This window comes from Ixodes scapularis, unplaced genomic scaffold, assembly GCF_016920785.2.
Source record: "Ixodes scapularis isolate PalLabHiFi unplaced genomic scaffold, ASM1692078v2 PGA_scaffold12__126_contigs__length_90152505, whole genome shotgun sequence".
NCBI lineage: Eukaryota > Metazoa > Arthropoda > Arachnida > Ixodida > Ixodidae > Ixodes > Ixodes scapularis.
Genome location: NW_024609838.1, coordinates 19,130,731 through 19,274,909, shown reverse-complemented (window position 1 = coordinate 19,274,909; position 144,179 = coordinate 19,130,731). Strand labels below are relative to the sequence as shown.

The 144,179-nt window shown below is 43.5% G+C and overlaps 3 protein-coding genes, 4 non-coding genes and 1 pseudogene across 7 annotated transcripts; 7 read left to right on the top strand and 1 right to left on the bottom strand.

The window, feature by feature from the left end:
• Positions 1-656: 656 nt before the first annotated feature.
• Positions 657-19,475, top strand: LOC115316030 (lysosomal Pro-X carboxypeptidase). The gene is made up of 9 exons (XM_029975370.4): positions 657-784; positions 2,457-2,597; positions 4,460-4,561; positions 7,620-7,801; positions 8,825-8,982; positions 10,004-10,173; positions 10,910-11,065; positions 16,678-16,865; positions 19,266-19,475. The coding sequence occupies exons 1-9, from the start codon at positions 683-685 to the stop codon at positions 19,468-19,470; spliced, it is 1,404 nt and encodes a 467-aa protein (XP_029831230.2). The 5' UTR covers positions 657-682; the 3' UTR covers positions 19,471-19,475.
• Positions 19,476-22,621: 3,146 nt separating this feature from the next.
• On the bottom strand, positions 22,622-23,194 carry LOC120842825 (annotated as a pseudogene).
• A 32,170-nt stretch (positions 23,195-55,364) lies between these two features.
• Positions 55,365-108,337, top strand: LOC8040751 (dihydropyrimidine dehydrogenase [NADP(+)]). The gene is made up of 22 exons (XM_002401129.5): positions 55,365-55,588; positions 73,184-73,294; positions 74,251-74,333; positions 74,868-74,955; positions 77,020-77,181; positions 79,082-79,278; positions 81,150-81,231; positions 84,571-84,652; positions 85,036-85,143; positions 85,958-86,127; positions 87,605-87,815; positions 91,543-91,727; positions 92,592-92,807; positions 97,132-97,296; positions 99,558-99,626; positions 100,822-100,905; positions 101,029-101,149; positions 103,896-104,158; positions 106,462-106,641; positions 106,732-106,872; positions 107,054-107,137; positions 107,904-108,337. Exons 1-22 carry the CDS (start codon positions 55,535-55,537, stop codon positions 108,159-108,161), a joined length of 3,114 nt encoding a protein of 1,037 aa, XP_002401173.3. The 5' UTR covers positions 55,365-55,534; the 3' UTR covers positions 108,162-108,337.
• A 13,973-nt stretch (positions 108,338-122,310) lies between these two features.
• On the top strand, positions 122,311-122,383 carry Trnaa-agc. Its single transcript has one exon. It is a non-coding gene; the product is annotated as a tRNA-Ala (tRNA).
• A 65-nt stretch (positions 122,384-122,448) lies between these two features.
• On the top strand, positions 122,449-122,521 carry Trnaa-agc. The gene has a single exon. It is a non-coding gene; the product is annotated as a tRNA-Ala (tRNA).
• Positions 122,522-122,588: 67 nt separating this feature from the next.
• Positions 122,589-122,661, top strand: Trnaa-agc. Its single transcript has one exon. It is a non-coding gene; the product is annotated as a tRNA-Ala (tRNA).
• Positions 122,662-122,728: 67 nt separating this feature from the next.
• Trnaa-agc lies at positions 122,729-122,801 on the top strand. Its single transcript has one exon. It is a non-coding gene; the product is annotated as a tRNA-Ala (tRNA).
• A 13,906-nt stretch (positions 122,802-136,707) lies between these two features.
• LOC8040763 (carbohydrate sulfotransferase 11-like) lies at positions 136,708-137,463 on the top strand. Its single transcript, XM_002401130.3, has one exon. It carries the CDS (start codon positions 136,708-136,710, stop codon positions 137,461-137,463), a length of 756 nt encoding a protein of 251 aa, XP_002401174.2.
• Positions 137,464-144,179: the final 6,716 nt, after the last annotated feature.

Here is a 144,179-nt window from a genome sequence, read left to right as displayed (position 1 = left end):
ATGCACTTTACAAACAACTTTTGGACACTATCTCGGTAAGGAGGGAGCAGTTGATGTTCACACTTTTTTTTTCACTTTTGGGCATCTCTTTTTTGTCTGGGATCCCGCGAATCCCAATTGAAACAGTTGAGAATTGAAGGAATTCAGGTCTTGTACCCGAAACTGCAATTCCAGCATGGCGTAAAAAAAAAAAATGTAAAAGGGGTTGCGCGTTTTGCAGAAGTCATTTTGATCTGCTATATCAAGTCGGCAAGGGATAATCTTTCTTTCTAAGGAATATATATACCCACCGAGAAACGCTCGAGATAGGTCAGACAGAAACATAATTGAACATTGTTACTTGCGTCAATAAATGAAAAGAAACAAGAAGAAAACATTTCCCTCTGCGTATTTATCACAATTGCTGTTGATAAATGATCCAGCAGGCTCCACCATTCGGGAAAAAAAAAAAAGAAAAGGGGGCAGGAAACCACCGTCATCAAGAACAAAAAAGTGGTTCTACTCGTCCTAGGACGAAAAAGATATACACATCAAACGAAGAGGTCAGATCATCTTTATTTTATTTTTATCTGATCTCCTATTCCCCAGGGCGGTGTTTGACCGCTTGTCGGTACCCGGCCGATATTTTGTTGTTCCTACTTGAGCGGACGAGCTGGCCGCGTGGATCAGTTCCTTGGCTCCAATGCCGGTTTTCAGATGCCTCAACAGTGCATTCCTCGTCTTCACTGCAATCCTCTACGTGTACGCTCACAGAGATTACCAAGTGTCTTACATCAAGCAGAAGGTGAGTAATATTGCCGAACCTTGAACAAATTTACGAGGACAGTGTTTTTTGTTTTTTTCGAACGCCTGATTTCCATCTTATGTCCGGTGTTACGCGAAGCATAGGCTAACTTTACGGAACGTTTTTGTTCCAGCTTCTGATGTTTCTTCTTTTTTTTTTTTTAAGTTAATCTAGTTGAAGTTGCCGGGGGAATTGTGAAAACGGGATGGTGGAAAGGCACTCTATATTTTTCTGTTTTGTTTTTTATGATCCACCTAAGACTGCGACAGTGTCTGGATCCTAGTACTCTAGATAGTCACTGATAGGTAAAACAAAAAAACAAAAAAAAAAAGGAAGTGGCAAATACCGATCAATTATCACCGCTCCGTGGCCAATGAAATTGCAGGATTTGCCGGTAAGAACTCTAACGAAACAATCACGAATCGGGAAGTGTCAGAATAAGAGACCATGCCCCGCGTTCCTTAAGCAGTCTTTCACTATACTACTTCGGTTGCGAACGTTAGTCGTTAGTTTTAATTATTACCACGCGTCACTTGCTCGTTTTTATAAGACTCGCATCTACATTACTTGAATTGATTTTTCTATTTATTTTACACTCTAAAAAATGTTTGTGCGTCTACTTTCACGAACAACTCGGAGAGCCAATCACCTCAACTTACGCAGGCAGCTCAGCGAATGACGATGCGGAAACATATGTTTAGACCAAAAAGCGCAGTCTGAGTTGTGACATTAAGCAATGCAAAACGTCACGCTTGCATTGCTTAATGTCACAACTCAGTCTGCGTTTTTTGGTCTAAACATATGTTTCGGCATCGTCATTCACCGAGCTGCCTTCGTAAGTTGCCGTGATTGGCTCCCCGAGTGTTGTGCGGGAAAGTGGATGCACGGTTTTTTTTTAGAGTGTAGACGGCTTCTGGCGAAATTCACAGTAGCAGCGGTTTCCTATGCCTCGGTAATTCCTCATTGTATTTTTTTTTCGTGATTCGTGATTCAGACAATGTCGCAGTCTTGTGGCTCTTCTCGATCTGAGCAAACGCCATCGGCGTTTGCTCTTAATAGACGAGACATTGATTTGAATACACTTTATAAAGTAGTCGGCGGAAGTGACTCAGAAGGGCAGTTTAGAGAAATGTATATAAAATGGCGAAATCGACAGGCTGGCAGCCTGGCCCGAAACTTTCTTTGTGTTACAAGAGTAGGTACACTATTATTGTTTTTGCAATATACTTAAGAGAGGCAAGCTACTATACAATTTTCATTTTCCTATGTAGTTGTGCAACGAAAACGCCTGATTTACACGATTTAAATAAAAGATATAAATATTAGATTACACATAAAATAAAAAAAAAATTGGGAAAAAGTTTGTATATATATATATTTTTATACAATACAAAATAAACAGGGGCAGCTTTCATTCGTCCGAAGAAAACGCCAATCCCCAGATATGAAGAAGATCCTAGTATAGCTCGCTTTCATGCTAAGAAAACATGTCTGGTGAAGACAACGCAATGCAACATGACGTTTAGTCAAATGAACCATTTCGCAACACACTGATTTGAGACTAAAAACCCCGTTAAAATCAATACGGATCCCCATCTTTCGATAAAAGCGCGGTATTTTACTTCCCGTGGCCTGCGTGATTTTAATTAAACAGTTTTAATTTCTCGTCTAGGTGGACCACTTCAGCTTCAGCAATCCCGACAAGTTTCGGCAGCGATATCTGCTCTACGACAAGAGCTGGAATGGCAACGGTGGTCCAATATTTTTCTACACTGGCAGCGAAATGAACGTCGAGGTCTTCGCGAATCAAATGGTTTGTTCGAAAAAATATATAGGCAAGAACACGTGACAGGCGCGATAAAATCTGTACAATCTCAGTTTGTGTTAGAACATACCCGGTTTTACTTTCTTTTCTAGTTGTAGTGTGTATTTTTTCCTTTCCTCTTTACTTTAACCCTATTTTAATATTGTAGTCCCTTAAACGAAGAAAAACTCCCTATTCTTTTTCAACATTTTATATAAAATGAAACTTGCGTTATTTTAAGGCGCCTATTGATTTAGAATAAAAAAATTAAGGAAAAAATAAGCCAAATCATTGAGAGTAGAAGAACAAGATGTTAACAAATAAGTTTCTGTTTGACCACATCAAGTGTGGCCACTGTGTATGTGCCGTGCCGACAGCAGAAACACCACAGCGTCATAACGTCAAAGCCGCGCGCTGGTGTATACGTGCATTTGCGTTCTTAGCGAACGCCCTGGATTAAAAGTAGCTCTAGTGTCGTTTAAAAACGTCTTTAGTAGACGAGTAATGTCAAGTTTGAAGATAGCGGGAATGATATAAATTATATAAGAAAAACAAAAGTAGTTTTAGTGTTATTGATTTAGGCGGTCACAAGAGACTGCTGCCAAGTTGAGGGATGCTCTATCAGATGGCGCCACCTTTCCGAATCGCAGTCAGACGTTCTAGGTTTGAGAGAGGGAGCACTCGAACCATGAAGTGCGCTCGTAATTTAATGGCGGACTACACGGCATGGTTGCAAGTGTGCCTAAGTGCATTGTCACGTGTCGAGAAGGAGGGTGGGCACAGAGGGAGAGCAAATCGTCTACTAAACGCTCGACACTTTGTACAGCGAAAGCGACCCATAAATTGCGTGACTCAGATCGACCAGCTGAAACCACTCTGAAATCTAGGCACAGCAGTCGCAGCTGCTGGGCTGCTTCGACGCCAGAAATCTCTTTCGAAACGCTAGATTTCGGTGCCAAATAGGATGATGAATGGTGGATAGTGCATGGATCTTTGTTCGTCATATCACCAAAGGTTAGGTGGGGAAAGGCGGGGGGGGGGGGGGGGAGGGGGGGGGGGGGCAAGGCAGCGTAAATGGGACGTTTGCGGCAGCGACGTGGACAACGAGCACAGTACAGGGGTTTGTTCGCCCGTGCTGCACTACTCTTCCAAAAAAAAAAAAAAAAAAAAAAGATTACCTATACTGTTTTATCAGTCTCTATTTCTTGTGAAGTTCTATGTAGAGTATCACGAGAACATGAAATCGCAATGTGTCAGTGTTTTGCGTAAGGTGTAAAGTTATTTTAGTACCTACTGATGCTGTTTCCAACCAAAGGAAAAACTTCATCTCTCTATTTTTACGTATATCTGGACTTTAGTTGATCTCATTTCAATAAATGTCTCATAAGTAAACAGCATGGTATGTGATACTGTTCTCTCAAAGAGGGGGGACATTATGCCCTGATTTGTTTTCATGCGTTGAGTGAAGGCTACTGATGCATTGCAATATCGCAATATCATTTGAAACTTCAGTGAAAAAGGCGATAATAAAATCATATTCTTTCGAGGTATATTGATATTCGTTGAGTTTATATCCACAAGTGAATACTACACTATGAACGTTTACTGTCATAGAGGGAACATTATGTCTTTTTGTTCAATCTATATTGATATTCTTTGAGTTAGCGCCGCATTCTACCTGTGATTTTTTAAATATATATTGATATTTATCGGATTTATTGCCTGATTATACACTAGAAAGAGTGTACACGGTACTTTCCACTCGGAGATCGCTCGTTTTGACATATAGATTAATATTCGTTGAGTCCGTTGCCATCGAAGTGTCATATGCATAGCGCCTGATCGTTGCTCTTATCTTTATTATTTTAAAGGGAATGATGTACGATTGGGCCCCCGAATTCAAGGCAATGCTTGTGTTTGCTGAGCACCGCTACTATGGCGATTCTTTGCCGTACGGAGAACAGTCATTCAATGTAAGTATTCCCATTAGATTGGAAATTCCAGCAGGCGACTGGCTTAATATTTCTGCATAATCCACGCAAACATTCGGCGCATCATGACAACAATTGCGCAGTTCGCTGAAGAGCTTTCGTGATTTTATGATTGCAACTAATCGTGCACTGATGTAGTCATTATTGCATAGCTAGGAAAAATGAAAAAAAAAAGATATGTTAACACAAAAAACAATATATGAAATATTACATTCTTAGAACGAGCACCCAATGCATCAATATATTTTTACATGCTCAAATCTTTGCAATTCGGTATAATCTTGAGGTGTTCTTTCCTGCGCTTGCAAGGCTGTCGCTGACAGCGTTGGAAGCGCAGGGTGAGGCGAGTATCGAGTGTCTTCTCAGTCTCATCGTCGGTCCGTAGCCGATCAGATTGTGGCATGAGCTTTCAAGAGCACAAAGGAGCGAACTAATATCAATGACCACGCCTCAAGTTTCTTAACATGTCGGTGACCATAGAGCCGTCGCCTTTTCTGACACTGTGACAAAATTACCAGCCCCTTACTGAAAGCACTAGAAGGAGAACAACGAAAATTTCAGTTCTACATCTGCAAGAATATCATCATGAAAGTTAATTAAGAATAGTTCACCAATAATAAATTAACCCGACCTATAAGAAAAAAAAGGGGACTCCGAAAACCGGATTGCTTACGTTCAATTCGCGCGAGAAAAACGACACACACGTTTCATTTTTGTTACAACGACATCGGATTTAATCAAAACGATCAGAAGGCGCCAAGTAAAGTGATAAGGTGATGCAAGATTTAATTTTTCAAATGAGTGGTAACCATTGATTTTGTTTAATAGATTACCAGCCTATATATGACATCATTTGATAAGTCTCTTTAGCTGATAATGAACATCATACGATTTACTGTATAATCCGAAACCCTCAGTTTTAGCGTTCAGAATATTATCACTTTTGAAATATTTCCGTCTGTGCACGCCTTCCGATGATATAAAAATTCATACAGCAAGACTTTAAGATCGACTTTATAAAAATATTGTCACATTACACAATTTACGCTTACGAGGTAAAATGAAACTGACTATATATTACTTTGTCAGAAGGTGGTTCTTCGTTGACGAAACTTGGAATTAAACCAAGTTACGAAGTCGTTCTCATAAATATGTTATTGATAATATTTGTGTGACTTTAGTCATGCGAAAGTGTCATGTGCGAGGGCTCACTTCGCGAGTGAACGTTTTCCTTTCGACGAACTGCCTTTACAGACAGTCGCACTCTTTTGCGACGCCGTCTGCTTTGTTTGAACGGCGTCTTGCCAGCGTCCTGAAAACGCACCTCTACCTGGGTCACGTTCGATGATCCACCATTCATTTGTTTTAGGCCTGAGGGTTGCATTTTTTTACTTTACTATCTTCTTTGTCACAGTCACCTGAACTGGAGCTTTTCCACAGCCTCCTGTGGCTACTTCCGTGCCCTTCACGTTATCTAATTCTGGACATATTTCGAAACGTGCCATAAACCTTCCGAGGGTTTCAATGACTCCTGAATTGTTCGGTCATCGGACACGTCAGCGGTAGCTGTGATAGTGTTCTCTTCGGATGCTTCACAAAACAAGAGATGTTCTGTACTGCCTTCTTCAATTACCCTTCCAGCACTCGGTGTGGCTTCGTTTGCGGTTTCCAAGAGTCGTATATAACACTCTATAAACAACCATATGAAGGGCAACGCGGCCGTTAGCACACAAAAGAAACACGCTGTATTTACACAAGAAACGCTAGGTATAGTATGACTTTGGTGGATTAGTTACAGGAATGCACGTTCGACCGATTGTTCACGCAATATCGGATCACTGCTTTGATGTTGCTCACTACAAAAAAAAAATAAAAATAATAAACAGAAATTTTACTGTGAGAATTTATCGCTTTCTTGTCTTCTGGCGCTGGGTCTTGAGAGGTGTTGGTCGATGGGACAGCGACAAAGCTGGTGCCGGAACGTCAGGGTGAAGCTTGAAGCCGGTGGGTCGGATGCGGCGTTGGCGCGGTTGGAGTAGATGGGGCGAAGGGGCTGGTGTTGTCCTGAGGTGTGCTCCTCAACACGTGCACCGAATTCAAACTGGGGTGAAAACCTCATCGGAGCTGGAGGTCAGGCCAGGCGGAAGCCTTGATAAGCTCGGGCCGTAGCCCGACGGCCTTTCGCTTCCTTGCCCTGCTGCTTCCGGTGTGATCCCGCACTCCGAGCGATTCGAGAGCCGCTTCCTCTCTGTCGTCCTCCTCGCATCCGCACGAGCAGAATCGACCGGAGGATGGCACATGCACACTCATGCCACCTGAAGCCGCGTTCGATTGTGCGCGTGCCGATGCGAGGACGACGACAGAATAGAAGCGGCGTTCCAGTCGTTCATAACGCGCGACCATGGTCGGAGGCAGCAGGGTGCCGAAGGGAAAGGTTGGGCTACGAGCCCGAGCCTTTCAAGGCTTCCACCTGACCTGACCTCCGACTCCGGCGAGGCCTTCACCCTAGTTGAAAGCTGGTACATGTGTTGCGGAGCACACGCCAAGACCATAGCGGCCCCGTCCACGCCAACACGTCACTCCAAGGCACGACGCCCGAGCCAGCACGGCCTCCAACCAACCGGCTTCAAGCTTACTCCGCAACTTGCCGGCACCTGCTTCGTCACCACTTCATCGACCAACGCCTTTCACAACGCAGCGCAACAAGGCGAGAAAGCGTTAAGTTTTCACAGTGTACTTTTGCGTTGCTTTAGGTGAGCAATATTGAAACAGTAAGCCGGTATTGCGAGCAGAATCGGTCGAACGTGCATTCCTGTCGCAAATTCCGCCAAAATCATGCTATTTGGAGTTTTTTCTCGTGTAAATAAAGTGTGTTTTTTTTTGTGTGTTCTAACGGTCTTGTTGTCATTTATTACGGGATTTAAAACCCGGGAGTATTTAATTTAGAACTTCGAATTTACATATCATTACATAAACAGTAACACTCATGTGCTAGAATATGCCCCAAAATTTGAATCAAAGTTCTGGTTCTCATACACAGGGAAGGGAGAAAAGAGGGTACTTGACAACAGAGCAAGCCTTGGCTGACTTCGCGTACCTGATTCAACACCTGAAGTCGACAGTGCCCGGAGCTGAAAAAAGCCCTGTGGTGACTTTCGGCGGAGGGTATGGTGGGATGCTTGCAGCCTGGATGCGGCTACGTTATCCACACCTCGTCAAAGGGTTATTTTTATTGATCACATCTACTATCTCTCTTGTGTGTGACCTTTATTTAGGATAAAAAACTTTTTAACTTATTTGTCTAACCTTCACTCCAACCCAATCTGCTTTAAAACAGCACATGAATTCAGTCATTTAGATTGCGATGTTACTAACAGCAGAAACCAGGGTGATAATCTATTTTACATTAGTGCATCGAAATGTCCGTGTATATCGAGGCCAATTCAAACAAACATTTCAGAACCTTCGCGGTAAATTGTCCGAGGGCTAGGTTCCGTAGGCTGTATTCTAAATTAAAAAAAAATAAAGAAACTAGATTTTATTTTTAGAGAATTCAATTGTGCATTCAAGCCTAGTGATATCAAGTTCACGTAAATTTATCGTATGATTATGTTTCAATGTGTCCCTTATAAAAACATAAATTGTTATTTAGAGTATTGCAGGAGCATTTTTTCTTAAATAATGGGAAAATATTGCAAGACGTTTCTTAGTCGTTGTGTAAGTGGTTATGAAAAAAATATTTCTACGTACCAGAATCACCTTTGGAAATAACGAAGAAAGCCTTTTTTGGTTTAAAGAAACTTTTTTAAATGAAGGCGTTGAATCCGCAATGCTTATTTAAGATAAGATTTTTTACGCTGCTAGTTATATTTGTTGGTGGAAAATTTGCTTGAGTTCTGTACTTCAAATTCAAATTAACCACTGCCTTTTCTTAAACATTGTTAGCAAGGAATGAAAAAAAATATCTGCCATTCACTTTGCTTTTTTAATATTGTTTTCTAAATTTCAAGTAACTTTATAAGATGTTCAAGAAAATGTTTATTAGGATTTCACGAGAAGCATTCAGTCCAACCTTCGTATTCGTTTAACAAAAGTCTGTCTATGGTCTCTACGCTTATATGATTAAGACCGTAGGGCAGAATAGAATATTGCTCAGGGCTAAAGTGTCCCTTCACAACATCTAACTCTAATCTAGAGAAGCGAAGACCTCAAAATTTACAGGACAGACCTGTGCCTTCTAAACAGGGCTTACGCATCTGGTGCTCCAATCGCCTACTACAGCGGCGAAGTTCCCTGCGGAAAGTTCTCCCGAGCCGTCACGGACAGTTACAAGAGCCAGTCTCAGAACTGCGCTGCCAGCATCCGGAAATCGTGGAACATCATGAGCAAGCTCGCGGAGTCGCGTGAGTTTACACTGCCTACACTGTAGACGATCTGACTATTCTCAGAAACCGTCTTTACAGATAACAGAAGGTTGGGAACCAACTAAAAACACTCAGGCTGATATTAAGACAGTCAGAGTTGAGATGATGATTGCTGCTATTCATGATAAACTTTTCAGCGCGAGGTGTGGACAAATGATATTCGTTAAAGATAAATATTAAAATGATTTGTCACTTTGTCACTCCTTTCTTAAGGTACGTACTGGCGTAATGTATTCTAGTGCTATGCCAACTCAATTGAAGAAGGCAGCAGAGACATGATTGTCGAACGGTTAACATATTCAGAAAGTATTTTAAACTGTGATGAGTTTGAGGGCAGAGTATACAATTCTTTGTGTTTTGTACCATAGTTTAATAAGAAAACCGGGCATGCAAACTATACGAACTTTAACTTTTATGTGTGTTACAGTGCCTTGCGTTTGTGTAATGCCATCGGTAATTAAACTCAAAACAATGTGTTCATCTTCATGTTTCTCGCTTTAAAGGGATGGTGAACCGTAATTTGGATTTCAAAAAACAATGCTGGAGATGTAGGCGGGACACTAGAATCCCTACAGCACTATTAGTAAGGCGATATCTCAAATGGACGGCCGTATTTTTGGAAAAAGAAGTCGAGATTGAACCAGGCCGACGAGGCACGTGACGTCAAGGTACCTAGTTTCCTCCTCTCTTCGTTTCGCTCCCTCAAGGCCGCGAGGCGGAGGAGACGCGAGGCCGTTCCCTCTCCTTCTCGGAGAAACATGACGTCAACATTCCTGCCAAATGCGTCTCTTTTTCTGAAAAATACGGCCATCCGTTCGAGATATCGCTGTATGAGTGATGTTTTGGTGTTTCTAGCATCACGTTGCACGCTCTTGGCCGCGTGTTTTGGGGAATCCAGATTTCGGTTCAGCATCCCTTTAAAAGACAACATTGAGTTTAATTTGCTTCATGGCTCAAATTAAAAAAAAAAAAAACTATATTGGTTGTTTTTTAATTACAGAAGATGGACTCGAGTTCTTGACAGAAACATTCCAGTCGTGCCAGCGGCTCAGCAAAGACAGCATGACTCATTTGTATCAGTGGCTCAAAGAGGCTTACGAGACACTATCCATGCTGGACTACCCGTACGAGACAGAGCTCTTTGGGAAGCTACCGGCACACCCGGTCAAAGTAGGTCAAACAGCTTTTATTTATAATGTTGTTTTCTTATATCCAAACTTAGTTGACCTACTTATGTTTGTGTGCGACTAACGTGTGAAAATAATAACATCTTAACGTCATTCACCACGATCTTTTGCAAGTGAAATATATGTCAAATCATACATGGATTGGTTTCTTTTACTTGTAAACTTTGACAAATTGAGTGGATTGATAAAGAAACAACATATCTACACTTACCTAGTTTAAAAGTCGAAAGCACTATCATGTGATGCATGCTTTTCATCACAACTTATTCCGACCTTGCGCGCTAATCTGGTATTCAAAAAACGTACTTATTATATCTGAATATTTCTGATTATTACACAAGCTCTCCTTCATGGAGCTCAGTGCGTTTACAGCACTGACGGGTGCTCCTTTCCGCACCTGTCAGTGCTTCAAAAAACAACTCAAATTGTTTTGAATATTGAACCCCGTGTAGACCAACGTCGAATTCTCGGCGATTTCGCAAAAAAAGGCCGACGAAGTACTAATATTCGTAGAGTGGCTAGTTGTGACTCAGGACACCGGAAAAGGAGTCTTGTAAGCCCCAAGAATGTTTCCCTGATCAAAATGGATGCTTCTCAAACATAAAAGTGCATTTCAGGACATCAGAGCAGAGAGCTCAATACCTAGTTTTGACTGTAAGATGTTTGAACTCTACCAACGTTTGTAGCATTGAACAAACAAACGTGCTTTCGCATTTCAGGAAGCCTGTCGCTTTCTGTGGAACCCACTCCAGTCAGACAAAGACCTCATCCGCAGTCTCCACAAGGCAGCGTCCATCCTCTACAACAGCACGGGCAACGCTGCGTGTTACAGCATAGACGCCAACGTGGGGGTCCACTCAGGCTGGAGTTTTCAGGTCAGGCACCTTTTCTCTCGGCGTCGGAGGACACCACAGCTTGGCCAATGCCACCCGCTACTGATAACCGCTAATCGGGGAGATTGCACTCGGGCTGTAGCTTACAGGTCAGCAACGCGACCTTGCCGAGTCAAATACCCAAGATGTCACGAGGAGGCGAGATAGCCGCTTGTTTTGAAACTAGACTCCCCCGGATTCAGCTATCTTTGCAGTGGAGTGGCGAATGTGATACCAAGAGCTGACACTTACGAGCAGGGGCTATCCCCTGTTTACCTTGGAAGGGGTCGTGAAACGACGTTGAGTTGTAATGTTAATGACTTTACATACGCGTACTAGTCCTAATCTCGCACGTGTATACTCGCACGGACAGCCACTTAATCAGGAGTTCCTTGGTCGCGGTGAAATTGGGATGATAAAATGGGACTATTTTTTTCAGTCTTGCCTTCGCAAAGTTTGATGACGTAAATGTGGGATCGAAATCGCCCGCCTGACGACAGTCGAGCGCGGCTCATGAATTGGACACGAGAACTGCGTGAGCACTCGACTTCGGCTCGGAACAATCAATGCCTCGGCGGACCCTCGGGTAGTAGTTCGTGTCCAAGCACTGCGGTGATGAGAATAGCCGAACTCTAACAATGCCTGGAGCTCAGCACGCGTTTTCTACTTAGCCGATCCTAGCACGTGGCTATGATTAACGTTGGCGGTATAGGATAGGCAACAGGCTACGTGGCTGCTGTTCTGGATTCGAGTTGAGGTGATGAACGTTGCTCATATCTATCGAATTTATTTGCCGATTGCCATTGCTTAGAAAACAAATAACTAACACAAGTACTTTATGTTATTAACGTTAGGGATTTGTTCTTAGCAGTATTTAGCGAAAGTAGAAAACTCGCTTCATAGACCGCTTAAGCTGAGACTGCAGCCAATGTCACAAGCACTATAGCACGAGGTTGCTGCTTTGAAACGTTATCCCACAGACCGACCACTCGCGCTAGGAATGTTCTTCTCAAAGCCAGCAGTGCGGGCTAGCTCGAGCTTGTAGCTTCGAAGCCTTTATTTATTTATTTTATTTATTTATTTATTTATTTCAATACCTTCAAGGCCACACGGCATTACAGAAGGGAGTGGGGGAAAAACAAAAGTACAAAAAATAGAATTCAACACATATTAGTTAACATAATAGTTTTCAATGGCAGACTTGAATGCAGGAGCGTCTGTGATTGTGGCGATGGAGGTGGGCAGGTGGTTCCAGTCATTAGTAGTTCTTGGGATAAAAGAATCAAAAAAGAGCTTCGTGCGACTGAAAGGAACGTTGACTTTATGGTGATGATCATTTCGATGGGATACATACGATGGTTCAGAAAAAAGCTCTTCACTTAGATGCTGGTTGTGATGATAAATTTTGTGAAATAAGGACAAACGAGATAATTTTCTACGCAATGAAAGATTCGGAAGATGTAAAGTTAGTTTCATGGATGATACACTGGAAAAACGCGAGAAATTAGACAAAATAAAACGTGCGCCACGATTTTGTACGGATTCAATTTGATTAATTAGAAATTCATGGCCTGGGTCCCACACCGAACTCGCATACTCAAGCTTGGATCTAACGAGGGTCTTGTACAGTAGTAGTTTTAAAGATGAAGGAGCTCTTGAGAAGTTGCGGCGTAAGTAACCTAGCATGCGATTAGCGTTGTTAGCAATAAAATTAATGTGAGTTTGCCAGGAGAGGTCAGATGTTATATGGACACCTAGGTACTTGTACGAGGTCACCTGCTCAAGAACAGAACCAATGTTGTATTGTGGAAAGTTAGTACAGGCAGCTTTCCGTGAAATTCTCATTACTTTACATTTGCTGGCATTAAGGCGCATTTTGCAGACGTCACACCAGTTAGTAATGGAATTTAGGTCAGTCTGAAGAAAAGACGTATCAGTATCAGAATAGATTACACGATAAATGACACAATCATCTGCAAACAACCTTATGGATGACTGGACATTGTTAACGAGGTCATTTATGTATATGAGGAAAAGAAGGGGGCCGAGGACGGAACCTTGCGGCACACCCGAAGTAACAGGGCAGGGAAGAGAGTCTGAGTCGTTTGCAGTTACAAACTGTGTTCTGTTAGAGAGAAAATTTTCGATCCATGCAAGAATGTTAGAGTCAATGTTTAGTTTTTTTAATTTTAAGCAGAGCAGTTGGTGAGGGACTAAATCAAAGGCTTTCGAAAAATCAAGAAATATGCAGTCGATTGAAAGGTTATTGTCTAGCGCAGAGAGAACATCGTTCGTGAAACAAACCAGTTGCGTTTCACATGAGAATGATTTACGAAAACCATGCTGACGATATGTGAAAAATGAGTTGGATTCAAGAAAGTTAACTAGGTTAGAATAGATGATATGCTCCAACATTTTACATGGGACACTAGTTAAAGATATAGGCCTGTAATTAAGAGGAGAGTGAGCATCACCTGATTTAAACAAAGGTACCACCTTACCCACCTTCCAATCGCTGGGCAACAAACAAAGATCTAGGGACTGCGAGAAAAGTTTAGACAGTATTACAGAAGAGAGCATTTCAGTGTTCTTCAGAAATTTAGAATTAATCCCGTCAGTTCCAGATGAAGAAGAAACTTTTAAATTTTTTATTATGCTAAGCACACCAATGCAATCAATTATAACAGGATCCATAAGTGGAAAGGCTGCAAGATTATATTCAGGGCAAGAAACAAAAGACTGTGGCATAAAAGACTGAGAAAACACATCATTTAATAAATATGAACATTCCGACCTTGGAACTGAGACTCCATTATCGTTGATTAGCGATATCACACTCTCTTTTTGTCCACCAATTATATTCCAAAATTTCTTAGTGTCATTTGTCAATAAGGATGGTAGGGTATCATTAAAAAATATGTTTTTGGCTTTTACCACTTCATTCTTAAAGAGGGTTGCAACATTCTGATATGCACACAACAAGTCCGGTTTATTGGACTGCTTTGCTTTGCGGAACAGTCGTTTCTTTTTATTTCGCAGGTGCTTTAAAGAAACAGTAAACCAAGGGCACCTGTTTTTGTACGGTATAATTCGTAGGGGTACGTATTTGTTTACAAGATAATTAACTTTGACTTTAAAAATAGACCAATTGGATTCTATAGTGCGATTAGAAAAATTCTGCATATATTCGTCCAGAAATTGCGCCAATTCATCATTGATGGCAGGGTAGTTAGCTTTGCTGTAATCGCGTATACGTTTAGGCATACTCTTAAGGCGATGAGAATTGCCTTCAAGTGTGAAGTGAACAAAGCAGTGGTCACTCAGGCCTGGTAAAAAACTTAGAGAATGAACGAGGTCAGGAGTAGTTGTGAGAACGAGATCCAATATGTTCGAACTTGACGCGGTGACCCTGGTAGGTTGAGTTATTAACTGAGAGAAATTAAAATCTGTGCACAAATTTATGAACTCAGATGTTTCACCGGAAAGGTCAGACGGAACAGGGCACATACCAGACCATAATATTTTCGGAAAGTTAAAATCACCTAATAAAAAAACTGGCGAGTGCGGAAATCTGACAACAAGGCTGTTTAAAACGTCATGAAGTTGTGCACAGAAAGTCAAGGAAGCGTTTGGTGGCCGATAACAGGCACAAAAGATCATGTCACGGTGATTAATTCGTACACACACGCATACCATTTCCAAGCATGATGCATGAGAGATATGATAAGAGTGCAGATTTTCTGCGACGGCTATTAATACACCTCCTCCCAATCTATTGACGCGATCAGACCGATAAATATTAAAGGTCTTCTCACACTCAAAAACTTCTTTGTTATCAATTTTGGCAGACAACCACGTTTCAGTTAGTATTATTACATCGGCGCTACACGTGTCGATTAATGCTGACAGTTCCTCTCGTTTGTTAACGACACTGCGGATATTTGAAAAAAGAAAAGGAATTTTACTAACGGGAATTACGGTGTTACGTGATAGTTACGATAATGGTACTTCATTGTCTACGACATTGCTTGAATTTTGACTTGCGTGAGCAGGTGATTCCTTGTTGGCGTATAACTCACAGACACTGTCTGATGAGGGACAATAGATGAAGCATTTTCTGTTAATGTACAACTTATTGTAGCGAATTGAAAACTGCTGATTACTAGCTTTCCCATATTCGAGCAGTTTCTTACGCGAGGTTCGAGTGGAAATGCAGAAGTCCTCACCAACACTAAAACCAAACGACTTCAACTTTGCCCTGGCTGCCAAAATAGAATCCCTTTCCTTTGAATTTGAAAACTTTGCAATTACCGGACGGCATTTATTGGGAAAGAACTTGCCCAACCTATGAGCGCGAGAGATCGCTTGATCAGATAGTTGCAAGTTCAAAGCAGACGAAACCACTTCAATTATTTGTTTCTCTGACTCAGCCCACGATTCTGATTGTTTGTCAGGAAAGCCGTGGAAAATTAAGTTTTCACGCCGAGATCTGTCTTCATAGTCATCTAAACGACGACTTAGAGCGACAGTTTCGTTCCGAACGGCGTCAGACACCGCACTAGCCACATAAAGGTCCGCGGAGTTGTCCGAGGGGAAGGCGAGCGCGTGTGGCGCGTGTACATACATTACCAGCATTCTCCTTGATGCTTGGGAAATTTAGCAATACGTCTATTGACCAACATAGAGAACAAGGTGTTTTATTTTAGTTCCACTAGGCAAATAGCGCTCACCAGATTCCATACACTATGTTTGACGTGTTGGATTTTCTGAACTAGGAACCTTTTTTTACCTGACATAACTGGGATAAATCGAACATTTAATATTAAATTACTGTAAAAAAAAAACAAAAAAAACTTTCACAATACCGTTTTTATGTTTTTTTACAGTAACTGTCGTCCTTGAGCAGTTTATATTCTGTTGTATGAAAACTCTGGTATATGTAAAACTCTTGCTTTAAAGATGTGGTGATTGGCATAATGTTTCGAGTTAAATCGTCTATGAAAACCTGCTACATTTACTTGGTGTCTTTGAAGCACATCATCCGCGAGCTTTTTGAGTCTACATGCCAAAGATATCTCGTGCAAACACTACCTTCACGAATGATGAACCCACTTACATTATCATTATCATCATTTATTAATTTCATGTGCTCAAGAACAACGAAATCGCCTTGATTACATTACAAAGCACATAAAAAGGACAACGCATTTCGAAATGTTGGTGCCCGCTCACGGATGTCGGTTTACAAGATTTTATGTGTTTGTTATGGAACAAGTTAACTGAAACATAGACAGTAGCAATACAAATCAAAAACTAATAAAGTTTGGAAATTCAAAATAGTTAACATCAAACTCGCCTTGCTCCAATCACTTGAATTTTCCGTGACCGCATTACGTCTCCCCGTCAATAGCGAGTTTTAGTAGACCGTGTTTCCCGCTCCGCTAAGCCCCTGCGCTACCCGGAACTCTACAGCCAAGGCCATCGGCGCGCACGCGCAGTGGCGGTTTCTTCGTAGCCGAGGGCGAGCGGAGGGGAAAACACGGTCTACTAAAACTCCCTAATAGCTATCACGAGGAGAGCGAACTGACCAAGTAATGCGTGTCTTGTTTTCCCAGACATGCAGCGAATTGGTGATGCCTCAGTGCTCTGACGGCGTGGACGACATGTTCCCGCCGAAAACGTGGGATGCGAAGAAGCTGGCCAAAAGGTGTCAACAGCGATTCGGGGTCACGCCAGATCCAGGAAGGCTTCGTATTCTCTACGGTGGTAGTGACATGGGCGGCATTACAAACCTCATTTTCACGTACGTCAAATGTCGTTTCCGGTTTACGAAGTTAAGTTTTGTTAGCTGAAATGAAAGATTTTAAAACTCCCGACGGATAAAAATTTAAAAAGAAATGTGCCAAATGAGCACCACCACGTACAACCCGGCATCGAATCGCTTAACGAATCAACCAGAAAACGTAGTAGCCATAACCATAGCCTCGTTTATACTCATGAGGCCTGGCAGTTCGACGACGGAGCCATAGAGTGCCCGGTTGCAGATTTGGAGCGCGAGGATCTGGAAGCACAGAACATTTTTCGGGGAACCTAGGGTGCCTACATGTCTGTCTGTCTGAGGGTGAAGACATCCATTGTTTTTCTGAAGGTGCCAGCGCGTGACGCTCTCGCGCACTCGGTGCGTGACTTGCGCGGTAAAATGGCGTCTATGCATTAGCCAAAGTTACGCGCTCGAGCTGAGTGACACCGGATTGCGCGCACTTGGAAATGCATAAAAAAACGATCGGGCGGAAAAATGCCTGGGATGCCACCACTCAAGCAAAAGTGCGTGTGTATGAGGGCACTCCAGGGGAACCTGGTCGTCAGCGCACAGCCTTTGAAGCGGCGAGTACCCGAAAGATGGCTTTTCAAACCCGACTAAAAAGAAGCGGTAGCGCGAGGAACGCGAGGAGCACGAGCGGACAATTTATCGCTCGCGAGAAGTGTGTTTCGGCGTGTCGCCGCAGCGGGGCGCCCGACACGTGGCTCTCCTCTCATGAGTTGTCTGCCGCTCCACCTTTTCAATTTCGGCGGCCGCGTCTCGTGGCAATCTGCCAGGCTTTGTCAGTATAAAAAAGGCTATGGCTGAAGTTTAAGGACATAAAAGCACGTGCTAGGGGTCGCGAATGGTCTAGAATTCGTATTTCTAAACAGGTAAGTGCCCATGGTGCCACATTGCATGTCCTTCGCGACACACTTTACGTTCTGCCAAACGTACCTGAGGGTTCCCAAAACGGGGGTGTGCACACGTCGTGTCATGTCACGGATGTCCACACCGATCGCGTGAAGCGACTTCAGCGCGACGTGCGCCTTGATATAGGTCTATTTGCGCATCGCAGGGGAGGAGTGTCTGAAGGTTAATGAGTGTGTGGGAGCTGCTGGCACATTTTTAACTTGTACTTAACTATAGAGCCATTTTCATGTTATCGATAGACCGCTCCACTTCTACAGAAATGATGATGACACTAATATTTTGGGAGAGCAGAGAATGCTTAATTATAATTGCGCATATGGTTTTTTTTCCAGATTCTGGTTGTTTTTACGGGATGATTTTACGATAGAATTGGCTACTTAATTAAATCGAGATTGTACAGGCCTAGTATTTTTCAAACCCTGAAATTCCGTAGGAGCAAGACAAGGTTTCCCTGAATCAGACTGTAGACACTTGTCAATCATCAGATAGAAACTCCTTTTGATTTAAACATTCGTAATAAAACTTAGTAAAACTTAATCGTAATAAAGGCTTAATAAATGACGGACACAAAAAAATCACGAAATGAGGATGAGATATACGAACAGGAAGACTGCCGAACTCAATATTTATCTATTGATAAAAAGTAAACAAACTGTCACACTCAATATCTATCTATTTGATAAAAAAATAAGGTTGAGGTACGTACCCACGTTTATCACAGAAGAGAAGTTAAAAAAAAAAAAAACGCTGTGCGTCTTAAATAAATACATATTTACATATCTGTGTAGGACAGCGTATTTTACCCAACTTTTAAAGATTTACTCCAGGGATAGTTTTAGCTACCCCAACTAACTGTATTTTCTGAATCACCGGTCTTTACCCTTTCTTGCATGCTATTTAGTATGGCGAAATTCAGAATAGTCATTGAGAAATCGGCAAGTTAACATTATGCCACAACCAACATTCTAATACACCCGCGCTTTTTTTAATGCCATAACGTCATGGGAGGGCAGGTTTGCAGATAGAGCCGGCAGTCTAAAAATGGACTATGCCGAGCCTTTGTTTCCTGCTGTTGCTCGGGTGCTGGAGCAAGTTCCTAAATGGTTCGTTCGACACCATGAAACTGCTTGTAATCAGTTAGGGACAAAGTCTACAGTCCAAAGAGGGAACCTCTGCCTTTCGCTGACATCACTTTTTGATTGTTGCCAGTAGTGACTTTATCTTTGAAAAGCACGGTGAAGACAAAAAATTGTAAATTCGATAACTTCTTGGAAATAATTTTATTTTTGCGTAATATATCGGTTACTATTCTATAGATGTTTGATGGTGTGTTTAGCAAATTTTCCGACAAATTGGGGTCTATGAAAAAAAAAAAACGCAAGTGTACCCCTTTGATATTAACCACGCAGCTTGGAATTGCAATAAAAAGAATGAAGTGTTTTCTTTTTTTTTTTCTTCTACGTTTTACAGGAACAATCAGAGGGACCCCTGGTACTACGGTGGCGTCCTTTCCGGAACAGAGTCCAGAGTGTCCATAGGCGTGCGCAACGCCGCTCATCTGTTGGACATGCGTGCACACAACGATCATGATCCGGTCTCCGTTGCGTGGGCCCGGACGAGGGCAAAGGGAACCTTGTGGCGCTGGCTGCACCCGCGGTTCGAATTTTTCGGATAGCCTCATATTTTCAGCCTTTTCCATTAAATTATTTATTATGGATGTCGATTTGGCTTTCTCTTAATCGTGATATATATTTAGATAGAAATTCGCAACATTCCGGAAGGCGAAATGGTGTTTCTTGTTAACTATTTGTCGTGACTCTGTATGAAAAAAAGAAAACAATATATATATACAGAGTAAAGTAGCATTTAGCCAAGATAATTATACAGAGCAGTCTTGAGTAGTAACTAGCTACTAGTAAGTAACGCATTACCGATAACTAGTTACTTTTCTTCCGTAACTGTTAACTCTAACTCTTTACTGCTTAGTGAAAAGAACTTTTACCAGTAACAGGGTTATTATTTTTCAAAAGTAACTGTAGAAAGTACCGTCGTTAAAGTTACTTCTCAGATTTATGTGCGAAAATATTGCAAACACGACCACCAACTCGTCTCACAACTCGTGATAGAGTCCCAAGTCCTGGCACGGGAAGGGCCCTGCAAAAACTACGGCAGAAAACGTGTGAAGTACGAGAGGAAAAAAAAATAAAGATATAAAGATACTAAATTTTGGGTGACCCTGCATGTCCATGCTGGTCCCGCCAACATGGAGCAGGGAACGTTTGTGTCCGTACCAGCCGTGTATGGTACATCGCCCACAGCGCACGCAGATGCAACAAAGCGCGGCATGTCTAAAGCATTTTCCTTTTTTTCGTCCGGCGAAGGGAGCGAGTCCTTTTGGCAGAGGACAGTTTTTGGTGTTTGTTGCCCCAAACGCCCGCAGGCTTACGGCACAACCGATTTTTCGAACCTCGACTTCTTGTCGCCAAGCCATGCGTTTCCTTCCCCTCTATTTTGAATCGTCTAACTCCTAGATGCACCCTTGCGGGGTCTCGACTTCAGGGCCAGTTTCTCTCCCTTTTTTTTATGTATTTTTGCAACCCAATTACCGGCATTTCCTCTCCGTCACCAACTCGTTGTCCCTTCTCCGGTCCCGTCATTTGAGAGAGAGTATTTGCTCGAAACGTGTGTGTGTTTTCTTGAAATCAAAAGACCGCCCTTAGTCGGGACCGGGAACGGTTGGCATCAGTTGATTTATAGATATTCAGGTTGTGGGCCTTCCGGGTGGCCTCTTCTATTTCGGGTCGGTTGTGAGGTGGAGGGGCACAAATATGTTTGATCTGGTTAGGAACTGGCGGAGCCTATCACCAGCATTCCGGGACAAGCTCTCGTTGCGCCCTCTGTTGGCTATTCGCAGCAAAACGCAGTAAGATGATAATTTCAGGCAAACTACTGCAGAAATTCTTAAGCTCCTCGGGATATCTATAAACGGAAATAATCAACTCTACTTTTATACCTACTTCAACCTCAGGATTGTAGACTTTTTTTATTCCTGGGCCCCACATAATTTTTTCACTTTTGTTCCTATGGGCCACTTTGAGAAACTTTTGAATCTATTTTGACTGAAATGAAGAATCGTAATGCTCCTGAGGAATATAATATCTGCGAACCCCCAGCACACGCCGCAGTTAAACGTTCGGCATTTCGGTGTTTCGATTACGCCCCCTGAACGGTACCCAGCTGACCTCACTGTTTTTTTGTTTTCTTTTCTTTTTCTTATTTGTCACAAGGACATTTTTTTAACAACAAAAAGCACACTCTGTGTTGAACATAACGGGTGTTTGCGACATCAAAGAGTAGGTGACCTCATTATTCGGACCGCACATTTTTTGAACACATGCGTTTTTTAACACACGCCCATTTTCGTGACTTTTGCGACTGTCACGACAGATTGAATCGTCAGGCTGAACATGTTGAGGAGCGCCGACAGCCACAAAGTGCGCATTTAACGTATTTGCTATATGTTCATCCATCAGCGCCTCATTGTAAAATTGAACTTTTCTTTTCGAGGTATGTTTAGAAATTATCTCGTTTACTGTTTGCCATATCATGCGGTGATCTCCCATAACCTCTAAAAATTCGTTAATGTAATATTCGCATTTTGCTTTTTTAATATCAGAGTTTAGTTTATTTCGGACTTTCTTAAATATGCCAAGGTCACTTTCGCTTCTCGATTTTAGAAGTATTTGAAACAGCTTGTTGCGACTTTTAATTCTTTCATATAATTTATGATATATCCATAGTTTTCGAGTTTTCTTATGCTTTTTATGTGTCTTTAAGGAAAAAGAGGTGTTGTGCGCGGACTCAAAGCAGGATAAAAAAAAAACAACCTCATAGGCTGTGTTTGCATCAGTTTCTCTCAAAACAAAATCCCAATCTAGGCAAGAAATAAGAACTTTGAAATGCTGAATATTTCGTACCGAATAGTCCTAACCAGCTTGTTCTCTTTATCATTGCGCAGTTGGTTAACAGGTAGTAAAAAGCATATTGGCAAATGACCACTAATATCGCACGTCAATACTCCTAATTTCAAATCCTCAATAGGAAGATTTGTGATACATAGGTAAAGTGTTGTCTTAGAAGTCGAGGTGATTCTAGTTAGTACAGCTATTGTATTTGTGCAACCATGAGGTTCAAATATCTCTTGAAAACGCAAATATGTTACAGTGTGCTCTGAAGCATTTATGTTAAGATCACCAACAAGAACAACCTGTAACTTCAGTTCTATGCTCTGTTCAAGCAATGTTTCTGAGAAATGCAGGAAATGATTTACGGATCCAGATGGAGGACGGCACAAGAGAGTGAACAAAATATCACAGCATTAGATCACAATGCACTCAACGTTGTCATTTGTAAGGTTGTATTCAGGAACCATTTTATATGATAGCTCTGAGCAAATATAAATAGCAACACCCCCGCCGGCCCTTCTTGAGCGGCGCGCTGTCGTAACCAGCCAGCTGGACACACTCATCAGATGTAAATTACGTTTCACTACAATAGGTTGTCGAACCATTGATTTAACTCAGATAAAAAAAAATATTTACCTCGTCAAACTTTTTTCGCAAGCTTCTTGCATTCAAATAAAAAAGAAAAGATTATTGATTTTTCAAAGATGCGATATCACAAGAAAGATTAAGCACAAAAATAACAAAAGTTTAGACGTTCTTTCGTACGAGTTACTTTAGAGTGGTAAGATCATCCTCATCACAAATAACCACTGCTCATTCACCATTTTTTTTTCGGACTAGCACTTTCCCCCCATTCGCATGTCAAACAAACGTGCCTCCTGATTTCTGCGACCATTCCTTCGTCATCAACAGGAGAGTGTGGAAGAGCCGAGTCATGTTTGTACAAATATACACGTTTGCATTTTTTTTCTTTAGTGACTGTTTTTTTGAAGCCAAGAATCGCGAAGCTCCTGACACGTAAAGCGAACGATAACGCCTCGTGTTTCACCCGGTTTTGCTGGGAGTCTGTGCAAAGCTCCAATGTCACTTTGGGCTACAGGTCGAATTTCCAGCTTTGTGTGCAGTTCGTTCATTTCTTTCATCAGGTCTTCATCTTGTGCTTCTGAGGTGCCGTGAATTTTACTGTTTAAACGACGGCTCTGTCTTTCAATGTTATCCAAATCTAACGGGAGCTGAGCGAGTTCCTTTGGCGAGGAGACGTTTTCCGGCAGGTCTACTCGTATAACCAGTTTTATTAGTGGAGTTTTTCTGCGCACGTAAACGCCTTTGAAGGTCGTCAAAAAACGTGTCTGAAAGTACTTGTGCAGACTTTTCGAGTCCACCGATCGCGCTGGGCAAGGTCATGAGAGTATCGAGCTTATTGCTTATTTCCATCAAGAGTATAGAGAAGTCGATTGCGGATTTCTGCGTTTTTGTTCTTCGTTCACTTTTTTGCGTTCTACGCAGTCTACACTTCCATGTTTTTCTAAAATCCCCAGGTTTTACTTGCAGTGTTTCTTCGGTTTAAACAGAGCATTCACATCGACAGAACGTGAAATTACATTCAGAGCAGCGCATATACGATCCATTCTTAGGAATAAATAGCCGGCATGCGCAACAGCGTGTCATGACAAAATACACAACAGACAAAGGACATCTTCAGGCAACGCACTGTGATAGCAGCAGCAGAGAGACTAATAGTAATAAAAAGGTGAGAAACGGAATTTAACCAACCTGCAAAACACAGGAGCATAAGTATGAGCTGACATATCGTCAGCTTGCTGCCGCTGCCGCCAAATGCGACCGGGCACTCTGTGGCTCCGTCGCGGAACTGCCAGGCTTTGTGAGTCTGAGGAGGCTATGATTCAGCTATGTGCGCTGTCCGCCACGCGATCGAAGATTTGATGCTGAAGTGCGAGCTTGCACCATACCCTCAACGATCGGGTTTAAATTTAGCACACTTGGGGCGGTTTACTTTACTAGGTCCGCGAATTGTATAGAGAAACCCTTTGACGAAACATACATCTTTCCAACGCGCGCGTATAAGAACGGGGACGTGGCTATACCACGACCAACTTTTAAACTCACAAATTCCTTATAATCAGGTACAAAACGAGCGTGTTGGTAACGGTAATGAAACATGAGGAAGATACATAGAAAGGAGGAACGAACAACTATGACTTCCAACTAGCAACAACATTTATTGACCCGACGTTTGCATATTGCCGCGCGCCAAGTAGGCAGCGCGGCCGTAGCCTAAAGGCGCGTTCACACTCTTGCAACCGAGTACGACCGAGAAAGACTTCTTGGGACCGGATGCACTGAGCGGAGCTGGTCCTAAGAGATCGCAAGAGGCTTAAAAACCGGTTTGGTCTCTCTCGGTCGCACTCGGTTGCAAGAGTGTGAACGGGCCTTAACGGTTATCGCGCTTGCCTCCCACGCGAAGGGCCAGGGTTCGATTCCTGGCCGCGGCTATGCATCTTTGTTGACACTGTAATGTGATGTTCTGGTGAAATCGAGAACCGTCTAGCCGATTCGAGGTCAGAATGTTCTACGCGTCGAACCTTTTACGTCGAATGCTCCAGAAGCCAACGTGTGTACAAAAGCGGCTCCGCGGGCAAGCCGGAGTCAGTTTCGCCCCAGCGTTCGACTGTGCTGCTACGCCGACTTCGAACGCCGACTTCGACGCCCGCGACGCTCTGTTATTCTCTTTGTACCCTTTTAGTTTTGGCACAAGTTCGCCACATTAAAACGTTTATTTCTTTCTGTTTAGTTACTGTTCTTTTGGTCAACACCCGTGACATTTTGGTGGAGGTGCTGGGTACTGCCGAGCAATAGGAGGCTGCGGACGACGAACAACGGCGGCATAGGTCACAACTACACCTTTCCAGACTCCTCCTGTGCTTGGACATCTCGACCAGGATGCAGAAACAGAAATTCACATGGACGCAAGTAACGCGGGACTGGGCGCAGTACTAGTCCAAGTGCAAGAAGGCATCGAGCGAGTCATCGCCTACGCAAGTCGGACATTGTCCAAGGCGGAGAAAAATTACTCCACAACTGAGAAAGAATGCCTTGCGGTCATCTGGGCAATGACGAAGTTTCGTCCGTACTTGTACGGGAGCCCGTTCCGTGTAGTCACGGACCACCACTCGCTCTGCTGGCTTGCGAAGCTGAAGAACCCGTCAGGACGCCTCGCTCGATGGAGTCTTCGACTACAAGAGTTCAACATGACAGTGGTCTATAAGTCAGGCCACAAGCACAGCGACGCCGACTGCCTGTCCAGAGCCCCCGTCGAAACCCCTTCCGGCTGCAGCGACGACAATGACGACGAGTGCTTCCTAGGAGCAGTGAACACCGACGATATGGCACGACGTCAACGGGACGATCCTGAGCTGCGCGCATTAATCGAGCACCTGGAAGGGGGCAGGAGTACCGTGCCACGTGTCTTCTCACGAGTACTGCCGACCTTCGCCATCCGACAAGGTGTACCCTACAAAGAGAACTTCGGCAACAACAACACACCGTGGTTGCTGGTAATCCCGAGTGACCTTCGAGAGGAGATCTTCCAAGCCTGCCACGACGACCCGACATCCGGACACCTTAGTTACAGCCGGACACTGGCCCGTATTCGTGAAAAGTATTACTGGCCGAAGCTCCCCAAGACCGTCCACCTATACACACGGTCATGCCACGAGTGCCAGCGACGCAAGAAACCGCCGACGAGGCCGGCCGGACTTCTGCAGCCCATTTCTCCTCCAACTACACCCTTCCAGCAGATCGGAATGGATCTACTTGGTCCTTTTCCGCCTTCGACGTCGGGGAACCGCTGGATCATCGTCGCCACAGATTATCTCACGCGGTACGCCGAAACGAAAGCTCTTCCTTCAGGGACCGCCGTGGAAGTCGCCAAGTTTTTCATCAAGTCCATCGTCCTCCGGCACGGCGCTCCCGAAGTTCTGATTACAGATCGCGGATCTTCGTTAATGGCCCAGCTGACTCAAGAGATCCTTCGTCTTAGTGGCACCGGCCATCGTCGAACCACTGCATACCACCCGCAGACCAACGGGCTGACCGAGCGACTCAACAAGACAATCGGCGATATGATCTCTATGTACGTCGACGTAGAGCACAAGACGTGGGACGAGGTGTTGCCCTACGTCACGTTCGCCTACAATACGGCGGTTCAGGAGACCACTGGATTCACCCCTTTCCAGCTGGTACATGGTCGGAAGGTAACGACCATGCTGGACGCAATGCTGCCCCATCAGTCATCTGACAATGAGAGCGACGACGCCCAGGCGGTTGCTCAACGCGCCGAAGAAGTCCGCCAGCTCGCCCGACTCATGATTCAAGACCAGCAACGCGTCGACGGGGGCCGCTACAACCTTCGTCGCAGGGACGTTCACTTCCTGCCCGGAGACAGGGTGTGGGTGTGGACGCCCATCCGTCGCCGCGGCCTCAGTGAGAAACTGCTGAAACGGTACTTTGGACCATACAAGGTACTTCGTCGCCTCGGCGAGCTGAACTACGCGGTGATGCCCGACGGAACAAGAACATCATCACGCCGCGCACCACGACCTGACACGTCGTGCGCCTGAAGCCGTACTACGCTCGATAGGACTGTGGATCTTATGCGTTTCAAGTGACCCTTTAGTTTGCCGCTCTTTTTATGTGCTTTGTTTTGTTTTGGGATGCATCGGGGCGATGCACTTTTTAAGGGGGGGGGGGGGGGGGGTAATGCCGCGCGCCAAGAAGGCAGCGCGGCCGTAGCCTAACGGTTATCGCGCTTGCCTCCCACGCGAAGGGCCAGGGTTCGATTCCTGGCCGCGGCTATGCATTTTTGTTGACACTGTAATGTGATGTTCTGGTGAAATCGAGAACCGTCTAGCTGATTCGAGGTCAGAATTATCCACGTGTCGAACCTTCTACGTCGAATGCTCCAGAAGCCAACGTGTGTACAAAAGCGGCTCCGCGGGCAAGCCGGAGTCAGTTTCGCCCCAGCGTTCGACTGTGCTGCTACGCCGACTTCGACGCCCGCGACGCTCTGTTATTCTCTTTGTACCCGTTTATTTTTGGCACAAGTTCGCCACATTAAAACGTTTATTTCTTTCTGTTTAGTTATTGTTCTTTTGGTCACCACCCGTGACAATATATAGGTGAAGGAGGGCAAAGGGAAAAGCGATGGGAGACGGGCTAGAGGCAAGAGTTGAAGGACGATCCCGTGAGGGTGATATTTAGTCGCTTGGAGCCGCGGAAACAAAAGACGTCAGCTCTGGCCCTAGGAAGTTTATCTCCCTCCTGGATAAGCATATCAGGGGGACCCGAAGTTGTTTTGACTGTGATGCATGGCGAAGGCCTCCGTGATCTCTCGTCCGTATCTTGAGGCGTGACCTCCAATCCTTGTGGACAAAAGGAAGGTTGACCGAACAGGGTTCGCTGGGTTTCATTTCTGACGCCATCCACCAGTCAGGTGTTAATGACTTTCAAAATTCATGTGGCGTCTCGCTGTCCTCATTTCTTGAATTGACACAACTGTATATTTTGTTTTGGTGAAAATACCCACATCCGCTGGCAACGCGGCTGCAGCGCTCGGTTCTTTTGTGTGATTTCGTTTCCGTAATGACCAAATCATGTGCTTCGTTGCTTTCCTCACCGAGTCCCTTCAAGACGTCCTTTCGCTAAAGCACGCTTGTGCGTCAGGCGCGAGAGGTCGTGAAGAATGTATACTTTCAAATTCGGCAGGAGACTCCGGTCGCGTCGTACCGCGAATGCGTTGTAAACAAGAAAAGCGTCCGGGTCACTACAATTCATTGATACGCGGCGAAATCAGGGCACCCCTTTACCTGCCTATCACATTGAACGGCGAAAAGCTGGTGGGAAGGACTGCGCCTCGAGCCCTGGTATATCCAGAAAATACAAGAAAACATCAACGGCCAGGTCAACGGGCACCTTGCAATGTGTACTTTCATCTCTTAACTTTAGTCTCGAAACTATGCCGAAAAGGTGGAAAGCTCGGACACAGACGCCAGCGGCCACCCTACGTATTGACATCCCCTGTTACTAAATTTCAGAACGTGAAAGGGCACATTTTAAACCTTTGCAGACGATACAGCTGGTACACCCGTAGCAGACGAAATACTCGGCGAACGCGGGCGGCACGGACGACCAGCGGCGCAGCGGAGTGATACAAAAGTGCAGGCGACATCGCGTGACCGCGATCTCGCCTGCACTTTGTGCCGGCGTGTGATTGGATCCGGCCACGCGTAGCTTCGGCTGCGCTCGGACGGAAGCTGAAACGAAGTATAGATACCTTTTAACCTGAAAGCTCCTTCAATCCAGAGGCTTACATCATTGGTGTCTGCTGTTTTTTAGCCTACTTACAAGTGTAGACTACAAACTATAAAAAAATACCTAGAACTAAATATACGCTGACTAAGAAAAGAGTGTAAAGTAAAGAGAACGCGACGCGAAAAAAAAAAAAGAAGTTAAAAATGCTTTTTATATACAGCGTGCTGAAATTCAATAAAAAGCAAAATCTTTCCTTGTTTTATAATTTATTTTTTATTAACCGTACGTGACCAAGGCACATACTTTGCATATTATGGAAGTCAACAAATGTTTCCACACGTGTTATTGTTTAGAAACGATACTTGACGATGATTACGAAGAATAAAAATCTAGTTTGTCTCAGTTGTTCGCGGAGGCGTGTTTGGGGATTTTTACAAAGGCTGGAGCAACGAATAATAGATAGTACTTAGGATTTCCTTTTACGCACTTGCATATAAAGCACAATAGAAATATATAAGATCTCTCTCTTTCTCTCTATGATAGTTGGAGATTGAGCATGATCTCAAAACGCCATACACGAAAATCGTCAAAACAGCGTCGTGCGTTCCCTCTCCTTTCAAATTTTTTTCCAAGATAATTTACATGTTAGAACATTCAAATAAAATAAAAACAAAAAAAATATTGTTTTTCTCGCAACATGCGCCACGAAGTTTAAAAGTTTCAATCACAATAAAAAGTGAAAGACGTTTACGACCCCCTGTAACGCTGAATTAGAGCGCAGCTCTTGAGGAGGAGGAGGTGAAAGTACGGAGGGAGGCCATGCTCCCCTCCTTTCCTTCTATTTAGGGGAAAATTTTCCGCTAAATTTCGCGGGGAAAATATTATCCTAAATTTAACGGGGGATGTTTTCCGCTACATTTGGCGGCGAAAAGTTTCCGCTAAATTTAGCAGGAAAATTTTTTGCGCTAAATTTAGCGGGGAATTTTTCCGCTAAATTTAGAGGGGGAAATTTTTTCGCTAAATTTATCGGGAAGAATTTTCCGCTAAATTTAGCGGGGATTTTTTTCCGATACATTTAGCGAGGAGGATTTGCCGCTACATTTAGCGGGGGAAAATTATCCGCCTAATTTATTGGGGAAATTTACCCATAATGCACCGCGCGGTTACGCCGACGCCGATGGCGACGCCGTTCAAGCAGGAAACGGGCGCCTAAGAGCTGCGCTCAAAAAAATGAAAGATGTTTACAACTTCCTGTAACGCAGAATTAGAGCGCAGCTCTTGAGTAGGAGATGTTCTCGCTCACCCCATGTCCAGAGAAAAGAGATATAGTTCTCACATCTGGAAGCTCCACTCTGTCTAAGTTCTGCCGGTGCCAGGAAACATGACAGCAGAAGCAAGGCGGGAGAACGAGAAAGCGTTAGAGTCAAAACTTTGACAAAGCACGTGATACTCTCGATGACATCCTACTTGCTGTCGGCTCTGTCAAAGGCTGCTCGGCGTTTTTTATTTCCTCGGCATTAGTCTTGAGCGCGCTCCACCGAGATGGCATAGCAGAACAGCGAGTGCACGTCCGTCGGGGCGAATGGGATGTTTTCGTGCATGACTGGTATGAAGTTCTTCTTCGTATTGCACGAAATATTTGGTGAGTGTTCTAGGCGAGAGATACAAAGCTACGACGAGCAAGCCGTTGTCGACCTTGGCAGCACACAATTTACCAACTTCGTCTGATGTGCCACAGATACCGATGGGTGTAGCACAGACCCCTTCCCATGTAGATGGCCACTGGATAACGAGTACACCACGTTTTCATGCGTGCCTCTCTGTGATTTGTGTATGGTGATATCACTTGCCTGCACAAAGGCTAGCTGGTATCTCCACTCCTCCTCCTCTCCGCCTACCCTTCCCCTTTTCCCTTCCTCCCTCCTCCTCCTCCTCCTTCGTGACTTCACCAGTGGCGTTACTCGTGAAGGTCGCTGTGAGGGTCTTGACCTTCGTCGCCACCTTCACAAGTGACCCTCGTGACGTCACTCATGACCCATCACGGGTCACGAAATTGATAACCGTCCATTCCAACTCATTTTTTTTTTATAACTCTGCACCTACAACAACTTGCAAATCAACCCTGCACAACTTTGGCGATTTCCCAAACAAAGAAGTCAGCTGATTTACTTCCAGGATGTGGTGTCTGGTCATGGCTCGGTGCTTTTCGAAAAAAAAAAAAAATACCACAGTACTCTAGAACGATAAGCAGATAGAATTTCTGTTTGGTGCTTCAAGGACCCAGTTATTTGTATGTTCCCCGGATCAGCACTGAATGCATGTTTATGATAATATGCGGTACATCTTGCACTGGGCTTGCCACGTGTCAATTTCAACTTAATTATATTCCTAAAAGTGAACTGAAGGTTATGCGGATTCATACTGGGGATACTGGTAAAACTCATGCTGTGGGCAACAAATCAGAATACACAGGCAGAAACATCCTGCATAGAAATGTTTCGAGCGAATAATTTTTGTTTCAGAGCGCGTCACCACAGCACATATAAAATAACTGCTTAAGAGTGTTATGAGGCTCTACACGCTCATTCCAGGACCACGCCGACCAGCTAAATCGCATATACATGATCTGGCACCAGCCAGCTTTGCAGCGCACCAGCCAGCTTTGCAGCGCAACAGCCATGCCTGACACGGGACCTGAAGCGGAGAAAGGCCACGTTCGTCCTGCGGCTTCGTTGTAGGAGTGCTTTTACATGAGCTTTCCTCTCGAAGATGTTCGCCGTCGACAACCCTGCGCGGCCTTAAATGCCCCGAAAATAATACTTTTGGCCGTATTCTCCTGCACTGCCCCGAATACTCGGATGCTCGTCAAGATCTGGCGGCAAAGCGCACGAAGGTTGGAGTAAGGAGCCCTTGGGAAGAGACACTTGTTTTCCAACCGACTCCACCCGACGTCGACGGACCATTCCGAACCACCTCCTAGACTTTCTCAAGTCAATCGGCCTCGAGAGAATACACGTATAGCTGTTTCCTTTCATCATAACCGAATCTATCCTATCTCTCCGATCTAACCCTCTCTCCTTTCCCTCTTTCTGAATTTTTGGATCCTTGGATGCTGAGACGGCAAGAATTTGCACCTTTGCTACTCCATTTGGAAGACACCAGTATCTCCGGCTACCTTTTGGAATAGTTTCTGCACCGGAAGTATTTCAAAAGACAATTTCCCTAATGCTTGAAGGTTTACCCGGAGTTCCAGTATAGATCGATGGCATTCTGGTGTGGGGTAGAGCTCAGGTCGAGCACAATGAAAGATTGCAATACTTACTGCAGAGAGCAGGTCGAGGGGGTCTCATGTGAACACGAGCAAATGCAAATTGGACCGCAAGGAAATTGAGTTCTTGGGGAACGTGATTAATAAAAAGGGTATTGCTACAAGCCCAGCTCTGGTTCAGGACATTCGAACCTTTCCACAACCAGCAAGCAAGAAAGAAGTACCACGATTATTGGTTTTTTTAAATTACTTCGGGAAATTTTTGCCTAACCTGTCCTTGAGGACAAAACCTTAATGCGCGAAGTTATTAAGGACAGCTGCAGTGTTCGTGTGGTCTGATGCACACCGAATGGAGTGGGAATGCCGAGTCACTGGGTTCTGGGCACAGCGGCAGCTCACGGTATTTTGTGGCCGAAAGCTATAGGTCATAATCAGGACACGTAAAGGCGGCGGTCCCACTTTCGCCATGTTTATTGTTGGTGGTTAACGTTTCATTTTTTTACAGTGCTTAGAAATCAGCTGCAGAACTGGCATTTTGCAGGCATTTTTCTAGTTATAACTAAATTTTAGTCACATAAGTAGTTTACGTGGTCAGAAAATTAGAAATTTACAAATCGCGTACCGGATCGCAGAATTCTTTTTTATTCATAAAGTTAGGATTACCATATTTTTCATTCATACTGTCACGGTTGTGGGCTTGTTTTGCAGGGAGCATTTGTTTTTCGGATTGAATTTTAAAACGAGATTAAAAAATTAAAACATTATTTTAACACGGCAGTTTGATTTTCTAAGCCTATTTTAAAAATTTAAATCGCAAAAAAAAGGCTTTACACAAAACAAGCTCACAGGCATAGCTATATGGATAAAAAAAAGTAATCCTAATTTTATTACTAAACGAGAAATCTGCGATGGGGTATGCGATTCCTAAATTTCTAATATCCTGACCACATAATTTAATTACAGTAAAACCTCGTTATAACAAAACGGGATATAACAAACTAATGGATATAACAAAGCCATCATAATTCCCCTTGCTTGCTAATAGTGGGAAGAAATGGACATTGGCTATAACAAACTAATGGTTATAACGAAATAATTACGACCGCTCCTTCAACTTTGCTATAACGAGGTTTTACTGTATGTCAGTACAGGTTGGTTGCAATTTACCCACCAATATTAGAAAAACGACTGCAAAACGAAAGCTCTGTAGCTGCCTTCTAAGTTACGTAAAAAAACTACAGCGCATCAAGAATAAAGATGGCGGCCAAGTGGCCGCCGCCTTAACAAGGCCTGGTTCACGCTTACAGCGAATCCGCTGCCACCAAAGCGAAATCGACCGCGGCGATGTAAGTACACATAGCCGCGGCCGTGTTAACATCGTTATGGCAGCTGCCTGATTGCCGCAGTAGCCACAAAGATGAAGTGGATTAAGCGTCGTCGTAAAAAAAGTTTCTCCCTCTCCTTTTTCTCGCTGAAGGCGATTGTTCGAAATATCTGTACTTTGCGTTACTCTGCGAAGGGCTAGGTTCCTGAACCCTGCAGCCTCGCGCTGCTGATGGAATGACCAGCATGCTTAGCAATGTTTGCCATGCCGGCATCTCGCAATGCATGATTTCACAAGCCCTTGCGTTTTGGCTTGTTAGAGTTCTGAAAGCTACCCCTAGCCTTGTCAGTGATACACACAAAAGCTTTCGGACCTCTCGCTGAGTCCATCTATATTTATAAAGCCCTTGCAAAACGCATGGGAGATCAGACTACCGCATTGGCTATTGTGCACGCAAAACGAACTTTTGTGAATGCAAGTTCAATTAGTGATACGGCGTAACAAAGCGGGATGTTATTTCCTTCAGGTTATTTTTTTTAGTGACTCATAGAACGCCGGCTAACGACGGTATCCCTCGCTGCGTACTTCATCACCTCCTCACTATACTCAGCTTGGGTACTCTAGTTTGGGTGTAATCGAGATATATATGCAAGATGCCACTAAATCCGATCTCTTCCTATGTTTGTGGCTCCTACACTCTCAACCTTGCGAATAACGCCAAGGTCGGGATATGAGAGTTTAGTTTGAGCCCTCGCCGCTCAACAAAAACGTGTCTCGAACTCGGAAGCGCGCGAAAGAAAGCGTGAAAGTCGGTTCCTCTACTGCCTATAATCTGCAGTGGGCACTGTTCGGGTTTTACAACACAAAGTTCACGCTCTTATTGCTATATATTCAGCTCAGTACCAAATCAGAAACGAGGTTCACGCATTTCATAATCGGATAGCTCGAGAACTGGTCGCGACGAGAATTCTTTTATGCTTAAATGCCGGTGACAGTTAATACAGAAGTCGATCTCAGAAAGCGATAGCCAGTCGCCAACGGTGAAAGGGGGTGAGACCGGAGATATGCACAGGAGAGGAGGTTCAGAGAGCGGTCGCGAGCTTCGAATTCTCCGTTTGCTTTGCGCAAGGTTAATACACACAGTGTCGTGAGAATCGCGAACTAAAACGGCGTGTTCGAGAAAGCTGGCCATGAAAGAGATCGCGACAGCCGTTTGGAATTCTAGACGCAGTGATCGTTCGTACCTCGATCAGTGCTGATGTTGAGTGTGGTTTGTTACAGCAACATTTCTCTCCCCGTTTTCAAGAGAAGCTTCGTGTTTTATGAAAGATTGTGCTCCCGCAGTAGAAAACGATTCGACCGACGATTGCATTGGAGTGGCATAAGAAAACATCTATTAAACTGACTGCAAGATGACTTATATTATTATTGACTTCACATTTGCACGATTTTTATTGCTTCCGTCCGATTTGGCCCCATCAAAGAAATCCGAAATTAGAATTGACCGATCCTAAGCTGGCACTATGATTGGATATACACGAGATCTGGACGCGTGCTGTTGTGTTCATGCATACCTTATGGTGGTCGCGTTTATTTTAAAGCTCCTCATAGATAAGATATGTGCAATGTTAGAATTTTGAAAAATCTGAAGTCGCCTGTAATTTTTCTAAAGAAGAGACTATGAATTATTTATCATATAGTCGACATACTAGGATACTGAGTTAAATTATGATCTTGATCAAGGAGCTTTTCATAGTCAAAATTGAAATAGGGAGAACCAAACATGTTAATCTTAGTTTCTCAAAATAATCAGATTTACTACCGTAAACAACTCAGTGTCTTATAAGAAATCAATGCTAATTTAAAGTGGCGGTGCAAAAATATTCAATTGGAATGGTATGTACTTTACACACGAGTTTACTGGCGCTATAGTAGAACTCAAGGATGCTTGCACGCAACGCCACTGGCCTAGAAACTGCGTTGTTGCGGCGTAATTTCAAGCACAAAAGCGAGTGTTTTCATTCAATCTCTCCTTAGCAAAACATGATGACGTAGCTTGGCGGTCTCAGTACCGCCCAGTGACAATATTTGAATGCGGCTCATAGATTGAGCCCGAGCATTGCGTCAGCATTCGATTCGACCTCGTGATAAGTAAGAGCTAGACAAGCATTCGGGTAGTGGCCGTGTGCAGTTGCGGGAATGGCGACTATAGCCGAACCGTAGCAATGTCTGCAGGAACTCAGCGTGTGTCATGTGCTTTGCCAACCCCAGCGCGTGGCTATGATTACCATTGGCGGTATATAATCGGCTCCAGATCACTTGGCCTCTTGTTCTGGCTGCGAGTTCAGGGGGTGAACGCTACACGCCTTTTTTATTTTATTTTTTTACTGCGACTTTTATAGCGTGTTGAGAAAAATGACGGCGTGTTTGATAGGTCCTTAACGTCAGGGATTCGATCTGAGCGGTATTTGTGCCAAGAACAAAAACTGTTGCATCGCCCCTCTAAAGGCATATTTAAGAAGGTTCCGTTTGCATGTTTTCTAATGTATTTTTGTAAAGTAACGATGACGTAACGGTGTTACTTTAGCGAAGAAATTGTAACTGTTACATGTTACCCTTAGTGAAAAGTCGTTCAAAATTAGTATACTGAAAGTATACTAATAGTGAACTTATGGTATGTACTGAAATCGTACTAGTTTCACATTTTTATGAAACAAAATAGTATAGTTTTAGTACACCCCAAGCACATATGTAGTATACAATAAGTGCACCTTGAGTGTACACCTAGCGTAGTGTAAGTGTACATTTAGTACACTACATGTATGCTTTTAGTCCACTATGCACACTACCAGTACATATACAGAGGTGTCCCAAATAAATTGCACCAAACTTTAAAAAAACCAAAAAAAACCGGAGCGTTCCGCGGGAGTGAAACCAACTGTACGCTTTTAGCAAGTCTCTTGCGAGAGTGCACGAAATTGTTTTAGTGCGCCTAGTTATTTAATTAAGACTAACAACCTAACTTTTGAAATCTTCGTTTAAAAGCCGAGGTGTCAATTGGAAAGTTGTAGAGCGCATTAAGAAACACCCAATTAAACTATTTTCAACAAGGTGCACTTTGCATGCTCCTTTTTCCTAGCCTTCAAAAAACGCACGCAAAAAAAAAAAAAAAAAAAAAGAAAAAACGCGTGACAACTTGTTTCTTAATCACGGCTCGCGGGGCGCCGTGAATGCGCGTTCTTTGAAGGCCGGAAAAATCACGAAAGCGTATTATGTTTAAAACACCTTAGTTAGGTGTTTCTCAATGCGGCCTGCAACTTTACAATTGACATCATGTCCGTTAAAAGAATATTTGAAAGGTTAGCTGATTAATCTTAGTTATTTAGATAAGCAGGTCCATTAAAAAAAATCTGTGCGCTTTCGCAAGATGCTTGCTAACGACAGTTGATTTCACTCCTGCAGAGCGCTCCGGTGTCTTTTAAGTACGGCGCAAGATATCTGGGACGCCGTGTATGTCGGGCGTTCCGAATGGAAAGAACGGTCTAAAATTGGCCAGAAAAATCGGCGCCTGCACTTAAAAAGCTGACTTTTCAAAGCTGTTTCTTTGAACGGCTAGATTCCAACTTGTGAAATTTCATATCATATAGCTCCATTCTCGTGAAATGTTAAGAAACGCCGTTGACAACTCAATTGATGATGATAATGCAGAGGCGCCACCATCGGGAGATGCACTCCTAAAAATGAGTCAGGAAATTTACGAGGAAAGTCTTGGCAGCTGTATTTCCAAACATTTCTCGTCGAAATAACGTACCAGAGTTTTTTGACAATGAGTGAGAAAAGCCATAGAAAAAAAATGAAAGCCGCTTACAACTCCCTGTAACGCCGAATTAGAGCGCAGCTCTTGAGGAGGAGGAGGGAAGGGCACTGGGGGGGGGGGGGTTAAACTAACCAGGGGGGGGTCACGTTACCTTGAAGGTCACGTGATCCCCAATGCCGATGATGTCATCACTGACGTCACTGATGACGTCATCAGTGACGATGACGATGCGGGTACCGATGACGTCATTAGTGACGTCACTGATGACTTCACCAGTGATGATGACGATGACGATGCGAATGTCGGTGACGTCATCAGTGACGTCGCTGATGACGTCATCAGTGATGATGACGATGACGATGCGGATGCCGGTGACGACATCAGTGACGTCACTGATGACGTCATCAGTGATGATGACAATGCGGATGTCGGTGACGTCATCAGTGATGATGACGATGACGATGTGGATGCCGGTGACGTCATCAGTGATGATGACGATGACGATGTGGATGCCGGTGACGTCATCAGTGATGATGACGATGACGATGTGGATGCCGGTGACGTCATCAGTGATGATGACGATGACGATGCGGATGCCGGTGACGTCATCAGTGATGATGACGATGACGATGTGGATGCCGGTGACGTCATCAGTGATGATGACGATGACGATGTGGATGCCGGTGACGTCATCAGTGCCGATGACGTCATCGGGGGGTCACGCGACATCGGCGGGGGTCACGTGACCTCGAGGAGGGGGCCACGTGACTTCGGGGGGTCACGTGACCCCCCACGAGGTCACGTGACCTTGGTGGGGGGCTCGCGCGGTGCATTATGGGACATTTCCCATGATGCACCGCGCGGTTACGCCGACGGCGACGGCGACGCCGACGCCGACGGCGACGCCGCTCAAGCCGGGAACGGGCCCCTAAGAGCTGCGCTCTAAAAGGTGCATTGCATTTTAGAGCGCAGCTCTTAGGGGCCCGTTCCCGGCTTGAGCGGCGTCGCCGTCGCCGTCGGCGTAACCAAGGTCATCCCAAGGTCACGTGATCCCCAAGGTCACGTGACCCCTCCAGGTCACGCGACCCCTCCCAAGGTCATCTCAAGGTCACGTGACCCCACGTGACTCCCAAGGTCACGTGACCCCTCGAGGTCACGTGACCCCTCCCAAGGTCATCTCAAGGTCACGTGACCCCAAGACCCCACGTGACCCTTTGAAGGTCACGTAACCCCCAAGTCACGTGACCCCTCTGAGGTCACGTGACCCCCGAGGTCACGTGGTCTTCTCCCCAAGGTCACGTGACCCCCAAGGTCACGTGACCCCTCCCAAGGTCATCTCAAGGTCACGTGACCCCAAGGTGACCCCCACGTGACCCCCAGGTCACGTGACCCTCTGAGGCAACGTGACCCCCCGAGGTCACGTGACCCCCCCTCCCCGAAGTCACGTGACACCCCCCCCCCCCCCGAGGTCACGTGACCGCCCCCCCCCGGAGCATATTAAAGAATGAGGGGAGGAGGAGGGGTCTACCCTCCCCTCAGTACCCTTCACTCCTCCTCCTCAAGAGCTGCGCTCCAATTCGGCGTTACAGGGATTTGTAAACGGCTTTCACTTTTTTCAACTGAAAGTATGTATGTGTAGAATACAAACATTATTATCAGTGTTCTTCACGTAATTGATGAGACAAATTGAAATCCTACTTATCACTTTATTCAAGTTTCCGAGCATGCCTCACTGTACACTCTTCTTTGTGATGTTGGTGTGCCATTACATCCTGCGTAAAAAGAGAAGAGAAAATTACCCAATGCCACCCTGTGATATAACATGACAGAACTCGCTCAAAGGACCATTATGTGAGGAAGGCAAGATAGTGTAGCGTCTGAGGTTGTTCTAGACTTGACTCGGAAGTTAAAATGGTCTGGAACGGTTAGTGAGAACACTGACATTTTATTTCGTTAACTGATTATTTCTTGTCCAAATTTATAATATTGATGAAAGAGCGTTGTCGGCGTCTGTTCAGGCCGCTTGTCCCATGTCGTCTTGCTGCTCACTCCGTCTCGTCTCCCATCAGTCCTCTGTCCGACTTCTTCTTAAACCCTCGTGCTGAGGGTTACCTCGCGATGGCGTGAACTGGTGCAATCGCGAGGCAATACGTCAGCCGGACGAGAGAGTAGTGCCCGCTATGGATGCTGATATTGCTAGGATATTATCTAATGTGGTGCAATGGATGTTGGGCGGAGCTTGTGAAAGCGTGCGGCAACATCCGTCGACGACGCAGCACTTGAGCCGGGTAAGGTAACCTGGCGCTCTCCGGGGCCGCTCGATCGAGTGGAGAAAAGTTCTCTCGGGAACCGCTGGGTCGGTGCGTGCGCACGTGACCACAATAGTGACAACGTCATCCTGACACAAGAGTGAGGAAAATCGAACAATAGCATTTCTGAAAGCCTGATATGTCAGACATTTATGGTGTGCCTTCTTCACATGCCCAGGGCTATGCTACAGGTAATAGTGTTCATTGCAGGGCACAACAATTATTACCTCAAATCTTAGGAGGCACCATAAAGAAAATGTGTGACAAACAATAGGCTTTTCCAGATTCAAGGTTGCAGCTGCTACATTTCAAGCACTTATGGATTGATGAAGGCCACAACGAAAACATTTGAGAATGGCCCTTTTCAAGATTGTGATATTAAAATTTCATTTCAGAAGTTTAGTATAATATCATATTCGATATTGGTTTCAAGATTAATTGTACTACTGTAAACGACTTACTTTTTGTGAAGGCTTAGTTTTTGCGAGTTTATCGAAATTGCTTAAAATTGGTCATGCAAAAAAGTAACCCCAGGAATACCAATGCATTGAACATTATTTCTGATTGCAGAACTTTGTACCTGCAAAGTATCCCCAACACTAACACTTCATAAAACGTATGAAATATTGATCTCGCGAAAATAAAGTTGTTTATGAAATTCAAAGCTTTCAAAGCGCTCGCAAAGTCCCCATTGCGATAGATTTGCTTTGTTCAGTGCGCTTCTCCGCATGTGCCAGTGCGCTGCAGAGATTAGTTCTGGATGCAATCCTAAAAATAAGACATTTGAACGTAGGACATACACACTTTTTGATAAAATAGAATCTCAAAATTTTCGCATCGAACGGCTTCCCAGGAGACTTCTCGGGTCCGCATGCAGTGTTACTCCGCAAAAAGCAGGCTCTCTTGGGATGACAAGAAAAAACCCAGCGCCCTGAACGCTGTTCGAACCAGCATTCGGGAGTTGAAAAGCCTGTCAATCGCTCGCTATCGGGACAGGCCGCTTACTTCCGGTGGCTTCATACCTGTCTGCTCAAGGCACCATCCAGCCACCCATAATAGAGATCAGTGGGCGGACGTCACTTTTACACCTGTGATGCAGTTCCGTGCAGGTTTCCATAGGTTGCAACCTGCTAGCCAAACTGAGTCAGGCCTGCAGCCCCGCGGGAAATGTCAATTCCACTCTTTTAGACGTATAGACACCCACATTTTGCGTCTGCCTGAAAGAAGCTCGAACACAGAGGAAACAAAATGATTGGCCCTTTTTGAATGCATCCTTTTCTTTTGCTGAAAACATACATACAAGTCACACGCTATTACACATTCAGTGGTGCGGATTAATTTATCATGAGCACTTTTTTTTATACAACTTCGGGCTTTTCGAGAAAATATTCAATATTTTCTCGGACATAAATGGTTGCCATGAACTATCCTATGCATTTACACATTACCTGATATCATCAAAGTACTAGAGCAGAGTAGGGCTGTACTGCATCAATTACAAATTTGTATCCAATTAAAAGTTAGCATTTATTTCACTTATTATTATTGGGTATTATTGTTTGACAAAGAATAACTGGGCGAGTTGGCACGTTGGTAGTCTTTCAACCCCATCGAATATTCAGGTCCTTTTCGCATTTTTTTTCTTGCTTTTGCTTTTTAGTAGCGGCTTCCGCCGCCACTAAAAAACGTGACATCCAAACTTACTTTATTTACGTCATACAATCGTAAACTTGGAAAGCGTGCCGCTTCGGCATACGCAAAGAAACCGCGCGTCTCTACGGCACAGGCATCAGCACAGGCAAGAGATCATGCTGCTCGCTCTTGTAACGTTTTTCTCGCTCCCGCTTTATGAAACAAATCGTTGGCGAAAGGTTGGGACCACATGTCAGAGCTAGCATAACCTGCAATTGCTTGAACTGCCGTCAGACTGCACTTGAACGCTCCGCAAAAGCGTCGTCGGGCGAGCGTCGTAGGACGGCGCCCAGAACAGGCCCTCCGCTGGCCCTCGGTTCCGCCGCACGCGAATCTTTCTCACTCTGCGAAGAGAGCCATACATTTTGAAGATACGCACTGTTAGAATAACGAAATAATACCGCGTAGATCATAGTTAGAACCAAGCATAGCTTAGCAAACACACGGTACACGATAAAGTGGAAACAGCGGCGCACTTCGCCGAAACAAAAGAAACTTTCTCACCGGCGCTTGCAACAGTCGGCCATGACTGTCCGCCACTTACTTGCGTTGGTAAGACGCAGCGTCTCCCAGCTTTTAGTAATCGCTTGCTATTCTTGAACACGGTATTCGTAAATAAGATATCTATATCCGCTAAAAGGGCTAAAACGCAAAAAGGAAGCGATGCTCGAAGCCTCCGGAGCTCCAGCGGCGGCCGAACGGAAGCTGATTGCAACAGAGTGTCGAACCGATATTTTTATTGGTTCGGTTCGGGTTCGGGTTCATGGCTTTCGGTTCAGTTCCGGTTCAGTTCCGGGGCGCAAAAAATAACGGTTCAAACCGGTTCGAACCGGTTCGAACCGGTTTGAACCGCTAAATTGAGAATATACTTTCCGCGTTGTTCTGTCAATAGGCGCTATTTAGGCCGTGAAACTAACTGCTGTAAACGATCTGATTTTTGCGAGGACCTATTTTGAGAATTTCGCAAATCGCCTACAATTCGCGAAAAATGGGTCCCGCGAACCATTTCGGTAAAATGTAAACAGATTGAAATTTATATTGAGATTCCACCGCGTCGAGAAAATTACAACCCGCGAATTATTCTAAAACTTCAGCTTTGACTTAAATCGCGAAATATTGAGCTCACGAAAAATAGTCGTTTACAGTATATAGTTTTTTTTTTTGTTCAATTCAGTTTTATTCTCAGGTACCGAAATTATAAAATTCTGTTATTTATTCCTACACAACAAGAAAGGAAAATCTACATTAACATAAAAAACGTCGTGTTTATACGACTCAACATCCCTTCGTTTACCAGAGTCATATATATTGTACCTGAATCGAAATGTTTTCGGAAGTGAAGTAGGTTGCCTAAAATACCCGTGATTGGTACAACTTTGTAGCGCAGTATTAGAGGTTGAATCGTGGTTTTGCCCTTGAACGAAGGAATAAATTACAGTGAATACAATCATGGAATGGGCACCTGTTCGCCATATATATCATGAAATGTGTTTTACGGAATACGTTTCACAATATATATATGATGACGAAACGACTGAGCTTAAGGTAATATAATTTTCAAAATGTCACGAAAGTCACGGGACAAGTCCTTCCAGTCTATATTTTATAGGAACACTAAGCGACAATCGCAATGCTTGTTTTTCTAACTAGCATATTATTTGCTCTCAGCACCATGATGCGGGCGACGAATCATGCGAAAAGGAGTGGTTGAAATTGTTCACTCTAACCTATGACCACCTTAGTACTGAGATCGAATCTGACCTAAAACAGTGCTTACCTATGTGAACATTTTCTTATATTGGATAAACTGGCATTGCCTGGATGTTGAGGTTTGCTCTTGACAAAATTCAGGTCAATTTAATTTGCAAATAAGCATCACCCTCGCTAATTGATGATTTTTGTTAAATAGAACAAAGTGGTATTTCGTGCTCTACTCAATTCGGAAGCTACCTAATTGGACACTTTCTGAGAGTTTAAGTGTGCAATCGTCATAGTTCCACCATTCGTTCCAGTAAAAAAAGGCGATAGTAAAAACACATAAAAAACGCGATAATAAACTTCTATATATTTGAGAAGTTATATGTGCGTGAGGAACACATATAGTTATTTAAATTAGCTTCAAAATAATAAAAAAAAAACATTATTTAAAGCTTTTCAAAATCACCTATAACGTGTCTGTAGAGGATAAAAACGCCGAAAAATATTTGCCGAACATCTTTCAGATAATTTAAAGGCGCATTTACTTATATATCTTGGAGGTGAGAATCTTCTATTTATGCTGCCAAATCTTCAGACAGGAATTAAGTATATTTTTATTATCATCGATAAATTTGACTTTATGAAGTTCACATAACCGCCTGAGACCGACACGGAAGGACGATACCCGAAAATACGCCAGCTGTTGTGTCTTCGGCAACGTGCTTTTGTTAGCTGTTTTGCAGAGTAAAATAGTGGGTTGCAGGGCATGCCAAAAAACACTGTGGTCACATGATATATCGGAACGCAAATACACGAAATGTGCAGAAATAAGGAGATGACACGCAATTTTTTCTAAATAATCCCTTACACAACGCTTTACTGCAAAAAGAAATCCATAGAAATGCATAAAATGATATTCCTAATTAAACATAGATTCCGCGCAGGGCAAACAAAGATTTTTTAGAATACTAATATAAATCACTTTTGGGCATCAGCTTGCCTCAGCCCGAAACGTCGCACGATACTACCTCGGGAGGCTAATGTTATCTTAGGTTTTACGTGCACTTGTTTTGAGACCTTACTTCATGACTCTGTTCTTTATCAGTGATGTGCTCCAACATTTCATTAGGCTGCCGTATATCATCGCGAGACTACTATAAATACTACACAACTTTACACATTGGACGTCTACTGGTGGTGTTGCGAACGTCGCACTTCACCAGAAAGCTGAAGTATTTAAGATGGTTTCCACGTGACGTAATCGCACTAGATACTGGTTGTCATTGCGAGCTGTTCTTGCTGAGAAAATCAAATCCGGTTTGGCAAAATGCACGCTGCAAAAGTTTCGCGCTCAGCGCAAGCTATGTATTTGAGAGGCACACATTTCTCTTGTTGGTACATCGTCGTTAGACACGGCGCGAGTATCTGGCACGACGAAAACGTGCTTTCTGGCAAGAGTGTTTTTACAAATAAAAGTTGTACCAACTACCCATCTGTCACTATCGTTTCCAGGCCACGCTTTCTAGTCTGCGCCGAAAATGTGGGGCAGAGGAATCTTTACGACACAGTATGCTTTAAAACTAACCCCCTCCCCACTCCCCATTCCCTTTTTTTTTTAGTTGCTCCTCAAGATACTTTTTATTCCTCAGGGATTGCCTGCTCCGTATTGAGTGGTGTTCACTCGACAATTATATTTGTGTCACTTGTTAACAGTAATTCTTCCTTGCTTTAACTTTGCACCAAACTGTGAAGGTTAAACAAAATACAGGGCGGTCGAAACTTGGAGAACTTGAGAGCGACACTCCTGTGAGACTTAGAGCGGCTGTCAACGTTCGGCTATCCCCGTGAGGCCACTAGGATCTTTCTTTTCAGGTATCCCTCCCGTACACACAAATAGTTCCATGTAACGTCCGACTAATACGTCACATTTAGACCCGTTAACACTTCTATTCTCGGGACAACTTTCTGAGGCAGTTCAGCAATAACGAAAACATGTTTGGGAGCCTTAATGGTGTGCATACATGTAAAATAAGTCGTGCAGCATCTTTTTTTTTTTTACCTTAAGTTCAATAAATACCGCTAAGTTGTAATCCTTGATGTTGATAACTTGCAAAAGCATCCATTAGTTTGCCCCTCCGCGAAATGGCAGACAGTCGAAAGAAAGAAATGAAACAGCTTTCCCCTCCTCAACTCACAATTAGAACTATCAGCCACGTGATCTGATCCTAATATATACACCGTCAGTGTTTATCATAGTCATACGCAGGGTTGGCAAAGCAGAGAGCATGGGCTGATCTTCAGATATAATTTTAGTTGGGCTAAAATTATATCTGACATCACGTGACCCCGTGACGTCACGTGACTCACCGCGTTAAGTCGATTCGAATTGAGGACGTCGCTAGATCTATTAACGTTGTTGATACCGTGACGTCACATGACATCACAACTTCGCACTGAGAGTCACGTGACACCATGATGTACCCGATTGTCATGATCCCGAGTCAAATGCTCTGGTTCATGACAACCAGTATCGGCAAACATTCGGGTAACGCTCGTGTTCAACTCAAAGATTATGATGGGCCCGAGCCCCACTAAAGCGACAAACAGAAACAAACGACAACGGCTAGCCTTAAACCAGAGTATTTCGCGATTTGACAGGCTTTGTAGAATAAAGAAGGCTATGCTCAAACACGAGTATCATGCACACGATGGTACCATTTGCAGGCTTGTAAACACTCGTGCTAACTTCGCGAGCACCGAACAACTCAAAGCCGTATAAAGGTACCATCGCGAACATGCTGCATGTGTCTGAGGCTTGTCGCTTTCGTTTGTTTCTGTTCCTAGCTCTAGTGGGACTCGGGCCCATCATAATCTTTGAGTTGAACACGAGCGTTACCCGAATGTTTGCCGATACTGGTTGTCATGAACCAGAGCATTTGACTCGGGATCGTGACAATCGGGTACATCATGGTGTCACGTGACTCTCAGTGCGAAGTTGTGATGTTATGTGACTTCACGGTATCGACAACGTTAATAGATCTAGCGACGTCCTCAATTCGAATCGACTTAACGCGGTGAGTCACGTGACGTCACGGGGTCACGTGATGTGACATTACTTGACAGCATGTCTTGACATCATGACGTCACGTGACATTGTGACACATGGCTAATCATAGTGCCAATAAGAAAGCGCCGCAAAAAACCAGGATTTATTATACATTGCAATTCTGCATATGACGATTTGATCAATACGTAGAGGAATACACGTGCCAATAATAATAAATTTGTAATACTAACAAAAAAAAATACCGTGAACCGTTTTGAACCGGTTACCGTTATATTTTTTTACGGTTCAGTTCCGGTTCAGTTCCAAGATGGCGGCGAAGATTTCGGTTCGGTTCAGTTCCGGTTCGGCTAAAAATAACGGTTCTGTTCCGGTTTTCGGTTCGGTTCGGTTCCGGTTCGACACCCTGGATTGCAATAGCGATGGTGGCGATGGTCTTGCGCAGTTTTCAAAAGTCTATTCTTTTGTTCTTTTTTTTTGAAGACGAATCTAAGCAAATCGATACATATATTATTAATAATAATGTCACTATATTAATTTTGTAAAAATTTAACAAACATTTAGCCAATCTTATGTTGTATTTAAACTTTAGGGTTTCTATTTCAGTGCAAAACCGAAACTATCTCAAGCAATGTCTCCTTTGTCGCCAAGGCTATTGTGGTTCATGTGCGCATGCTTGCACTCCTGGGATTTCGGCTTTTCTAGACGGCGCGGATCTCGCGGCAAATAAATAATGAGGGCAACCTCGTATTTTGAAACAATGAGCGTGCCCGTCTTTATTTGGCGAGGGAAAGACACATAAAATTTACGTCGATTTTTTACAGGGTGGAACTCTCAATCGACTGTGTTGGCGTGTTCGTTGTTGCTATTGTCAAGTTCTTTTCACGTAAATTGAGATGTCTTCGAGTTTTGCAAGTCAAATCTACACCATGAAACACTTTCGGTGGAAGCTTGAGGTTGTTACATGAAGGCGCCGATCTCTCCAGCCAATTTCAGAGCGAGCTTCCATTCATAACACGACTTCGCTTACGCGGTTCAGAAGTTGATTTGCGCTGCATGTGACTATGCAAGGTGGAGAATCTTATGTCCCAATTATTAGCCGTTGTTTCCTTTGCCTCGTGAACGTTTGCTTGCTGTGAATGCAGTTATCTGAAACAGCGTATAGTACGCTGAGACCTGCATCACGAAAACACTGGATAATCCTGCAAACGTAATTTGTCTACTAGTTTATGAGGCAGCACGCAAGTGGCGGTGCACTTTGAAAACAAAGACATGTGCATGCTTTTGCATCAGCAGCACCAAACACTTGGTGCGATTGCCCTCGATCGTCTATAGCTTCCGAATAACGCTAACAGTTTTTTACAGTAAACTTTTATTCTTCAATAAAGGTAACAAATACAGTTCATTGAAAATAAAAGCTATTTTTGCACTAAAAGTAGACTTTTCATTTGATAAATATAGTAGAGATGACTAGCTAAAATAATTATTCACAAGTTAGGTAACGCTACTTTCCGTGGCGTACAATGTAGCTGATTTTTCTATTTGTGTTTTTTTTAGGCGTATAGCCCATGTTGCATTTGCGACGTAAGTATGCTCTGACAGTGCCGGTCGTTCCCCCGGGAAACTTTTGGACCACGTGGTCTGCACTGAAATGAGAAACGAAGCATCCCTTTGTCACAATATGTCAGCTATACCCGGTGCTATTTTTTAATCACCAAATTTTTAGAAAAAGGGGGCTCACTGCCACGTTGATTCAGTCTTCACTGTGTCGTGCGACTCGGCGGACATTACATGGGTGAATAACCGTGGCAACATTTTTATTAATTAACTAAAATCCGTAAATTACCTTTTTTACTATTGCTGTTTCAGAGGCAGTCATTATTAGAGCCAAACCCAATCAAAATTGTTCACGAAACAGCAAGGTGCTTTGAGATACTTATTTATCAAATTTTGCACTTTCTTCCCCCGATTCAAGAACCACGCGCGGCAGGGGCGGGCCAAGTGGGGAGTGACTTAGCGGTTTTGACATGGAATATCGGTGATGGCATGTTTGTTTGTGTTAGCGAGAACTTCTCATTTTGGAGTTCTATGCATTATTTAATTGTCTAGTGAAGTCACAACCCTCATAAAGTGCTGTCGCATTCAGCATGAACAATCTTGCACACTTTTGACAGCGTGCCTTTGGTGGATGCTCCAGCATCACACCTCCAACGGTGCGATCGAAGCGACTTCGTAAGCATAACATCCTGCACTCTCTCCAGCGCGCTGTATTTTAATCAGGCGGCGAAAGGCAGACTTTTAGCTATGGATAACCCAAAACTCGTCGCCATTTCGCAAATTGTTTCAGTTGGGCTAGGTTTATTCATAGCCCTTTCAAAATTGAAAGTTCAACATGGTCAATTACACTGTGAATTAACACAGTTAATTAGACAACGTACTGTGACGTTTATTTACACATCCAATGTTCGCCGAGCCCCGCAAATATTCTGTGGAAACGGCATCGGCCGATCTATCGCGTTTTTAGTGTGTTGATATTAACAATTGCACTATATATATATATATATATATATATATATATATATATATATATATACATATATATATATATATATATACACCCGTTACCAGGGATGGGCAAAATACATGCAGATATGTATCAAAATACAAATACAAAATAATTCGTCAAAATTGTATTTAATTACAAATCTAATCACATTTCCAAAAAAAGCATTTAAGTACAAGATACAAATACAACCAAATGTATTTGGTCTCCTCCAAATACTTTTCCAAATACATTCCTCAAAATTTGCGTCAGCGACTTCAGGGCACCTGCAACGGGTTTCTGGGTATCTCATTTTAATTTCGCATCGCACACTAGGAAGTTAGTGTGCGAGGCTCTAGTAACGTAATAGAAATATAATCACAAAAAAAAAAATGTTATCACCTTGGACGTAATAGGTGAAAAAAGTACAGGGCTTCAAGAAGCTTTTTTTGTCGATTACATTTTGGTATAGACCAACAAAGAACCGAGACGACCAAGATGCGCAGCACTAGCTAGAGCATTTTTTAATGTTGCAACTCGCACCAGTTATGAAAATCTGGACGACCCGCGCATTTAGAATGTTCCAGGCAAAAGTATGGATGGAAATCAGGCTGGAAAGCATCACAAGTTGTCACAGGCACTTATTTAGCCGGTTTGCCTGTGAACGTCGATTTTATCACTATTCTTGCCTTGGACTAGTACCGTAATCACAGACACTAAACGCTTGTGCTTGATTGAGAGACACTGCATTCGGTGCAGAACGTAATTTTCTTCCGGCTCTGGACACGTCTTAGTATGAGCAAAATGAGTCGTGACAATAAGTTTGAGGGATGTATTTTCGCCCACAAAATTGTATTTAATTACAGTTGTATTTGAAATACCGACGTTTTTTTATTTAAATACACACGTCAAATACATTACCCAATTTGTAATTAAATACAAATGCAAAATACACAAAGTATTTGAAATACGTATTTCAAATACTTGTATTTGAAATACTGCCCATCCCTGCTCGTTACTATAATTTGAGTACGCCGACCGCAAGCACTGAAAGTAGGCCTTTAGTACACTTGAGTGCACTTCTTGTATACTGATTTTGACAAACTTTTTACCGTGGCCACTACGATTCTACTACATGTACTAGTTTTGTACGGACGAGTATACTTTCAGTCCACCGCCATTTTTACTGGAAGTATACTTTAAGTACACTTAAAGTATACAGTCAGTACAAAGACCGCATTGAAAGTATACTTTTAGTATACTTGAGTACACTTCGAGTGTACTGATGTTGAACGACTTTTCGCTAATCGTAACCGTAACTGTAACAGGGTTACTTTTTTTTTTTGCTTGAGTAACTGTAACTGTAACACTTACATTTCAGCAGTAACGTGCCCATGACTAACACATAATCACAGCCAGAAAAGAAATCACGAAAAAATGAAAGACGTTTGGAAACCTCTGTAATGCAAAACTAGGGCGCCGCACTTGAGGAAGATTCGGGCAGAATACAGAGGGAAGGGTATGCCTTTCGTCCCCCTCCGTACCTTTACCTCCTCTCCCCTCCTTTTCCTCCTCCTCCTCATCTTCTGTGCTCTTCCGCTCCTCCTCCTTCCCTGCTTCCCTCATCCTCTCCTCCTGCCTCTGAATTTGTTCATGGGGGACGTGGCACGAAGTCGTAGCGTCATTTTCCCTGTTTAATTTAGCGGAGCAACTGAATTGGTGTGTGAGGTCACGTGGCGTCAAATATCGCGCTAAAATTACCGCTAAACGTTTTTCGCTAAATTTAGTGGGGAAATTAAATTGGTGCTAAGGTCAAGTGACTTCAAATTCCCCGCTAAATTTGGCGGGGAACCGTCGCATAATGCAACGCGCGAGGTTACGTCGACGCCGAAGGTACTAAACCCGTAAACGGGCGCCCAAGAGCTACGCTCTGAAAATAAGTAAATCGATGCTAATTATGGTCTCTAACATTGCTTAGTACCACAATTCGTTATTATGAGTTGAGCTGGGACATACGTCAAAACTTTTGTCACGGGAAGGATGGCACCACAGGGGTCATTCGCTGGGCACCATATTTGAGCGCGACGTTTAGAGCGCAGACTCAGAACGAGCTCACATCCAAATTTGTCACATCAATCGTCTACTCAGACCGGCCACCTTAATGGTGCGGAATGCACGTTGCACAAGAAATGCAGAATAAAACCCCCTTTATCCTAAGAAAAGCGGCGCCGTTCATTTTTGTAGAAATGCTCGAGACGCGTGCCGCGCGCCACTTCTGGGAAGAACATGGCGTCTGAAATTTAGCTCAGTGCTGCGCTGCGCATAGAGTTATTATAATGTACGCTAGAGGTTCCACTGGCGCTCGTGTGCTGCTACAAATTAAAGCAGACAGCAGCCAGTCGGAAATTGGCTTCCGGTAATGCATTTCTTTAGGAAAAAGCGAGTACTTTTTCTCTCCGTGCTTGATTCTGAGAGCAAATATCACGAATAATTCGTACGTACAAGGCACAATGGAACATTCCTCTGTCGCGCAGACGAAATAATTGGTCAGTTATGGCATTTCTATTATAAATTCGTGGCACGAAAAACGGTGCTAAAACCGCTTCCTACATGCATTTATATGCACCGTCGGACACTGTTAGCGCGAATACGGCGTCGGCGCTTTCCGACATGGAGGATATACGTGCCAAACGAACGAAGGACAACTGGAAAACCAAAAGAGGCAGCAAGAACTGCGCAGTAACACTGGATAAGCGACTCCTTGTGCATACAGACGATAAAAATAAATTGAAAGCCACGTAATATAGTCCGATTGGCAACAATTAAGTACCCACTGCTTTATTCTTTCTGCTTACGTACATGTGCGAAGATGCTTGTTCTGGGTTCAAATCATCACCCGCACGCTCCAAATTTTTGCAAACAGGAAAAAGCCAGAGAACAGGTGCCCGATAAAAACTGCTCGATATAGAAAATAATAAGAAGATAAACCTTTCGTACCCACCGTACTTTATTTTTTTACGTTCCAGTGTTTTTTTTTGTTTTTTTTTGGCGAGCGTAAAGATGCACGACGGAGTCATTTTCATATAGTGGCCGAACGGGCATACATTAGTAACATATAAGCGCAACCGGAATGCTAGCGGACCTTGAACACACTCTACATTCCTTTCGATCGTTATTTTACCAAGGGTCGTCGTTCCTTTTTACATACCTTCCATGTAACAGAGGCTTGGGCCTGAAATACAGCGAAGCTTAACATCGTTCAGTGGCAAAGAAAGATAGTAAAGAAAAATGCTGCAATGAAAGCAATTACACTTTTACAATATTAATAAAGGTACATACTATCCCGTACAACCGAAGTAATAAAAGTTATTCATGTAATTTTCCGGCAAAGAGACAAAAGGCACGCGCGTTTTCCCATAGGAATGCACAGGAGCACCGCAAAAGTAGACTGGTTGCTGTCTGCTTCAATTTGCCTGCCGGAAGTCGCATAGACACTAGCGCCAGTTGAACCTCTAGCGTGCATTATAATAACTCTGTGCCCGCGCGCTCCCATAGGGAAACGCGAAGTGACCTGGTCGCCCCTAATAAAGCCGGTCGCGGCAGAAACTATCTAATCCTCCGTACTTGCTGACGCCTTACATGCAATGGCGCCCGTTATTTGCGAGTTCGGTGGTACTCCCCTACATCAATCTCACAAAAACATCGGCGTAATGCTTTCCACAGACCTGCCATCGGCGTTTCATACACTTGCGGCACAATTATAGCGCATGACATATTATTTGCCCATTTCTGAAAATACGAAAACAAAAAAATAGTTGTTTAGCAACACATTTCAGTCAGCAAAAACACTCCTCCGATCCTAAAAAAAAAATGAAAAAAAAAATGTGGATGTTGGCGTTATATGTTTAGTCGGGTTTACGTCTGTCGTCCATTTCGTTGTATGGCGGAAATTACGTTGAGTTAAAATAGAGAACGGCGTACGCGCGGATGTCCGACGTTAAAAAAAGTTGGAGTTTCTAAGCGCCCGATTTTACCGTTGTTCTGAATTACGTGTTGTTTGCTACGGTCGTCGTACTGCACGCTACGAATTCCCACGTTCATTTAACCCTGCTCGCGCCTACTATAGACCTTTCGTGATCTCGTGCAAGGTGGCCCGGCTTATAGCTCGTTTTAATCATCAAATGGTGTGGAAGAAGTAAATATATATATATATATACATATATATATATATATATATATATATATATATATATATATATATATATATATATATACATATATATATATATATTACATTCCACCCAGGAGTATTTCATGCACTATCCGTTACCAGTCGACAACCTTCCGCGGCATTTTATTTTCACTATAGACGCTGAATACAAACAAGCGCGCGCGTTTAACCACACCCGAGGAAGCATCTGCGCATGCGCAGTACCGAGAGCAGCGCCACCGCAGCCGCGTGACGTCAGAGAATCGATTTGGTGCATATAGTCAGCGGCAGATCGAGAAACACGGGGAGTGGCCTGTCGCGATTACGTTTCTCGCATCGTGATTGGCTGTCCGGCGTTCTTCTGGGCTCATAAAGCAATCTGATTGGCTGCGAAGACATGATAAGATATGCTCTTGATTCCCCGTGCCCTGCGTTTCTAAAACTGTCAGGGAACTATGCGGAACGCAAGGTCGTCTGCTTCCTGCGCGGCGGGGGTTGCGGCGACGAAGGAACGCCGAGCTCTGATTAGCTCCGATCGGATGGACAGTGCGTAGACCACAGGGAAGCTACCTAAAGACCATTTTATCGTGGGTAGCGCCATTTTGAGAGCGAGAGAGAAAAGGGGAAAGGGCTACCGGCGCTTTCCCCCTTTCTGATTGTGTAGAAAGGGTGGAAGTCCCGGATGAAGAGGCTTGGCCGGTGTTGGGTGTCTGCTGTGCCCCAACATCTTTCGCGCTTTCTTTTCTGTTTTGAACTCGCAAACTTAATTAGAGCCATGGTCTTCAATGGCGAAAGTCCCCCGGTCATCGGGACACCATTGCTCGGTCATAGGGTGCACGAATAACGACAGAAAGCGTCGAATACCGCCCAAGGACCTCGTAGCTTGCATGGAATTCGGCAAGGCACGTGCGGCTGCAGTGTTTTGAAGCTCCACCGCTTTCCGCGTAACTGGAAATGATGAACCATTCATAAATGTTTGCTTGCAACAGGCCAATCTCAACGCAGCCGTTTTTAGTAATGAACAAGCGATACACGAAACGGGAACCTCAATTAACTTTTGTAAACACCCGGAGCTGCTACATATCGTTTTGCTGCGCTGCTTTTATCTTGCGTGTCCGTGTTCTCATATTTCATTGTGGGTGAACGACGAAGACGTTCTAGATGTGCTTATATCGAACCGCAGAAAGCGTCAAAGCAGCCACGAATTATTTTACTATTTCATGAAATATTTTGAGTACTAACCTCCAATTTCTATCACTGACACGTTCGCTGCCGCTGTTCCCCCCGTTGCCGCACTGGCGGATGCCATGACTCGAACAAAGAAACGCACACACTGGGCTCCAAGACGCAGATCGCAACACACGAGTCGTACCCTGGAGCGACTATCCAGCGCTTCAAAGCGCCCAATCAACGGAAACAACCTAAACAACCCACCCGTGGCACTCCAAAGAGCGCTTTTGTCGGCTCTGGTATCGCACAGGAGATCGCTATTCAGGAAAACCGATAGAAGTACCTTTTCAACAATTTCTAGCCTCACCCGGCGGCGGAAATAAGCCTTCAACTAAGTATAGTAAATGATGAAATCGAGTCAATCACCACTGCAAATTATCAATATTAAGATAAATTCAGTTACAATATTTTACAAGCTGAAACAGCAATTATCACGAGAAAACTGGCACGCACCTTGCGAGCGTACCCCATGTTCATCGGCGGTACAGCGTTCGGTGCGCGCTCCATTCACAAGCTGTTCCGAGCACAGTCGAGAAGATGGTGTTGAGGAAATGTCTTTTCGGTTTACGAACGCAATCCACTGCCGCCAAGACCGGGGTCATTTGGAAAGCGATGGAGCTTAAAGACATTGCAGCCGCTCTCGCCTTGCCGGATTCATTGCAAGCTACATAGGTCCTCGGACAGTATTCGACGCTTTCTTTATTCGTGCACCCTATGACCGAGCAATGGTGTCCTGATGACCGGGGAACCGTTGCCATCGAAGCCCGTTACTCTAATTAAGTTTGCGAGTTCAAAACAGAAAAGAAAGCGCGAACGAAGTTGGGGCACAGCAGACACCCAACACCGGCCAAGCCTCTCATCCGGGGCTTTCACTCTTTCTACACAATCAGAAAGGGGGAAAGCGCCGGTAGCCCTTTCCCCTTTTCTCTCTCGCCCTCTTTCAGTAAAACGGTCTATAGACCTTTTCCGCAAGGGCGCCGCCATCTTGAATTGTCGTCACTTCCAGTATGGGCGAAAACATTGTTTTGCCGTCGCCACGTCAAAGAAGGCATTTAGGGCATGAACGTAACCGTCACACATTCATGTTTTGCCTCCCCTCTATTTTTTTTTTTTACTATTTGCAGGTTGAAACGTTCTGGTATTTTTTCGTCGCCCATACCGGATATGCCTACTTGGCGGTCGGAGGCGAGAGTAAGCGGAAAAGGTCTATATCGTTCGAATCTACCCACTATCTTTTCCATCGGAACCAATCAGGGCTCGGTGCGTTGTGACGTCACTGCCACCCCTGCAAAAGAAGCGGACGAACTTATTCTCCGCATTGATTTGCTTCGACCCATTCTGCAACTAGGAGGCGTCGCAACTATTTTGATATGGCAGACACATGCTCCACCGTTTCTTTGACCTATAAACAGGTTCCTGCGACCAAGTGGCCTAACCGTTTTAGCTCTCGGAAATGTTCTCAGCCGATATGATCGCACTCCCTCGGCGCTTGCAACACAATTAATAAGCACCAGTGCCAATCCCAGAGGGACTCATAAAAATAACAAAACAGCAGGTATATGGAAGCTTGAGTGATGATCTAAATGTTACTACACTAATAAAAAAGAAAAGCGATATCATTAACTTAGTCAGCTCTTTTCCGACTCAAACGATAAATTATACAGACGCCGTTAAATATTTCAACGTTGTCTGCGGCGACACCAGTGCGAATTATTGTCAAACATCCAACTAGGCCTCCTCATTAGAACGTGAACGATTAGTCCAAGCTTGTATCCATAACATTCACTGAAACGCACGCAGCTGCTGCGCAACAAAACCCGTAAATGCGTCTTTTCGGGTTAACAAGTTCCAAAGATAACAACGCAGCTGGACGCCTACTACTGCTCACGTCAGAAAACGGGGGATACCGGGAGAGCACCGGACAAGGCCCGCGCATCCTATAACAAGGCCGCGGTACAAAATTTACTGCGTCATTTACCCGGTCGAACGCTCACGCAGCGTTGCGGTCCGATCATGCGTCTCTAACTGGCCCACAGTAGGTGACGTAACACCACCAGCAGCTGCACGTAGCGACGACCCACAGCGGGGGCTCGCTTTTCCTGTTTCTCTCCACCGTTTCCTCCTCGCCATCTCCTTCGCTCTCACTCTTCTCTCCGGCCCTCGTGTGTCTGGTGTCAGCCAACCCGCCATTGGGAATCTGCTGTCAGCTGCAACCCGGTTAACGCGGTCGGCCGCCCGAAGTCGTTCCGAAGCTCTGGCTGCGGATTTTTTGAGCGAAGGCATAGGAAGGATGTCTTCCGTTGGATACATGCACCCGCTGAGCGTCGATCCTCCGGATATTGAGGTGAGTCCCCGAGCGAAATATTCGTTCATCGCCATCTAACTTATTTAAGAGTTATACAGAATGCCTGTACACAAAAATATGTTTTTGGTGTGTGCGTGGCCTCCGAACGGCGTGCCATTCAGTTCGAATTACTATACCAAGACTCCTAGGTGAGGGTTGCAATTTCTTGATTTATACAAGCAACATGACAACAGTACACAATCACGGGTCATCGGGGAGAACAGTCGTATGCACACACAAAAAACACACACATACACAAGGAGCGCTGATTTAAAACTATGGCATGTTCGGCTTTTACTTTAGCCTGAGACATAGGTAATACAATACCTTTTTTTTTTTTTTCCCCGCGAAGACGTAGAATACGATAGCTGTAAGTCTGCGCCCGTTGTTTATCTTTTTGTTGTGCCTGCTCTGTGTGTCCTCGTTGTGATGCGCTCTGTCTTCCTACTGTTAACTTGATGGTCCAAGAAGTTACCGTTTTTAAAGTTCAAACTAGAATATATACTTTATTACGATTAATAAAGCTAAGCGAATGACAAAACAAACATTGCAAAGTTTTCGACGCGAACTACGCCCACCGGTGCTTCTCCTTTCAACCTCCCGGGCCGTGGTTACGGCCTCTCGGCAGCAGACGTTGAGCGGGCGTCTGTAATCCTTTTCTATCTAACTTGCCAGTCCGTGAGGTTTAGGTATAAGCACCCTGTTGACCCCTCGTCGGGGTAGTCTGGGTCGTCGGGTTGGCTCCATGTTTACAGCATCGCGACACATTCACAAGACAAACGTGACTCACTGCTGTGTGTCACGTTATCACCGCAACAGCTCTAAAGAATCATAAACACAAGCAAAAAAAAAGTGACCTTTTTGTTTGCCATAAACGATAACAGCGAGAAGAGAAGTTTCGAGATATACGAAGGGCTGCGTGCATGACCTTGGCTGGGGCTACTGGAGACTGGGAGAGGGAGCGAAAGATGACGAGGCAGGAGGCAAGGATGCAAATTAAATGTTTCTGACGTCGCCTGTGCGCGGCGACCTGAAGAGCAACTTACGTGAGACGAAAGGTTCAATATGGCTCTTCCCTGACTTCGCCGCAGATTTTAGAGTCCAGAAGTTGCTTTAAAGGCTGGAGATTGGCGCACAGTAGCAGTATTATAATCTTTGCGACGTCATCGCGACCTTATTATCTAGCAGCAGTTTATGGCGAATGTGATACTTCAAGTCAAGCGGATGATTGGTTTTGGTTTCGTTGCGCGTACCGTGATTTGAGGCTTTCGTTGATTCGAGGCCGTGGTTAGGATAGGTTGCGATACTCTTACTTTGCAAATTTATTTCGCTGGATGGTCGTTCATATTCATTTCAACTTTTCAGCGGGTTGAATGTGTTATTTGGTAAGTATCTTAAAAGGCGTAGTTACTCTCTTCCACAGTAGCTGTACTAGAGTGAACAAACAGGTGCGTTCCAAAAAGGTGAATAAACCCTTTATACACCCTCCCCTAATGTCCTACTTGGGGCTGAAAAATAAAAAAAACTGTTATTGCGATGATTTTTGCTTTTGGGATGTGAAGCAGATATGTCATAGAAAGAAATACATAGATTATGACTGACTCTTTCAGCGAAAGGGTGGAGCGATGTTCTTGACCCAGCTAGCAAAATACTTGAGTCCTCTAACAGTCCGTTATAACAATACCATCGTCAAACATAGAAAACACAAAAACTAAATCACGCAGAAACGGTACTACACCGTTTCAGTAAATGATGGTGGGCTCACACTTCCTAAATCCTTTGTATGTTTGGGTCAAGCATTGTGTCGTACTATAATGTATTATTATAAACAGCGGTCCAGTTATTGATTGGCTCCATATAGGCAAAGATAACTAAATATAATTTACTTATACATTACTGCAGTGATGCTTTGTATGTAACTCCGCTTCAAGGGTACATATGCGACATGTGTATATGTAGCCTTGAACAAAGTTGCGGTCTACATAGCACGAAACTGATTTTCTCTGTTCAAGTATTCCACGAGCCTCCAATCTCAACCCTCACAATGCAAAAAAAAGAAAACAAGTAGAGAGAAGTGTGAAGAGCATTAGGGCTGAATGAATAGCGAAAATTTACCTAACATAGAAAGTAAGACTATAACACCCGTAATCGTTTTTGTTATCTGCAATGCTCCTAATCTCCCCTTCGCATCCTTCCCGAGCAGATATATGACACTTCGCCACCGGCCCTATTTGCGGAAGATAAGGAAAATGTTCGAGATAGTCCGGAATTGCCTTACAAATAGGGTTCCGCGTTTTCGGTTTTTTATTTTTTCAAAATGTGGCGTACTTTTTTCGGTGTTTCTTTTAAAATTTGATTTTCGTTTTTTTTTTGTGTATATTTAATCCTAAAAAAGTTTACCGGTTTCTTTCGGTGAACATGAAGGAAACACCATTGGACACTGGACCAGATGATCTTTCAAAGAATACGCTCCGGGCGCTGGTGTTTTGAAAAAACCCGTGGCGCCATCTGTCCGACGAAATAAAAACTATTGGTATGTTACCGCCCTTCCCGACTGCTTTCGCGTTAGGCTTGCCAGGCGTAAAGTGCAGGCGTACCCGGCTGCTTTCGTTATGTCGTCCGCAACAACGCAGTCGAAAAAGCGCACTTCTGTTTATTGGTGTGTTTACGATTGCCACAAGAGCTACGGAAACACAGCTGGGAAGCTCCCAGTGGTAGAGTTTTACCGCTTTCCAGCAAAGCCGTACGAGGCAGAGCGTCGACGGAAATGGGTTGCAGCGGTGCGATGCGCAACGTAAAGAAACCCTTTTTTTTTTTTTTTTTGTCGTTTCTCGGTTTTGTTTGCTCTCCATGATACAGAATTGTTTCTCGCTGGCACAGTTAGACACTGCATTTTTGTGTACAGCGGAGACGGAGACCCCTGGGAACGTTCCCAGGGGTCTCCGTCTCCGGGTACCCGCGATTGGGCAGGCCAGGATTTGCAGCTGCCACTTCCTAGGAAACAAAAAAAGCTCCATCGCTCAGCACCCCGCTTACATCCCCACGATCTTCCCTTCGTCGTACAAGGCGAGATGCAATGTGACGATAGAGACACAACTGCAAAGATATGCAATGTGACGACAGAGACACACTGCTCCATGTTTGCACCACCCACGCACGCCAGCCTTGCAGGTGCAGCTCGCGCCCACGATGAGTCTCGGGTGCGCTGAAAGCTGCCGTAGCAAAAAAAAAAAAAAAAAAAAAAATGTGTGTTATGCACGGTTGAAGCGAGAAATCAGAACAACAACAAATGAGGAGTGGAGGGGGGGTACGCGAAACCGAATCGGGTGGCACGCTCACCTGAAGCCGGACGTTGTAAACAGCAGACTTCATCTGCGCGAGGCATTTCCCTACAACTTCGCTGGGAGCTGTGGAATGAAGGACTTCTTCTTTCACGCCAAACACGTGACGGCCCGCATAAAGTTGCTCCCCTAACTTCAGTGACTTTTCTTTGAAATATTCTGCGATCTCGTCAATCCTTCTGAAGCCGCAAAAGAGCACCGTCGGATCCCACATGCGAGCCGCCATTTTCAGATGGGAACATACCAATCGTTCTTAGGTCGACCACGGGCGGCGCTGTGGAGCGCAAGCGACGGTGGCGCCGGAGTGGCCGCCCGGAGGGTATAACGGCACATATACATACGTGGTCTTCGCTACAACTTCCGTCAGGACACACCTCAAAATGGCGGAATTCGCGGGCATAATCTTCAGCACGCTACTTTTTCCTTCCCATTGGCGTGACCGTCTGAGGTGATGACCGTACAGAAACCAGTGGAAGGGCAAAAAAATCTATTGTATTTATGTTTTTAACCACAGGGAAGTTTGAGAGAGGGTGTTAAGAAGGTAATAACGGCTTTCCTCGACGTCTCCTGAGGTGCATGACACCCGAACTTTTTTTAGGACCAGGCACTTGACAAACTAAGCCCGATCACAGAAAGGACACAGATGTCCCGCGAAGGCCAATCCGAGACCTCTTTTGTTGCATGTTGAACCTTGGAAGAGGGCAATCACGAAGACGAAACACAATGTCAAACCTTGCATAGCCCTCTCCCCCCTCCCCCCTCCCCCACACACCTCGACGCGGCCCTAAAAAACTTACCTTATTTGGTTAAAACCGAATTCTAGAAAGCGGATTAGACGTACTTTTATCGGTTTAAACCGAAAACTCCGAACCCTACTTATAAACGACATCTCTTCGTGTCACCGATAATAATGAGTGCATCATAAAGAACCAATGACTATCGCGATTGTCCAGATTCTACTTCTATTTTATGTTTTCAGTTAGGTTTCTTTTCACAAAGCTAAATCAAGGCTGTAACGCTTTTTTTTTTGTGGTATGCACTCAATCACTACCAATAAATTTTCATATGTACTTATATTGCGCCAAAGAAATGGAATAAGGTCAAGATTATGCCTAATTTGAAAGACTTTTCGTAGGTGGGCTAATGCCCACTATACAGTTTACGGTACCTCTTGCCGAACGAGCTGCAGATTGCTTAAGTATCTACTTCTCAGCGTTGACTACCTATGCCTTAAGCAATTATTCTCGAAACTGGCTCATTCTAATTTACTAAGCGCTTTTCGCGTTCAGAAAGAAAATAAAACGGGACTGGCACTTGTCGCACTTAAGGTAGTGACGCAAGGGCTATTCCGCAATCAACTGCACGTGTGCGCATGAAACTATAGGTATTCTGCTGGAGGCAGCGTGCGAAGCCTACTGCGCTGCCGAGGTGCTCACTAAAGTTATGAAAGTCTTCGTGACTTGTATGGCACCTCCGTAATTCTTTTCCCATCCCATTCCAGTCCAGACAATATATAAGTGATAGTCGGGTGGCAGTAATCGCAGCATTACTTGTTTCAGCCTGCTTCTGTTTGATGAACAGTAAAGAGGTCACACATCACAGTTATACTGCTAGCTCTTTCGTACTCATAACATTTCGAAGAATATAACCCTCTCTAGATGTTTTCAAGAAAGGCTATCACCAGCTCGAACGGAAGCGATTATTACGAAAAGGCTTGTGTAAATAAACATACTTATTTTTTTTTTGAGAGAGAGAGGGGCGTTAAGACGATTGGAATGTCCTTGACTTGGGGTAGATGTGCGGAGGGGGGGGGGGGGGGAGGGTTGTAATGGATGTGTATACATAAGGTTAGCTGCATTTATTTGGGGGGGGGGGGGGGGGGGGGGGGACTTCGAAAACCCTCGGATCCCTTACTCTGCCAATTGTAAGCAGCGGAACCTCAGAACTCATGATGCTTGAGCTTCGCACCTCGATCGCGCGGCGGATGTGCTAAGCGTGTGACACAAACGAGGACCCGACTTCCTACCCCTCTAACATCGACAATTCACAAGACGCCTGCTGTGTAAAAGCTGGTTCACACAGCCCCGTTTTCTTACCTTAGGTTACGGGAGCTTACATCTGGTGACACCCAATGTACCGGGACATCTGTGCTTCATATTAAGCGTGGCCACCAATTCAAGGAGATAGCCTGGCACTTAGCATTCGAGAGAGGAACGTTCTGGCACGAATCCCGGACAAAAGCTCACCGGACAGAAGCTCACCGGATAAAAGCTCACACATTTTTTCATGGACCCGGACAAAAGCTCACCAGGAGAAAATTTCATGTTGGTCTTAACACGAGTGCCGACAACTTATGTGCGTGCGTGCGACACTAAAAGGCTGCGATCAATTAAATCTGACAAGCTCATGGCTTGTTGATTAGAGTGGAAAAAAGTTTCGATTGGTAAGAAGCGAATGCAGTTTCCTACTACATCCAGCTTTCTTTGTAGATCTGGGTGTACCTGGAACCCCTCGCAAATATTTTTCAGACGATTCTGCAGGCGCAGAGTGGTCTTTCGCACCCGCTTCACTGGAAACTCACCTCTCCGGGCTTGTGTCAATGCCGCGGCAACGAGCGCCTGATTTTGCTGGAGGCATTCAATCAGGCTTCAGATGCTAGGGTGGGCGTAGCCGGCGAGCTTCTGGAACCCGGTATTCGATGCTTCGAAGGTTTCGTTCGTCCAGTTTTTTTCCTGAAGAGTGGTGTCGTGCATATTCCACCGTCTTAGGGGAAACTCCGGTCGTCGTCGGCACACAGTCAGGCAAAGGGAATGATTCGCTCTGGGTGCCGCCGCAGAAGGAGCAGAAGTATAACGGAAGGGGCCGTTGACATACCTGCAATCAAGTAGTACAGAAGGTCACCGATGTCACCGGCAGACTTTTCCCTGATGTAGGATGTTCCTTCGAATACACACTGTGGTGAAAGCAACGCCAGCCTATCCAAAATTCCGCATAGCTTCCTAAAGTGGTTAACTGTCTTGTACTAGTCCAAAAAGCCCAACTCCCGTTTCTTTACAATATTTTTAAAAATTGGCAACTCAATGATTTGTATAAAACAGGTTTGCTTCAGTTTCCCTTTCACATCACCCTGAGATAATCCTTGATTTCAAAAACATTTACGACGCACAATGAAGGAAACAATATAATTTGTTTAGCCATTCACCCACTTCAATTATTAACCTAACCGCCCCCCCCCCCCCAACAAAAAAACAAAACATTTATTAGTAATGAGGAGACTTACTGCTAAACTTTTATGTGCGCGTTTAGCATGACATATGCACAATGAAAAAGCAAGCTCACCGAAGGGTGACTTCGCTTCTTCGGTGGCTCTTCGGGTTAAAAACTTCGATTCACGAAGTTTCTTCGGCGTGGCACAGGGGTGCTCCGGCATACCTGGAGTCAATTAAGCTTGATCTTATCAGCTGCACTCAATTTTGGTGACCTATTTTTTTTCCCAAATCGTTGCTTCTCCGCCTGTTATGGCTTATCTGTCGACAACTTTGCATGGGATGGAGTACCAGTTCTCCTAAAAATGGTGCAATGTTCATCGCGTCCGCACTTTATCCCAGCCCGTGTTTCGCCCTGGTAGCCAAAAAAAAAAAAAACAAATTAGGTGAGCTTTTGTCCGGGTCGGTGAAAAAACGGGTGAGCTTTTGTCCTGTGAGCTTCAGTCCGGTGAGCTTTTGTCCGGTTACCGTGGTGACATACGTAACGTAAGAAAACGTAAGAAGTGCTGTGTGAACCAGCCTTAAGAACCAAAACTACCCAGTTGTAGTAAGTTTGACAACTTTAAGTTAGATGTTTATTTCATTACAACAAACAAAGATTCCGCTTCAGATCTACGGTGCTCTATTGGACGTGCAATGGTTCTTTGGTAATGCAGAGGAGGGTAGTTTCATTGATTGCTTAAGTGCTCTGTCTTATGTAGATACGGGGAGTACGTTGTAGACAATACACGAGGGAAAGAACGAATAAAACATTGCCTCTTTCTTTCTTTGGACCTCTTAAGGATCTTAAGGTTTAAGCACCTCTTACATAATCAAAAGGTCCTTCAATAATGTGTCTATGCCTTTATGTTCGGTTTCCACGGCACAGCTGCATTTCCTAGCGCCGGAATTGTCATAGCAGCCTCTTCTTCATTCTTGTCACCTGCCTTTTTGTCCTTTTTTTTTGCCTTTCTTGTCTACGTCTTCATTTCTTCTTACGTTCTCTTCCTCCTTTCCTTGTTCTAGGGTTACTTGTGTGTGACGAATATCAGTAAATGTCGTTGCTCTTTGAAAGAATGGTATGTGTCTATATTCGTTCGCCCTGAATGTTATTCTTTTTGTTTGTGTGTGTGTTCTGGCTTCTTTCTTTTTGATCCGTTGCTCCGTGTTCTTTCTGGGTAATACCAGACTTCAATTAAGGTGGAGCAATAATAACATGATCGGGACTCATCACATCCTTCTTGAAGTTATCAGCGATCAAGTCATCTTCAAAGTGAAAATGTTATAACTTTTTTTGAGTCATTGTATCGGGCATCTTCCAAGTGTCCTTGTCAAAATATCCTGGAGGTTAATTTTCCGTCATGAATTTTGCCCTCATCGCTGGTCACACCGTCGGCGCTGCTCAGATTTTGCGCAAGAGCAGACCATGTTCAAGGACAGAGAGAAAAATTATGCGAGGCCCTGGTTCGACTTCCGCGATCACGTATTAGTGGTAGCGCCAGACAACACACGTTCTCGCTGGCGATTCGCCCAAATGTGCCTCTCTCCTCGATACGTCTATACTCGGTTTCATCTCGTAATGGACCGCATCTGACCCCAGGAGCTACCGGAGCCAATCCCTAGCTCGAAGAGTGTCACGTGCTGCTTTTCTGGATGGGCGGAGCGAAGCGAGGCCCGCGAAGTCACGTGACGCACTTCTATCACTACGGATTGGAGTGCGATCAGCTGCGGTCCATCCTACGGTGAAATGGAGGATAACTTTGACGTGAGCTGCTGCACAAAAGTTGCTCAACATATTGGCATTGCCCCAAACCATTTTCACTTTGGGATTGTATTTTTCGCTTCATGCAGTTTTGTCATATCAGTTGCAGGCAACATTCACTCGTTTACATTTATGCTTATATGATGAATTAGAGGCAAGCGAGAACCAAAGTCACTAACGAATTTGAACATTATGCGCTGGCGTATTTGTGCTGTTAAGCGCGTATGATTATAAAAAAATGTTCAGCTTATAATTTGCCCCCTCCCCCATTTTTTTCGATTAAAAGTAGTTTTTGTTAAAACTTTGTCTGTGTCTTTTTTATTTAGTTAACATAAAATCAATGGAAGTTTGCCATTTGTAGTGAGTGTCTCCAATTTCCCCACTTAGTTCTGATATTAATCTGGAAGCATGGAAACAGGTACGCAGGGTATTTTACAATAGTGATGAACTCCATTAGGTGACTGGTAAAGCAACTTCCTTAGGGACGGGCTACTAAAAATATATAGGGTGAGGTGTTGGGCATATAAAAACTTGAGTAATGTCCACGTGACTAGCAACTCATAAGGCTTCTAAATGAGTTCTGTTCATCCCATTCCAATTTTGAATTTCTCTAAAAGTTAGGTAGGGTAAATGTCGGAATTGGAGATACTTGTGGCTGGACACTGGAGATATCAATCGACTATTTATACGTTGTATACGATGATTTTATATGAACCCTATAAACCTAAGTACGGTCGGGTTGTGTGCACGAATAGCTTTCTTTTACGGTAACAATGCTATAAAATAAACACTGCTTCTGAAAAGTTGTTTTTAACATAGCACTGACTCTACTCATGCCAAAACTGCTCCCACGCACTTGAAAACAAATGTTCGCAAACATATGTTGTCGTTATTTTCTAAATTTCGATTGAAAGCTGATACAAAAATTTTGAACATATTCAAGTTAAGCAAAGACATACAGAAGGCTTCGATATATGTTATGTTTTTTTTTGTCGGATGAGTTCTTCTTAAGTATCTGAACAAACAAAAATGCCATAAACACGCAACATAATATACGTTATTTGATTTTTTGGTATATATGGTGTATTCCAGACATGCCTGAATATGTAACTTTTTTGTGTAGGACTTAGCTAACCAAATAATTAAAACGTTATAAAACTTATTTTACAATGAGTAAAATTTGTTAATAATTTTATAATATCTGAGGCGAACTATTCAGCTAATTACTTTCTACAAAAGGTGAAATTTTTTTGTAGAAGTCGGCCTATTCCGAAAGTGGCAGTTTGGTGAATTTTGCCAAAGTTTGGAAGGCTCGTCCAACCATCCGTACCCCAAGTCCGACAAAAGATTGTGACATTCCTCATTTTAAATTTGTCGATGGTTAGAAAGAAGGAAGCCAGCACAAAAAAGACATAGGTGCGGTTCAAATAACTCTACCAGAACTGTTGATGTAAGTGGCGCAGCTCACGACAGATGGCGCAGGGTGCCTGCGAGATGGCTCTCTAATCAATCTTGTGCTTTTTTTTAGCCCCATCTTTTGTTGCTTCTGGAAGCTTTCCCAGCGTTTTATGGAACGTGTAAATTGTGGAACACCCTGTTTTGGTGTTTAGACAAGAGTACAGCTTCTATTGCGGGGATTCAAAAGAGGGTGATGCAATCTGTCGCATGCTCACGCCTATAATTAAATGTTCGTCTGTCGACTGCGTTTATAGGGTCTAACAATACCCGTGAGTCGACGTTCCAGCGGAGCATTTGGCGATTAATTTGCAGCGATATTTGGATGGAGTTTGAATAATTGCCGAAAGATAAACGCCTGGTGTGTTTATTTATTTATTTATTTATTTATATATTTATTTATTTCAATTACCCTCAAGGTAAATAAATTGAAAAGGGGAGTGAGCTATAAATATTTGCAATGTGCACATATTGGTAAGAACATTCTTAAAGAGGACAATATCAGTGATGTTGGCAATCAAGGGGGGAAGGTGGTTCCAATCCAAGGACGTTTGAGGCATGAAAGAATATTGAAATAAGGATGTTTTAAAATCTGGAATGCCAACCTTATGACTATGATCAATGCGAGCGGAGATGTAGGATGGTGGGTTAATAAGTTTTTGACGAAGGACAGCATTTTGGTGAAATATTTTTCTGAAATATACACAAACGAAATATTTTACGGCGATGAATAAGGGTTGGTAAACCTGACGTGTTTTTCATTGTAGTGACGCTGGCTGTGCGGTTATAGTTTGACAGCATAAAAACGGGCTGAGCTGTTTTGAATGGATTCAAGTATGGTAATTAGCGACGAGTGAGCAGGGTCCCATACGGCTGCAGCATATTCCAATTTCGGACGAATTAGAGTTTTGTACATAGTTAGTTTTAGTGAAGACGGAGCGAGAAAGAAATTTCTTTACAAATACCCTAACATGTGGTTTGCACTCTTAACTACGTATTCGAAATGTATCTTCCAACAAAGGTTGGACGTTATGTGAACTCCAAGATATTTATAAACAGAGACTGCAGCGAGATGTTTACTGTTAAGATGGTAGGTATGACACACATTTTGAGAACGTGATATTCTCATTAATTTCCATTTGCCAGTGTTTAGTTCCATTAGCCACTGGTTACACCATAGCTTTATCAGATTATGGTCAGATTGTAAAAGGATAGTGTCAAATATATCAGTACATTTTCGATAGATTACGCAATCGTCAGCAAAACGGCAGATGGAAAAGGAAATGTTTAGTACAAAGTCATAAATGTAAGTAAGAAAGAGCAGCGGGCCATGTACGGAGCCCTGTGGGACACCCGAGTTAACTGGAACAGAGCTAGAATTTGTATTATTAGCAGTAACAAATGGTAGACGGTTAGTCAAAAATGCATGAATCCAATTTAGTATGCACGAATCGATGTTAAGTGATTTAATTTATGAAGTAAAAGTTTATGGGAAACTTTGTCAAAGGCTTTGGAGAAATCTAAAGAAACACAATCAGCTTCGTAATGATCATCGAGATAGTGATGAAGATCGTAGGTGAATGATGCTAGTTGCGTCTCGAATGAGAAATGTTTCCTGAAGCCATGTTGCGAGTTGGGGAAAAAGTAATTAGATTCAAGAAAGTTAATCAACTGAGAGTAGATTATCTGTTCGAGAATTTTACATGGCACACTGTTAAAGAAATTGGTCGATAATTGAAAGGGCTGTGCTTTTCACCAGATTTATGTATAGGAACCACCTTCTCAACTACCCAATGGCTTGGGACTGTACCCTGGTTAATAGATTGCATATAAATATTTGAAAGAATTATGGGACAATACATGTTACGATTTTCTAAGAACTTGGTGTTAATTCCATCGATTCCGGCACCGGATGAAAGTTTCATATTATTAATAACGCCAGCCACACCAATTGCGTCTATGGTTACAGGTCCATTGGCAAAAAGGTATGGACGGGCAATGCTGGCAATTGATTAACATTGGTGGCCGTGAATGAGATACTAAAGCATCATTTAATACATTAGCACTTTCGAAAAGTGGTATATCCACGTCATCAAAAGAACGAAGGACAATGCTAGAATGAATATTAGGATTGACGATACTCCAGAATTGTTTAGGATTATTCGCTAACATGGTGGGCAGGGTATAATTAAAACATGTGACTTAGTTTCGCTAATAGTTGCTATGTACTCATTATTTGCATTATGGTACGCTGTTCAGCGTACCTCAGACGAAACAATCTTTTATTCCTGTTTCGTAGCCGCCTGAGGTTAGCGCTAAACCAAGGTGCGTTAGTATTGCATCGGATTTTCCTAGATGGTATGTATGTTTCAGTCAACATTGTAACACCGTTTTTGAGCAGTATCCAATTAGACTCGACAGAGCGCTCTATAAAACCGGGCAGATAATCGTCAAAGAACTTGAACAAGGCCAAGTTAATTGAAGAAAGGTTAGCTCTGTTCTAATCACGAATATGTTTCACGCCAGCTTTCGGAGCTACCAGTCGATTATTTAGTGCAAAGTGGAGAACTGAATGGTCGCTTAGACCTGGTAGGTACGTTATAGGTGATACAACGCTCGGGTGTGCAGTCAGCACCAGATCCAGCATATTTGATGATAGGGTTATGACCCTGGTCGGTCCTCTAACGAGTTGGGAAAGGTTGAAGTCAGAACAAAGGTCGATAAATTCGTTAGTCTCGGATGAGAAAGGACTAGACACAGGATCATCGGTAGACCGAGAAATGTTGGGGTAATTGAAGTCACTCATCAATATGATCGGCACCTCTGGATACTGTACAACAATTTGGTTAATAGAATCATGTAACAGACTCACAAAAGAAGAATTGATAGTTGGAGGTCGATAGCATACAGCCACAATAGAATGCTTGTGGTTAAAACTAACGCAGACCCATACAATCACGAGTTCATTGGCTACTATGACAGAACGAGAAATTAATGAATCAGCAACCGACAGCAAAACGCCAGCGCCACTCCTGTTCCGTCTATTGCAGCGGAATGTGTTGAACCGTTTCTGACAATGAAATAACTCACTATCAGTCACTTTGCTAGACAGCCACGACTCAGTAAGGGTAATGACGTCTGCATCGCATGAATCGGCAACTGAGCGCAGTTCGTCACGTTTACGGATTAGGCTGCGAATGTTAGTAAACAAAACGGAAATATCTTTGAAAGTCATACGCGTATCACTGACTCTCACTGGTTGCCAAAAAGATGCAGCGGTAGGGGGCACATTCTGGGCATGGGAAGGGACTGCCGTAGCAGAAACTTGGTGGCGGGGCGTGGATAGTTCATACACGGAGCCTTCGATTTCACTGTACGCATAGAACGTGTTATTGATAAACAGTTTCTTATACTTTAGCTTTCCTGTCCTTTCCTGTATTCAAGTAGTTTACGCCGAGCCAAGCGTGTCGAAGCGCTAAAGTCTTCAGAGACAGAAGCAGGGCTGGCTTTTAATCTGGGTTTGAGCTGCAAAACACTTTCTTTAGTTTTAAAGGACTGGAACTTCACTCAAATAGGACGGTGTTTTCCAGTTACAAATGAACCTAAACGGTGGGCACTAAGCGAAGCGTATTTTGACAGTTGCCCTATGACCTTACCTTCCGCCTGGGCCCAAGTTTCGCCAGCGCAATCAACTACACCATGGAACACAAGGTTATCTCTGTGTGACTGGTCTTCAATCTAGTCTAATCTGAGGTGCCCAAAAGGTTATAATCTTTTTCAACGCGCTGAACAGCTTCGTGGGCACCAGCCAACTCATGGTGAAATTCGTCGATTGAAGCTGCCTCGATTTCGATAGTAGAAACCCTCGTACCGTTATTTGCAACCTTGACTTTCGGTTGTTCATGACTTGATTTTAGTTCGTTAATCGAGGTTAGTATGTTGTTTTGCCCTTGTTTAACCCTCTGAGTACGCACATACGTATCTAACATAAACCGCTTAATTTCATCTAGTTGCTTAGCCAGTTCGGCATTAGTTGGACCGGGGTTAGTCTCGACATCACCACCAAGTAACAGTAAAAACACTCTAAACGAACTCAACAAAGCCTCTGGGCATGGAAGCACTACAATACAGACATCGTTCGACTTTAAACATTAACAATCGTCTTGATTACCAACCTGTAGGGTTAGAAGAACGAAGTTTAAGATGTGCATCTTTGGCGTGCATCCATGCCCACTGTCGATCCACGGTGAGGGGACCAGCTTTCTAGGCCATCGTGATGATGCAGCTGACGATTTGGCTGTTCCAGAAGGACAGAGGCGAAGCTGTTTGATAACAGTGATGGTTGCCTCGGTTGCCTGGCCCAAATACTCCTTGGTTGTATTGGAAGCTCCGATAAAGGGGACGCCTTCCATGCCGAGCGAATCCCTTGGTCCAGACACATTGGCGCCTGAGGAGCCAGGTTGGAGGCCAAAAGCTGCCCCCCTTGAGAACTGTAGGGTTAGAAGAACGAAGTTTAAAATGGGCATCTTTGGCGTGCATCCATGCCCACTTACACTGGATACACTGGATATGAAGAAAGCGGTCCATGTCACAACGCAAGCGCCATTTTGATGGGAAAATGTATTTCCACCCTTACAAAAATATGTATGGACACTTCTAAGACGTTCTATAGACCAGCTTCCATAGGAAGGACAAAAGGCATCTATAGGCGGACCACGACCTCTGTTGCCTCCGTGAAGTCGTCCTATGGCTGCCCTATAGAATATTGGTCAACGGACGTTCTATGGACGTCCTATTCTATGGATGACGTGTGGTCATCCTATACCCTCTCTATGGCAAGGCGCCATATAGAGTCCATAGGGACTCTATAGGGTGTCTACACAGAGTCTTTACGGTGTCTATAGGGTGCCTGTAGAAAACCCATACGAAGTCTACAAGGAGTCCCTAGGGGGTCCACAGGGAAGCCATACAAGGTCTACACAGGGTCCTCATGGAATCTGCAGAAAAGCCATACCAGCTCTACAGGGAGTCGCTACAGCGTCCGCAGAGAAGCCACTCAGTCTGCAGGGGGTCTGCTATGGGGCCCGCACCGACCAACGTTTCTAGTGCAAGTCAGTTGGGAAACTGCTAAAGAGTTTGCTCTGAAAAAGCGGCACCGATCTGTACTCGAAAACCAAACTGATTGCGATCCCAACGCCACCATTCCACCCGCAGCGGCCACTCGGACAACTGCATGACTGCGTGTGTTGGTTTGGGACTATCGATATTCGACAGCATGTGACTGTTCTGCTTTGGCTGTAATCGGCCACTTTGGCGCCGAAACATATACGGTAAAAGAGGGGTTTCAGGGATGCCAACCCCATCTTCCATGCGGACACGCCGCGAATTACCACCGAAGTTAGGACGCACCCAAGTCGGGACGCGCTACCTGAAGTTTCCGGTGAGGCATGGCTGTAAAAAAGAAATATTGATTGTGCCGCAACACCCTGTAAGCTAAAAGTGTATGCAAACATCACGCTCTTGTCACTTTGTACTGATCTCCAATAAAGGGTTCTACAAAAAGAGCTTTTCCCCATTTGTTTTTACGCAAAAACGTGCTCTGTAAAAGTCATTTTAAAGAGCGTAGGGTCCTTAGGGGTCTGCAAAGAAGCCATACAAGGTCCATAGGGAGTACGTAAGGGGTTCACAGGGAAGCCATACAGGGTCCACAGGGAAGCCATACAGGGTCTACACGGGCTCCTTATGGAGTCTGCAGAGAAGCCATACAGGGTCTGCACGGAGTCGCTACGGGGTCCATAGAGAAGCCACTTTAAGCGATGGTGGTACCGCGGTGTGAGAATCGCACTCCCTAGCTCCTGGATGATTGGCATCATAATAAAATGGCTTGCCTACACTTTCCTGACGTGAAAAAAAAACATAAAGTAAGTCTCTGATACTGCGCGTATATAGCAAAAACTACAATTACTTACGCGTCGCGCGCAGACCCAGCCTAGTATACCGCTTTGTTACGACGATCATCCAGATGACCGCAATTTTGATAGGCACCAGTGCGCCCACTATGGGTTGTGAAAGTTGCGAATATCTACGGGGGCCGCAGCGACCCACATATACCTACCTCCCACTGAGAAAGTATAAACATTATTCCGGCACATACTAAACACTTCCATCCCCACAATGAGTATACCCTGAGGTTGGATATGCCTCTAGACATCAATGTAACATATTGATACCCGGAACTTAATTAACAACTCTTTAACTCGGACACCTCGCTACACCTAAAGAAAACGTCTACCCAGCATCACTTTGTTAATGCCCCAATATATAGCTCACACCATAGAGAGGCAATAGGATGACCATAGACTCACCGGGACCATAGAACGGAAATAGAAAGGTATGAAAAACTTTTTCTTTCGCGAAGATCTCTATAGCGTTTTTGTGTCCATTCTGTGGCAAACCAATGGTACATAGACGGTCTAAGAACTGTCTACAGGAATCCATAGGATGGACAAAGAGGTAATAGAACGGCAACAGTATGGACATAGGGCGTCCATACATATTTTTGTAGGGGCGGTCACCCCACTCGCTGAACTTTTCGCGTAAACTCCAGTGATTTGCTTTTTGAGTTCCCTACAATGAAATAGAAGTGCTGAATTTTTGTCAGAGTGCATACCCGCAGATGACCAACGGCTAGCAGATAAATCTTTGATCACAATCTATGCAGACACCGTGATGTCGCGTACCGGTTATATTTATGCTACTTCTAATTCGTGGGTTCACTTATTCGTTCGTTTGGGTTTTATCACTTCAGTCGCATATATGACTTTGGAATTGTTGCGGGCGACTGTCAACAGTGTTGTTGGTCGTAGAATTGTAATTTATTCTGCGAAGTTCTATAGACGTTGGCCGCTTGGGAAATGCAGGGTGAGTCGAGTGCGGAGCGACTTATTGGGGAGTTTTAGCGAACCATTTTTGCATATCCGATACGGTACGATGGGTCCTCCGGTATTAACTGCGCATGCGCTACCACAGAAGACTCACATATGCGCCGTTCGTGCCGGAGGGCCCATCGTACCATATCGGATGTGCAAAAACGGTTCCCTAAAGCTATGGTGCCTGGAACGCGTCTCCGACTGGTGTGTTTAGCGCGGCCAAAAAAGTGGTCCCTCGAGTTCCGCCTGATGACGTCATACAAGTGTCATGTTGTCGCCGGTCGCGACCCTGGCGGCGTCCCAACTGTTGTGGTACAAAAAGCAGACGCCTGTCCTGCTGCAGGTCGCTCTCCACTGTGACAGTTCACGGAAGCTAGAGCAGCCGGAACTTGGGACGCCTGGGACGCAGTGACGACAGCGACACTACCGTTCGCTCGTGCTATTCGTCAGTATTTCTACGGCCAACCGCAAGGATTGCGACAGGCAACACCATGACACTCCGGCTTCTGTGACGTCATTTGTTGCCACTTTGGGACCACTTTTGATGTATGGGAGGGATAGGACGCTAAACACACCAGTCGAAGACGCGATCCAGGCACCATACTAAAACTCTCTAGTATCGCTCGCCATCCAATGATATTCCGGTATTGGCCGAAAGGAAAACGAAAGAACCAATCACGACGCAGAAAAACGTGAAAATGATAAACCACGCTCCGCATATCTTAACATATCAGTGGCCTATATACCTTCTGCCAATAAGTCGACGTGCTTTGCTTCTTTTTCGTCACAGTCAATTGTGTTCCGCACACTTGATTATTCATTAGTGCAGCTCCTTAGTAACAATAACACATTTTTTCACGCAGAATATCTTGGCGCTCAACCCCAAGATAAAGGAGACGGCCACTATCACTCCGAGCGCAGTGACAAAGAAGAACAAGCATCATTGGAAACGCAACATTGACAAGAAATGCAGCGTAAGTTGTTTTTTAAGCCTCCTCGCAGAGAAAGCAATGGTGTCAAAGCAAATTCCGATTTGCGGTTATAAATGGAGAATGGAGCGGATCCTCTTTCAATTCAAGGGATCAGAACGAACTCCGCAAGCTTTGCTTTGCTGTCTAATGTTAATTATCACTACGCGTAAAATTTGTAAAGAAAGTAAAAAAAAAAAAAAAGCAGAACAAGGAAACTATACCTCTGCTAGATGACAAAATGTGCAAGATGTACCCTATATACAGCTCAGCCCCAGAAGGCATCAAAGTAAGAAACCAACACAAACCAACCGACATCACTTTTTTGCATCAGAACATCCTTTTAGATGTTCTGGGTATACTATGACGAGGGCGGTTTGAGGTCTTTTATTTGTGAAAATGTTTATTATACAATTCCCTAAGACATCATATTTCACGAAGTTCCCATACATACATTCAAGTAGATATAGTTTAAGTATTCGAGTATAGTAGAAAATTGATATCCTTTTTTAGGTCATTTATTAAAAACTGAGAACGCATAAATTTGAGAAAGAGTTCTTCTGATGCTTCGATACACCACAATTCATGTCCAAAAATAAAGCTCTATGTCAGTATTAATTCTAAAACAGCCCAACTCTCATTTGCGAGAACAACGTTTTAGAGAAGGTTCATTTCTCAAAAGCTTGGAAAGTGTTGGAGAAAGGGGGAGCTCACGACCAGAAGATAAATACATGCAAGCTTTAAGTTACATTGTATATATATTAATTGTTTTGTCAAGAATGCCAGTTTATTGGTGGAATTATCATTTTTCATATTATTTTTTATGAATACCTTGTAAATAGAGTTGTTTTTGTGCACCTGACACGTAATAAAGGGCATGCAGTTATTGATGATGAATTACTCTAAGCAGGGGTTAGTCGCAAGCATCTGTCTACATAATTTGGTTTGGGCTTCTATGACAGTCCTGCAAGCCACTCGAGAAGAATTTCGACGACATTAAGCACACCACGTTGAGCGAGAGGGGTGCACTACGTGAAGCTGCGAGGTAAGCGAATGGGACAGTTATGTAGGATATTCGTTTTTTGTCAGAAGCTTTTTCATACGGAAATTATGAAAGCTGATGGCAGGAGAGTGCTTTCGGTGTGAACGCATAGTAGACAAAACCGATACAGTGAACGTTTACAGAGATTGAGCGAAGCTGACGATTGTCCGCTGACTGATGGATTGATAATAATGGCAAGATGGATTGGTTATTTTGTTCGTGCGGATATTTGACAGTAGTGCAAACGTTTTATAATAAAATAAACAAAACTGGTGCTCGCAACTTCGATGATTTCTTAGAAATGTTAACTTTCCTCGATCAAAATCGTTTTGTGCCCAGACCATGTTATTCATTACTAAATGCTCAAAAGAGCGCTAATTATAATTGCAAGAACTGGTTGCGAGTGGATATTGCAGAAAATACTTAAATATTTAACTTTAGTTATTAGAGAGAGACGATGTAACCCGCGGAACTGGCGATTCGCATGAAATCCTAAATTCTCCCTGTTAACTTCATTCACGCTTCTGTTTTATTCAGATGTCTAAAATGCGCCGATGCGCCATGTCAAAAGGGTTGCCCGACGCAACTGGATATCAAAGCTTTCATCAGCAGCATTGCCACCAAGGTACGAAAATAGCGCATATCTTTATAAAATGACTAAGTAATATTGATTATTTATCCGTCTGTTTACCAATAACGATTTCGTTTAACAAACATCGACTTTGATAGTATACCACGAGCAAACTCTTTATTGTGAGATTATCTATTTTTTGTTTTGGACGTTTGAATATGTTCGTAAAGTTATCTAATGAAGATCGCTGGACTAAATTATTGTCTAGTGTATTGAGAGTTGCGCACAAATGAGCCCAGCGGAAAATTCAGCAATCTACAAGGTGTGATAAAACGTTCCAGGACTGATCCTATAACATAGAAAGAGAAGGCAGCACTGTGATATGTGGGTAGTAGTCAAAGGAAGGGACCTTCGTGTGTTGTTATACCAAAGGGCGTCGCTCTGTGAACATTTGGAGCTGTGCTACACGGGTTTTTGTGACCACGTGCAGGGACGCAATGGCGATTTCATCAGAGCGAGAGCGAACCTCAATTTTGCGTCAAACTCAGCAAATATAAAACAGAGACCTTTGAAATGAGTCAGCCGGGCTCGTGTCAAAAAGCAGTGAAGTTTGCAAGGTGCTTTAAGTCGCGCTCGGACTCCAAGAACGGCAGAACATCGCTGGAAGACGAAGAGGTAGGACGACCTTGTCCGAACTCTCTTTGGCTTCAGTGACATTCTTACATTCTTGAAGTGGGAGTGCCACTCCAAACACCTCGCATACCTGACTGTTTTTTGACATAAGCCTTCTAAACCATTTTAGAGGGTTTCTGTTTTATATTTGCCGAGTTTGACGTAAAATTGATGTTCGCTCTCGCTTTGGTTTGCAGTCTATGAAGAGATCGCCATCATGCTCGTGCATGTGGTCAAACAAACTCGTATAGCGCAGTTCCAAATGTTCACAGACCGACGCCTTTTGGGTTTATGTAGACACGAAGGGCCCTTGCTTCGACTTCTGCGCGCGCATAAGTGTGCTGGCCACTCTTTTTGTGGTACAAAATAAGTCCCGAAACGTTTTGATCACGCCTCGCAAAAACAGACTGCCTGTGAATTTTACTGAAAAACAGTAGCGTATGTTTGTCTTTACCATAACCATTATATGGAGGCTTGACAAAATATGCAATTATTTATAGTGCTTGTTGTAGACGAAGGAAGTCATAGTTTCTGGGGAATTTACACCGATTTCAGACCGGAGTAACTATTTAGTGCTGTTTGAAATTCCCGTAGTGTTCTTTTTCTGTTCTCAACAGCCATTAAACATGGAGTTAGATCAGTATTATATCATTCTTAAAGGCCACACAATTTTTTTTTTTAAATCTCATGATCTCAGCTTAGAACTGAAACCAAAGTTTTGCCAAGGCACGCAGTCTTTCCATGGCAGGTCTGAGAAAGCCAAGTTTTCTTTATAAAGAAAAGCCAACGGCCTGCCATTTTATAAATTGCCGCAAGATTTTTTTTGTGGTAACTTAGAGCTTTGGGTGCTTTCGTACTTCGCTCGAACAAAAACAGACGTGAGTACTACACAGTTAGAACAAACCTGCTATGGGCGTTTTCTTATTTTTAAAATAACACGCGTGGTGTAAAATGCTCCTTCGGTGCAACAATCTAAAGAAGTAAAGGTCAAAGCTCGTCAGTACCGTTGTCTCGGTAAATCGAAAACATTTTCGTGTAGTGTACGCAAAAAGACACACAAAAAAAAGTCACTAAGGACCCCACTAAACGTATATGTTTATAGCTTTCAGTATTACTTGGAGAATTACAAGTAGAAGAACACGGCGCATGTTAGCGGTTGTGCAATGTATAATATTCTCTTAAAACTATAAAAGATTTGCAGCCCAATTTCATTCTATGAAAGAAATGTTGCCTAATATTGACAAATTACAATACGTCCGGCTCAAGCCTAGTTTCTACCCGACGGAGCAAAATTATTCAAATGTATTTGACTCCGACTAAAAGAGATCCCTTTTTTTTTATTCGGTGAGGTCAACGAGCTTGCCCAGTGGAAGTTAGCGTGTACAGTAGTTTTCGTTCTCCCCCTTTTCACGCACGACTGGTAATGCGAGCACCGTTCCGACCCAGAACTACTACGGAGCTGCGAAGGCCATCTTCTCTGACAACCCTTTGGGACTCACTTGCGGAATGGTCTGTCCCACGAGCGATCTCTGCGTCGGGGGCTGCAATCTGTACGCTTCCGAAGAAGGGCCCATTAACATCGGTGGACTGCAGCAATTCGCCACTGACGTGAGTGCGAGGCACTTGATCCGTCGCTAACAGTAGTGCCCGAATGTGGCAAAATATATGCAGTATACTATTCTTTTTTTTTTTTTGTGGGTTGCTTAGCTGGCGCAGCGCAGAGGGATCTTTTTGATAGTATATACTATAGAGTTCTAGTATAGGCTCCCTACGGGAGCCAGAGTTGCGCGTCTGCTTTTCACGTGCCGCCACGCCGCTATTAGCCGGGATCCGATCTCGTGAGGAGCCGACTCAAATGCCGTGCAGGAAAGTAGACGTTGCGCGCGTTCCGCCGTACGTTCCCCTGCTTTTGACGGCGGCGCCTCGCGTCTCGAACGCGCGGCGCCTCTATTCGCCGAATTCAGTCACGTGAGGAGCAGACTCCAAATGTTATGCAGGAAAGCCGGCGCAACGGGGATGAACGCTCAACACTGGCTCCCGTAGGGAGTCTATACAGGAGCTTTAGCATATACCGGAGCCGTATATGTAGAGAGTTTGGACATTAATTTGTAATAATAGGGCGAAAATAAGGGCACGTCATTGGGCGAAATTGTTTCAATGACCTTGTGCTCGATGAGTGACAGCTCTCTGTGACCAGCGACTAGTCCCAAATATTCCCCTAACAAAAACAACAAGCTTAACTAAAAAAAAAAATAAAAAAAATTTGCAGATTTGTTTCTGTGGGAGTTTCGACCTAAACCTCCAACACAGAACCCCACATTCGGAATTTCGCCCCATGTTTCAGGAAATTTTTCTCGTCAGTGTCACCTCTCCTGGCGCAGTAAACGCACGCGGCGAATTTAAACTCTCCTTTTCCCTGAATCTCGTACAATTATACATCCCACGTACTTTCAACCTCATAAAAAAAATTAAAAAAAAAAAAACTTGCGCTGCGTATCGCGAATGTTTTAAGGTCATCCTACCTCATTCTTACTTCGCAAGTTCATCACAGGGGGACAATGCGGCGCTGACGGCGCCGCCGTTTCGCCGCATTTTCGCCGCCCTAACAGCACCGTGAGCAAAGTATTGAAACGTAATTTTGTTTTCTATTTACGACACAATGTGGTTTTCATTTTATTGAAATGTAACATCACTGCATATCAGTAGTGCCCTGTATTATTGTATTATTGTTTAAATATCATAGATTATTTTGTAAAATTTATATAGGGTGTGCTGTTAATTAAGCTAAATATTTGGTGTTGTGAACACTGTTTCCCGTAATTTTTCTGGGTTAGAAGTGTCCTTCGTGCAGCATGAAAAACAAAACAAAAAACATACGACGTGGATTCTGTTTCGCTGACACTAACATAGAACTTTATTTTATAAACTAATTGCAGTAACATAATATAATATAGTTGATTTGCTTGTAACGTATTTCATTTTATGAGAAGTGTCTGAGTCGCAATTTTCTTAAGTCCCTACTATAATTTCCAACTACTCGTAGAACTCTGTGGGGGTGTTTGTAATTTGCTAAATTTGAGCTTCATTGCTATTTGTATTGCTTAAGTTCAGGAGGAGGATGCTTTAAATAAATAGTTTTAATATTTATCGCAACTACTGACAACATTCTAGGTTGTTCAATTGCATGGTAAGAAAGTGATTCCACCAGCATAAAACTGGGGAAGACTGACCCGTATAAAAATCCAAATAACGTATAAATGTATATTAACGAGAGTGGTGACTTTAATTATGCAACATAAAATAAACACCCTGAAACTCTCTCAACCATTGAATACAATTTTAGTGAAAAATGTAATTTTGGCCTGAATATTCCCATTCCAAATATAAAGTTGTGCATATTTTCTATAGTGAAACTTGAAGCTGAAGTACACCTTGCGTCTGAAGTAGACTGATAGGACTTAAACATTCTTCAGACAATGACGTTTTAACGCATTGAATGTCCATATAGGTCTTCAAGGAAATGAAAATCCCTCAAATACGGCCTCCGGACCTTCCTCCGCTCCACGAACTTCCCCAAAGCTACAAAGCCAAAATCGCTCTTATTGGGTGCGGACCCGCAAGCATGAGTTGTGCCACGTTCCTTGCGCGGCTGGGGTACTCCGACATCGTGATCTTTGAGAAGCAGTCCTATTTCGGTGGACTAAGGTATGTGAAATTAAATTAGTAGCGGCCTTTTTCGGCTTTTTGAGCGCTGGATTCAAGAATGTAAAGGAAATAGAGCATAAATAAATTCAAATAGCTTTTTTTTTTAATATGTGCAGCGATGACTAAGGGAATTCGATGGACCTCACTGCCACCTATGATTGGTCACGGGCGTCTTGAGGTCCTAAGTGTATATGAGCCAGCTGTTACGGCTTTCCTGCATGAAACACGCCACGTCATGGTGTGTTCTGTACGAAATGGAAAAAATAAGATAATTTCTTTTTCTTGTTAAAGTTGCGTGCACATTCTTTGCACCTTATGCAGCGAAATGTTCGGTGACGATGCGAATAACTTACGTCAGTTTGTGGGATAGTGTATTAGGGAGGCGGGTAACATCACCAGTGCACTTAACCGAAGGGCCCGCTCCCAGCCATCCATGATCACGATTCATAAGCACGTAGAAAATGTATTAAGGTTAGGAGGACAGCCAATGATCAACGACCTTCATATTGATCGGAATAACGTTTTGCAACAATTCGAGATCTGCTATGTAAAACAAGAACACTAAATTTCCCGTTATCCCATTACTGAGAGGTATACACCGAGAAATAAATTCAGGCAGCGCGCGCTTGAAATATTGCTTTATTGCAAGTCAACAACTAATCTTCAACGAAGCGTTAAACGCACAGGAACGGATATATCTGAAGGGGCTTAGGACCCAGACTACAGACCGTCTTTTTCGTGGCGGCAGCCAATTTGGATTCTGATTAAAGCTAGGTTGAAGAAATATAGCAAATCACTTTATTTGCCAATTGGAAGGCGCTAAAAGCCATGGGATTAGTACCCTTCGTTCTACATTTCTTCTTGACTTTTTTTTATTGTGGTTAAGCTTGAACTATCTAAATTATTTTTGCTTGTCGCCCAACGCAGCTACGTCGTATTTAAACATGGGAACCGTCACTCGAAAACGGTCTCTTTCACTCAAGCAATGTTTGCGCGATACCAATGCTAAGGAACCCGCAGAACGCGTTGATAGACGGCCAACGATAAAAAAGAGGTACTATCAGACATCCCTCTAATGACGTCACTTTTCTTCTTGCCCTTCTCCTTTCCATGAATTCGAGGAGAGTGAAAATTGGTACTTTTTCCATAGGAAAGCCATAGTGCTGAATGCTTAGCGACACTTCAAGAAAACCAATGCGGGGCACAACGTAGATACGTGTGCCGCGTCAGCGACCGGGTGAGACCCCTGTTGAATCAGATAGAACAGATGTCCCTGTTAAACGCTGATACAGAACTCGTGCTCCGTCCGTGCCCTGCGTTGGCCTTCTTTAGGTGACGTCAAACCTTTAGCACAGCGGCTTTGTTATGTAGGAGGCGTTGGGCTAGATGACAGCTCTGTTTGGTTCGGCGATTGCGTCGTTGCTACAATTAAAAGAGGAAAAACAAAATCTTGCCACACATGAGTTACAAAGCGGCTTCTATACTTTCGTTTGAGCTTAAGTTCAGACGCAGACCACGCTACGAGGCAATGGTACCAATTCAATCATCGTCAAGAGCGCTAGGCACTAGGCGTTGTCTGCTTATGATTGGTTTAGTGAGGAAAAAACACGTACAAAAACACGAGGAACAGAAGAACACAATTATGGTGTGCTTTTGACGCTTTCTGGATGATCCCACCAGTTAATATCGTCTGCTGCGTTTGGACCTGAGCTGACACAAAGTACGCCACCTTATAAAACCGCAGCTTTTTTTAATTCTACGGATTATTTAGCTCCCTTTCATGACACCATTCTAGGTCAGATGTACCACTGGCATACCCAGCTCAGTGTCAATCTCACGAACGCACGACTAAAGATAAACCTTCATTGCAGCTCCGCCGAAATTCCACAGTACCGGCTTCCCTACGATGTCGTCTCGTTCGAGCTGGACCTCGTGAAAGACCTCGGCGTGAAGGTAAGCTCAGGACCTGTAAATAAAGTCGATCAGATTCTATCTGTTCGGGCAGAGTAGATGGTGCAAGCATTCGATTGAATGTCCAGCTGCGCTTGATCTCTGCCTCGACCCAAGGTGATAATTACCGTGTAGCCAAGGCGCTCGTCCTTTGTTTTGCTTTCTTCAGTTGGCTGGTAGAACAAAGCACGTAATGGCGTGCGTGTTAACTGAGCGCGTATGCTTAAAGGGAAGCTGAAGCGCTTCTGTATTTGAGGAAGAACGCTTAAATCGTCTTCATTTGGCCTCCAGGATGACGAATATCGAGGTTAGTTTTTAATTTTGTGCACGAAGGCAGCAGTAAATCGTTTTCAAATTACCACTGAAGCTCCTCCTTCACAGAGCGTTACGTCATAAAAGAAGCTTTCAGAATCTCCGCTCTCGCGCTTCTACAGCGCCTATCAAAGCTATGCACGCGCACCCTTGCTATTTTCAAAAGGTCAGAAAAAGACGGTCACGGCTGATGTGAGTGCACGGGAATATACCGGGCAAGCTTGCAATTGCACGCGCTGCCCACACGAGCGACACGGGATTGGCGGCCGAAAGATTATTTTATGACGGAACCACTGGTCGGAGGTTTTTCGTGTTTTCTCGCGTTTAGTTAGACCTTCGGGGAAAACGAACGTGATATTCAGATTCACGGGATAAAAAGGCTCTAGAATTCACCCCTATCTTGTTTATTTTAAAACCTCTTCAGCTTGCCATTAAACAAAATTTCTATTCGCCACTCCAACGCGCTATAGGTGGCGGGGCGGTAGTTCCAAGATGGCGGAAGAGACGGGGATAGATTCTCCAGGATATCCCGTGCGCCTGCTTGCTGGCGCTGCTCAGCGCGCTAAAAATGATTCATTTGTCTACAAATGCGAAGCCGTTAGGGGGGGGGATCATATTGCAGGTGACGGAGATGCTGATGCACATTGGGAAAACGAGAATGGTGTTATGTAGAAGTTGCAGAAACGTCAAATTGCGAAGCTTTGTGGTGAGCAAGTGCGTTTTAGGCACCGGCCATGTTACTGTTTGTGGCAGAATATTTTTGAGGGTAATGATATGTTTGCGCTTTGCCTGGCTATTAGTGCTCTAAATAGAAAGCCGCGAACGGTGACCGTCAAGCTTCGGAAGAGCAGCGTTCACAGTATTGGTGTTTTCGCGTCACAGCCTCACAACTCGCTGCTCACCGTCTCGGTTTTATTGTATTGCAAATCGTAATCCAACTGCTCTATGGTCATTGATAGAAAGTTTGTTACCGCAGGCTACCGTGCGGTGTAGCCTTACAACCGCAAGCTCGCGCTGCGCCTTTGAAGCACAATTTTCAGTGCGCGCCAGGAACGTTGCCGTGCTCATCACTCTAAAAAAAAAAAAAAATGTTGTCGTCCTTACACTTCTTGTCACATATACGACACTCAAAATTTAAGTTCGCCGTGCAGCCCACTGACGTCAAACTGAGGGCCCCAACTTTTACGAGAGGCTTGATGACGGCGCAATATAATATATTAAACAGCTGAAGCACGCATCAAAAAGTACAGAAAAAAAATACCGAGGTTTTGCAGTAAAGACAAGAACACCCCGATTACTTTCTTTTTTTACATTCATTTACGCTTACTTAAGCTATTTTAATAAGTTGTACAACTCGACTATCAAGCCGCTCGTGAACGTTGGTAGCGCCGGTTGAACGTCAGTGCGCTGTACTTACGTTTAACTGAAGTTTAGGGGTGTCGTACGCTTTTCAAAAACTGCCTATTAGCATAATCGCCGTGCTTAGGGGTTTTATTTATTGCTCTATTAAGAATAAAAATTTTAATATACCTTACATTTTTTGTACCGCGTTATTTGCAACATTGCGGTCCCTCTGGCCAGAACTCGCGTTCTAAGCTCTCGTTACGAATGGCTGGCTAACACAGATGCGCTTAAAATGCTTCGAGCATTTCTTTATTTGCTTTCTAATTACCTGAAAGCCGGTACGGGTATCCTGTATTTTTAAAGGGCTTGGAATAAATTATGATGTTCCTTGTTATGACCTTAAAACGCGAACCCATTCCCGATTTGTATTGCTCGACATACCGTTGCGCGACGAGTTTTTCTCTTCTTATGGCAATGAATAGACTTTCCGTAGACCTTACTATAGAGCTCTGCATTATTAGCGGGAGCTTTTGCCGCCGTCACGTTGAGCAGGGATTGAGCTGGCGGCCATCCACAAGACCAGATATCCGCAGCGTATGCGATACACGTAAATTGTCTAATAAAATTAGACATCCCAGTCCTTCGTGCAAGGCTGTTGCAAGGCGGAGCACAAGAATTCCTTTTTTAACGCGCTCACCTTCTTCGATAAAAAGGCTTCACACATCAAGGCCCACAGTCCCTGCCATCGTTTCCGCGACACCGCCGCTGCCGTCCCCGCTTCTCTGGTTCTCCGTTCGTCCACGTGAGGACGGGCGGCGCTCTGGAGTTGCGAATAGTGACTGGCAGCTTGAGAAACACAATGCATGGATTATAATGCTAACACCTCTTGCGTCGCAGTTCGCTCTTAGGCGTTATCGGCTAGCACCGGAATCTCTCCGGCTCTAACGCGATAATAAATAAGACGCCCGGGACTCTCAACACGCTCTGCGATTCTTAACTTGACAGTGACTATTACAACACTCACTATTTTTTTTTTACATAGTGAACAAAGAACCTATGTTTATTAAATTATTACAAAGGCTCATCAGTTTTAACTCATTCTTTTTTTGCTTTGAGTATTGAAGGGTAATAGGGTTACTTATATAATGGTGTACAGTCAGACTAATTCCTTAACTAAAAACAATTGAGCATATTGATGTTTTTGTTAGTTTCACTCCATTGAAATAATTTCCATTTGAAGTCTGATGGTGTGGTGATAACGGAACAACAGAGGATATCCAGTGTCGCTTCGCTGTCGGCTATAGCCCCTTCACTCTCAAGCAGGAACTTGAGTGCACTTTAGGTGCATTCGAGCAATCGCATAATCTGGTTTTCCGAGTCTTAAAACCCAACGTGTAAAGTCACGTGATGAGATGACGAGAGTTCACTTGAGCACCCGGGGCGTGAAATCTCTACCCCGCTGTCAAATGAAGGCTTTATACAAAGCGTAAACACTTGTCGATTTCCGCAAGATTTGTCTTATGTGCGAACAGAAATCTTTCGAACCAATGCTTGACTCGGTGATGATGAGAGATATTCCCGTAAACCCTGCTTTATTTAATGTTGATGGGGTGTGAACATGTGCGCGGTGTATGTGGCAGGACAACTTACACAGTCTATAAGTTAATCTTGTGTTCCCAATTTCAGGTGGAATTTAACAAGGCCCTGGGTAGAGACTTCACGCTAGAGTGTCTGAGGAAGGAATACAGCGCCGTGTTCCTGGGAATCGGTAACAAGAGATTTTCTTTGTTAGCAACGTTTATTTTCAAAACGATTAGGGTCACTGACAAGGTGAGAACAGCGTGAAGGAGCTTCAGTTTTTCTGCCTCCAGCGTCATCTTCTTACCTTTGACAATTCCTAAGCGTCTCGTGCACTTCGAGTTCGCACGCGCAGTCAAAGCAAGGCGAAAGGCATGGAGCACGGTGGAAGGCATGGAGCACTTCCGGGCGTCCGAAAGACACGCCCTGCTGTTCTTATTCTGTCAGTGAATCTAGTTAAGAATTATACCGGATTGACGTAGGCGAATGAAAGAAAGGGTCGAGCGCCACTTTTGAGTTTTCTACAACAGCGGCGAACTGTGGCCTAAAAAACTGTGGATTACGTTTGTACAGGTCTGCCCGATCCCAAGGTTATCCCGATATTTGAGGGCCTGGACGAAAGCCACGGATTTTACACATCGAAGACATTCCTTCCAGTGGTATCCAGAGCTAGCAAGCCGGGTACGTGCATTGTGCTCTGTGTTAAGGTATTATTGGTGAAGCAATGACACCTCCAAGGGAGCATTGTAATTATACGAGGGAAATCAATTTTAGATATTAGAGACGAGTTGTAGCAGTCATATAGATAAATAAAACAAAAGGTGTCTCAATATTAAATTAATGACGTGATTTTAACGTTGGATATGCGCATATATATGCTCAAAATAAGCCGTGGAATGTCGTATTTTAACTGTTAAATTTCAAACTTGCACCTAACATTTTTTTGGCTTTGATTATTTGTGGTTTATAACTGGTTGGTTTGTGTGCACAAGACTTTAACGTAGCAAAGGCGGAATATGATGAGTGCTTCAGATGAGTTAAGAAAAGCGGCTTTGCTTTGCAACATTCTGTAAATTTTATGTAAAGACAAACTTCCTTGATCATTTTTAGTGGCGACTGATGTATTTTAACGGCAGTGGAGAGGTAGAGAGATTTGGTATACCGAACAAAGTTTATTTTTGCACTGGATCTGTGATAACGGAGCAAATTTTCAATTTTTCAAAATGTTTGACACTGCATCTTGAGGAAGTTAGTTGCAATTTACAACTTTCACCAATTGCCCCACGCTTTAGCGTTAGGGTTTATACTATCATCGAACCTGAGTAGGTAGCCATGCACGGAAATAGGATTCATCTCTATCTGAAAGCGATATAACATTCCGTAATTGGAACTTATTTGAGGGTTTCAGGGGGGGGGGGGGGGGGAGGGAGGTATGTAGGGAATTTCAGTTGTATCACCACCATAGCAGATGTATCCGGCTTTTAATTTTTCCCAGGAATGTGCGGTTGCAAGCAGACCCTACCGTCGCTTTTCGGCAACGTTATCGTTCTGGGCGCTGGCGACACCGCGTTCGACTGTGCGACATCAGCGCTCAGATGCGGAGCCAAGCGAGTCTTCGTCGTCTTTCGGAAAGGCTTTACAAACATCCGCGCTGTGCCCGAAGAGGTGAGAACGTAGTCGCCGGCGATGTTACCATAAGTCGGTGAACCCGAAAAGCATTTCTCGATTTCTTTACGCTAAAAAACGTTGGTGTCTTCGCTTTGAACAATTTGCTTCTAACGTTCGGCGAAACTTTGAAATGTTCACGAGTCGAATATTTACGAGGACAAACATTGGCTCGTTGGCGGGTTGGTTCGGCATATTCTTGCAACTCTCCCAATATTCCCTAATGAACAGTTTACAAGGAGACAAGTTCGGCTGCTTAAGAGCCAGACGGCTATTGTTTCAGACAGTTTCCGTCTGACCACAATGTTCTTCCTCGACGCTTCAAGTTTATATTGATAAATTTGACATTGACATGTGAACAACTGTGCTTGAAAGATATTGTTACAGCTAAGTCTGAATTGTATCCTTTCAAATAATTATCAATTCGAGCTCTGGTGATTCCGAGGGACATGTTTTTTACGTCCTTCATCCAGACAGAACGTTTTGAATTTATGCGGTGTTTTATGTAAAAATTTTTTAAAATTAATAATTTTGTAATTTCTAGCTCTCTTATATTCTAACAATATTAACCGAGTACAGCTGGGTTCTTAAAATGACAGGGTTTACAAGATTGACAGAAAATTTTGTTTGAAGAAGGTCGTGTTTTTACTAATAGCTTAAATATAAAACAAGGTCGCTTTGTTGACACCCCTCGTGTTTTATTTGACTACGAAACTTTTTATCGTGATGGCTACCATTGAACGGAGAGGTGGACAATAGTTGCTCCAGCACAGGCAAGAGAAGCCTGTATTACGAGATAAATGCAGGATTTTTTTATTTTCTTGTACGTACCTACCAAATAATTTACGCAATATGGCACTTATAAGTGCGTTAGACGAGATAATCTAACAACTATTGTGGAACCACTGAAGTGGTTCCAATTGGTTCCAATAAAAAATAAACTAAAACTTTACTTTATGAACGCAACTGCACAAGAGCTTAGTCGATGACAGGTTACCATACTTCGTTTCATCTCAAATTTGAGCGCTACCAAGGCTACAAGTCAACGGGACAAATCGAGCTTCTCAGAAAGCGCTAGATTACGGCATTTCTTGTGTTTCTATGCGTGTGTTCCCGCCAGGTGATCCAATCAAGTGCGAATAATGCGTTGTGACATTCCGTTTCAGGCCTGTGCGTTTGTGTTGCAACTATAGTTTTCTATTCCGCTTGCACTTAAGACGAACGTGATTATATGCGCATTTCATTGACGGGCTTAAATAAGAGTCAAAATGTAGATACGCCATCATAATAAATAAAAAAACACACATCAAAATACCCCTCAAAATACGACTGAATGTGGCCCGTTATGACACCGTGTTGAGCTGAGACGATGGCGATTCATATCTTGCTGTCATTTATCTCGCTTTTTTTTCAGTATGATTATGTTATGCGTGTCACATGTTGTCTATCTAACGTTGGTTCGCTATACGTCTTTTAGATGGAACTGGCCAGAGAGGAGAAATGCGAATTTCTACCTTTTCTGTCGCCGCGAAACCTGGTGATGAATGGGACACGAATCAAGGCCATGGAGTTCTTGCGCACCGAGCAGGCGGACGACGGCACATGGGTCGAAGACGAAGAACAGATGGTCAGGCTGAAGGCAGACTTCGTCATATCCGCCTTTGGGTCAACCCTCGAAGACATCTCAGGTAGGGCGGATGAGTGACCTGGATCGTAGCTTCTAAGGTGCTCGGAAATTATTAGAACTGCCTTGAAACGTATTCACTTCCCCTTTAATCTCGACCTGTTGACCGCTTTGAGTTATCGGTATATAGGCTAACATTAGACGTTGCAGAAAGCGTTTGATAGTTGTATTTTAACCCCTAATTGTCAAATAACTACTAAAACACGAGGAAAATGTGATTGTCACCAAGAAATATATGAGAATACTTGAATCGGAATAATCTGTCTAGTTTCGCTCAACCTTTTGTTATTATGTTCCTACGCCCAATACAATTATGTAGTCACCGAAGAATCAAAATATTCCAGTAGTTCTCCCAAAGCCGAGTGTAAAATATAATTTTTTCGCGTAAACGAACAGTGTGCGTTGTGAAAAAGACGATGACTTAAGCACATTAAAGGTCATGCTCTGTGCCACAGAGCAGACAACTTTTGTAGGTGTAACCATATTTTCAGCTTGTGATTGCTGTGATCGGCTACCTCAAGTTCCTTCTGGGAAAGTAGAATGATTGGAAGTTTTAATAGTTTCACCAGCGCACAAAGAATTCACTGACTGCACCTTCAAGCCATAGTATTTTTTTATGGGGGGAGGGGGGTCCGTCACTCGTGCTACCCATTTCGCATTCAGCAGTAATTGGCGCTTACTCTGCTGGAATGTATGCGTATAAAAAAATTATTTTCAGTCTGTCACTTAACATAAGCTCGTAAAATAAGCCGTGTAATATTTAAAGCATTCAGCGTCATGGCAGAATAAAGAATGACACACCGCAAACCGAAGTAAATTGTAAATTTTCGAGGTGAACATTCCACGGAGTTTTAACATTTACTTGTATTTAGTAGAATTTTTAGTCGGTCACACGAACCGTTTTCGCAATACATATCTTCTTCGAAACATCACACCAATACAAGTAAAACTGTTCTTTCTTTCTTTATGATAGTAAGAGAGATGAATTGTTTATTTACGAACACAGAGAGGTCAAGCGGGATAGGAAATGAAATAATAATCAAGCTATTTGTGTTCATTACAAACTTTTTCCGGATCCTCAGGATAGCAAAAGAGCGCACAAGATCCGTAACGACAAGCGAAAAGAGCGCACATGACGACAGCTTGTCTCGTGTGACACTTTCGCTTATCTTAAGCCTGCAACACATGCGAGCGGAAATCGCATTGCATCGCGCCGCCAAGCAGAGCAACCATAGCAACCGTCGCTGAGGCTATCACGGAACGTCACGGCATTGGTCCGTCGGATGCGGCGGTTCCCATGGTTACGCCGCTTGACGACGCGATGCAACGCGATTTTCGCTCACCTGTGTTTCACGCTTCAGGCGTGACACGCATGGAGTGTTTCCTCGCTCGCGAAAATGCGACGAGAAATGAACGCGCGCACCGAAGCCTACTGGGTGCTCCCGAATGCAGCGTGACGGATGTCGCCGTTGCCGCTGCATTGTCAATGCTACTAGACCATACAAACTGCAGTACTGTCGAGACCGGTTATAACGAAGTCGGTTATAACGAAATAGCGGCTACAGCGAAGCGATCACGATTACCCATTCCCGTTTGCACTTCGTTATAACCGAAGTCGGTTATAACAAAATAGCGGATATAGCGAAGTGATTTCCGATTCCCGTTGACTTCTTTATAAACGGTCTCGACAGTACGTCTAGATACTATAAGAGTCCTTGAATACGTTACTGGTCACGTAACTCCTCCATCCAAAAGTTGTTTGGACCCACAGCCTTAATGTCTATGGGTCCAAACAACTTTCTGTATATTTGAAATAACAATTTGAAACAAAATCAATCAATGAATGTACTTACTTTTCTACAACACTCTAAAAAATAATGTCACTCTTGATTTCTTTTTGCCTCAAAATGAATTAAATAAGAATTACGATGGCAAATTGCTAGGCAATCAGGCTGCATACTATAAACGTTCTAGCCTCATAAACGTTTAGCGATGCTCTGAACTTCCAGAAGCCGGACGCCTACGTTCACGCGCACTTCATCAGATAGTTGGTTGATCAGATGGTTGCGAATGAAGCGATACTACCGCCACTCTGGCTGATAAACTTGGCGATCATCCAGAGCCTTCCATTCTTGCAAGCTCCTCTCCCTCAGCGCGCAGAGGTGGTCGAGCTCCTCCTCGTCTACCTCACTCCTCTGCGCCTACCCTCTGGTCACATGACCTCTTCGTTAACCAATCAGCGTCGAGCACCTTACTCCTCCTGTGCAACCCGTCAACCAATCAGTATCGAGCCTCGCGGTCACGCTTTTATGTGGGCTTCACAAAGTGCCGAAAACCGATCCAAAGAATGATTCACGTTAATAACGCTATCACCGCCAAAAGTCAGCGCCGCGAGCAGCGCCGCCAAGTCGAGCCACTGCGAACCCGTACCATACACATAGCTGCTTGGTTCTTTTTCGCTTGCAATACATCGTTTTGTTTAAGAATGAATGCAAACGCTTATTTGTAAGTTTCCTTCCTAATTTGAGAATATTAAAGAGTGACTTCTGCTTGTATACAGTGATTCATTACAGGCGTAACAAAATGTCGGGGTACGAGATATTGTTAATGGAAAACTATTTGTCATCTCAAATTTGGCGAGGCTAGTGAGGTGATAAAACAAAATTTCCCCTCTCGATCAGTAGCGCCCCTGGCGGCAACTGTTGACCCTGCACCAAACGTTGGCCGAAGTTACGGGACCCGTTGGGTATTAAAGGACTCTGGCACTGTTAAAGCGCATATTAAATAATTGTTTAATGAATAAATAAAATATTTAAAGGGAAGCTGAAACACTTTGTAAGAAAACAAATTAGAGGTGAATTCTGGCGTATTTTTATCCCGTGAAGCTGAATATCCCGTTCGTTTTCTCCTTTTTCCCTGAAGATGAAACTAAACGCGAGAAAACATAAAAAACCCTCCAACTATACTTCGTCTCACCTTAGCATGGACTAACCGGGAATGCTGTGCTAGAGCTAGCGGCTAGCCTTGAGTGCCTTGACTGGAGCACTCGCTGGACGATCGCTCGTGCAGCCGCCGGGGCTTCATTCGAAGCAACTATCTCGCGCTTTTAGGCGCGGCTAACAATAGTTCATATTAACGTGAGACGAAGTATAGCCGTCTTGTCATACTAGGGTCTTTGGGCCGCCAAGCACGTGTCGCTCGTGGGGCCAGCGCGTGAAATTGCAAGCTTGCCAGTTATTTTCCCCAGCACTTAGAACATAGTAAGAGTGCGCGTGCAAAGCTTTTATATGCGCTGTAGATGCGCGAGAGCGGAGATTCCGAAACCTCCTTATAGGATATCTTGTCCTGGGAAGGAGGGGCTTCAGCGGTACTTTGAAGTTTCGTTTCTGCAGCCTCCGTGCACCAAATTGAAAATAATAATCTCCAAATACGCGATCCTGGAGGCCACAGGAATGATGAGGCCACAGGAATGATGTCGCAAAACATCATTAATTACACCAATATTACAGTGTACGAAACGGAATGCTGATCCAACCGCGTAGGTCGTACTCGACACGCCCGTAACGCGCTCGGCGCAAGAAGTGGAAATGCATGAATCACGTGATTGTTTGCCTGGCTCTCATTATGCGGGTCACGCTTTAGTGTGTTTTTGTGCGATGTTTTGTTATTGCTAGTCATGAACAAACTCGTCCACATTGCACTCTTAATTCGGGTGTTCCTTCTGTTCGCAGTTGTGGGCGCTCTCAGCCCCCTCAAGCTAAACAAGCATGGTCTACCTGAAGTGGACGTCGAGTCCATGCGGACCAGTGAACCGTGGGTGTTCTGTGGCGGAGACCTCGCCGGCGTTGCTGAGACCACCGTCGAGGCAGTGAACGACGGAAAGACGGCGTCTTGGCACATCCATAAATACCTTCAGGTCAGCACAAGCGCAACCCCCCCACCCCTTCCTTTAAAAAAGAAATAAACAAAACACTGTGAACCTTTGACACCTGATAAGAAAATACGTTTTGATTAGGTTTATGCAAATAAAAGTGAATAGTGGTTCGGATCCAATACCTCAATGTCATTCGTAGGTGTTCAGTGCTGTGAAGAGAATCCTTTATCGCGGCTTTCCCTTGCATTTTAATGGGTACGAATGCCGTAATAATATTATATTTGAACCACTATTGTATTCGCACGGCCCCAATGTTATCATCGTTATAATCATCCTCTGTTTATTTCTGTGCACGTGAATAGCTAATTGCCTGGATTATAACGCAGATAAATATTAATTAAGATTAAACTTAATAAACATTTTAAAAGAAATATTGGTGTGTTGTTATGGCTAAAGAAATTCCATTTAGCCCCCTAATAATGAGAATAAAATAAAATAAACCTATCAAAATGTGTCGATCCTAGTGCACTGCAAGCCACGTCTTACAAATCAATATTACTGTCCTGCTACAAACTTAAAATTTAAGTTTAACTCGGTTCTACATACATGATGGCGGGTTACACATATACTGTAAAACCCTTAATTTTAGTGGTCCCTATTTTTTGCAAATGGGTCACGCAGGACATAATTACGGCCACTAAATTTCGCGAAGTCCTGAAGCCCCTATTGAAACACTTAAGAATCGAAATTTTTACCTCCCCTTAACTTTCGCGAATTTTCAATTCACGAAAATTAAGAGCTCGCGAAAATAGAGGTTTTACAATATTTGATAGAAAGTTCGTTATTGTTTTTTTTTTTTGTCATCTGCGCACTTCATTGATACTTTTTGTTCCTCTCGTTCTACAGTCCCTGCACAATATTGATGTTGCCAAGATCCCAGCGCTGCCACGTTTCTACACCCCGATCGACTTGGTAGATCTCAGCGTTGAATTCTGCGGACTCAAGTTCAAGAACCCGTTTGGTCTCGCCAGTGCACCTCCCACAACAACCAGTGCCATGATTCGAAGAGCTTTCCAAGCTGGCTGGGGATTTGCACTGACCAAGACGTTCGGGCTTAACAAGGTACACTATTTGAGCAGATCTTTTTTTTAAAGTTGTCATTGCCCTACACTCTAAGACAGAGGTCGTCAACCGGCGGCCCGCGAGGCAATATTATTGCAGCCCCCCTCCCCCAAACACAAACACCAGTGAAAGGGGTATGTTTGTTTGCAAACCCGGTAGAACCGAACCCGGTTCTAACGCGTCCAGTGATAAACCCGGTGCAACCGACTTTTCCTTCAGGAAGCCCGCCAGAAAACCTACCAAAGTCGTTTGCTGCAAGTGCATTCTTCAGATTATGGTCTCTTTCGGGACCACCTGATCAGTGAACTCTCTCTGAAAGATTTCTTGATCCTCTCCAGAGTTAAAAAAAGAAATCTCGTAGTGACCTTGATTGAAGTGCTATGGCTACATCACGTGCATATAGTATATACTATATCTGCGAGCGTATTTCTTCGAGATAAAGACTGGGAAGGCAAGCGTGGGTTTTGCCATTGACAAATTCACTCCTCCAAAATGTTTGACGACGTTTACTTAAGCGTTTAATTGGGGAATGTTTGCAGCATGGTAAGCAATATTGATCACCCAAAATCTTGCTGAGAGGGGGCTCAAGCAATATTACGTTACGTGTGCCTAGATCAAGAGTCATCTTTGCATATCACGCTGAGTATGTGACAGTTTCTTTTACACTTATATTCTTAAAGACCCCTCCGCCCCTCTCTCTCTCTTTCTGCGGAGATTCGTCCAAGTGCAGTAAACGTTTGCCGACCCCTGCTCTAAGGAAATGGCTGAGTCGAGCACAAAACACGTTTTGGGAGGGGCAATCGATGTTATGTACGGAGGTAGTTCGGTGAATGAAGAAACTGAAAATCTTTATCGACTTAAAAGAAAAAAAGTATTTGTTGTGACATTGAGCTTGAAGCTAGCGTACGTCCTGCTGAGTGCAACAGCGTCGGCTTTATTATTAGTGCTGAATATAATTTCAGCCACGTCATTCGTGAAGCTCTCTCTGTATTTTTCGGCAAGTGACTTTCTCAAGTTCTCTGCGGGAAAGTAGGCGCACTGGATTTTTTTATAGTGTATAGTTGATGTGAGGTGCCAAGTATTCAGATAGTCAAACGAGTTTAATGTGTGTCACCCTTTCAATAAACCACTTATTTGTGTTGTATTGAACTCAGGAACTGAAAGGATCAGAGGTAGTCAAACTTGCACAAACTCAGCTGTGGAATATTTTTTTATTATTTCGGAAAAAAATTATCGATACGTTCTTCTGGGGTCAGCAGATGAAGTTAAGCCTAAGCAATAGAATCATAAGGGCGAAACGTCACTGAATATTCCAATATTACATTATGCAGAATGGTTTTAAGAAGCTCATGGCGCACTATAACAAACACGACGGACTCATTTTATAAATAAGTCGTCAAACAAGAAAAGTGATTTAATATTTTCGGACATAACTCTTTTTTTCACACAAAAATGAAGGTATATGTGCTCTTCTCGGAGATTCAAGGGTCGTGGTAAGAATAATTTAGTAAGCACTGAAGCACTGGAGCAGCCCACATGTGATCCTTTTATTATTATTTGAATCTATGAGGAACCTGCCTTCATCCAGTTAATAAAAAATGCAATGAAAACTAGAGGAACATGTTTATTATTTATGTTCTGAGCTATTGCGAAGGAATTATTTACGCACCGATCAGGTCGCAGCCGCGGAGGCACGGGTATAGAGTATTGATCTCTGCCGCAGTTGTCGAATAGCGGCTTGTGTGGCGTAATGACTGTCACGACAGTATATAGATTACATTGAGAAGATATGTCACACGTTCAAGACAGGAACCTTGCGCCGTCCTGTATTCATGGATATGTGTTTTTTTTTTTGCTTCTCGACATTGTCGTATAAACTCTCGTTTGCTCCTTGCACTGAAAGACGCGGCCCGCAGCCAGAACTTAGTCAATATAACTCTGTTAATCTGATGTTTACTGTTGCTTAATCAGGTTTTGATCAGGTATGTATGATTCCCATCCAATTCTTCAGGAATATCTAAATGACTCTACAATCAGTTCATCTTGTCTTTCTTCAGCATGGTATTTTTGTGGCGTTTTAGCTATTGCATCGCTGATTAGAAGTTAGACTTGCTTAATCTACTTTACCTGTAGTGCTGCGTTTCGGAGTAGCATAACCAACTGCTTCGTCGGGAGATATATATATATATATATATAGTCTGGGCTTGCTGCGTTCGAGGCAGACAATGTCTATGTTTTTCCACTGTCGAAGGTGCGGTTTAGAGTCTTCAGTCTTGGTTCCTTTTCGTAGAATCACGTTTTATGGGCAACGTTTCATCGATGTACGTTCCATAGATGCATGCACGTGTCGTCGACATTGTGGTGTTTTTTGGAAACTCGTTTTTTATACGCATACTATCGTTCACTACATTTTCTTTTGCTCGGTGGTTTTTACTCGGTACTTTCCGTACATAGTAAGTGGCTGAGTCTGTACGGGAAGTACTGCAAAGCCACCCGGGCGGCTCCGACACAGCAAAAGCGAAATCGCGAGACACAATCCCAGACTTTCAAAAAAAGAGCACGACATGCTGCCACGCCTCACTTCGCTCCGTTCGGGGAAAATAGATTATAATCTCAGTCTCGAGCTCACTGCGAGCCTCGTCAGAATCTCCTTTTGTTCGGCAAGGATGGACTACCATACGGATGCTGGCGGCCGAAGGGATGTGCACGGAAAGATTCTTTCGACGAAATGTCCCAAAATATGTATACAAAAGAAACGCGGGTGCGTTTCGAATAAACGAACCGTCAATGTAACGTCACATTGTCAACGAAACTATCCTTCGATTACACGTCCTTCGAAGAACTGATTTCCAGTGCCCGTCAGAAGATCTTCGGACTCAGACTGACGTCCGTTCTCCCACTGTCGGGGTCTGGTTAGCCAAAAAGGAGGCGGTAAACGAAGAAGCAAAACAGAAAGACTAGTTTATTCGCATTGCAATAGGTAGTACCGTTTTAAAAGAATGAAGTACACTGAAAGCCCAGCGTTCAGGTATTTTTATCGCTAAAGTCAGAATTCTGGAATCGCCGTGCTCTGGCCCGATGAGTCACAACATTCCGAAGCGTGTCATCGTGTCGCACACACTTCTTTCAATTTTTGGTTCTGGGTTGTGGGCCTCCGTAGGGTGATGGCCTCCGTAGGGTGATGGTGTCAGGATTAATAGCAAAGGACACCACGAGTCATCAAAGCCAGTCCAATGCCTTGTGAGCGACCACATGATCACATAATCAAGTGGTCACACCATCATGCGATCTTCGTCCTGTTTGACGTCGTGTGTCGCTCCACGCGCGAAGTCGTGCGTTACGTGCGCAGCGTTGAATTCATTCGAATAGCTCGCAGCGACCGCAGCTCTCTGTCGTACGGTGAAACGGAGTATAGAAAGACACGTAGACACAAAAATAATCCAAATTCATTCAGAATCGTGTAGTCTGGCGTTTCGTGGAATGCATTCGACACTACCGATGAGAAATGTTTCTTGCGTTACCAGGTCGCACAGGTTGAAATAGCAGAGAGGATCGACATTGCACGCCCGCCCACTCGGCGCTCATTACTGGTCGTCGTTTGGACTAACATTTAAGAACGATCTCGACAGCCCATAGGTAGCTTTTTGTGACATACTCCTTGAGACGTAAGCCAAAAGAAGTTCGAACGTGTTCAACCAAAATGTGATTTCCTAACACGAGGATGGATGGTGTAATGACCGCTTTAAGGCAGAATCGCAGACTTGCATTCGACTATGTTACGTCGTCTTTGTAGCCGCTTAGGATGAGAAAACGCACTTAAACTCTGTCCAATTTTTCAGGTAGCCCGGGAACTGCGTAAACCTTAAGTGAAAGAATTTCAGTATTTGCGAGGTCCAACTTACGCACTATCCGTGAGAATGAATGCTTAAAGCATTGTCAGAGTTATTCCAAGCCTACAATGAAGATACGACACGTGACAAATTATAAAACTATGTACGGAGTCTTACGTGTTCCAGGACTGCCTGATAGATAGCGCCAGCGTGACAGTGAGTTTTCTCCTGTCCTAAGGGGTAACAAGAAAGTGTAACGCACTTTAGCACGCTCAAGCGCAAATGCATGAGCTAGCCTTTTAGAGCTGACTCTGTGACCTGATATGTATACATACCTTCCAAGGCATTTCGACGCCGCGTTACCCGAGCACGCATTTCGCGGATGATAAGGGTCAGCAATTTCCGGAGGTTGTTAGACTTTAGGGTGCATTCGCAAGATTCACTTTTTTTTTCACTACCGAAAGACAGATGGCTAAAGGTACGTTGGGTTTCAGGATGTCGTGACGAACGTGTCGCCCCGCATCATCCGCGGGTCTACGTTCGGCCACACGTACGGACCTGGCCTGGGCTCCTTCCTCAACATCGAGCTGATCAGCGAGAAGACAGCGGCGTATTGGTGTGGAAGCATTAGCGAACTCAAGAGAGACTTCCCTGATCACGTACGTCCTTTTGCGGCGCAAGCCGTGATTAGAGATTTTTTTTTTTCCGAGGCCCCAACGCTTCGGGTCTTCCGAGCAGCTTGCGGCGTCGCGCCGCGCAAGCGCAGAAGTTCATCGCATGTGCAGTGCGAAGTCCGAAGCTCCTTAGGGGACCTAAAGCCCCCTATTCTTAAACTCCTCATCGGCAAGGTTTTGCAACGTATTGGGGGGTGTGCTTGAGCGTATAGTTGTGCACACCTGGAACTGGCAGTGGAAGGTGACGTGCGTTACGCCAATTCATAAGCCTGGATCAAAACACAAAGTGGAGAATTATCGCCACATCTCACTGAGCTGCATATGTGGCAAGATTTTAGAGCCTATTGTTTATAGCAATGTTGTGGGGCATTTCAATACAAATAGTTATGTCTCTTCTTCCCAACATGGTTTTAGAACGGGCCTCTCATGGGCCACACAGCTCGTAGAACTTCATCATCACTTGGTTTCGACGGCTGAGGGCAAAGGAGAAACGCACGCCATCTTTCTTGATTTGAGGAAGACTTTCGATAAAGAGTCTCACCCTTTGCTGCTACACGAACTGAGCTCCCTTATACTTGATGGAAACTTATACCGTCGGACATAAAATTACCTCTCTGGGAGAAAGCAGTGTGTCTTTGTAAATGGTGCAAGCTCAGATTTGTTGATGCGACTTCTGGCGTGCTGCAGGGGTCAGTGCTTGGACCTCTTTTATATATTATGTTTATATATGATATATCATCGACCATTAACTCGTCCATAAAGCTGTTTGCGGGCGATTGTGTTTTGTGTAGCAGGGTTGACAGTGTGAATGATTCGGCCTTTTTACAGTTGGATCTTGATAGGATATCGGATTGGTGAAGGATTTGCGAGTTAGGCTTGAATGTGGATAAGCGTGTGCAAGTCATTCTTGGGAGGAAATGTAACTTAGTCCCACCATGCTATTTTATTGGTCATGATAAATTAAGCAATAACACTGATGTTAAATATTTGGGGATTACCTTGTCAAGCACACTTTTTTTGATGTTCATGTCACTGAAACTGCTAAAAAGGCGAGACGAACTTTAAATTTTCTTTATTCAAAATCTACGCGGTGCTCCGAAGAAACTAAGGAAGAAAGCCTACTGCTATTTTGTTAGACCTGCACTGGAGTACGCATGTGTTTTGTGGGATCCGCACTGAAAGTACCTTGCAGATAGATTAGAGAAATTTCAAAACTCTGCGGCGAGATTTGTAACAGGAAATTATAGTAGAAAAAATAGCGTTACAGAGATTAAAAATGTCCTTGGTTTGGAAACTTTATTGTGAAGACGCAAAGATTTTCGATTGAGGTTCCTGCTTACAATTGTCAACGATTTGACAGGTATTGATAAAGGCAAATGCATAGAATTACCTAACTATATTTCAAATCGCATGGATCAATCCAGAAAGATAAAAAAAGAAATTTCGTAGTTCAAATTAGAAGAAGTTTTCATTTTTTTTTCACACACAATCGCTCAGTGGAACCTGTTCACCGAGTTAATGATGACATGGGACCATTTACCTCAGGATATGGTCTTGATTTGTAATACTGTAATTTATATTTATCGCTTATGTATTCTCTTTCTTGAAAGTTAAGGCCGTGCATTCGAGTGTTATGCCTTTTAGCTCTTTATTGAGCATATTAAATCATGGGCTGTACCTGTATATAATGCCGAATTTTCGGCGCTGCAAATTTCTTTTGCAAAAAAAAAAAAAAAAAAAAAAAAAACTTAGCGGAAGACATTTTTTCGCTACATGATACTTTGACTTCACGGTGCCCCGTGACATCACAAGGTTTCCTCTAAATGTAGTTTCACATGACGGCAGTATCATTAGGCGTCCCGGTGTCATGTGACCGCTTCATACAACGTCGCACCATTACGTGGCGTCGTAGTACCCCAAGTGGTGTCTTATCTCCCCTTTAAGTTTCCTGTCACGTGAAGTAACAAGGACGCGTGATATCATTGTGTCGCTCTAGCACGTTGTGAGGCGTAACAATGTCACGTGATTGCGGTGTCGCACATGATTACCGTCCGCTAAATTTAACAGAACATAAGTTCGCTAAATTTAGACACGGCAGTGTAACTGTGTGCCGCGTTTCGGCTACCACCGTATTTGCTTTACCAAACACAACAAGGAACCGCCATTTTGTTTCTCATGTAACTTCTACTAGTTCCATTGTATGTGTGACAAAATTTGACCCTGCTAACACATTGTATTATACCCAGGTTGTGATTGCCAGCATCATGTGCACCTTCGACGAAAAGGACTGGACTGAACTTGCGCAGATGGCAGAGGTAAGGTTTGCTGAACGTGCAACTACGGTTGCCAGGAACACGTCCCCTACTGGCGTGTCTTTCGTTCCATTCGCCGCTCTCGAGGACCTAGATTAAGGGGAGGGAGCAACTTAAGCCATTAATAACTTGCGAAATTTAATGGCGACCGGCTCCGGTGCAGCATGGGTGCACGTGTGCTTGCGTGAGCGAGGCGAGACAAGACCAAGCCTGGAGACACTCGCAGATAATTAGAAACGCGGCCCCCGAACCACATGACCGTGACCGAGCAGTTGAAAACGCTCTCTAATCTAAGCGCACTACAGAGCGCTTAGATTAGAGAGTAGGTGACGTCACTCAACGGAGATACGAAGGAGGGAAGCGGGGCGCTACCTGGTCTGCAGGTCTGGGGTGGAAAAAGGCGCAGCCTGGCGGCGGACATGCGGAACAAAAGAACGGAATTTAAATGCGGGAAGTTGGAGCTTGGAACACCACCGTTCGGACGAAGTGACCCTGGACGTGATTAAAAGGGCGAATGGACGCCAGGGTCGCTGTGCTCGCTGCGTCACAACCCACGCTGCTGTAGTTTCCGCTGGCCGTAAGGCTACAGAGCGAGGTACATCAAAGCATGCGGTTGTCTTATTCATAGTTCATACTTAATCATACTTATAGAAGGTAAAAATTAGGCAACCAATATTAGGGGGATGCTCTAAACACACCGATGAGAGACAACTTCAGAGTACCTTTTTGCAACCCTAGGTAACATAGCACCTCATGTTGGCGCTCCGCTGGAAATGTTCATGCAACATTTTTTACGGCGCTCTGGATAGTTGTTTGGTGGACTTCAAATTATATTGATAATATTGACAGTTTACTGGTTTAGAAAAAATAACATCGCCCTTGCACCATCTCACAAAGGGGCAGCACTATATTTAACTGGCCAAATGATAGTCATTCGTAGAAGTGCAGATATCGAAAACCCGAGGCAGAGAAACGTCCAAGGTCAATGTTCTCAGGTTCAAATATGACTGGCCAGTTCAAAGCTTTGAACCAACTAAAACAAAAAGGACTATATGCAGAAATTATATTTACGACTTATGCTCTGCGTCAAAATCTTCTATTTGAACGGTGAACAACGATGAATGTAAGTTTTTTTGTTTTGCACCGTTAATGTAAATGTTCATGATGTTTAAGTATTTATCTGTCAACGCATTTGCAGACGGCGGGGGCAGATGCACTGGAGCTCAATCTTTCATGCCCGCATGGAATGGGAGAGCGAGGAATGGGGCTTGCATGTGGACAGGTAAGGTCAAAATATCGTCCTAATGGTCCACTGCTTTATTTTTAGCTGCCGCATGAATAGGCACTTTTAATGAATAAGATACCGCCCATAGAAGGCCATTAATGAGACAATTTTCTTTTCTAGGACCCAAACCTTGTGCGAAACATTTGCTTATGGGTGCGGAAAGCCGTCAAAATCCCCTTCTTCGCTAAGCTCACTCCTAACGTCACCAATGTGGTTGACATTGCCAAGGCAGCCTACGAGGGTAAGTGTTAAAGCTTCACACAATGAAGTCATATTTTGAACGTAATTTGACAATTGTTAGCAAGCCAACAAGTGTATCGGGCTGTTTTTTGTTTATCTTCATACGGTTTTCAATACACACACGCACAAACACACATACGCACACACACACATATATATATATATATATGTGTGTGTGTGTATATTGACAACTGCATGAAGATAAATAAAAATTACATGATAGACTAGCTGGCTTGCTAACAATTGTGTTTGTTCAGTCCGTGGATCTTTCTTGTGTATTTGAATAATCACCGGCTCAGAAGCTTTAATTCATATATATATATATATATATATATATATATATACGGCAAAAAATGCACTTCAGACGGTAGTTGGAGTTTTTAAAACCTATTATTCGTAAAGTTCGTCGACGTCTCGAAAAAGGGCTGTCTCAAGCCGAAACGTCGACGAACGTTACGAATAATATCGTTTAAAAACTCCAACAGCCGTCTCAAGTGCGTTTTCTGCCGTATATACTTTTCGTCGTCCTGCGCTACGTTTCTTTTTTTCTCTCTCTCTCTCTCTCCTTCCCTCTCTCTCTCTCTCTATATATATATATAAAGTTTTTTTTTTATTTTATTTACAGAATTGTTTAAAAAAGGTCATGAAAGCTACACTTTTGTGGTTTGTGCGAGTGAGTTATACGGCCAGGGGGACATTATGTGGGTGGCCAGTTAATTAAAATTTGTTAGTTAACACTTTTTAATGAGTGAAAATAGTCTGAAGTTTTCAATTAGAAATTTGCAGAGCGTCGTCCAAAACCCCTAAATCACTAATTTTCTGACAGACTTTGAGCGCGTGAGAAACGTAGTAGTGCGCTGAATTTACCACTCGTGGAGCAGGTACAAGGCTGGGGCTACACAAGAGACGGAAAAATTGCGCGGGCGCCTTACCGCAACCGCTAGCCTTGTATCTGTTCCACGGTCGGTACCTTTAGTGCCCTACTACGCTTCTCGCGCGCTGAAGGTCTTTCTGAAAACGACTGATTTAGTGGTTTTTGATAACGCTCAGCAAGTTTGTAATAAGAACCATATGTCTATTTTCACTAAATAAAAAGTTTATTAACGAATTTTAATTAATAAGACGACTAATCGCAAAGATTAGACACCCACATAATGTCCCCATGGGTGGATAACTCACTCGCACAAGCCGCATAAGTGTAGCTTTCATGGTTTTTTTAAACGAATCTGTAAAGAAAAAAAAAAGAAAAAAAAAACACCTTGTACATACGAAAGCCGTACTCCGGCCGAAACGTCGAAGGATAAACCGCCCGCTGTTGCTGTTTTTACCAAGGGTTTTCTTTTATTTTCATATATATATATATATATATCTATACAGAACTTTTGCTTTTATTCTGCTTTTATAGGATTTTGCTTTTATAGGATGTTTGGAACATTAAATGGGATATATATATTGTCGAAATTACTTGGCTTATTAACTAATATTTGTTTAGTAACTCTTTAATTAGAAATTTTATGGGGGCCATGTTGCAATTAGAAATACATGCATGCACATTGTTCACGGGGGCCATGAGTGGCTTCACTGCTAGGGGGGGATATTAAGTATAATATTTTAAAATACTAGATCTGTTGATCAAGCGCCCTTACCTAGATCTTGCTGAAGAAAGGATCTTTATAATCATGTGCCCTCCGACCAAATTGAAAGAGTGCAAAACAAAGCGACAAGGTTTGTTTCTTGGAAAGAATGAGTGTGATGAAAGCACCAGTGCCACAAAAATGACCTTTTTTAAGCCACTATTTTTTCAAAAATTGTCTTCGGTTAAAGTGAATCAGCCAACAGATAAGAATATTCAAACAAATTTATTTCTGTTATATTTTTTTTCAAGAGACATGTCATGCTTACACCATAAAATGATTCAATTGCAGAACTGATGCTTCCAAATGCCCATTTTTTCACGTTCAGATGAAGATTCAAATCAGATAGACTGTAATATTGTTTCAATACTTTCAAATCATTTGTTTCTCATTGATTGTTAAACAAAAATTAGTAATTATGTTTTATTCTATGTTGTGATTTTTTTTTACATTGAAGTTTTGTCATGCCTGTAAGTTTGTGTGAATATTTCTGTGTATATTTGGGGGCATTTTTATGTGTATGTTTGAACTCACTTTTCTTTAATAATTCCCTCTAGGTGGTGCAGGTTAAAATAAATAAATAAATATGCCGCAGCTTTTTTGTCTTTATTAAAGGCAACTCCGGTATACATTTTTTTTTTAAATTTGGGATTACGATTATTTTTAGCTAAAGCAGTGTCACTTAATTACAAGTTATAATTTTTTTTTCTCGATATTTGTGCAGTAGTATAAATGTCACGGTTCAAAGTTTGGTGTAGGTCGTCTACGGCAAAACCGAAACTATCTGCCAGAGGGATGTCAACACTGATCATCAGCCGTACGGTCGCGGCGTGACGTCACGGGGGTGCTGCCCCAGTGTTGCTTGACTAAAAGCTAACTCGCTTGCCGCCCGCTGAAGAGCAGCTGTAGCGTCTCTAAAATCGGTTTTAGTGTGTTATGCGGCTTCACTTAAATGTAATATTTTGGGCTGTGGTCATATTTCGTGCCTCTAAAGCATTACCAGTCATTCATTTTGGTTTCATTTTCGACCGGAGTTTCTCTTCTAGATATTTCTAAATTCACCTACAAAAAAAAAAAAAGTTTACTGTCATGGCGCTTTTGCTTTTTTTATAGGAAAAGCAGACGGAGTGACAGCTGTGAACACCGTGTCCGGCCTGATGGGACTCAAGTACAACAGCGATCCGTGGCCAGGAGTCGGGGCGCAGAAGAGGACCACTTATGGCGGCATGTCTGGGAACGCCATTCGCCCCATCGCCCTGAGGGCCGTCTCGGCCATCGCAAGGGCTCTGCCCGGCTTCCCAATCCTGGCCACGGGAGGCATCGACTCCGCCGAAGCCGGATTTCAGTTTCTCCAAGCTGGGGCTTCTGTGCTCCAGGTCTTGTAACGTGTCCTTACAACAGTGACGAGACTGTATAGAACAGTCTCTTAACAGATTGCGATGTAATTTAGTGTAAAGGTTAAGCTAGATGATGCATTTCTTTACTAAAAATATAAAAGGGATATTTCAGCTAAATATAAAAGACAACAACAACAACAAAAATATTTGTTTTTATTAGACACCCTGGCTGGCACGGGTCAGCGTGGCATTTATTGAACGAGGTAAAATGTAAGCCAGTTCTTTCTTTATTTTCCGCACGTTTCTTAGTTGTAATGACCCAGAATGCTATTTGATGATTTCGAAAAAATGCCTTAGAATTACGTTCGTCTCTAGTGGAAAGTTTTTTTTTTTTTTCATACTCAAGTAGGTTCATATTTTCATGCTTCCAGATAATGAAGGCACTACTTACGACACATATGCAGCAAACTATGATGCGAAACATTATGAAACTAATTTATGCGTGCTCTTTAAAAGGACACCGTGCCATAGTGTCTAGGATGTATATTAGTACTTAAATTTAGTGCGATGAGAGGTGGCTGCCCACTTTACAAACACCCTGAGGAAGAATGGAATTCTATGTCGTTCTTCTCGAGAACCGGTAAATATGTCTGAGGCAACGCTAAAGGAGTTCGTCATTTAGGAAATTCCAGCTGGTATCTTGATAGCAAAGCGTGTAATATAAACCACTTTAAGCAGAGAGAGTTTCAAGTCAGTTCTCAGAGACGTTAATGAAGTTGCAGACATTTCGAGCGCTCTTTTTGTACGTTTTTATTTCTTCTAATTTACATGCTTGCAATTAAAACTTTACCACCTCGGTAAAAAGAAAAACAAATCAGTAAAAAGCATTCCGAAATTGGCGACCAATCACGTCGTGCCACCCTGCTAGTATCCAAAACAAAATCTAATTAGCGAAATGCCTAGCCCTTTGGACGCAGCTATATATCGCATTTTCAGCGCTTTCTCCAGTCTAGTTACAGGAATTCAATTGTGTGAATGTTTTCACTTAGACAAGGTCAGGACAGGTATATTCTTTTATCTTGTCCAGATTTGGCCGTAATTAAAATTAAATATAACTCCCAACGGCGACTATCAAACATAATTGTTTGAAGCAAGGTAAAAAGCGCAGACGGGCTGGGGAGAAGGCACCCTGAATTCGGTACAATATTTTGCAGAGGAGAGAAGGCGAAAGACTAGGTAATAATCCCTTTTCTGACGTATCCTGCTTACACTCCTTCTTCAAGGTCCTTCCTTCAAATCGGGCGCCATTAAACTGTTCGTCTTTTCCCTATGCTTCTGTATACACCGACGTAACTTCCTGACGTCACGTCATTATGGTGGCGCTGCTGTCAGCACAGCGCATGCGCAAACAATTTTCTTCAAGTGAATATTTTTTTTTTATTTGCTCGGTCAGGGTTCAGATTTGATAGGCAGAACTCGGGCTTGTTGGTAAGCGGCGTGTTGGCGTATAACCGTAAGGAGTTAGTTTCTAAGCACCGTCCTAATAGTTTAGGAAGTTAGTTTCTAACCAACGTTACTAGATCCACTCTGTTGGGAAACTGCTATAGAGACTGGTCTGAAAAAGTGGCGCCGATCCGTACTCGAGAACCGAGCTAATGGCGATCACAACGCCGCCATTTCTCCCGCAGCGGCCACTCGAGGAACTGCACGTGGCTTCTATTTTGGCTTCAATCGGCCATTTTGGCGCCGAAACAGATACGGTGGAAGGGGTTCCAGGGGTGCTACACCCGTCTTCCAAGCGGACGCGCCGCCAATTACTACCGAACTTAAGATGCACCTAGGTCTGGACGCGCTACCTGAAATCAATCATGGTTGTATAAAAACAATAGTAGTTGTGCCGAAAAACCTTGCAAACTAAAAATTTCAGAAAACATCACGCGCCCTTCATTTTGTACTTTACTCCGATAAAAGTTACTACAAAAAGAGTTTTTTTCCGTTGGATTTTACGCAAAAACATGCTTTCTAAAAGCTCAAGATGACCACAGTAAAGTCAAATGATAAGAGCGGCGCTGTGGTCGTATTTAGCTGGGTCTCGGCGGACGCCAGCGGCCCAGGTTTCATCGGTGAGTTTCCCAACTGAGGGTTCTAGTAACGTTGTTTCTAAGTCAAGACACTGTTTTAATTCCGCGTTAAAGGTTTGACAAAAACATTTGCGAAGACATTTCTACGCCTTTTTCAGTCTAACGTTGTATCTCTAAAAGCGTTTTAACTGCAGTCAAATGATCCAGTGAAGCGTAATGGAAGGTGTCTGATTTCGGTTGTCCTAAATGTTTACCTCGCAGGTATGCAGCTCAATTCAGAACCAGGACTTTACGGTTATCGAGGATTACTTGACGGGACTTAAAGCAGCCTTGTACATCCGGAACCTGAAAGGCATGGAGGACTGGGAAAGTCAGTCGCCCCCTGTGAAGCCACATCAGAAGGGGAAACCGATTGTGAAGCTCGAAGACATTGAAAACGAGGTGGGATATCTTATTTAAACAAAAACAATTTAGTTTTCGCATTTTAGATACGTAAAGTAAAAGTAAAATGCGCTATATTTATTTTTTCAGCGACTCCCTAACTTCGGGCCATACCTTCAGAAGAAGGAGGGTATGATTGCAGAAGAGAAAAAACGCTCGGACCTACTTTCCAATCACCACGTGCCCCAGCGAGAGCTTAGGATACTCAAGGAAAAAATCCCGAATGTGCAGGTAAGTGTTTTCCAAACGCTGCCTGCAATGGATGAGAGAATGTATACGAGTAACTTCAGAATTATCAAGAAACAATGATTATTGCTTCTAGAATTGCTTTCATCACATTATTAGGCACGAAATATACAATGCTACAGTAAGGCTGAAAAGAAAGCGCCCACTAAGATGCCCTTTTTTGCAGGATGTAATTGGAGAATCACTCAAGAAGATTGGGACCTTTGGCGATCTGGACGTAAAGGAGCAGGTAGTTGCTTTGATCGATGAGGTAAGGCGTGGTTTTACACTTGTCCGCTGTGCTTTCTTTTATTTGCTTTCTCTGTTTAGTTGCGTTTTGAATCTCAAAGAATGCTTGACCAACGGACACTACCATTTGTTTCCATACTGAAAAGGAACCAATGTAGGTATAGATTCTTAAACAGGTCTAAACAGACACGCCATGTTGTTGTCTGTTTAACAGAGACACAGTTAATAAATAACAAAACGGCCCGTGAATTACTGCAACATTTCTGCAGTAATGCGAGACTTGCGCATTAAACAAAATGCATCTGTGACTATGTTTTAATCAATACAACAATGTTTCGTTTTGTGGACCTTATGCGCAGGAACGTTTTTATAAGTTTCTCAGCTAATGATTTTGCTAATTTATGTATTCAATGATATAATTTGTTTCATCACTGTTTTTTCAAAGGACTGAAGAATGTCGATTCAAAGGTCGTATTAAAAATATTGAATTAGATAAAATGCTGAGTACTCAAGATCGTCGTATTGACTGTATTTGGAGGGGCTCCAAATGTAAAATATCATTTGTCCAGAGCTCTAGAAAACTTTCACACTTTGCCAGAAAGCTGTTGTCGCCCGAAAATTAAGGGCAATAATCATCTGAGGCTACACAATGTCCAAGGCCCCTTAAAGTCAGACGTGGCAAGATTTCTTACAGAAAATAAAAATGTGATATGCTCTCCCATAACTACAATATACACAATACCGTTTCGTGGTTTGCTTGTTTCTGACGCAACAAATCTGTCTTATAGGACATGTGCATCAACTGTGGCAAGTGCTACATGACGTGCAACGACTCAGGCTACCAGGCTATCACCTTCGACAAGGACACCCATCTCCCGTTTGTCACCAACGATTGCACAGGCTGCACGTTGTGCTTGTCCGTGTGTCCTATTCCCGAGTGCATCCAGATGATCAAGAGGAAGACGCCGTCCCACCCCAAGCGAGGCGTTCCGTTCGACGAAACGGAATATTTCATGAAGACCAGATTTCCATTGCCTGCTCAATGAGACGAAACTTGTGCCCATTCTTTTTTTCTGACAACTGCAGCACTCATACTCTAGTGAGAAAGATTGTGTATGAAAATTATATTTTTTCACGATCAAATAAGAGTTTCCGTGCTGGCTCTGAGGCGTTCCTGAGCCAAAGGTCCAGAACGCCAGCAATAAAAACTCGTAAGTTTTGATTCACGAATTTCTTCATTTTTTATGCATGTAATTATTTTGCGTTCGGCGTTTGAACACGTCATGCATGGTGAGTGTAACGAGAATTGGGAATAAAACGAATTGCTTCCCAACAAGTACCGTACGGTACTTGTTGGGAAGCAATTCGTTAGCTTATATCCTGGTAGACTACAAACCTGATGTGTCTTTTGTGCAACATTTGTTTTTTATATTCATCGTATCTCAGACACAGGTCTGTCTAAACAACTAGACCGAAGTGCCCTGCATGGAACTCAAGGCCTAATTAACATATAGAGAAGTCGTAATAAAATTTTAATATTTCGTGTCACGTCATGATACTCATGTCAATCGAAACAGGAGTCGCTCGATGCAGTAAATATTTAGTCAGATTCAGTTCGGTGTACAGGTTATGTAAAGATTGTGTGCCTCTCTTCAATATATAATTCACAATGAAAACAAAGGAACCTGACAAGCCAGGTAATTTACTCTGCTATATTTATGTTTCAGCTCCTTAGTCTCCGAAACATACGGATTTCTGAACTTTCAAGTACAGCACAATAAGAGCAGCATATAAAGAACAGACAGAAAAAAAAAACATATTTACCTTGTCGACTATCTGCGGCATAGTACTGATCGCGACGAATTCAAATGATCCAGCCTTTCACGCGGCTGCGTAAACGCGATGTCATTTCAGTTAGGCTTATTTACATCTACTTTGAAACGGAATATTATATGCCGCCATGTATTACTTAAAAGGGATAAGTCGAAACCGTCGTTTAAAAATAACTTTTTAGTTTTCCACACGAATACCAAATTAAGGAAACGCAATCGGAGCTTTCCTCATCCATTTTGTCATCACTATGAAGTATTTTTTAAAGACCTTCATTATATTTTTTAAAAATGGGCCTGCTTACTTTAGTGATTCTTCATTTTATACGAAAAGTCACTTGATTGAATTCGGCAAGTTTGGGTATGCGTGAAGGCAGCCCGTGGAACCTTGAAGGGTTCACTTTCAATGCGATTTGCAGGTGTTCCAACTTGACCCGATCGGTTTCAATTGAACTTCAAAGCGAGGAATATCATTTGACGGTTTCGACATCTGAAGTGCCTTTTCGACAAAGTATATTTCCGTCAAAAGCGCAAACTATCTTATGCATTATTTATCAGTCGAGGAAAGAAAAAGGCCAACGCCACTCCTAGAATTTAAATTGCGCTGAGGTTTGAACTCCCGTGAGATTAGAAAGTATTGAAGTTTGAGCTGCTTCCTCGGGGATATTATTCTTTTAAAACGAATAGTGTTTGGGCTGTTTGGTGAACGATAAGCTTGAAGTTACATTGTATATGGCTCGTTTTGAGAAAAATAGAGGATTAAAGCCTCTAAGTCCGCAACACCAACACAATGAAGGAAAAGAAAATTCAATCATTTCAGCTGTTTTGCAATCCTGCAAGTAAGTGTCCTTGAGTCCCTTTTATAAACAGCCCGGCTCTTTTTATTTGTGCCTCAGGGTAATAAAATACAGATATGTAAGAAGGATGAAGAGTATAATACTCGTATGTTTTGCACAAAAGTTGTTTTCACCCTGGTTAGAATAACAAAGTAGAAGCCGAAGCAGATTTCACTTTTTTCCCTGAAAAGCAAATATTTTTATTACCTCACAGTACATGTCAAATAAGCGCTTTATATGTGTTTTAGCAGTGTTTCTTGGCACCTCAGTGAATAAATGCAAAACAGGGATAAATGTATTTTTTCTGTCCCTTTCGGTTCAAATTTTGTACTATTTTCTTCTAGAAATACCTAGTAGTTACACATCCCAGAGCAGATAGCTGAAAAATCCGTGCTAAAATAATATCAAAATTTCGTAATTATATGTCGTCAATATACTCATTCTGCGATGTAAGTCATTAGATTGCAATTAGGCGCATGCTCGAAAATTTACAAGCAGGGGACGTCAACTGTCGGAGGAAGGATGGATACTTTTCAGGTGTATTTGTTTTATAATTTCACGTTATTAATTTAACTCTAAACTTCAAAATGCCTAGGTTTTTTTTTTTTAATGTGGAAACATTGGTAATTATTTTGTAGAGTACTTTGAGCATTACGTTTTGCCCGAGATTTGAATCGTTTGTGTAAAGATTGAAAGAAAGTGCGAGTAAAAACCTTTTTAATGCACCGAGTCCTGCGTTACCGTTATTTATGTATAAGTCGGGCAAGACTCACCAAAGACAAACTTTGTGGAATTTAGCTAAAAGTTGGAAGTTTCGCAGGACAGTTTGACCTCGAGAATGGATAAAAACCTTGCCACATGCCTAACTCTTACCAACTAAGAACATAAAAAGGTACGATTGAGGCGATGGTTCTAAAAACCAAAATGCCACGACCAAGAGAAAAATAGCGGATGCACCAGAAAAGCCGCCTAATCTACTCACCTGAACGTATAGCGCTACTCCTTGGCAGCAACCACGAGCGATGCACATCGCCTGAGTCGTGTTTACTGTGGGAGGCAGTTGACTCTGTCAAAATGTTCAGGAAAGAGGCGTGAGACCTAACGCTGGTAATAAAGAACACAAAAAAAAAAAACTCATATTATTCCAGCCCCGTGGTGGCAACTGATCCCTGTGTGTTTAGCGCGCCCTCAAAAAGTGGTCCTTCGACATCCGCCGGATGAACTCGTAAAAACGCCATGCGTCACGATTCTGGCGGTGGCGCATCGGCAGAGGTGAATGTGCCAGACACCTGGTCTGCCACATCCGACCGGACTTTCGACGAAAACCAAACCAGACACGAGTTGGAACGCCGTTGCGACAGCGATCCTCTTGCGTTCGGTCTCCTGCTTTTTTCGCCGTGCACTTTTCGAACAACCGCCAGAATCTTGACATCAGACAGCATGCTACGCCGTCTCCTGTGAAGCCGTTTGCTGCGATTTCGGGATCCACTTTAAATCCGCGTGTAATGTAGGACGGTAAACGCGCCAGTCAAAGACGTTTTTCCAGGCACAGTAGCTAATCTGAAAAGGGTCTCCATGCTTCGCGGAGTCTATAAAACTATACTTTTAGGACGGCGTCAAACAGCTGGTTTTCTTACCACGCCAAGACAGATTTGAAGCTGTGTAAAAAGAAAAAAAAAGAAAGAAATACGAGTCAGACTTTTCCAGCAACATGCATCCTCGGTCTCGTTGTTTCTTGTTTTGTTTTACTGTGACGCCATATTTCGCTACGTCAGAACTGTTTTTCAATGATAAGGACAGATGCAAGGTTTGCATCACACGAGCCACTTCTTTTGAAATGAAAGGCCGAATAACGACGTTAATATATGTGGCAGTTTAGTAATAGGTGGTCGGCGGCTACGGAGTGCAACTTATATCCCTCCGGGTGCCCTTTAGCAGGGTGGCAGAGCAGTAATGTGGAAGCCATCATGATTAAACAATAAAAAAACTGGCATGCTCATTTATATGCTATATATTTATCTAAATGACCTTTGGGAAGTGGAAGTTTGTTAGCGTGATGCTGCAAGAGTTTACATATAGGGTGTGAGACTAGTTTTTCTACTGAAAAGTAAGTCCAAATGTTATGTGGAAGTAATGCTAATTGAACGCTGAAAACTGCACTGCAGTGAGTCCAATGGCAACCGCTAAAATTACGCCTTGCGTCATGATATTTGGCGACTGAATGTTATGGGAATTTCATTATGTCCGATTTCCCACCCTTTTGGAAATAGGAGTCCACTTGACATATCTCGTAAAAATACGGTGTCATAACGATAAATGCAAAAAAAATACGCGGTATCATTACTATAAAAGTTTAGAACTGAGAAGACTGAGAATCATTGTATAATATTATCTCAACGTACCGTCGCTTGATACGCCGCCGTCTGACAAGTACAGCATCGGCTCTGGAAGGCAAGGCAAAAACAGTAATTATACATATTTAAACAATTTTCAGTAACGCTCAATAAATGCGGTGTTTTGTTTTATTCTTAGTTTCTAATTACGCTTGAAATATTCGTACAGTAGTCGCGTCGTACTACTGCTGAACCTAAACTCAAATCAAGCGTAAGGTTCTGGTGCGGACTCGGTAATGCTGCGTAAGACAGAAGCGTCTCACGTTCCCTGCGAGTAATGCTCCAGGAAGCAGTCATAAAGCTCTAAATGAGAAAGGTGGAACAAATAATAGGCTTGTTCATAGAGTGTTAGTTTTGTAAACAATTGGAATGAAAAATGTAATCAGCGTCATGTGTTTAATTGTCATAAATAAATAGATAGTCAAATTTGTTTTACACTTACCGTAAAATTCACATTATTCGAGTTCAAGCAAAAATAGCTGACAGGAATCCGAGGTGCGAGCTGAGAACACAATCAACCGCATAAAAATGTTAAAATCTGATACAGTATATAAACGGCAAATTATTGAAAAATAAAACTTTTAAAAATAAGTATTGCCCGACGGTAATCAGTCAACGTTTTGTGGTATTGAGCCCTACATGTGGCCTAAGTATGGAGCACCTGATGTAAAGTAGTAATTTGAGTTCAAGACTGGTCACAAGACCGCCCGGCTGCCATATTATTCCCGTAGAAGGCATTCGTTAAAAACATGTATCACATAAAAAAAATTTCCTGACCAGATCCCAACAAACTAGGCACTAGCACGGTTACAAGACCATTTCCTCAAAAGATTATTGACTCAACTGAATTTGGTGCAAATAGTACCCATTTCCAAAGGCTGAAAATAATAAATTTCTGCAATGATTATGTAATTCGACAATGTTTATATATGGAGTCAAGATAGTAGGTGTCATGGACTCCTCATGGAGTCAAGATAGTAGAGGTGGGGAACAAACCTTCGTAAAATTGGATTATACACTGCCCCAGTGTATAATCCAATTTTACGAAGGTTTGTTCCCCACCTACTATCTTGACTCCATGAGGGCTTTTGAAAAGGGGTTTCGAAGTGCCTACTAAAAAACGAAAAAAAGAAATTATAAATTAAGTGAAGTGAAATACCCAAAACATGCAAAACGACACATTACAGAGAAGGACGTTAAGATGATGGCAGGATTGTGTAGTCCTGATTTAGGTTCGAAAACTGCAGCAGTTCTGAACAACGTAAAGAAAAGGTTTTCTCAATGCGTTTTTGCCCCACGCTAAAAAAAAAAAAAAATCTATTCGCTATTTACAGTTACAATGTTAGTACCCAGAAATGACATAATTTCTCTAGCGCTTGATGAAAGTTTTGATAGAACGCCCCGATATAGTTTTAAGGCAATATGAAAATGTAACGATTAAAGAAATTGATTTAGGACTTAATTTTTCCCTATATATTGGTGCTGCATTGCAATCTTGTGCCACGTTGATAAGGGTTCGCATAAAGTAGTAAACACAAACTTTGCTTAATAAGATTACACAAAAGGCATATTATTTGTCACGAAAGCTTCACTGAGAACTCTAATTTATACCTAAGATAAATATATGTTCAATCGCAATAAGTAATGCGTGAATTAACAATAATCCTGGAGCACAAAGTGAACCTCCTGGTTACTTTTATCAATCGTAATTGCAAAGTAAGATTTCGTCGGTAATAAATTCAGTTGCTTAAAACTTGATAAATTTCTGCCTTTAGATGGCAAAATAGCAAAACATTCAACTTCGAAATTTTAGCCACTCACCGTTTTCCTTCAAAGTATTTAATAGGTCAACACGCTGCGAGGAATGTTTGCTGTCTTTAGGAGCTTTCAAATACAGCGTTAAGTTTTAGTAAAAACGCTGTCCGCTTCATTTTATTCACTGTAAGGTTTTACATGATACAAGCCGAGCGCAGTTAGCACATTCAGAAAATAAAACAGGAACTCCTTGGGCCTCTCGATTTGCTGCATTTCTCTCCAATATATTGGTAATCTATACGCCAGGTGTACGGAAACACGGTTACAGTGTCCTTTCTCATAAAGAGTGCGTGATAATTTCTTTGCTCAGCGACACCGAATTTTCCAATCGAATATAACCCTTAGACCAGAGTTGTCACCAGACTTGCACCAAATAAAATGCATTGAAGTTTGATTACCGAGTGTCAAAAGCAAATACGCAGTAACTGAGCAAAGTGACAAATACTCGACTCTAAAATGCATCTGAGTAGAGTACAAAATACCACAAAAACTAAGGAATTGCTTTCAAGATACTCTAAGTTAAAACTTAAAGCACGAAATGATTTTTAACGAAACTCCCCAAGCCCAAACTTTTGTGCGTCGGTTCGTTCATTTCCCACTAAATTTAGCGGAAAAATTGACTTCACGTGATTTAAGCACCTAAATTTGCCCTGCTAAATTTAGCGTGAAAATTGATGTCACGTGACCGGACGACACGAAACCTATACACAAATTGAGTTTCCCCTCCAAACTTAGTGATAAACTTGGCGTCACCTGACGTGACGACACGTGCAACGTCACATGACCTATACACCGATCTAGTTTAACCTCTGAATTTGGTGAGGAAAGTGATGTCACTTGGTACCGTGCGTCGCATGACCTAAGCCCCAATTAAATTGCCCCGCCACATTTAGAGCGGAAATTGATGTCGCCTGACCTGCCCTCTCGTGACCTATGAACAAATTCAGTTTTCCCGCTCAGTTTGGCGGAAAATATGTCACCTGACCTATGAAAAAGTCAGTTTTTGCGCTAAATTGATAAAATGTTGGTTCTTCACTCCCCGGATACGCAGTATAGTGTATTCTCAAAATTTAGACAATCGCCCATTAAATACTGCATTTCATGCATTCTAGAACTTTTAAGATAAAGGTCGCTGGCAATATTTTCCTTTATTTTACAATTCAGTTACACAATTAAACACAGAACAATGGGCAATTGAAACCGTCATTACCAGAAAGCATAAATTACAAGGATAACGGCTGTTTATTTGTTTTTATATGTGCCCTAAATTTCGCCCCTTTTCACGCAAGGAAGGAACTCTCCAGATTGTCACGGGCAAAATGTATGTAGTCGAGTGAGTTGTACTACCGCGTTCAGAATGAGCTGAAACACTTCGTGCTCCTTTGGCTGCCTGCCAGCTTGAGTGGGATCTGTGGTTTTTAAAAATAAAACTAGGAATGGAATGGCGAAGTTGCGGTCCCATACTTCGGACTATTTGGCAGATTGAACGATAATAGTGCTCGTAGAAACCGCAGACGCAGAAAACGACGGCATCGGATGTTTCAGATCGTATCGTCCGTAGGGGATACATGATTGTGCGGCATTGTCACGAGGGAGCGCAGGCAGGTGGGCTGGCGCCATCTATGAGGTAACCCTAAAACTGCCTTCAACTATATTGACATAACCTGCGAGATCTCGAAGCGCGCACGCCCGACGGCCTTTCAGTGCGGGCGTAAAGGCTGAACCGCATGTGAGCGGTTTAGAGAGCCTTGAGACGAGGGACGGCGACAGCGACGAGAGTCAGCGACAAGCGACGGAGATTTTTCACTCTTCCTCGTAGTGTCGCTCGGATTTTGGATTTCTAGAAAACGTCCCTCATTGCCTTCGACACTCGCTCCCGTCGCTTTCATGGGGTTTGCCTCGTCGCGTGACTGACGGAGCGTCAGCGAAGCGGGTCGCCGTCACTTGTTTCGTCGCTCGCCGAATCACTTACGTTCGGTTCATACTTCATTGCGCTAACACCGTCGCTCGCCGCGAAGTGGCGACGTCAGCGTCGCAGGCATCGCGGGTGGGTGGTGTCAGTCGCGTCGTCGTGCTTCATTTTGCGTTCACCCGGGCTCCGCGGACTGTTTTGTTTTCGGCAACTTCCTGGTCTACCGAAATGGGTAATGAAGTTGAAGGGGTCGGAGTTCGTAAGAAGGTATGAAAAGGTTTGTCTTGTGGGGCTGCCGAACGTATTTTTTTTTATCTGCCAAAACAGCTTCCTACAAATCTCAATTCATACGCTTTCTGCGTTTTTCACCACCCGTTCTAAATCGTGCAGGTCGTATGTGTTGTCACCTGACACCGTGAAGTCACGTGAAATCATGATGTCATGTGACGTCCCGATTTCACGTGGCGCCACAGTGTCAAGTGACTTTATAGTGCCACATGACTTCATGATATCACGTAACTACGCGAGCAGACGCGTGACATCGTCTATCTAGTTAGTTTTATGGTTATGGATGAGCGTGTCACTCTCCAAGCACCGTTCTCCCGCAAGACAAAAATCTGTAAGTAGAAGTTGTAGTAACTGTACATAACACAGCCTTTTCTTGGAATGTTCGTCCTTGCGCCTTGCTGACACCACTTAAACGGCAAACTTAAAACCTCGCAACGCCCCCCCCCCCCCCCCCCCCCCGCCCCCCCGCGGAGAGACGCCGCCTCCTCCTCTTTTTTCGATTACGCCCTCTACGCCCGAATGGGACGGCCAAAGAAGCTTTCGCGCGCTTTGGGATCTCGGAGGCCATGAACTAGACATTAAAACTAGAGTGTTGGTTTTGAAATAATTGCGAGATAAGATATACACTCTATTTAGAAATAATAGGTGGTTTATGAGATTGTTGACACGTTTTCGAGCTCATGGTAAAATAATGATGAGCAGAACAACAACCAAACGCAGGTGTGTGAACCAGCATTAACTTAAAAAAAGAGTGATTACAAGCTACTCACACACACACAAAGAAAGGTTAAAGTACTATGTAAACACTAGTTTTTGAAAGTATTTGTAAGACACCAAATTACTCGCAAAAGTATTTATGATAGTGTAGCTACACTATCATAAATACTTTTGCGAGTAATTTGGTGTCTCTACTAACGCGCGTTAGTAGAGTATTTAAGTTACCTGAGTTAAACACACCTTGCATATAGAACCGGTGTTCGTGACAAACACACAGGCACACACACACACGAACAAGCACATACGGAAAAAAATCCTCTTTGCTAGGGCCGCCCAGAAGGAGACGATTCAGAGACCTTTCAGAACGGGGACATCTGGCCCTTCCGGGCCGCCACTCAAGCGAGAGGCGATCAGTGAAAGACGAAACGACTAGTGGCCGGCGTATTTCCAAATAAACAGCTGGGGCGTCCAGCTGTGTCCGCGGCGAAACTATGGGCCTTTCTCCAGTTGAATGTAATTTACTAGCTGCACGTGTTGGGCCACTGGATTCAATCCAGTGTGACTTGGGTTGGAGCCCCCACGAGATGCCGCCTCTCGTTCGCAATGCTAACCCGAGAAAGGTTTGTTTTGGTTCCTGAACCGGCTGTCCGCTCCGGCCAAATGGACCTATTGCTAAATTACCCAAGCATCAAAGAGAATGCAGGGATTGGTGTTCCACGCGCCGCACGTGCTGGGCTCAGCAGTAGTAACTTTTCTAAAGGAAATGCCTAAAACAAATTGCATTTTGCAGGTGCGTTCATCAACCCTTTATGTTGGTTATTTACTTCGAATCTTTTATACGTCAAGGCGTGTCGCCGTACCTCAAAGGCGGATCGACCTTGCGCTGTCAATACACAAGCGTCATAATTGGTTTGACTTTTTTAGACACCTTTCAAACGCTTTCACCTAGGCTTAAAATGCTGAGTCACTGGGTAGTGTACGCGTGCGCGGTTGTGTGATATTCTGCAGAAAAGTGCTACACCGTATGCTGAGATTGCGTTCCACAGCCTCGGGAGACAGTTAAGATGGCGCACAGAAGGAATTATTGGAATAGCCTATAAACAGGTATCTCGTGAGACGACCGCGTATGGTGAGTAGGTAAATGTTCAAACAAAGAGCTAGGACATCAACAACTCGTAGAATAAACCGTTCGTGTTTGTTTTTTTTTTAAATTAGTTTGAAGAATTCCAGCAAGCTATGCAAAACAAATGACGAGGCATAGGTTCTGAACGAGTGAAAATGGTTCTTACTTTGTGGAAGAGAAAGCCGTAAGCGAAGGCAGGAATCAGCAAGCCGAGGGCCAAGTTTAGTGGAGATCGCAAAGGTTGTGGGGATCGCTGCCGTTTCTAACAATATTTCAAAGCACATGTATAAGTAGGTGATTATGGTGCCAGGAGGTGTAGAGAACACAGAAATTAGAGTTAACCTTGCGCAGTGAAATCTGTATATAGACAAAAAATTAAAAAAAATATGGCACTATTATTTTTACTTTAGGGCCCTAATTCTGAAACTTTTGTTTAAGTCGAACTTAAAGCCAGGTAGGCAAAAAAACACTTGTTCGGCGAACGTCTGTCACCTAATATATATATATATATATATATATGCTGTTTTTTTAAGCGTAAAAGATTTGTTTAAAAAAAGCCCTGAAAGTTACAGTTAGGCCGCTTGTGGAGGTGAGTTACACGGCCAGGGGGACATTATGTGGGTGACCAATCTTTGCGATAAGTCAGCTATTAATTCAAACTCGTTAATTAACTTTTTAATAAGTGAAAATATACATATGGTTCCAATGAGAAACTTGCTGAGCGTCATCGAGAACCACTAAATCAGTTTTAAGAAAGACCTTCAGCGCGTGAGGAGCGTAGTAGTGCACTAAAGTTACCATTCGTGGAGCAGGTACAAGGCTAGCGGTTGCGGTAAGACGCCCGCGCGATTTTTTTGTCTGTTATCTCGCCCCAGCCTTGTACCTGCTCCACGTGTGGTAACTTTAGCGCACTACTGCGCTTCTCACGCGTCAATGCCTTTCTAAAAATTACAGATTTAGGGGTTTTGGACAACGCTCAGCAAATTTCTAATTGGAACCGTACGACTCCTTTCAATAACTCTAAAGTAAATTAACAAATTTTAATTAATTAGAATATTGATCGTTATAAATAGCCCTATATACTATGTCCCCTTTGCCGTATAACTCACCTGAACAAGTAAATTTGTTAATCTTAAAAAAAAAACGCCCTGTGTGTATAATATATATAGTATATATATATATGTATATATAAACAGCAAGAGAATAATCATAAGTTATAGAATATTTTAATAATTTCTCACCATCTTTTCGGGTTCGAAAATCCGCAGGGCTAGAGTAAATGGATAGCATTTCCGGTCAGTCAGTGTCCGGCCTAAAGATATCGTTGTCAAACAACCATCCGAAAATTGTTTTCTAAACATGAACGCTCACCCGGAAACACTGCACATCATAAAATGTAGTGTCAAAATAATTAGTGGAAAACTGCATCTTACCATCTGTATCTTTTTATGTAGGTGTAGTCTTATATTTGCTCTTTCGATAATTCATATGACACTCGGCTTATTTTAATGTTTGCGTTAAAATATTTCCATCATTCAATACAATTAATGGCTTTCATTGAACAAATTATTGAAGATTACTAATATTATTTGAGATCGCCATTACTACTTTTATAAAGCATTTAGTTTCAACGGAATTAAAAAGAAAATACGTGCATCTAAAAATATATCACAAAAATAAAGAGAAAGAAGAAAAAAAAAACACATTAGCAGCACGCGTTTATTCGTCGAACTAAAGTATATCATCATAACGAACTGAGGCTGAAAGTGAATATAAAGCACTACATACCTTACATCTCCTTAAGGTGCTCTAAAACATAATGCCATAGAAATTATCCTTCAGGTAGCATACCTAGGATCTTACATGAGCTCATGTTTTGAAGTGACTTAGCGCCCACTGCCTTTTTAAATGTCAAGCGTCATCTGCCCACACCTAAGTTTCGTGTAGAGCGTGTTGACCTGAAACAGGTGGCAGCAGCCTTTGACGTCCGTGTTCTCTGTCTATCACGTAATACTCTCTTTAGGGGCAGACCCTTCTCATCCGTGACACTATTCCATACAACTAGGTGTGATCCTCGATTAAGTGCACGCTAATGGCCTACGCTCTCAAGAGGATGCGTGACACTTATTTCATGATCGTATTGTTGGACTATTTACGCTGGTCCCAATTCTTCATGGTCGTAGCTGGCAGAATAGTTCAGGCGACAGGACATCGTTTTTTGACACGCATCGAAGAACCTCCCCCGCTTGCAAACGGGAGTTTGGCGTTGGACTTACAGCAGTATAACCCTAGCGTTTATGCCCAAATGCTCCTCTTACGCTGTCGATTAAAAGTCACTTTGTTGCGTGTTTGTTTAGGCAGCGTGATGTTAGTCAGTTCCAGCGGGCTCTTGGTGACTCCGTTGTACATCAGAGAGTTATTCAGTGTAGTGCCATTGTTAACCTGGGGTCTTTAGTGTTGCACGACCGCACAGTGGGACCATGTTCGTCCAGATCTAAACGGGCACGGATGGATTGAACCCAGGATCACTGGGTTCTCGAGAGATAGATTGTATTGTGTTAGCCAGGCTTATTTGTTTATTTAAGACAGCGCCCTGTGCTAAAACCGAAAAACAATTAGGAGGGAGAGAGCCTTGTGAGGAATAATTCCTCGTGGGCGACGCTGATAAGACTTATATTCTTGTAACCGAAACGTTATGAATGCGTTATCTCTCGGGAACGAGCAGTTGTTTCTTTCCCGATTTCTTTCTTGATTAACAAGTAACGTTTTATTAAATCTAATAAACAAATACTTTCGTCCATGAGAACTAAATGTTCGGTTCGTCTACGCATATTCGTCGAAATGAGCACTTAATTTTCCCATCTGAGGGGTGTCTGTGTGACCCTTTCCGCCATTTGTAGAGTTGCCAAGATAATAACAGACAGGCTGGTAATGGCGTTGAATTTGCATTCGTCTTTATAAGGAGCTACGTGGGCAAAAATACACCCACATTTCACTGTGCTCTTACGCAGCCGTATATGTTTACACAATCTGTGGTGTCGCATATGAATTTCGAAACCACAGTCAATTATTTTATGCTGTACACCAGCCATTTGATCACATTCAGTTAGACTTCACACCGAAATCATAGGCCTATATTCGGTCTGAAAAGAAAAGTTTAGGTACGTTTAGAGTACATACTTCGTTTGTAAGTTTATGCGAGCGTTGCAAAGCTAAGCGGAACACCACTACATTAAAATTGTGTATGTCCTTGGTCCCTCTTGTTCTCCTTCTCCAGAGATTATTTTTGTCACTCGTTTGGCTCGCTTGCACCTTTGCATTTATTTGAATTATATTCATAGTTCTAATGATGATAAAATGTAAGCGTCATTTCAAGAATACAACAGAATACGTAAACGTTATTGGTTATTGCAATACCACTTTGACAAAGAGTTTACATGTGTGCTTTTGTAAGTTTCCGAAATAATAAAATTACGAAAAACGGTTAATGTACAGGCGAGCTGGTGTAAGTTATACATGATGAATGAAACCTGAGACTGTGGTTTGAAAAATGGAAACTCGTGAAGTAGGAAGAAAAAGGGACGTTGTCTGTCGTTTTTCCTTCCTACTTCACGAGTTTAGTTTGTTCAAACCACAGTTTCAGGTTTCAATCATCATGTATAAAATTATATAACCCGCCCTAACCCTCGGCGACATTTCGTTTGTATTTATTGACGAGACTATGCTAAAATAGGTTCTTTCTGACTTTTTAATTTCATACCGTATAATTCAGAGAATATACAACGAAAAACACAGGTAAGCAACAGATAATCAGTAAGAAATCCTACACGTGAGAAATATTCGGTAATAAAGATCCTGTAGCATGAGTGAACAACCAAATAAGAGGTTATGAAAAATACCTATTAGTTTAGGGTATTAGGGTCGTTATTACTTGGCTGTCCAATTTAATAATGTGAATTGATCAGGAGTGGGTGTAATTTTGATTCAGTACTAATTGGCAACAGGTGCAAAACTTGCTCTTTTGACATCCTTCATTTTATACCTGCACAAACGCTTCATTGCTTGTAAGTTTCTATAGATAATATAGGATTGGCAAATGGGAAGATTTGGTTGTTGGATTTATTCCAGCGGCAATCCTAGTTGGCCACAGAAACCAGTTCCTCAGCTGAGAGCGGTATATCATGCTAATGAGGGGAAAGCCTTAAGGATAAAATTACTTTTCTTCAAACCCTACCGGAGAAGGAAGACATTGAGACATTGCATGAAACAACTCAGAATCGAAGGGGGTGTAGCTCAAATGGTAGAGCGCTCGCTTAGCATGCGAGAGGTACTGGGATCGATACCCAGCACCTCCACTTTTTGATGTTTTACGTAATAAAGATAACTAGACCAAAATTACGATATATTTTGGTAACAAAATGGGGGTGTAGCTCAGATGGTAGAGCGCTCGCTTAGCATGCGAGAGGTACTGGGATCGATACCCAGCACCTCCATTTTTTCCTCTTTCACATAATGAGAATATCTCGTTCAAAAGTACCATATATTTATGCCAGCACTAATGGGGGTGTAGCTCAGATGGTAGAGCGCTCGCTTAGCATGCGAGAGGCACTGGGATCGATACCCAGCACCTCCATGTTTTGCTCTTTCACATAATGAAAAAAAGTAGCTCAAAAGTACCATATATTTATGCTAACATCAGTGGGGGTGTAGCTCAGATGGTAGAGCGCTCGCTTAGCATGCGAGAGGTACTGGGATCGATACCCAGCACCTCCACTTTTTGCTCTTTTACGTAACGAAAATAACTAGCTCAAAAGTACAAGATATTTCAGCTAACACAAAGAGGGGGTGTAACCCAGATAGTCCCGCTTCCGGCGCTCGTTGTGTTCGGACGTAGTATCATGAATGGGCACCCCAGGAGTGGTGACAACGGCCGATTCAGGCCGTGGCATCTCTGCAGTCATCTCCGGATATGTACCGAGTTGTGCAGTCTCTTCTGCCCTCTGGCAAGACTTTTTTTAATTATGTTTTTTTTTTTGCATGGTGAAATCATGGGACGCCCATACAAGGTAGAATATTTCAAGGACGAACTGTGCCGTTTGGGCGTCCTCTCCACCTATAAAGCTGGAGCGGCGTAACAAATGAACCACGGGTAACTCTTCACGTTCGAGTCATCGGAGGCCCAGCGGAAACTTCAAGACGCCAAAGAGCTACAGGTGAAAGGCGAAAGGTTCCTCGTAGGGGATCCCAATGACGGCGAAGTCCGTCTCAAGCTACGCTGGTTGTCCTTTCACGCGAGTGACGAGTCCGTTCGTCGGGCACTCGAGCCATACGGAAATGTCATCAAGGTCACTCAGGATACGTGGCGAGTATATGGTTTTGCGGCAGTTCAGACAACAACGCGGTTGGTAAAAATGATCTTGAAGAGTGGCGTCATGAAGCAGAACCTTCCACACTAGCTGCGAGTGCTTGGAACAAACGTTCTTGTATAGGTTCCCGGCAGGGCGCCCCTTTGCCCCCATTTCAAAAGGGAGGTTCACATCCGCAGACAATGTCGCATTCCTCCCTGAGAAATGTGCAGTCGTATCGGACATGAGCGTCAGGACTGCGGACGCTTATAGTCAACAATCACTGGAGTCATCACGCAGGTACCAACGAAGATCTCGAAATAGACCAGGAAGAGGGCGTGGCGGCTGCGACGAGCACCACACCAGAGACGCTCCCCCCCGTCTCATCAACACCACCCTAGGAAGTAGCAGTAAGGAGGACACCGGCAACGGGGCTTACCAGCAGGACACAAGGAGAACCCCTTCCCAAAGCGCCACTCACCATGGCGCTAAACGCCAAGTCAAGGCACGGAACCGTGTGGTTCAACGGAAGGCACCACAACAGTCGAAGAATCGGACATGGGGGAAGGTGATGACGCCGTTTTAGAGCAAATAGTTGACCTTCACTCCGTGGATGGCAACGCTGCCGCGCAAATGAAGTTTAAGGGGCACACACCACTAGGACGGAAAGAGCGGTAAAACCCTAAGCCGCGGATTCCTCCGGACGAGCGCCGGCGTGCAGCAACACCTTAGGTATGTGCCCCATTCGTCCTTGTTTCTTGGTGTTTTTTGTAACTGACTCCGAGCCCTCTTTCGGTTATTGCACATGCCGTCAGCCATACAGTTAAGCTTCAACAACACACGCGCTGCGACCTCTCTAGCTTGCCACCCTTAATTGTTTCAGCCTGATAGTCCAAGAACGAGAGTGGTGGGTTTCGAACTTGTTTCTGCAAGAAAACGTACCATGTCGCGTTTCTTCAACAAACTATAGCTCACCACAGACGAGCAAGATGACACCATGGAGCATTTCGTGAGAAAGAACTTTGCCTACTTTTGTTCAAAGGCTAACGTACATAGCGGAGGCACGATCATCCTAATCAGAAAGGATGATCACGATCTGTCACGAATGGGAAACCGATCTAAATGGACGCATCTGCAGCGTAGAAGTGTTTTATCACGGCGCTTTACGCAAGCTTTTCTGGGTCTACGCCCCGAACAAGGTAGCGGAACGAAGGAGTTCTTTACCACTCTCCGTCGTCATGTCGACACGCCATGCAATGCGGTACAGGCTGGCGGTCTTAATTACGTGCTGCATGTGACAGACAGCTTAAAAAGATTGCGGTCGGATGTTAGCCGTGTAGAGCGCCGAAAAATCATGCGAGACTTCGATTTGCAAAGGCGTCATGGAGTTCGCTGCAAATCCAAATCAAGAGTGCACCCACTGCCAGGGAACCAGCCACGCAAAGCTCGATCGGCTTTACGTTTCGAGCAAGCTCGCGCTCAGCTACAAGACTCAACCGCTGGCTTTCTCGGTTCACGCGTTGGTGACAGCCACCGTGGGGAAGGTCGTCCGCCGGAAGAGAAAGTCGGCGTGGTAGAGCGTTCTGAAACTAAATGATATCCTCCTGGAGGATAAGCTGCTGCTCGCCGAAATATAGAATATAATCGAGGAAAAAAAGCATTGGGAAGGTTGTCGACGCAGTGATGTGGGGGTAACTAAAACAAGTCATCAAACTAGCTGCTTCTCGATTCAGTCAAGAAAAGTGGCAAGCAGAAAGGGTGAGAAACGGTGTCTAATGCAGTGCCTCAGCATCCTAATCGCGAAAGAAAACAACACACCTGAAGCCTTCACGAAAGGTATTCGAAAATACAAATGTCGAATTCTCGAGCTTCTTGAACAAAAATTTAGAGGCGCCATATGACTTGCAGCAGAGCGCGGGCCGTTGGAAGGGATGAAGAACCCCGTAAGATTTTCAGGACTCGAGAAAGACAGCATGCGGTTGGTAACACGATTACCAAGCTGCATGTCGGCCAGGAAGCTGTAACTGGACAAGATGAAATTTATGGAGTTTGTGTGAAAGCCTAAACCAATTTGTTAACAGCATCGGAGGGCGAGAGACTATGCCGGCTATACGGAGGACAAATGCCAAAAGTGTCGGACTTTTTAAGACAGCAAATCAACGGAGAGATTGTGGCGGCCAAAGTTGAAAGGGCAATGAAGGAGCAGGCCTTGCGTAAGTCGCCCGGTGTCGATGGCTTCGGGAGCCTTTTCTACAAAACATATGCTGCGCACCTGGCTACATTTTTTGTGATGTATTTGGTGACATCTTGCGGAGAATACTTCTACCACCATCAATGCGGCAAGTGGTCACCGTACTTGTACCCAAAAAGAATGCGCGGGAGTGCCAGCAGTTCACCCCATTCGACCGATTAGCCTTCTGGCCTGCGATTACAAGATCATGGCTAAGATTCTTGCGAAGCGGCCATAGTTCGGTCTACGCAGCGTTATCGGAGACCATCAGAAGTATGGCATCAAAGCGAGGATAATCAAAACGAACCTGCACGAAATAAGCATTGTGCGTGAAACTGCGCATGTGCAACAGCGTCCGCCGGCGGTGTTGCAGGTTAACTTTAGGAAGGCCTTCAACTGTGAGCCATTCGTCTTTCTTTTCGCTCCTGGAGGCTTGTAATATTGGTGCGCGCAGTGCTGCACTATGTGCAACTGTGCTACCGCGAAATTTCAACGCGTACGTTGGTTCACGGGAGAAAGTCCACACCAATTACTGTGAGCAGATCGGTGAGGCAAGGATGTCCCATGTCGCCGATTTTGTTTGCACTGCACCTAGAGCCACTTGACAGGGCAATTGTGCACGACGCTAACATCAGTGGTTTGAATTTCTCTTCGGGCTAACTTAAAGTACTTTAGCGTGCGCAGACGACGTGGCGATTGTATGTTCGTCGGAACCACAGGAGCGGGCGGTGGTACAACACATCTCAGAGGTTTGCACAACCTCCTGCGCAAAGATGAACCTGGCCAAAAATGTACCTGGATAAAAATGAACCTAGCTGCGCTGCTGGGACTCAAAGCCAGAGCGTTTTCTCGGTATGCCGTGGATAACTATAATGTATTAAGCTACTTGAGTGTCAGCTTAGATGGCGGGCAGTTGAGCACGGGCCGCGATCTTGTGGATGTAAAGCGTCTGCGGTTCAAAGCAATGAACTGGTAAAACAGACAAGTTTCCCTGGTGCATCGTGCATTTGTCTGTAATTCAGTTTTCTTTCCGATGGCATGGTACACGGCATAGGTGGTGCCGTGCGCGTAACTTGATATTGCTGAAGTGCATCATTTGTTCGTGTGTTAATCTAGTTTTGAACGTACACGACCCGATAAATTGTTTTGAAGCCACAAAAGGGCGGTTTCGATTGGTAAATCGCGAACTAAAGCTTCTAGTTCACTGTTTTGGTTTTTGTTTTACAGGGACCAGAGAAGCACTTTTATTTTGTCTAACTTCAGAGAACTGGGTGATGCTTCTTTAAACCCCCGGCTCGAAGGCTCATCTAGTGCTGCCCATTCGCGCGTGCTAAACTTTTACAGGAAAATTGTTGCAGCAACTGAATTTTTAAAGAAAGATGTACAAAGGAGTACCCACGAACGTTTAAAAGAAAAGCGTTTCACTGGAATACGGTTTATTTATTAAGTTCACCTCTGTCATATTTTATGGGTGCAGGAAGCATTCTTAAGTCATATTTGCTTAAGCGCCTTCTGAGGTACCCGGTTAACGTCGGGACAAAGAACGTTTTCCTGTTTCTTCACTTTGAAGTGTTGCCGGTTAAAACGTGGATGGCGAAGAAAGGCTTCTTTGGTGCCCCCGTCAACAGATTGCCCCTATGCCCGGTGCCAGAAACCCTAGATCACATGTTCTTGTACTGCACGAATGCCCAGTTGTTTTGGGCCGAACTAAGAGCGGTATTGCTGACACATCTCTACATCAGTTGGAGAGAAGTAAAGCTTCTCGAATTCGTGTCCGGTCCGAACAGCAGAGCCTAGGAAGATCTCACCCTCCTAGGACTGCACGCCTTGTGGATGTCGAGAACTGATCACCTGGAAGTCACAGGAGGGGCGAAGCTAGCATGGCGATACTTTGTTGACGGATTTATGTACGTGGATTTTTTGATAGAGCTAGCACTACATCCAGAATTGGAGTGCTGGCCGATGTGGAAGTCATGCCAGCAAAGGCGAAGTTCTCTGGTGTTCTCCGATGTTCTGAAGAGGGCCGCGCATGCCACGTAGACGTGGCAGGTCGCCGTGCTTTCCATGATCGAATGTGTTTTGACGTGTTGAACAGTTGTGTTTTCATTGCTGTGCGACAACTGTGTTTGTTTATATACTCTGAAGCCAAGAGTGCCATTTCTTATTGCTTTGTGAAACCGCCGGAAACGCGTGGTCTGTGAAAGGGAAGATTTATATGTGCGCAAATAGTCAATATTTTGAATATTGTGCGAAGGGGTGTAGCTCAGATGGGAGGACGCTCGCTTAGCATACCAGGGGTACTAAGATCAATACCCAGCATCTTCACATTTTGCTGGCATTCAAAGTTTTTGCATTGCCCGAAGGTATGCATTTCCCGGAGAGTAGGAGCTTTAACGCTTTATTTTATATTTGTTGCATCGCGTGCGGTTCCCACCTGCTCCATAATTTCTCAATTTTTTTAAATGCTTTAAGACTGCATTATAGACTACGTACACCAGTCCCTGTCCAGATTAGTGATTCTTCAAAGATCGGCCGGTGAGCTGAAGATAAAGTTATTAATACGGCGGTGCCAGAGTATCGCCTACCTTTTTCGTTCCGCCGGCGACACCTTATTCGCAGCACCTTATATATTCCTCATGTTCTTAATGGCGCAAAAAGAAAACAGTAACAAAAATGTAGCATATAACATCAGTTGACACAGTACACATAAGACACGAAGTCTGAAGTTCTCAACGTCGACAGTATCCTCATTAAAGTTTCAAGTGGTGAGCTATGGTCAAAATTTGTTTTGACATTCACCTTATTTAAAAACGATGGCAGTATGTAATATATGTCAGTTCATAGCTTGTCCGGGGTTTGAGTACACTCCACTCTTCACTTCGCGGTGTGTTATAAACGCTAGTATTTTTGTTTCAAATTTCTATTTGTAGAAAACCACGATGATTATATTATGTGCTCTTTTATAAGAAACTAAAAGGCGGTAGTACTGTTGGTGCGGTAATCTGACAACATTAAATCGGGAGAAAAGAGCATCTGTATGGTAAAAATAAGACATATTTAAAATCACGCCTAAAATATTTTTTTGCACAGTTAAAAGTGAGTTTACATTTGAGTAGTAGTGGTACTACATAGCAGGTGGCAATATTGAAAATAAAACTGCACGAGGACGTGGAAAATTATCAACTCAACGAATGGGGTGAAAAATGTACGGTATCGGGGTAGAGTACCAACAACTTTTCTGGGTGTTTTCTGTACCTATTTTATGTGCTAAATCTATGATAAATTATCTAAAAAGATTAAAAATATTATTTTGAATGATTTTACTATCTCCATTGCTTCCCCGGCTATGGTCAGGTTTTTGGCTCGGAACGGCATGCACTTAGTTTTGTTTATGTTGATACGTAATTTATGTATTTTTGTCCAACTAGGTAGCCGCGAGAGTGTGCGATTCACCCTTTTTTCGATATGGTCACTTGTTGTACCTTTCAAAAATAATGTAGTGTCATCGGCGTAAGCGAGGAATGTGCAATCTAAAACACTGTGTTCAATGTCATTAGAAACTAAAACAAATAACATGGGACTTAAACACATCCTTGAGTTACTCCTGTACTTACTGCCTTTATAGTGGAAACTGAATTATGAATTTTAACGATTCGAGTGCTTTCAGCTAGATATGACTTAAAAAATTTGAATAAATGACCCTGAATACCATAGCAGTGTACCTTTTGTGGAGGGGTGCTATGGTTAACTAAGTCAAATGTATTAGAAAAGTCGATATATATGGCTAATGTCAGTAGTTTATCTTCTATATTATTTATCATTATTCTTTTTGGGACAATAGAGCAGATTCAGTAACCTTCCTTTTCTGAAGCCGTGCTGGCTGTTCGTTAACAAGAAAAAATGCCCCAAACACGCCGGTGTTTCCTCTGCCGTATTTTTTTCGAATCCGTTAGAAAAATTAGAAAGTATTTATATTTGCCTGTAATTCTCCAACAATTTAATATCGTCGCTAAATAGCAAAACAACCTTAGCAGTTTGCATAAGTTTAGGAAAGGCACCCAAACACATTGAAAGATTAAGTATAATCGTGAGTAGTGTAGGTAATAAGTCATAAGAAATATAATTTGTTTAATATTAAGGTACGTAATTTACATCATCTCCTCTGCTATTATTTAGCGTTCTAAATGCCAATATTATCTCACTTTCATCAGTTGGGCTTACGAAAAAAGAATGCGCGTGTTGCTTAACATAACCAAATGAGTATTAAGTATTTCTTCTATTCGGAGTGCTGGTGGCTAAGTTTACCAAGTACTCGTTGAAAGTATTTGCGAGTGATGTGCCAGATAGCCTTTGCGCACAATGTTCAATTTATGTTAACGTGTCTTTGCAATAATCAGGCTTTAATACGCAGTTAATATTTTTACAATGTTTATTTGGCTCATTTTTGTTTCATGTTAACAAATAGATTGCATTAATATTCTTGCTTAGCTTTTTTCATCAACGTATTTAGTTTGTTTTTGCATGTCTAAAAATTGTACTAGATCATGATTGCCTTTAGATTGTAGAAAGGTATGACATAAACTATTTTGTATTTTCACTACGATACGTGTAAAAGTGTTATATTTATATCGCGAGTGCTGTATTAAAGCAATTCTGAGCAAGCGTGCTTCTAGGAGAGCGGGTAAGGGGCTGCACACGCATCGGACCAGAATTAGCTTGAAGCTTGCGCTGCGCTTGCAGAATGTGAATCAAAGTCTGACGAACAGGAAGCTTTTTGAACCGTCCAGCATTGTGTGCACCGGCAGGATTCTGTGTAACTACGTATTTTCATAACGCTAACGATGAACACCGACGCAGCAGACGACAAAAGCACGCGATACCTCCCGAGCAGTTGAGGCTAAGCCGGGAGACGCTCTACGGCGCTTGTGCGGCTCATCGCCACAGGATGTCGTCGTGCTCGTCGCCCCTCCTGCAAGAGGAGAGGTTGCTTCCCGGAATACTCGAAGGCCAAAATAGGGACCATCGCAATTCTCTGCTCCGACAGCGGAGCATGTCGTACAGTTACTCTAGGTGAAAAAGCATGAAATGCTGTTGTAGCTCCTCTTGTGTGTGATTGTACAATGGGTAGGTAGTGGGTTGACTTTTTGTTTGCGCATCACATACACCACGGCAAAAAAAAAATCATTTCAGATTCTAGTTTGACTTAATTTTCGTCGGGTCAATGCTACTTGTTGAATCACAAAAGGTTCACTAAAAAGCCACGGCTTTGATCGAATTGTGACAGATTTATTGGGGCTGGTATACGTCAAGTACACCTGCTATTCCAAGAACGATTTGTGGTCTAACGAAGTATTTGAAAATAAAATGGCGTCGGTATATGAAAATGAGTCTTCGAAAGGCTCTCACGTCTTTCATTTGCTCGCCGTCACGCGCTAGACAGAACGAAAATAAATCATTCTTGTTAAGAAAAACGTATTTCTCTTTGACAAGAGCTTCGTTGTATCTTAAGGTTGTCTCAGAAAAGGCACAAGCGTTACCTTAAGGCCTTGTAGTGAAGGAGCCATAATTGATCATAAAAACTCTTCTCATAGCACGTTTGGATGATGACTTTGTTTACGAAGCAGATCTATTTATTCTGGCTCGTTCCCTCATTCCAAATACACGAAGTAGCAAAGTTAGTGTTTGAAATATAGAATAAGCGTGCTTAGTTAGCATTGTGTCACTTAGAGGAATTTATAAAGGATTTTTGAAAGGTACATGCGCTACTCAAAACAATATTGCTTTTTGTTTGATTCATCTTCAAACATTTTTTTTTTATTCAAACGTGTTCGCGCCTTGCGAGTACTGGAACGTCTGTCGGTAATTCTTTATTGTTATTTTCCCCGGTTAATGACATAGAAGAGAAGCACCGAAGCAACCAATATCTCCTTATTTTGTTCTTTTGGGGAGTGAATATGAACCGTTAAATTTTAGTCGGTTTGTCAGATGAGATGGATGTTTGTTCATGTATCACTGCAAACACTGTTGTTGACAAATTACGGCGAAGTAAAAAAAATAACTTTTTTGTAAAACAAATAAAGCTATATGCTGAGCCTTTTACAGCAGATACTGTAGCTTTTGATCAATGATGCCGTTAGAAAGAAGCTGATTTATTTTCAATTTAGCGCTAAACACAGGAACTAATGTCGTGAAGCCTATACACTCCGTGCGGGAACTATAGGGGGCGCTTTGAAAAACGCGCGCAGCGCCGCTAGCGGAGGAGCTGGCGTTCGACTGTGAGGCGCGTTCAGCAGCCTGCGGCGCCTTTTCGCATGCCAAGCTGTGGCGGCGGAAGCGCGCACGGACGAAACTTTTGCTTTTTGAGCCGATACGTTGAGGGTGACGTTGCATGAACGCTGGGGCAGACCTAAGAAGGACATTTAGCTGTTCTCCTCTTCTTATATATTGAGTTTTAGTCGCTATTCGGGGGAATTTCTCTAGTTGCGGCCAAAAAAGGAGTTGGAGCAATTTTCCGAAAAGCAAGACTGCCGCCACCATAATTGTTTTGAGTGGGAAATTTATTTCGCTCGTCGCTGAAAACGTAGGACTGCTAGAACGATGATATTGGAGGCGAGTGAGATGTTCACTAAGTTTCTGCACGAAGTGTGCCAAGTTTCATTAAGACAGCAGGTGTGAAAGTTGTTTCTAACGAATAAAGAAATACAGCTGTACAGTATATCCAATATTGGACCCAAAATGTTGTGTTATAGCGGGCTGTGCAAAGTGCAGATTTGGGCACACAGGTGCTTGGACTCAACAGTAACATGACACAGCACTTATTATACAAAAAAAAAGGTGGCATAGGGAAACCAGGTGAAAATTTAGTTTGGGCGGCGTAACTAAATGGGAACTGGCTTTGACCGTCAAAGGCTGTCAGAAAATACCACTCATCGTGGGAGGTGCACATTTTACAGGTAGGAAGGGACCAGTGGACGGTACTTCCAGTTCGAACCACTTTGCGATAGGTGGCTCTAAAGCCGGGAAAAAAAAATTGTTGTCTACAGAACTCGGGGTGTCAGTGTTTCCACATCCAAAAGGAGGCTGATCAAGAAAGAAAGCACACCACATAAACTTCCATACTCAAACACCGATTCTCCAGTGATTCCGAGTTTCATGGTTGTTTTCTTTAGATTTATATTTGTCACTTTTTTTACCGTTCGCATCTTTCTTCATGAAGTACAGATTGCGTGCCATATTTGTCCGGAAATATCATCGACACGTACAACGAGGACGATACTTCTTCCTCCAACTAAATGGGCACTGCATACCCGCGAGTGTGGGATGGCATTTCAGTTCGTCCCGTCGGCGCTAACACATGTAGGCGTCACTGGTACGAAAACAAACGCAGAGCGCAAAGCGGCAGTGTAGAATATGTCAGCCGTGCCGACAGTGGCAGACAAGATCGGGAGACCAAATTTCTCGCGTCGTACGGCACGGCTCCATCGTGGTCGCTGTCCCACAAAACATCGGCGAGGTGAAAAACTGTGAAACTTTGTCTCCACGAGATACGACGCATAACTATTGAAGCACTTAATGACGCAGCACAGGCAGCACTTCATGCTGTGAACCCAGCGCAACAGCACCACTCCGACTTCAACGCGTACTGTACCAACGTACGCGGCGTGGTTTCGGTTTCGTTTTCTCTGGGGTGCTCACTGCCTACCTTCGGTACCGGCCGCGCGGCGGCGCGCCAGTCGCGTCGCACGGAGTGTATTGACGTTACCACGCTATTGCTATGTGACGTAGCTATGATCTAAAGGAACTAACTCACTTAACACGATAAACAGAACAGTGCACACAAAGACAAGGACAGAGGAAAAGAACATGCACGACAGACAAGCGCTGACTAGCAACTGAATTTATACACAAAAGGAAGAAGAAGAGGACGTTCTGAAAGACGCACAGGGCACGCAATGCGTGTCACACGCGACACAACACCATTTAACTACAATGCCTTGGCCCCATAGTCCATCTGTTCATCATGTCATCATACCAACTCGCCCAACTTACAACACTTCTGTAACTCGCTTAAAATATGTTTAACATACTTTTATTTGAGTTGATTCAACCGGACATGAAATTGCTTTTGAAACAGATTGCAAATACAGTTAGCCACGTTTTTTGAAGGCCCTTATAAGTAAAGCTGAGATTACAAAAAACAAAAAAGGTTTCGGGTATGTCTTTAACGTTTGTGTGTGAACTAGCTCTTAAAAAGTGCCTGGTCTAATAAGCGAGGCTCCATTGTTAAAAACACGTCGTGAGCTGACTTTTCGATGGAACACGGAGAAAGTCAATCACACCAGCAAATGACGATGCTACGATTAAATATAAAAATACAATATCTAGAGTCAAAAAAAGAAAGAGCAAATGGAACATGTTCACTGTCCCCGTGCAGGTTGCATTTCTTGGTATAATCGTATTATGAGCTTCGTCGTTCGCTGGAAATCCTTCTGTTGTTCGCCTGATTGGCTCTCTCCATGTTCTGCAGAAAAGCGAACTCACCAACCTTTTCTTAAAGTGTACACCAGCACGTCTCTATGCGAAGCGCAAGTTCGTCTGCTACTTGGACATGGGTCGCGATGATAACGGAACGCCGAGCTCTTATTGGCTGATTGAACAACACAATAGCGGGTAGACCTCAAGGCTTTCAAATCCACCCACTCTCCTTTCAATCATAGCCAATCGGAGCTCGGCGTCGTTCTGACGTCACCGAAACTCCTGCGCAAGGAGCAGACGAACTTGCTCTCCGCATAGCCAGTTTCACTTTGAATCCGACCAAAGCCGACACTAGCATCCGATGCAGCCAATCAATCAGCTCCAAAAGTGCATCGTCACGCCTTTAATCACCTCCGCGCGTTTCCCGTAACCGACGAGCCGAACCACGCACACTCAATGAGCCGAGATCCTGCGTTTTCGGCTTTGTTCGATCGTAGCGTTGGCTATGTGTGGACTTGAGGGGAAGCGGAGTATAGCGCTACCTCTATTTTGTCAAAGTATACTACGCCCATATCACAGGCCTTCTTCGCCCGAAACTTGTGAGCGCAAACCGGAGACACATTCACTCCGTTGATGCGCACGACATTTCACCACCACCCTCCAAGAAACATTCGAAGAAGACGCTTATTAAAACCTGCTGCGTAAAGAAAAAAAAAACAGTAAACGACAAAATAAATTTTAAAAAAGAAGTCCGAACGAACACGTCACTCGAGAAACGTTTCACGCGGCGCTTCGTGATGAACGCCCGGCCTCGGCATACAACGTGTCAGGCCTCTTGTAAATCAGTACCCACGGCTCGAAAAGGGAAGGCCTCTTACAACCCTGCACATGCGTGCCTCTGTGAAGCTCGGCGGCATAATGCTAAGTCGTGATTGCTGTCACTAGCAAATAGATGCAAGCGGAGAGTGCCCTCGCGGTTTCCATTCAAGCTTGGGCTGACTGTGCGCCGGCCGTTGCGAACTCGCGCCTTTACACAAAATGATTAGACAGTTTTTTATCAGTCTACCGATCTGCCTAGTGTGAGGCAGATTGGTATGAGGAACCAAAAGGCGCCTTTTGGCTATGCCCGATGGTGTGGGTGGTGCTGACGCCTAAATCGGCTGCTTGGAATGGTCTCTCACACGCTCGATGGGTGGTGTTTGAAGTTCTTCGTGTGCCTGGAAGATGCGAAGGACGGTGATGATGCATGTGTTGCAGCGACATTTTGTTTTGTTTTTGTTGTGCACGACTGGCATCTTGTTCTTCATGACGTCCGTTCTGGTTCATGTGAGTGTAAGTGAGTTGTTTTATTTTCACCATCTTGATTGCGTCTAAGTTGTTGCACGTGCACCCTAACCGGGACTTGTGAGGTATGGCGAAGCTTTCGGTTGTACGTCAAAAGACCTACAAGTGGTCCAAATTTATCCTCAGTCTTCAGCTGGCGCATATGCAAGAATTTCTTTCTATTAAATTGACCCGCAAGCCCAAATATCTTTTTTTTTTTTAAATTTGTGATGTCTAAGAATATAAATTGGGTAACCCAAAATCATATCTTTCTCGATGAGATGGCTTAACTGCATACAATTGAGTATTAAAATGTAAGTGGGGGGGGGGGGGGGGGTACTTATCTGGCAATTTTAGTATTACGTAAGGAGACACCTATTTATTACTTTACGTTTTGTCCTCAAAAATGCGTAAAAAAAATCAAGCCACTCACGTGCGTAACGCATACAGCGCCGCACAGTGACCGCTTTTAGAACTAGTAAATCTTGTTGCCTTTCTCGAGGTACCGACCGCCTCATCCAGGAAGACCACTGCAGTCAATGCATTGGTGATGTGCAGCGTACGCTTTTTCCCTGAGCTTCATTAACTTGTGCTCTTGAACTAGTGACTACGTAACGCCAAGTTTCAACTCGCGCGCTTTCGATTCTATGTCTTTATATATCCCTTGAATTCTTTACGAAGACACCATTCAGAAATGCGTGGCCATTTGTAGCGGCATACTTGTACCAATACCCAACAAAAAGAACAGGAACTGAGAATCTACGTTTCCGTCGACTGTATTTTCAAATATTGCTTCCGGGCAGCTTAGACATCTAATTTAGGAAAATTCTAGCGGATCGGTATACTCCCATTGTGGTAAAAAATATAATGACATCCATAATTTGAGAACATTGACAATTTACTCATAATCGAGTCTTTCAAGCCAGCAATATTTAAACAACTCCTACTTCTATCACGTTAGACCTATTTTAACTTTTCATCACATAAAATATGACTGAGATATCCAGGGGTTTACGTAAAATAAGGTTAAATAGAAAATATCACGTGAAATTAACTCTACGCCTTCGCAACGCAGCGGCCACGGAACCCATTTGCCAACCAAACCGTATGCGAGCTCATCCGGCTAACGCCTTCAACTGCACAATCAACATCCAGGAAGCAACTACACATCGTGAATCCCAGGGAAGCAGCAGCGGAAGCAAACCCCACTAGAATTCCTCTAGCAGAACGAGCTCAACGCATATGCACGACATTCCCCAGCATCTACGAGCATCGTCACAATCTTAAGGCAACGACGGCGGACGACATGCTAGAAGAAATCTACCGCACGCACGGTCACCTGCTCCTAGCGACAAACCCCGCGAACGGTCGACGACTGCTCTATTGCTCCATTCCGAAGGTGGGCAACACTAGCCTCAAAACGTTTCTGCTCGGTTTGGACAAGCGCCACATAGGAAAATACACCGATGACTCGATGCACTACTACATCAGAACCGCAATGGGTCTGCCGAGACTATTGAACCAGAAACGCGTTAACGCGTCCACAATAAACAAAACCTTCAAGGTAATGTTTGTTAGACATCCGTTCGAACGTCTGGTGTCCTTTTTCCTGGACAAAGGTCGACGCAACACCAAGACTGGTGACCACTACTACTACAAATACTGGAACAAGGCCATGGCGAAGGCAAGGGGGGGCAAGGTCGACACGAAGAAGGACGTTATAAAGTTCTCCGAATTTGTGAATATAATCCTCACCACAGAACCCGCCACTTATGATCTTCACTGGCAGTTGTACTCCGACAGGTGCAAGCCCTGCTGGGTGAATTATAACTACATCGGCACCTTGGACGACCTGCACAAGATGAACGAATTGATAGGTGCCAAAGAGGAGCTCAATCTGTGGGAGAACAAGGGCCCCAGCAACACGAATAACGCGACGCTGGTGCTCTTCTCGCAGCTCCCAAAGTCGACGGTGATGAAACTGTACAGGATATACTATCCAGACTTTCTCATGTTCGGCTTTCCGATAGACGACTACTTGAGTGTGGCGAAGTCTGAGTGAGCGAGCACCGAGACCTGAAACTCTGGAGTTTTGAGCAGCGCCTCTGGCCAGCAAACTATATGCCGAGAAACTGAGGGATAGAAGTTAAAAAGTGCGCGCGGGAACACTAGAACGCCGAGCCCTGATTTGAATGATTAGTGGGTAGACCTAAAGCTAGCAGCCTCTGTCTCCATTGCACTCGTCGAACGTGCTAAAACGCGGAACGCCAGCGACTTGCGTTCGGCTTTCGTGGAGGGTGGACGGGAGACAAAGGCAGTCTTTGTCTCCCCTACACTAGTCGAATGGGTTAGAGTGCTGAATGCTGGCGTCCAACGTTTAGCTTTCGCATTCTATCGCGTTAGACGAGTGCAGTGAAGACAAAGGCTGTTAGCTTTAGGTCTACCCACTAATCATCCGAATCAGAGCGGTGCGTTCTGACGTCTGTACGTGCTCTCGTTTCCCCATAATATTTCTAGGGCGTATTTTGGTTGCGTGTCATTACGCTTTCACTACGTTGCTGACGTGAGAAGAACGCGTTTTTGGCATTTCCAGAGAACGCTGACGCCCCACGAGCAGCATATATATATATATTTTTAGGCGCAATGATAGGCGCATAGACAGACGCCGACAAATGCTTGTGTTCGAACGTTACTCGTACATTATCGGACGCTACAGCGCCGCCTTTATGGTAGAGTTTTGCAGACGCTGCAGCCAGCATTACATGGTTGCGTCTTGAGCAGAGTCGGTCTTGAAGGCCCGCTCGCTCCCCCTGGCCGAGAGAAACAGCCTTTTGTCTCTTACCATTGGGGTGTCAAGTGTGGTGCGGATTGCAGTGTGCGCTTTATTGTCGATATTTTTTTTTTTAGTATTACCAATACCTACTTTGAGGTGTCCCAAGTCAGTCAGTCAACCAATTGTTGTGTCCTCAGTGCCAACGATCGGGTAACCAAACTGATGGAAACTTCGGCTATGAGACTCTCCATAAGAAAATAAAACAATCGAAAACGGTGCAGCCTGGTGAACAAAAAAAAAAAAAAACGTTCAGTGCTTCGTGTTTCTAGTTTGTGATGAGAAACCTCGGTGCAGACAATTATTGTTTAAGCTGCACTAAAACGTCTCTGACTTTGCTTCGTTAAAAGTTTAACTTGTTGAGGATGCTTCACCAACTCTGGAAGCACCTACATAATTAACAGGCATGTAGTACTTCTACACGGTGGGAGGAACGAAATTTCAAACCAACCACCAAATATAAAGAGCGAAAGAAAGTGCGGCCAAAATGATTAGCATCACATTTGAGACTAAATCATTGATACTTGCTTTCAGCTAATGAGTCACAGCGACCCACCAGGCCTCAAAGTGTTCTCGCAATTCGCCAAGGTTAAGATCAAAGTTCGCTCATAATTATGCGGCATAGACCAATAACATCGTTGTTAATTATTGATGGCTTTCTTTTTTTTGAGAATATATAAGAAAGACAAAGCTACTTGGAAAGTAATCTTCAAGAAACCAGCATGGCCGATTATCTCTCACTGTATTCAACCCATCTATTAACCCGCGAACAATCAATCGCACTGCAAATAAATATTTTATCTGATGTTTTCAATTGAAGGGGGTGCATAGGGTCAGAAGTTGTGGTTTTAATATATTTGGAATGCATAAGTCGGTAAGGTTAGCACCCTAGAAAGTAAATGGTAAACAAAATTTGGTAGTTTACGACAATTCCGGCACTAGTTGTTTTTAAATTTTCAGAACACAGGTGCAAATGCACTTTACTTTTTTTGGGCATACTCGGAATGATAAAACGTAAAAACGTTAAAAATACGAATTGCTACGGTGCATGCAAGATGCCACTGTTAATTGTTTTAACATACATACTGTCACACACTATAAAAATACACCGAGGTCAATTTGAGGTGGTCCAATAGTAAAGACCAAATAGAAAAGAAAAATAATTTTCCGGCACTTTCGCCTAACTGCTGTGTGGGAAATATTCCGACGAAGCCTGCGTTCCTTCATATTCCGTTGGTGCAGCTTTCTTGCCAGTCATGGGCTTAGCAATGCTGCTGCCAGTAATAAAGAAACTGTTTTCAATGAAAATGAGTCCTCATTCTTATTTCCACTTTTTAGAGACGCATCATTATTTTAGTCGAAACTGGAAAAGGATTGGAAGATTTATTTAATTGACTGAATTGCGTTGGAGAAGTATGTTTTACGTAGCTAAAGGGTATCTTCTGGGTTCGATAATAATTTTACTAGAAAAAAATATTTGACACATATTACCAAGGCATGTGAGGGATCGTCTCTTGCTCCGACATAATTGTGTTCGACGTATTACTTACCAAGTGATAAGGAAAAACACGACTGAAAGGCGGGTGCGGCATCCATCAGAGTCACTTGCTACAGCTCCCAAACAACACTTCTTGTACCGAACTATATCAAACAATTGTCGGGTACACCATGATATAGTTTGCAGGTTTTATATGTCATAACGCGGCAAAGAAAGCTTTAAACCGGGTAATTTTCATACTTGCCTCAATACCGTTGAATACAATAAAGGAGTAGTTGGCTTTTGGGGGAGGAAGGGGTGATGTTTAAGGATGTACGTGAAAGTGAATTTTCCTTCCTAACCATAGGGCCACCCCTCCCTTCGACGAGATTATGCGTCTTCCACAAATTAAAGTTTACCGTATTAAAAAAATTACAAAAAACACGATACAACAGGACGCACAAGAAAAATTTCATCTACGCTTACACAGTTCCAGAGCACCACTCTTTAGAATGTCATACACGAACCTAGATTGTATTACAAAAAAACACAGTTGGTGTCCATTCATCGTTGCGTTTGAAGTGAAAGGCAATCAGCGACGAACACAACGTAATAGAAAGCTATATTTTCACCCAAATAAAATCTATGAAGCAACACTAACAAAGAAGGGCCAAGAAAAAATCAAAACGAGACTAAAATGTTTGCGTTTACGGCACAGGGACGGACACGCTGAATCACGCGAAAGTTTCGATCTTTGTTCGAGACTCGCAACAAAATCTCCCGGAAACGTGCAAACACACTTTTTTTTTAAATACATTCTGCTGTTGAACAATGGCAGAGGATGCGTGTCGTCAACGGCACGACAATCAGTGGCCTACTTTCACAAATAGATGGCCGTGTGGTACTCGTCCTTCGATGCAGCCACGAAACTCTCCACCCATGCCGTCCCTTTGTCCAACAGAAAACCCGTTTGTAAAGCAAACACGGGCACTTGAAATGAAACCACTCGGTCAAGTTGTTTTATTTTAAGGATTTACGTAAACTGATGATAGTAACAGCTTAAAAAGAAACAGGGCGTGGCTTTTGCGCACGCTTATTGCTTCGTAATTTGTTCTTCGGCATTCTTATCGACTACTGCTGGAACCGATTATCCGAGAAGCGATAATGAAATACTCAGGGTTCGCCATTTGGAGTACAAGTTAGTCTACTTCTTTTTCAGGGGTTCTGGTGACGTAAGGACACCGAGGCCTAATTGGTTCTGATTAGAAGGATAGAGGGTATACCTCAAGGCAGCTTGCTTTAAGGTTTATCAACTATCTTTCATGTCAAATCAGAGCTCAGCTTTCGGACGTCACCACAACCCCCAGCAAAAGAAGCAGACGAACTTGAGCTCTGCATAGAATTGTTATGTGCATACACAGGGTTCCACCAATTTTATTTACGAGTTCGAATACCACGAAAGAGCTCGGTTATGAGCATGTTGTCCTTTCCAGCCTGATTGCAGATCGACAAACCCTATGTCAACCTGATGAGAGTTGTGAAAGTTAGACTTAATGAGTGAATCGGAGCTGTTGACTATTTTGCGTAAAAAAACCTGTACATTCCAGTAGAGAAATTCTACAGAAGCGTATAGAGGTGTCTGGATAATGCAGATATTCTCACTCTCGCTGAACAGTGGTCAACAGGCCTACCCACTGCACCTGCAGCACAGCGTCACACACACTGAATTTATGCCTGCTTACCTATATGTTGCAGCTGCAGATTTGATTCATCATGGTCTACATATGTCACTCAATAACTCGTTCTGTTTGCATGGCTCTGCAGATCTGACTGTATCAACGTGTATCAACAGCCTAGACCTACAATCGCAGCTGTGACGGATAGTACTAACAAAAGCTTGAACGTATCTGCGTCCTAAGTGCTGGTTATTTGTTTGACATATGAACGGTTCTGTGATTGAATTAGAAATAGGTTACTTCACTTATTGAATCCTACTGGGTCATTGAGGTTGCGATGAAAAAGCACAATGACGTTGATTTGTTACTTACCTCATACGTTTATCATGTTTACTTAGGTTCGGTTCCAACCATAGACACCAACGAATATAAAGAAGTCATAGGATGCTATCGATTTTAAGGAAGTTATTAGAATCCCTTGTATCGTTAATGCTTCCCAAACTGGTTATACAATATGTTATTACCGAGACATTGAATTGCCAAACTTTCAAATATGCACTTTTTGACTTGCTTAAAAGGTACTCGAAGGTCATTGTGGTGTCGTTGGTCTAATTAAAATTGAAACGTTCAACACACCTTTAACGAGGGCTCTAAATAAAGTTCGAGCTCCTTCATTAGTAACGTTATTTTCGACTCATACTGGAGAAATTCATCAATTTTAAACAGAGATTAGTGACCCTTCTAATTAAGTATTTTATAATATAAAAGTTTGTCGATGAAAGGTTGAAAACAGCGACATCGATTCAATCTTAATATTGAGCGAAAACCACCTATCAATCGAAAGATAAATAAATAGATGGAAAAGTATATTTAGAAAATAAAATCACAAAATATTGTGAACTATTTAATCTTTACATTAAGCTGTGTGGTGTTCAGATACGATATGTTACTTTAATTTAAAAGCCCAATTATCCTATTAAGCTTTCATTACAATTGCAACGTCATCTATTAACACAAATCGGAAATCCATAATAAAGCTATTATTGCCGTCGTATTAAGCAACGTCCTATTAAACAGAAAATAATTAAACAGTACATTAATCTTTGTTCAACTCAGGAAAACCCAAATTCCCGCCTAAACCAGTTGTAGACGAAGCAGTCCCCTTCGCTTCAACGAAGAGATGGCTGGAATTTTATTACCGAGGAATAAATTCCGAGTCGTCATTGGAGCCTCGAAGACGTTATGAAGAACGAGATTCTTTATAACCGTCGCATGGGTTTACTTGCGTACGCTTCGCGTCGCCAGCCAGGTGCTTCCAGGTCACGTTTCTGCTCAACTAGACAACTTCGGGCTTTCAATCAGAGCCCTGAAGAAAACAAACATGGTTTAGTTAACTACACTTGCCTAGCACTGAATTTAAGCACCATTTGAGAGGTGAGCCTAGGTAGCTGATCATAATGCACTGACAGTACTCGAAGCACAAGAAAGCGAGTGACAGTGTGTATACCTACCAACTATCTCTCAGTAGCTTCATTAGTGAATACTATGCCACGCAGCTGGTCTTGTTGGCGGCTTTCGTGTGTGTAAATGCGTCTTAAACAACGAAAGCAGGTTGAGACAAATGCACACGTGTAAAAAAAAAAAAAAAAAACTTGTTGCATCACATTAAGAAAAAACGTCTAAACAGTATTATTGTTATTTATTAAAAACGAAACTAAATAATTACAGACGTTTACGCTCCTGTGAAGTGCGAAATTAGAGCGCAGCTGTAGAGGTATGTTAGCTTTATGATGTACTATGGTACATAATTTGAGAGAGAAATAAATATATACAGGGTGTTTCAGAGAACGCAGGCCAAATCGCTCCTGCCAAAACTACTTATCACAACGAAAAAAGGCTTGCGGCGTTTTGGTCGTGGGCCAGGGACCCACTTAAGAAAATGATTAAAGTCCCGGATAATTAACTTGTTAATTACTTTTGCGTAATTAACTTTTTTAATATTGTGTTTCAGGGCATGGTTTAAATTAGAAAATTGCTTAGCATCATCGAAAACCACTAAATCAACCAATCGCAGAACGATAGAAGGCACGCGAAGCATTTTATGGCTTTCTGAAAACCGCACCAATTCGAGGGGTGTTTAAGTTTCGGTTTGTTATCGGAACGCATCTCCGCCCCAACGGCACCGCGCCCCGCGAAGAGATAGTGCAACCAACCTCCGCTGCGCCGTCATCGCGCGACGCAGCAGAGGCTGGTTGCACTATCTCTCCACGGGACGCGGTGCTGCCGGAGCGGAGATGCGCTCCGATAACAAACCGGAACTTAAAAACCCGTCGAATGTGTGCGGTTTTTCAGAAAGCCGTGAAATGCTTCGCTTGCTTTCTATCGTTCTGCAATTTGTTGGTTTAGTGGTTTTCGATGATGCTGAGCAATTTCCTTACTGAAACCATGCCCTTAAACGCAATATTAAAAAAGTTAATTAGGCAAAAATAATTAACAAGTTAATTATCCCGGACTTTAATCTTTTTTTTTTAAATGGGAACCCGGCCCAAGATCACAACGCCACACGCCTTTTTTCGTGGCGATGAGTAGTTTTCGCAGGAGCGATTTGGCATGCGTTCTCTGGAACACCCTGTATATTGTTTGTTTTGTTTTTGCTCGAGGGTAGGCTGCCCCATACTGCAACGCGCGCGGTGTTTGTTTCAACGTGAAACGTTTTTGGCTAGTTGTCTCCGGATTTCGCGAAGCCGCAACTCTTATGAAGCCGTGGCCTGTGACGTCACATGACGTCACAGGCC

Coding starts and splice junctions, on each gene's coding strand:
- LOC115316030 (XM_029975370.4), top strand. CDS start 683: ATGCCGGTTTTCAGATGCCTCAACAGTGCATTCCTCGTCTTCACTGCA. Junction 4,562..7,619: donor ACGGAGAACAGTCATTCAAT/GTAAGTATTCCC, acceptor TCTCATACACAG/GGAAGGGAGAAAAGAGGGTA. Junction 16,866..19,265: donor ATTACAAACCTCATTTTCAC/GTACGTCAAATG, acceptor TACGTTTTACAG/GAACAATCAGAGGGACCCCT.
- LOC8040751 (XM_002401129.5), top strand. CDS start 55,535: ATGTCTTCCGTTGGATACATGCACCCGCTGAGCGTCGATCCTCCGGAT. Junction 81,232..84,570: donor TGAAAGACCTCGGCGTGAAG/GTAAGCTCAGGA, acceptor TCCCAATTTCAG/GTGGAATTTAACAAGGCCCT. Junction 104,159..106,461: donor CTGGGGCTTCTGTGCTCCAG/GTCTTGTAACGT, acceptor TTTACCTCGCAG/GTATGCAGCTCAATTCAGAA.
- LOC8040763 (XM_002401130.3), top strand. CDS start 136,708: ATGCTAGAAGAAATCTACCGCACGCACGGTCACCTGCTCCTAGCGACA.